Source organism: Dipodomys spectabilis, unplaced genomic scaffold (assembly GCF_019054845.1).
Source record: "Dipodomys spectabilis isolate Male_0828 unplaced genomic scaffold, ASM1905484v1 ptg000302l, whole genome shotgun sequence".
NCBI classification, from domain to species: domain Eukaryota; kingdom Metazoa; phylum Chordata; class Mammalia; order Rodentia; family Heteromyidae; genus Dipodomys; species Dipodomys spectabilis.
Genome location: NW_024870979.1, coordinates 1,980,619 through 2,124,797, shown reverse-complemented (window position 1 = coordinate 2,124,797; position 144,179 = coordinate 1,980,619). Strand labels below are relative to the sequence as shown.

At 38.9% G+C, this 144,179-nt stretch overlaps 1 non-coding gene across 1 annotated transcript; it reads right to left on the bottom strand.

Moving 5' to 3' along the window:
- Positions 1-63,758: 63,758 nt before the first annotated feature.
- Positions 63,759-63,865, bottom strand: LOC122127564. The gene has a single exon (XR_006151199.1). It is a non-coding gene; the product is annotated as a U6 spliceosomal RNA (small nuclear RNA).
- Positions 63,866-144,179: the final 80,314 nt, after the last annotated feature.

Here is a 144,179-nt window from a genome sequence, read left to right as displayed (position 1 = left end):
AAAAACTATCCCTAAACATCATAAGAAAGACAAAGCTCTCGATGTTTTACTGAATATGAAAAAAAGACAAACAAGGCATTAAGGGGAAGATGGGAAAGACTTTAGCATTTATAGTAATAAAAACAACACTAAAATTGCTTACTTTTATAGTAAAAACAAAACTATAATCAATTATTTTTATAGTAATAAAAACAATACCTACAACCACTCACTTGGGTACAAAGCAATTATTCTCCTAATATAACGCTCCCATCCCTTCCGGGGCCTGTTTCAGACCATGAGTCCCTTGCCTATGGCTTCCACAAACCAGGATCCCAGATACACACCACTGTGATTAGTCTATTGGTTAAGATGGAGGCCTGGGTAACTTTTTGCTGGGCTGGCCTCAAACTTTAATCCTCTTAATCTCTATCTAGAGGCGATTGCAGGTGTGAATCACTATGCCTAGACTCTTGCTTGCTCCTCATTGCACTGAAACTCACATTTAATGCTACAGAGCATACAACAACTATCATGGCTGAAATGTTTATGAGTTTAGTCACTCTGAGGATGAACTGTAGGCCGCGGAGATTTTTTTCCCCACTCTTATCAGCATTGGAATATATCTACATAAAACCCCAAATGATAAGACTTTTATAACAGAACCTATTCTTCCTACTGGGAGATAAAGTCAGAACATAGTCTTGGTGTAAGTCCCTGTAATGAACTAGTTTTAAGAGAGAATGACATCAGAGAATCTAAAGCAACTGATAGGAAATTTAGGGGGTTTTAGTGTTTATGAGACAAAAAAATTCTTGGCATATTAATTTTAAAAATATAAAACAGGCAAAAAAGCAAGAAGTATACAATTGATAACACAGTTATAATGCAAATAAGATGTAAATTTAAAGAGTCAGTAAGCACATAAATACGAATGTGCCAATTAAAATACAAAGATTGACAAACTAAACGTTAAGAATCTCAAGTGCAATCTGTTTACAAAAACACATAACTAATATATGAAGATATAAAAACACTGAAAATAGAACAGGAAAAAAAAGATACTTCATGAAAACACTCATCCAAATCAAGCTGGTTTTGCAATAATAATTTGGACAAGATAGTTCATAAGGAAATCAGAAGTAGACATAAAGAAAAAACATTTACAAAGTTTAATTCAGCAAGAAGATATGACCATGGTAGCTTCTAGGTGTGTACACAATGTATGTGTAGCAAATGTATTTAGCAAATATCTACAGCAAATATCTCTGAATATTTAAAGCAAAATGAATGGAACGAAGAAGAGACACAGGGTCATTCTGAGAGCACATCTCTTTCAGTACTTGATGGGAAAGAGCACCTAAAAAGTGTATACCTGACAACCATATTCTTTTCAAATGCCAGAGATAGAGGAGAACCCAACCCCAGTCACCGGGAGCCATGACGTATCAGGAACTCCGTATGCATTTACGTATTTTTGTTTCCTATTCTCTATCACTTGAATATCCTCGTCTTCCTCAGCTCATGAATTCTTCCTCATTTTCATCAAGATATGATTCAAAGGTAATTTCCCTTTCATTTCCTTCTATGTACTGACAGAACCTGGGTTTTACCTAGTTGCTGTGATGGTAGAGGTCACATCTCAGCAGAGCATTCACGCAGTTCTTGTACTGTGCACACATTTTTAAGGAAGGTACAGCGACGTACAGGTAGATGCATATATATAGATGGGTTTAGAAGCCATTATATGTATTGAACTAATGGAATCTGTATAATATGTTGGATTATTTGCCAGGTCACTAGCTTCATCCTTCCTCCCTCTTCACTTCTTTTTCTTGGGGTGGGGGACAAGGGTCGGGGGTGGTCATGGGGCTTGAACTCTGGCCCTGGATGCTATCCCTCAGCTCTTCAGCTCAAGGCAAGTGCTCTACAGCTTAAGCCACAGCGCCACTTCCAGTTTTCTGGTGGTTAATTGACAATAAGAGTCTCACCTACTTTTCTTGCCTGTGCTGGCTTTGAACCAAGATCCTCAGATCTCAGCCTCCTATGTAGCTAGGATGACAGGTGTGAGCCACCAGCACCTGGCTCACTTCTATTTTTAAAGAAAGTATCTTCCCTTGTAACTGGTCCATCTGTAGCCATGTTTAAAGTACTTGAAACCATTGAGTGTATATCAACAACTGAGCTTGCAGACCTTTAGGAATTATAAAATCATAGAGGCATTGAACGTGTTACAGTGAGTAGGAAATCCCTGGCTGCACCCTGCGTGTAATGGTTAATGCCTAAAAACCAAGAATACAGAATGTGTAAGACGAGAACTTAGAATATGGGTTTGCAGTTCCCATTACCAAGGCCTAATGCTTAGGGTACCTTTGGCACAAAACAGTTAGAACTACTTATGCCAGTTAACATATTTGTGAGGAGAGTCTGTAGGAATGGCATGAAATGTGTCATAATTTGTTAGCTACCCTGTATGGAACTTGTTTTTATAATGTTAGCCTACAAAGAAGAGATTATACCAATCCATTCCCCGCTCTTTCTAGCAGTACTGCAGGTTAGTACTGAACTAGGTAGTAAGTGGATTATTTTGATCTGAAAAAAATTATGATGGGCCCACTTTTTGGGGGGATATTTAAGAAAAACAATAGCTGGGCTGGTGGCTCATGCCTGTAATCTTAGCTACTCAGGAGGCTGAGATCTGAGGATCACAGTTCAAAGCCAACCCAGTCAGGAAAGTCCGTGAGATTCTTATCTCCAATAAACCATTCAGAAAACCAGCAGTGGCTCTGTGGCTTAAGTGCTAGAGCACTCTCCTTGAGCTGAAGAGCTGAAGGACAACACCCAGATCCAGAGTTCAAGCCCCATGACTGACCAAAAGAAAAGAAAAGAAAAGAAAAACAACAAAAGCACTTTATAAGATGGTAAGTGGATTTTTTGTAACTACTTCATCTGTAATTATAATTTTTTCAAAAATGTTCCTATTTATTGGATCTCTTTAATCTATTTAATAAACTTCCATTCATTCTGTTTTCAGATTCACGGTTTATGTGTAATACATGCTTGATTAAGTGGATGAATGAATAAATGAATGTCTCCCTGCTTGAAGCCTTTGTAAGTCTTGATTTTAAAAATTTAAAGAAAGACTTTCTAAATACCAACAACAGAAACCAAAAACAATATCAGTGTCATTATATGGGACATGAACTTTTGTTACCAATGCTGTTTTGGATAATTTTGTTTTCTGTAAGCCAGATCTTAAATATGAGTATCTTAAAAGCCAAGTCTTAATCACAGGACCTACCACCAATGTGGCTTTCTTTGTAACTTATCACAATTTTTTTTTTTTTGGTGGGTCATGGGGCCTGAACTCTGGGCCTGGGCATTGCCCCTCAGCTCTTCAGCTCAAGGCTAGTGCTCTACCAGTTGAGCCGCAGCATCAGTTTTGGCTTTTTCTGCTTATGTGGTGCTGAGGAATCGAACCCAGGGCCTCATGCATGCAAGGCAAGCACTGTACCACTGAGCCACCTTCCTAGCCGTTTTTTTTTTCTATCTTTCACAGTATCTCCTTTTCCTGATAGTCTTCTCCTCACAATAATTCTTCAGAAGCCTAACACTCCTATACTAATCTGGAAAGAAATGTATATTAAACTTTATTTTCTTTGTGAAGACCTTGTCTTTCTCTCATTATCTATCATTAAAGTTAAAATATCTAAAGAAAATTAGTTAACATTTTTTTAAGATTAAAAAGTCAAAAAACTTGGGAAAGGAGTTCAATGTGTTCATTTCCTTAAGATTTGTGTAATTCCATTCTACTTAAAAACATTAAGAGATTTTTTTCATACTGCTTCATATTGCCCAAACAGCGAGGTGTAACCTTTTAGTAAAACCAATAGAAAATTAATCCTCCTTATTGGTATGTAAACATTAGGCTACTTTTCCTTTTCTGCTACAGGAGATATTCAAGCTATTCGTCTTTCTAAGCTTTGCAAATGTAAAATATATTAATGTGGGTTACTTTATTCTATTACAAATTCACCTCATTGCCTATTAACATATCTCAACTCTAACTATATAGTACTTCAACCTGTATCATTCATTTTTAATTATCTTATAATATCCAGAGCTCATTGCTAAGACTATAAAAACACAACTGAGTTTGGAGAATACTTGAGCTGAAGAGACACAGTTGTAAAATTGGGGAGCTCAAGGTGTCTAGAAATAGCTGGGCAAGATACCAGAGAGAAAAGCATGGCAGAAACAAAAAGCCCTAAAGCCCTGGCAAAAGAGAACTCTGAAATCTTCAACACAGCAATAGTGAGCTCACACCAAGACAAAACTACTCAGAGCTAGGAAAAAGAAAAGGAGAAACAGAAGAGTAACGTCAAGATGCTGATTTCTCCACTGGAGCTGAGAAAGCTCATATTGCACAAGGGCTGGTGTTCCAAATCAGAAGGCGATTGTCTCGTCACTGGGTCTGTATTAACTCTACTTGAAAGGTTGCTCCCATTCTGCCTATCAAAGTTTTAAAACAAGCCTCAGAAGAATCAATCTGTTCCTACAAACCCAAAAATATTTAAAAGAATTCAGCATCCAACAGTGTCAATTCACAATGTCAGTCATCTATGCAGAAATTAAAAGGCATATAAGAAAACAGGAAAAAAAAGTTTTTAAGAGGGATAAAATTCAATCACTAGGAAAGACACAGAAATAGAAAATGTAAGAGGATTAGTAAGCCAAGACATTTTTAGAAATTGTAAATATATTGTTCAAGTGTATTAAGAAGCAATAATAGCAAAGGCAAGAAACTCAAATTAAATTCCAGAGTTAAAAAAATATCACATTGAGATTAGAAATACCCTGGATAGTCCTGACAAAGGTGATAAAGTTACAAATTAGAAACAGTTCATTCCAAAAATGGCATAAAAGAAGAAAAAGGGAATAAAGAATATATAGACTAAGGAGAAACTAATAGCAGGGTGGTAACTTAATATCCAGATAAATAAGCATTCATAATTGAAGTATAACATTGAATGCTTTCATTTTATAAATGAAGAAACAAAATCAACAGTTTTATATTCAGCATTAGGAAGTCACTTGATAAATAAATTATATCCTGAGAAAGCAGGAAGGAAATAATGGAAAAGGACAAACCAAAGAAATCATCATATAATCAGTAGAACAAAAGCAGAATTCATGAGAAATTCAATCAACTTGATACATTTAGATAGTATGAACTGAAAAAAGAAGAAAAAAAGAAAAGATAAACTATGAATATCAGAAGTATTACAGGGGACATCTCTACATCTCTTGCAGAAATCACATGGACAATACAAATTATTGTGAGTAACTTCTTCAAAAATTACAGTTTTCGGGGCTGGGAAGGTAGCTCAGTGGTAGAGCGCTTGCCTTGCATGCCTGAGGCCCTGGGTTCGATTCCTCAGCACCACATAAACAAAAAGAAAAAAGCCAGAGGTGGCGCTGTGGCTCAAGTGGTAGAGCGCTAGCCTTGAGCTGAAGAGCTGAGGGACAGCACCCAGGCCCAGAGTTCAGGCCCCACAACCGGACCCAAAAAAAAAAAAAAAAAATTACATTTTTCCTTTTAGTGATAAACATTCAAAGCTTATTCAGAAGAAGCAAAATTTACATTTTAAGAACTTTCAGGCAAACACAGTGATAGCTGCCCGGAACACGAGTTTCTTGGGAGGCTGACCAAAGGATTATGGTCCTACATTCACCCTGGCAAAGTCAACATAAGATTTAATCTCAAAAACACAAACAAGAAAAAGGGCCTAAGTTATGACTCCAGTGTTTGTGTGCTTTTCTAAAGCAAGCTCAGGACCATGCATATGAGCTAATACGTGTAAGTTGTTTGAAGTCATTAAGTCTGTGGAAATTTGTCACACTGCAATGGAAGTCTAAGAGAAGCTGACCATTACACAGATCTGCAGAGATCTGGAGCAACAGGAAATCTCAAACACCATTGACAGGGATGCAGAATGGCACTATAATTAAAAAAAATAACAGTTGGGTAATTCATGTCAAAATGACAACTACCACCTCCAGTTGGCCAAACGGCCAATTATTACAGGTAATTTACTCCTCCCCATTGACTCCAAACAAATGAAAAATGTCTCATGAACACTTGTACCTCATGTTTACAGCAAATTGATTTATAGCAGCCCTACACCATAAACAACTAGAATCTCTATCTACAAGCTAATTGATGAACAAATTGTGATCAGAATATAACTCAGCAATAAACTGGGATGAAGTATTGATAAATGAACTAATGGACAAGTCTCAACTAATTATGCCAAATAAAAGAAGGCAGTCCAATAAAAATACTATTTATAATGTATGCACATATACTATATGGTTGCATTTCTATAAAATTCCTAGACGCTGGTTTAAATTCAGTCTTACTAATAGAAGGTAGATCAGTTGTCCAGTGTCCTCTGAAGGGAGAGGTCAGTTATGTAGAAGGGAGGAGAAACATGTGAGTGAAGGATCTGTTCATTATCTTTTGAGTGAGGCTCTTGTTTCGTTGCCCACTTTACATAACTTTTGCTTATTCTATGATAATTATACTTCAGTGAAGCTATAACAAAAGACAAATATCTCTAAAAGAAAACACAAAGGGAGATAGAAAGTTCATGATTTCATGTTCTATTCCAATTAGCTCTGCTCCTGACTAATTGTACAAACTTATTCAAACAATATTACTTATCAAGTCGCAATGTAATTCTTTTATAGAAGATGTTGGCAGAATAAAATGATATTTTTAGCATCTCTCCTATGAATTAATAATGTCAGCTATTTTTTTGCCATTCCTGAGGCTTGAACTCTGAGCTAGGGCATTGTCCCTGAGACTCTTTGTGCTCAAGGCTGGTGCTCTACAACTTGAGCACTAGTGTCCCACAGGGACACTTCTGGCTTTGTCTGAGTAGTTTATTGGAGATAAGAGTCCCAGGGCCATTTTTGCCCAGGCTTGCTTGGAACCAAGTATGATCCTCAGATTTCAGCCTCCTGAGGATTACAGGTGTAGAACCAGCAGTACCCTGCTTCAGCTATGTTTTGTTGTATGTTTATAAAACATCAAACAGTGTCCTTACTTTATGTCATGGGATATGAGTTATAGAAATCAATGATTTTCCAAGACCACAAAATAAATAAGTGAGACATTTGGGATCAAACAGTCCACCTACCTGGACAGCCTTTGCTTTCTACTGAACATTATAGATACAATTATCTGATCAGTGTTCACTCCCTAGAAAGCTTCCTCCTAACTGAGCTTTGATGTGTTGTATTACCTGTCATTTGACCTATCCATTTTCCTCCCTTGTTTTTTCCCATGGTTCAACATCCAGTACAGACAGTTTTTGATGTGATTTGTGGAATTAAATGGCCTTTATTAATGTTAATGTGACCCTTGGAGCAGAACTGCATCCGTTATGTTAGGAATTTATACTAGATACAGTTGTATCACTGATGTAAATACAAGGATTTAATATAATTTGGAACCTTACTTTTTATTTTCTAGCATTGCTTTTTCATTCAAGAAGAAAAGTCAGGGTGAAAAAAAAATCTATTGTATATGGGATAGTGTGTAATTTTTTTCTCTTATAGAATTTAACTTCACTTAAAGGAATTTCACTTCACCTAAATCCCTAGAGACCTCTCATAGGTGAGACCAGTTACAAGCTTCTCTCTCTTTTGCTTGCATGTGTTTCTCATGAGAGAACACATAGTATTACATATAATAAAAATGAAAGACGATAGGCTAATTAATTAATTAAGCTTATGAAACAGGAAAATAGGCTCATCAGGAAAATCTTACCATCATAAATTAGCCCTGGACCCTTTTTCTGTCTTAAGTGAGCTATATTGCTGCATTTGCAATCTCCTGGAGGGTGAGCTGATTAACCATAATCTGTGCAGCTTTAGAGCAATTTATTCCCATCATGGCTTACACTTCTTGTGATGGGTCCAGAATACGGATTTCAGGAGGCATTTAGGATAAAATGACTGTCAAATGAACACAGAGAGAGCAGCACAGGATCCTGAGGTAGGCCCAAACCTGATTGTACTTCCTTTTGACTCTTGCCTTTCTACACTTCCCTGCCTACCCTTGTCTTTCTTCATCCATCCCAAATGATTCTATTTGTTCTTAAAGTATATAAACAGGAAACTAAAGAAACACAGAGACCGAAAGTCAGGCATCACATCTTTCCCTCCGTTTATTCTTTTTGTTCTGAGTCGTTCTCAGGAATCCCAAGAGTCTGGGGCAGAAGGCTTGGCCTGTGGGCTGGTGTTGATCCTGTCTTGAGCCACCTGAGCAAGGAACCGGATGTAAGTGAAGCTGGAGACTCTTTGCGAGTGGAAAATGTATCTGTTTGAACTTTGATACTTTTTATGTCTAAATAGAGTAGTTTTTGTTTTTTCTTTTGTTGGTGGCGGGGCTTGAACTTTGGGCCTGGGCACTGTCTCTCAGCTTTTCAGCTCAAGGCTCACTCTATCATTTGAGCCACAGCGCCACTTCCCATTTTCAGAGTGGTTTATTGAAGATAAGAGTTTCATATACTTTCCTGCTCAAGGTGGCTCTGAACCATGATCCTGATCCTCAGATTTCAGCCTTCTGAGTAGCTAGGATTATAGGCATGAGCCATCAGCACCCGGCCAGACTAATATTTTTTTTTGGTAAATTTTATTTTTTATGACCAGAAGCATAGAGGTATTGGGCCTTTGTGTTCTCCCTCAATGTATTATTTTTCACTTGTGACAATAACTTTTTATAAAGGTATAACTGATCAACAGTCAAACATACACGGTTGTAATGTAATTTTTGAAATATTTAGAAGAGGTGAACCCATCATCACCATTGAAATTATTAAATACCCTTATTACCAGCCACGAAGGCAAAGCGTGTTCATGATCTTGTCTCTTCCTCTAACAAACTGCTCACTTCCTCAGCCTGATCTCCTGCGTCATGGAATTCATACATGCACCTTCAGGTGAGACGTAATCCTCACACATTCTGTTTGATGGTTATACAGTATCACAATTTCTGAATAACTGAAAAGGAGACCATGGGTAGATTTCATACAGTCAACCTAGAATTTTTCTTCTTTGTTCTCTTTTTTCCCCCTCTCTCAATCCCGTTTCTGTGCTTCCAGCAGTTTGGCTGTGGCAACTACTCAGTCAGAGCTATCTGGTGGCTGGCCTTTCTACATCAGACCCTCAGCTTCTAATCTGCCTCAGATCCCCTAAGGTTTGCTTTATGGGATGATGTTGTTTGTTAGGCATTTGAATTTACCACATCTGTCACTCAATGGACCAGTCATCTCAACCCAAGGGCTTATAAATATCTCCAAACACCAAAAACGTTTCTTATTTTCTTATTGTTGCAAGTCATTCTTCTCTGAGTCGTCCCCACAGTTAGCTCTTTAGTAATGCATTTCCTTTTATAAAATCTCTTCAGGCGAAATACATTGCTTCTTGCTCTGTGTTTCCATAGCATTTTATTCTTACTGATACAATGAAACATGTCACACTGTTTCTTGTTTATACATCAGGCCCTTCCGCTAAATAGATGATGTCCTTCTCGAATTCAGCACAGACACGTTTTTGCCCTTGAGTCCACAGTACTTAACCTAATACCCTACACAAAGCAGAAACCTATGACAGATGCATAATTTAAGATGTCAAACGAAATGGATTCTTAACATCTTAAGGCTTTTATCCTATGTATTCTATTTCAAGAAGGAAACAATTCATAAATATAATGGTATGGTTTAGGTTTAAAATGTCCTCTTAAGAAGGTTGCCCTCCCATGGATTTTTGGACAGTAAGTGGATAATGAGAACTCGGATCTCATCAATGGATTAATCCATTCTGTGAGTTCATAACTGAACTCACTATTAGGATGTGATGGGCAATGTAGAAGGTGGGACCCAGTCAAAGGAAGGAAGTCACTGAGAGCAAGCCCTTGGTGACTGTATCTTTACCCTGGCCCCTCATCTCTTGCTTTGCTTGTGGCTACTATGAGGTGCGCAGCTTTGCTCCACCATGCCTTCCCTGCCATTATGCTCTGCCTTTCCCAACCCACAGCAAGGAGACTACAAAACCACGGATGAACCCTCGGAAACCATTGACAAAATACACTTCTTTTGAAGTGGTTTATCTGAAGCATTTTGTCACAGTACCACAAAGTTGGCTGGTGCATAGAACCCCATGGAAAGATGACAAAACATTCTAACTGCAATGCCAACTAAGAACTGATTCATGATTCATACATCCACTGGCTTAATGCTGCCTGTCACCTGATTTAGACCTAAGGAACTCAAGTAGCTTCAGCCCACACAGAGTTCATCCAGCTGCCGGGTGGGAAGCGTTCTCATCTCCTTTCCCCATCTTAGAAGGTGGATGTTCACCTGGTGGATTAATCCATTGCTAGCTAAGGTTATAAGGTACTTCTTTCTTAAAAGCCTCCTTTGCTAGGTTTCCTCTGAAGAGCATCCATCCGGTTACTGACCCCAACCCCCTCCAAATCTGTTGGGTTTACATTTAAAAAATATATATCTTGAAAAAGTTTCATGAGACATGTCTTTCCTTTAGGAGTTCAATGCCCTTTCTCAGTAGTAAGCACAGAAAAAAAAAAAGGTCAATTATTTTAGACTCCAATCCTATTTTTTTTCAAAAGCATTATGTGTCTACCATGTTCGAAAAGCTCTGCCTGTGGTGTGGAGAATAAAGTTTAACATTCCACTTCTTCTAGGAGCCACCAGACTGTGGACAACTGAAAAACACACGAGTATTTCAGGATATAGAAGCAACTCAGATGAGAACCCAGTGACCAGGATGTTCGCAGCGTGCTCAGAACAGGCAGACTGTCTGCTTGAGCATTGTAGGTTTCCATATGAGAGCTGAGGAATCTTGATTTGTACAGCATATAGCTTTTTATGTCATGTGAGTTATCAGAACCCATTAAACACTGTAGGGTTATGGTTTGGATTGGAGATGAATATTTGAATATCTTCTGTGTCAGCCTATTTCAACATTTATAAGGTTTTCAGACTAAGGTAAAAAAAATTAAGGTTATGTAAATTCGGTCTCTCTCCCTCCTCTACCTCTTCTTCCTCTTGCTCTCACCCCATCCATAAACAAAGTCTGTGTTTACTGGAGGCCTTAAGCACAGTTACAAATTACTAACAGAGTAGTGAGGACTCATGGAAAACAGCTATCTCCACAGCCCAGAAATGCCAGTCCCCCGGGATGATAATTTGTAGCATGCTTGGAATTTATATGGCCGTATAATGCCAAGTACGCTTTATGTAAGAAGAAAAATAATTTTGTTACGTTTGTGTTGATCTAGTATAAAAGTGACTCCCTTCTGGAGGTTCCAGACCACTGGAGCTACAGGTCATCATTGTGACTGTTCCCGTGCATAGGGCTGTATTTTTAAAACAGGCGTTTGAGACCCCAGTAGAGAGCCAGGGAAGGCCAGCTCCTACCCACAGGGTGACTGCATTAAGACGCTTTTCCTGTCTTCCTTGCCACTCTGATAGATGATAATAATTTTCTTTTTGCCTGCTGATAATAAATTTAGGCTTTCTTCCACCCAGTGCATGGATATTGCCAGAGTTTTTCTCGGCTTAGCCTTGACAAAATAATTCTTCAGAGGCAAGCGACGGAAGTCTCAGTCCTGGCCCCTTAGGGAGGGACCCCATGGGGGTCGGCTTCTGCCTGATCCCTGATCCGCTGTATGAGGCAACCTTGAGACTCTGTGACAGCTGAGCACTTCCTGCCGGCTATCCTGGACCACACAGGTAAATCAACCCACCTTGACCCTCCCCATCTGAGAAAGCTGGTGCCCCATGGGCTTGACACTCAGTGCCTGCCTGACATTGTTTCTGGAAGAGAATCAAGAGCTCTCTGAGGTACTTCCTGCAGGACAGGAAGTGGCTGAGATGCCCTTTGCATTCCCATTGCTCATATCTACGCCTATGGGCCTAAGCATGGGGCTGAAAATGTCACACTAAATCTCTCTGTGTTCTGCAAGGGGAGCTGGTACTGCCCAGGTATGGATGTCTTCTGGCTTGAGCCCATTGTACTCTGAGTCACAGGGTGTTTTTGTGACCTACATATTAAATATGGAGTCTGGGTGGTGTCAGTATGTGGCGCTGCAGTATTTGGGGATGGACGCAACTGTGAGAGAATAGGAGTCCAGACATTCAAAGATGGATTCAGCAGCTCTCCGCGGCCAGTTGTCCCTGTCTGGCTCCTGTCTGCCCCTCACAGCTAACAAATGCAACCACTGGTCTGACTGCACCATCTCACTCTGCAAGAAAGAACTTCTGAGCAAACACCGGCTTGTGAGAACTTCTAGTTGGGAAAGTTAAAGTATTTCATGAATATAATTTCATAACTGAAGGAGCCATGAGCTGAACCTGCTCACAATGATAATTTGGGGTTTAATTAATTAACGACTAAAGTACTTCGAAAACACAAAGGACTATATAAATGCTAAATATTATTAAATGTTAATAGCCATGTTCTCAAATAACACTGATATTAATTTAAATTCCTAAACCTTATTATCAGAATGAAATGCATGCTAATGAGGTTTTCCTAATAAATATTTTGTTTATGATGTATTTAGAGTGGTATTACTTATCTTGCTAGAGCAAGTATAAATTATAGCACTTGGCAAAAGGGCTGCCGCCTTTTCTTCGGGATAATTAAAATGGAAATGTAGAGAAATATAATGAATATATTAGGTAAAACTATTTGTGTCAGAGGTATTAAGGTACCCTCTATGCCAAGCCAGTATTTCTATTTCCTCTGTATTTAGTTCCAGCATTTTGTTGGTCCACATATTCTTTGTCTTGCTAGACTCCTTTAATTGTACTTAACGAAGCACGTTTTTGTTTTCAGACAAAAGTGGGCTAAAATTTAAAATTTCAAGAAATTTTCTGAAAATCTCATGCAGTGTGTGCAATATGTGGAGATATTCTAGGATGCTTTTGAGCAGGCTAGGGGACTCCTTTTTTATACTCATTCTTACCCGAGTCCACAGAAAAGAAAGGGGGTTGGCTGGCTTTCCATTTCAAGCACTGTCTGGGTGAGAGTCTCAGAGCATGCCTCTTGGATGTGGAATCATTTTTGCCTCAGTTTTACCAGAGTAAAACCCCTGTATTAGATCTAGTCACATATTGTTTCTTCATGGTTTTCTTCAAGCTGTGGTGGCTGTTTCTGTTCTCAACAGCAACAACTTAGTCTATATCCCCTTCGTGTTTAGAAGTTGAAGTTTATGCACATTTTAGAATCACAGGAAACAGACACTTTTAACCTTCTTAATGATGGGGAGATCACAACTCTTATTCATATGTGTAAAAATAATGCTTAATGCTGGAATTAAATTGCGTGCTAGCAGAGTGCTAAATATATTACAGGCATTATTAAATTGAATCCTATGAAAATTCCATGAAGTAGGTAATAATATCATCTCTAAAAGGGTTATAAGTACATACATCTATTTAAAATAATCCATCTATAATTTAGAATAATGGAATTTTATTACTGGATTATAGATATTTTATAAAGTAAGGATAATAAATTGCTATTTGGGAGCAAGTGCTTTTACAGAAGTAAAAGGTGAAAGATTTATATGGTCTAAGAAGAAACCAGAGTACTAGGCAAATACTTGCTAATTTTTTCTTCTCATTTCAAAAATGCCCAATGTGTTACTGGGCATGATGGTGCATGCTTGTAATTCCAGCTACTCAGGAGGTGAATGCAGGAGGGGTACTAGTTTCACTGCAGCCTGGAAAAAGTTACTAAATCTTGTATCAAAAGCAGACTTGAATTCTAATGACTGAGGATATAGCTCAGTATTAGTTAGAGTGATTGCCTAGCATGTACCAGGTCATGGGTTCGATATCCAGTACCTCCACCAAAATAAACAAAGAACAAAAGTACAAACATTCAAAGTATTAATACTTCAAAGAGCACATAACCTTCCATATCTGGACACAATTTCCTTTGGGATTTGTTGCACTGTGCCTGAATTTAGAAATTCTCCATTTAAAGATGAGGAAACCACATTTTCTTTCTAGCTCTCACACTACTTGGTAGGTTTACATATTTTCACTCTTTTCTATGTTTAATTCATTAATCTATCTGAAATTTATTATGCTATATATTCTAAACCTAAGCTCCAAATAGGTAATTTTACTTTGAAGGTTTAACCATTATTTCTAGAATTTTCTTGGAAAAGAATCCAGGCTTCTCTTTATGCAAATAATGTTGCAAAGCGTGTCTGGGTTCTATCTGACCAATGTGTTTCTTTTTGTACCACAGAAACAATACTGCTCTAAGTGTCTGCCCAGGCTCAGAATATTTTGGCTGAATCCCCAGGAGAGGCAGAAGTATGCTCTCAAACAATTAGTTGAGTGTTTGAATCCCTTGGGTGTGAATGACAGAAATAGCTGCCCTGAGAGACCCAGAATCTTTGGCTTTGTAGATTCTGCCACCATCCTGTTTCCAAGTCTGAGACTGAAAGTTGCATACTGATGTAGACAGCTGAAGGAAATCTCCAGACAATCTGCCAGAAAAGCATCCACCCAGGATGGAGCTGCAGGCTAGCACATCGATGTCAAAGGTCTCTTCAGGCAGCCACAGTATTGGCTACAATCCAGTCATATCAGAAATGGGCTCGTATTGCCTCATTGATTTCTTCCAAACAATGGCAATTTTGAGGCCTCTAGGTAATAGCTTTTCTATTGAACTTAAACAGAGAAAAAATTGCTGATTGCCGGAATTATTATTCAGAGAAGATGAGAAAGAAATTAATGTGCACACACCCAAGTGGCATCCAACAATATTGATAATGGCTAACATGGTCTGGGAGCTCACCAAGTGTGTGCACTGCACATTTTACATGAAATTTCCCACACAGCCTTCACAGCAACCCACGACTCTTATCACCTCAAGTAATTGATCCTTACATTACAGAAGCAGAGAATCAGGCCTTTGAGTTTGACTCCCGAACCTAGGCACTTAATTACTGCATTGCCTAGTTGAATCAAGTACAAGAACTAATAGGATTATTGAGTAGCTAATTATTAGAGAAGTATTCTGTATAAGATAATATAGCCTATAAACATTGAAAGGTAAGAAAATGATCCCAATGACTATATAAACATTTACTTATTTAACATAACCTTTAAGACCTAGTTTAACTCTTTTTTTTTTTTTTTGTCGGTCATAGGGCTTGAACTCTGGGCCTAGGCGCTGTCCTTGGCTCTTCAGCTCCAGGCAGCTCTCTACCACTTGAGTCACAGCGCCACTTTCAGCTTTCTGAGCAGTTTGTTGGAGACAAGACTCTCACAGACTTTTCCTGCCCGGGCTGGCTTTGAACCGCGATACTCAGATCTCAGCCTCCTGAATAGTTAGGATTACAGGTGTGAGACACCAGCACCCGGCCCTATTTCAACAATTTTGAAAAGTAAAAATACATCTCTACCTGTTAGAATGGTTGAATAAATCAAATAACAACTACAAGAACAAAATGATTAGCCAGGTGATGGCCAATGGCTATAATCTTAGCAACTTAGCGGGCAGAGACAGCGAAGACAGAAGCTTAAGACTAGCCCAGGAAAAAGTTTGCTAGATCCCTTTTCAATGAAAATCTGGGCATGATGGTATGTGCCTGCCATCCCTAGTATAGTGGGAAGTGTAAAATAGGAGGATTATAGTCCAGGTGCAAAAAGCAAGATCCTATCTTAAAACAACCAGTGCAAAAGAGAGCTGGAGGCATGACCTAGCAAGAATAAGGTCCTGAGCTCAAACTAGTAGCACCAAAGAAACACGCCAGAAACAGACCATTGCTATTCTCATGTGCCATCAATTATGAATAAAATGATTTAATCTTTCCATTGCCAAATTTAAAAATATATATTCACATTATCTTTAACAAAGAATCATTCAAGAAAAAGATATAAAATTAGAATATACAATAAAATCTCACTTTAGTCATCACTGCATAAATTTAAAAACTTAGAAAGCAAGATCAAATTCACATCGTAAAAATTATTTTAAAAACCCAAAAGAAGTAAATGGGCTTTTATTTCACTGTTTATCATTTGTCTCAGTGTATAAACATCAAGAATTATGGACCTCAGATAAGGAAATATAAAACATTAAACAAACCTCAGATAAGAAAATATGAAGGTGTCTAGCACTCTTGGTGACACTGGACACAGAGATTCAGATACAGGAAAATATTAAAGATGAAAAGCATCATGATAAAGACAAAACATATTCAAGCACAGAAAATGCCACATTAATACTTTTCTCAACATACAGACTATTATGGAAGCCAAAATAATTTCAAGATATTACATGGAAAAAAACTTGAATAATTTGTCTGAAGCAACTGTTACACTATTAAAATATTGGCCAGATTCTTCTTGTGTTTTCCACAGCTCATAAATTTATATAGTGAAAATGTATTTGTGGTAATTATTTATGATAATAAGTGTTCATATCCATATACACTGCCTTTCAGCTCTTGATTAATAAAATTGCACAACATAACTGAAACTTAAAAAATTTCCAACTCAATTGATTTCTAATCAATTAAAGTCAATCCTTCCTTCCTTCTTTCCTTCCTTCCTTCCTTCCTCCCTCCCTTCCTCCTTCCCTCCCTCCTTCCTTCCCTCTTTCCCTTCCTTCCTTCCTTCTCCATCATCCAAAATATTTCTATTAAGGATTCATACACTATTAATGACAAATATTTCTATCAAGGATTTACTTCTGTGATAGGAAGATTCAAAGGCTCAAAGTTCTAACCATGCAGGATTTCAAGATTTACTAGGGAGAACTGACTTGTAAAGACATCATAATAAGCTAAGTGTAACTGAAGATATCACAGTGTCAGAAAGGAGGGTTTATACATGGTACTGGGAAGCACCAGGGACAAATCCTCAGGGAAAGCCACTGAGATGGATGACAAGGATGGATGAAAGTCATCTGCCAGGTGGACATGGGGTAAGGGATTCTCAAGAGCTGGAGCATCAAATCCAACCGTTGTGTGTGAATGGAGAACTAGAAGGTTCATAATTCGAACAGAGGACACTATTAGAAGAGGGTTGAAAAATAATGCTGGAGAGATTTGCTTTTAGGGAGGGCTCATACTTCGCATGATCATCTCTCCTCATGACACTGTCAAAGAAAATGGACTGATAAAGTCTTATGGAAAACTGGGAAGATCTCAAGTCCTGAATGCTGATCATTCCTGTTCCAGTTCTTAGGGGCCAGATAAGACAAGAACTGTTAGGTGAAAAATCTCTCTGTCCATTACTTAGATCCCTCCACTCCTCTCTCTTCTACTGACATGTGACCCCTTACCTTTGGCATGGTGACTGGCTGCTTTGGTTCCTCTGGCTCTCTTCTCACAGGATTGGACATCTTGATAGATCCAGGGCTTTGTTTCCCTGACAACAACATATATCCATTCTTTGATGACCCCCTCAACCTTATCTAGGCTAGATGAATTATGGGAAGTGGTGAGGTGAGATACTGATCCAAGCAACAGACTGAATGAGAGATGGTATTGTAGCAAGGGAGACTGTGATAAAGAAGGATTTTCTTGGTGCTGATTGCAGCGGGCCACTTCTCCAAGATCTATAGGCCGAATCCTGCCTGCCATCTGTGTTGTTTTTAAGACAGTTCTACTGAAACATAGCCACATTCAACACATTCATTAATTACATATTGGAGACTATGAGACCACACTGCCTTAAGCTTTTACAGACATGTCAGGAAGCTTGCTGACTACGATGTTTGATCACAGAGGCATGGGATGGTCACTGTTATTCTTAAGTGTCAGCTATAGAAAGGGTGCCGTAGATACCTTGGATATCTCATCTGTTTTCATTGATCTCACCACTGCTGGGTGAAGAGAATTTCTGATAGGCTAGAAAACAAGCTCATCAGCTCCAGTGTTCAGTAGAACAATGAAATGAAAACATTGAGAGCACAATGTGCCCTCCTCCTTAGCCAATTCCCTACCACAAGGAGAATGAAGCAGAATATGACCTTCTGTTTGGAAGCATTCTCTCAGTCATGGCCAGTTGCACCGAGGAGGGCTGAAACATTGGTGGTGGGGGGTGGTGTTGGAAGACACGAGCTAGGGAAAGGTCAGAAGAAGAAACTAAACACTGAAATCATCTCTGCACATAGGACTGGAGAAAGCAGATGTATACAGAAAGGGATGGCTTCTCACACCAGTCCAGGCCAGAAATGAATGAGGAGATTGGCAAGTACAAAGGAGATCAGAACAGAAGATCAGGAAAGTAGAAGAACGTGCTGCAGGAATTTCCTCGTATCTGTCTTCTCTCCTTTGGCTCTGGGTTTCCCATTTTGACAATGGGGTACCAGTGAATGTGATGGGTGCCATTAGGAAATGCCATTGTATGTGTACACCATGGCTGTGACAGCCAACGTCTATTTAAAATATCAGTCTCTAAAAGCACTCAGCAATATGTGTGAGTTTAATAGAAATGAAATAATCTATCTTCTGGGAGAGGCTTGAGAAAATCAAATGGAACTCAGTGAGCTGGCCTTGAACTTGAGCCCCGTTTTCCACGTCGGCTCGGAGTGTCTGCTGTTAGGAATGGGTTGGGAAGAAAGCTAATGAATTTGCTCTGCTGTAAGCTTTTATATAAGCACATTGTTAATCAGACCATAGGGAGTAAGTGGATGGGCTCCTACTATCTTTCCCGGGCAAGGCTGACTACAGAATTTGCAAAGAGATGAAAATGAGGAGGGGGGCAGGGGGGAGTTGTGTTTCAAAGAGCAGGGGGGAAAAGTGCTGCTAAATGAACTAAAAATACATTTTTCTTCCTTCTATGTTATTTTCTCAACATCTCTTGGTGTTTCTTATTTGTTATTTAATGCTGCCCCGAGTAAAGAAAAAAATAGAAAATTCAAATAACTACCCTGCATCCTTTATATTGCACCTTGCCAGTTTTAAATGCAAATGCAAACATATTTAACTACCCAGCATCACTAAAATGAGAACAGTCAGGCATACTCCAACATGCATATGCATTTGGTTCTTTAGCAAAATAATAGAAATCCTGCGTGCGTGTGCACGTGCGCGCACACACACAATCAATTGTTTTTGTTTCACTTTTTTCCTAAGTACACGTTCTAGCAACAGACTCTCCTTTGGTTTACTGAACTCAGGACTGAGGGAAAAGGAGCTACAGGCCATCTTCTCTGCACTCTTTGTACGTGTCATCAGGATGACTGGAAGATTCAGGGACATAATCAATAGAAGGGTTTTGTGAAGAGTTTTTTGGTCATCTTGGAGGCCACCATGATCTTTCCATGTGGGAAGCTTAGTTCTGGTTTAAAGGTGGAAAGCCATCTCTCAGGGCTGGCAGCCCCCTACTGCCTTCCTCATGGATAAAACACGTTAACTCTGTGCTTACACAAAATGATCTGTGCTCTGGGGCATTGTCATTACCATCCATGAATGGGTAGTGAGGGCATGCAGACAGGCATGCAGCACAGGTACACTGTATGTCATCCCATAGGACTTCATTTACAAAGTTTAAACTCATTGGTAAAACTGTAAATTTTGAGAACCTGGACATCAGAGTATTAATACACTTGAGCAACTGGCATCATGTCTCATGATGCCAGCTGGGTATGCAGGTTCTAGAGAAAAACCTGCTCCTGCTGGAGCAGAGTTGATCCTGGGGTGAGGAGTGGAGGATGCAGGGAGCATGGACCAGTTCTGATGGCCACACTATTTCTCCTGCCTATCCTGCTGCTGTCCAGCTGGTATTTACGCTACCTGGAGCTCTGGGCTGGGTTCTTGCTGTTATGTCCAGGTCCCTTTACACAGATGGCCAGATAGGTCTTCATTTTGCTTCAGTGGCTTTGCCAAGGGTGAGGTGGCATGTGATAAACATCCAGTTGTCTATCAAAATCAAGTAAAGGGGCTACAGAAGTAGCCGTGCCCGTAATCCCAATTACTAGGGAGGTATAGGTAGGATCGCAGTTCTAGATTGGCCTGGAAAACATGTGAATCCTTAGTGGAAAAAAGAAAAAAGAATTGGGGATGTGATTTGAGTAGTAGAGAATGTGCCTTGCCAGGGTAAGGCCTTGAGTTCAAATCCCAGTACCAGAAATTAAAAGGAAAAAATCGCTAGGAATGTTTGCCTTTAGGAGTCTCAACAGGGAGGGTGCTCTGAGTGGAGGAAATGGGAGCCTCCTCAAACCACCCTGTTCTTTCTTCTTCCAGCCTATTGCAAATTAGAGAGAATGGGTGCTCCACCCCTGAGAGTCTGTGGAACAGCCAGACACTGTGTGTTAGGTGCATCCTGGTCCTCCATTCTCATTTGAACCTCCCGCATCAGAGTCTGCACTCCAGCGCTGCCTGAGTTATGAAATGCTTACAGATGAACATGAGTCTGTTCTCTTTGGGGCTCACCACTTGGGTCTTCTTTATCCGACGTTCATCCACGCAGAGTTATTTCCCTGAAGAGCTCTTCTGCTGGTGAGGAAGAGGTCTGAGGGCAACACCGGAGGCAGCCATTGGGTGAAACAGCTTTGAAGTTCCACATTTTAATTTCACAAATTGATGTAGATTTTGCATCCTATCCATAAATTACCCAAATTTGCTTTACTCTAGCTGTACTTTAATTAAGTTTGTTAAATCCCTTCACTTTCCTTTCAGCTTTGCAGGAGAGTTGACTCTTGTGGAAAATACTTAGCTGTGGCCTTACCCAAGATGCCCACCCAACTTGTGATGGACAGATGTATATTTCGCATTCAATGTTTTCTTTTTGTCAACATTATATTCACTGAGCACTCATGAAGGCAGTGTGGGTTCTCTGATTGGGTCGGTGAGTGTGTTAGCACTGGAACTATGTTGTCCAAATCTAAGCATTGACCAGAAACAAGGGACTGCTATTATTTGAGTCCATTGGAATCTGGAATCACATAATATGGAATTATTTTGTATTTTTGGCAACTGAAGGTCATAAAGTTTAAAACTAGGGCCCCAATCTTTAATAATCTTTTTTTTGGGGGGTGGGGGAAATCGATACTAAGGTAGAGCTCAGCCTGGGAGCTGTCCCTTAGCTTTATTTGCTTCAGGCTGACATTCTATCTTTTGACCCAAATGTCTACTTCCTCCAGCTTTTTAGGTAGTTAATTTGAGATTGGAGTCTCATAGACTTTCCTTTCCCAGGCTGGCTTCTACCCAGAATCCTCAGATCTCATCCTCCTGAGGAGCTAGGATTAGAGGTATGAGCTACAAGTGTTCAACTCCAATGTTTGATACTCTTTATCTTTTAATAGAACATGTTTACCTAGGAAAGGTTGTGAGTGGGGTGAAGTGTAGGGTGGAAAGAAAAATTTCAACCTATTTATTGTTCCAACTAGAATTTCAGTTGATTTTTTAGTGAAAATGAACCACACCGGCTAATTAATCATAAAATACCCAAGGCTGACTGACAGGATGTGTCCAATGACCTCGTTCCATGCACTCGGTTTCTGGGTGGGGTTTTATTGTGAGACTTTTCCACCTCACTGGGAAATTGTCTTAGTCAACCAATTTGTATATATTTGGTTTGTATCATTTTTCTGGGGTAGGTTAAGATCCAAGTGGGCTTTTTGTATTTTTAACTATATTAAGGGCTTGATCAACTCCTGTTTCAGAGCAGCTCAGGGGAATGTCCCATGCTGTGTCTCTGCTCCTCTCTGTATTCAGCTTCTCTATCTTTTCCTTCCTATTTATTAACCCTGCACTTGCCATGCAAATTAAGCAAATTTTGCACTTCTGGCACTAGTAAATTACATTTATATTTGAACTCCATTAGAAGCTTCCACACATGAGTGAGCTTGTTTATGTTTTTCCTGCCTAATCAAATGATGGATATCTAAAATCTGTCTCTGATACAATGATATGGCAAACAAGTTTCATCCTTAGAAAATTATTTCAATTCAATTCAAAAGGAAGAAGAAAAGTATCATTCAATATGGACCTTCTTTTCCATTAAGTTCAAATTCTTGGCACTGATAAAGGTTTCATTTAACATTTTGAAATAATCACCAATAACCCATTGGAAAAAAATCAACATAATCATTTGTGCATTTTCAATTTATACTGGGGATAATTATGCTAGTACTTTAAAAATCTATCATATTTAGAAGGGCAAACAACCAAATAGTTCCAAATGGATTTTCAAGAGACCCATGCTATTAATAGGTATTGACCTCAATCACACCATGAATAAAATATTGTTCCCTGGTGTTTATAAAGAAGGTTTGGGCCAGATAACAAAACATAGAATTAAGTACACACTAACTGATAAATTCTCTCCAGAGACTTATGAATAATGAATGCATGGATAAAAATCCATTGTTCATATTTGTAGATGTTAAATACATTTCTATTATTCTTAATAGCACATATTAAGGAATTAATTGATCTCCATTTGGTAACATTCATATTTTGGATATTTTTCTCTACAAAAAAATAAAAAATACTTTGGTGATACAATAAAGGTGTTCACTCGAGAAGAAGAGCAACAATAAATATGTAATTGACTTCAGATGGTGATTTGGAGTTTTCACTATTTACATAGGCCTAACTTTACTATTTGTCATGCTTTGCCTCTCAGATTTCTAATGCTGAACACACAGTATATATTTAAATAAACCTACCTACTGTCATTCCTTTTGTCTCATCGATCATTTCTAATCCCACTCATTAGACCAAACTGGGCTTTGATACTCAAATATAGCTACACAAATATCTCTATACCCCAGCCTCAAGTATTGCCTCAGACCCTTGTTTCTATTTGCCTAAAATAGAATCTCCAGTGTCTATACCCTATCAACATACGCTTAATTTTTCAAAACAGATTCCAACTTCTGGGTGAAGTTTGTCTCTATATGTGATCTGTCCAATCTTTGAAATTCTATGTTTAGGATATTCTGAAACGAAACATTAAACAAATAGCATAGAGCCATAGGCTTTTGAGACAAAATTGAAGCTGAGTACTAGCTAGCTATCTGTTCCTGGGCAAACTGAACTCTCAAACTGTATGCTTTTTTTCTTCCTTTTTTTTTACTGGTGAAATAGGTGAAGACTGAAATAATTTACATAAAAGTCTTGGTTCAGAGTCCACCTCTCTTACTGCGGGTACGTCATTGTGGCACATTGCCCATCCTTTGGAGAGAGGACGAGTCTATTTCCCTAACTAGATGATTATGGAAACTGTCTATGATTCTTGTTTGTATCCATCACAATGCCAGTGAGTACCTTGAATAGCAATTCATTAGAAAAAAATCTTTTCTGGCCCACCTTAAATGTGTGTGCATGTGCAAGGGGGAGGGAAATTGAGAGGGGGGGAGGGAGAGAGAGGGAGAGAGAAATGGACTTAGCCAGAAACTTCTGAAATGGGGGGTCATATCTAACTTTGTATTCTCATAGTAAGAAAAGGGAAGAAGTAAAGAAATAAAAAGGAAAGAGGAGAAAAAAGAACTTCTAGCAATTTCATCGATGCGTTTTCCAAGTACTGTCAACTAGGAGATAGTTCAAAACATTTTTCCTAATAATAAATTGCTACAATTAATCTAGCCAATGGTATTTAGTTCAGTATCAAGATTTTTAGTTTTTTCTTAACTTTAGAAAATTATAATCTCTCAGTAACTAAAACTTGAGAAATACAAGACATCTTGCTAGCATAATTTGCAAAGCATTCAGTGGTTAAAATAAGAAAAATTAGCCTTTGAGTGAAACTTAAAACACATTTGTCAAAAGCTAGCAGCCAAAACACAGGAAAGCAATTTATCCAAAATTAGATTGCTCTAAAATACTAAGGTTAATGGAATCAAGGAAGGAAAAAGGTGGTAAGATAATTTGGCATGGTTCAAACCTTCAACTTGGATGGGAGATAATCTAAGCTAATTCTGAACGTTAACTCGTGTCTGAGGAGATGCACCCAAATAACTGGAAGCTGTTAGGAAAAATGATCCCAGCCAGGGGAAGCACAGGATGACTTTTGTATCTGTCTTCAGAGATGCTTTCCTGGTAAGGCTACTTTTAACTTACGACTTCATCAAAATACAAAATAGGAGCCAACACTACTCTGTACAGTCTAAGTTGAGAATAACTTGAAAAAAAAAAAGAGATTTTTGTTGGGGGGGGAGGGTTACAAAGTATTTGTCTCTGGATTTGTGCAGGGAGAGAGTGGGGGACACTTTTGGAATCACAGATGGGTAGTTTTACACAAATAAAACTGTGAGGTTTAAGAAGAAGCTGTCTCACAGCTGTATCATTTACTTACATTATATTAATTCATTTTACTTATGTTCATTCATTCCTACCTATGCAAAAGTTTAAACGTGTTCTGACAAGTCTGACCACTGCCAAAACATCCACGACAACAACAGCAAAGGAAAAAAAATGGAACCATGAACTCTGCTTTCCCTTCATCAAAATGACTAGTGCTATATGTGTTTTAATAGATCCCTCTGGATCTATTAGAAATAGTATTTTATAAGTTTAAAGGAAAATGATTCTATTAGAGTAACTTTTTATTCTTTTGGGCCTCAAGAAATAAGAAAGGTATAAACCAGTATCCCAAGCTATAATATCTGTACTTTTTGAAAAGAGGAATACTATTTGTTAACAATCTTGTCCAGTCATTTACAGGCACCTTTGTAAAGCAAGAAAATAATCTTGTTTTTTTTTTTCTTATAAAAAAACCCTACTAACATTGTTGTTCTATTGTCACTTGCTGGTAATTGAAAATGTGTTTCTGTCAGTTCTCCCTAAGATGGAATGTAATTCCTTCTAAGATCTTGATCTTAAATTGGTAGCAGGAAGGCTAAGAAAGAAAAGCAAGAAGTCTTTACTCATTCTTTGCACAGTAATTTTGTACTGCCCTTTCTGATAATGTGAGTTATTATTCTTACTGACTCTTCCAAGGCAGAAATAAACCTCTGGTTTATTTATTTAGTTAGCTAGTTTTTACAGCTCAGTTTTGCTCAATTGTTATGCAAGTGAGTCTCTGTCTGGCTTTAGAACACATATTTGTAATGTTTATTTTAAAATAAAATCCAGATTGGTTTGTAAGGACAGAGTAACTAGCGATGTCTTTGCTGTGATCTCTTGTACTTTGTTTCTTCTGAGGGAACACAAACTTGTTCTCGATGGAGGGTAGACTCATACCTTCACGTATAGCAGTGGTTATAGGGAATTTGTCTTCGTTTCAGTATCACAGATCCGGAGTAACTCAGCCTGTCCCCAGCCAGGATTAGATAACTAGCCAGATCTGAGGGTTGGCAATAATCACACTCTGCAGTGCTTATCTGTGTAGCAAGGAACGCAAACAGAATTTTAATTACACTTGAAACACCGCCCGAGGTAATCATATCACAGAAAATACAGAAGAGCTCTTAGAACATTTATTTTTTTCCAATAGGAAAAAAATACAGAAGACAGCTGGAAATAAGAGTCCTTTCTCAACTATCCAAGAATTTGAAAAATAAAATAAACAAGCTTCTTTGGATGCCATTATATCTCCTCAACAACCAAGTTCACGAAGTAGCTTGACCTTGGACATGGAATGGATTTAGAGGTCCACAAGCAAATCTTTCCACTGGAACAACAGTTGTGCCCATGTTATTCCCAGTCACAATCGGCCTCTTCAAAGGCTTTGAAGACACTGGGAGTTTTCTTACTTAGCAGAGCAATACAGCACAAACCACTTACAAAGATCTCTAGGTGTTATATGGTCTCCCATACAGCAGCAAAAATTAGCTTCCTCTGGAACTTCTTTTTTATTGTTCTTTGCCTTGCCCTTCAGAGTTAACAGAGTAAATCTAATTAACTCCTGTTTCACATGACAGTCTTTCAAATATTTGACGACACCTACCATGACCAGCATTTGTAGGTTCTGTGGTTCAATGATGTTAATTTTATTTCTTTTGATTTCCGGCACACTGCAGGGATTCGGGAATGGAGTTAGCTTTTTCCTCCTCTTTCTGGTAAGGGACTCTTTTAAAAGAGGTCCTTCACTATTGCCTTTTTACAGGCCATTGCTAATTAAATACCATATCCACTTGAGCCATTCAGTACTATGGTATTGTGTGTCTGAGTACAGTTGCAAATATATTTAAAAATTTAAAGTTTCTGATCATTAGGTATATAAGCAGTTAGTCTGTGAAACACAAGACCATCTTGCTGATATTACATATGTATTAATAATGCAGATTATCCCATAGGTTAAAGGATAGAGTCTCTGTAGCTTGTTGACTTATTACAAATTGACTCTTACAGCATAAAGATGTCAGGAAGATAAATGTGAAGCTGGACCATCAAATATTCAAGCTCCCAGGTGTTATGATAAAGAAGAAGCAGTTGCTTATCTGCATATTCATTTATCTAGGCATTAGTAGAAAGGAGACAGGTACACCAGGGTGGAGGTGGAAATGACACCTGTAGTATGTTCTTTCTCAAATATGCAAATACATTTGTGGTGCGTACTTCATAAATTTTCTTGGTGAATTTATTTGCTGAGCTGTTCCGACATGCACATATTTCAGATGAACAAATCCTACTCTAACACCTAAAAACTCCTCTCAGGAACTTAGGGAGGGATAATGATGGGAACTGTCAAGGTCAAAACAAACTCCCCAAATCCTACATCTTCATGGAGGCTAGGGGTCCATTAGACTCACTGCCATGTGCATTTCACTGTATAGAAACCAGGCCTCAAATGAGCTTCTTCTCACTGAGGAACTAGAAAGACAAAAAAGAAAACAAATGACTTTTATATGAAATGTTCAGGGGCCATATTCAGGAATCAGACATGGCCTTGTCTCTTTGCGAGTAAGTTTCTACACCATGCTGTTCCAAATGTGAATGTGGGAAAAGACTACATTTCTCAGGTCTGTAGGAGCGGGGGAAGGAGGAAACTAATTTATGATGGACCTTCCACACACATTCAGAAGATAAAACTTGGTTTTGTGGCTGCAGTGGTGCATAAATCCCATAAACCTAGTCAGCCACTGGCTAATGGTCTAAAATCTCTAAAGCACCAGTTAGAGACAGAGAGAAGTCCCATTTAACTGGGCATCTAAGATGCTTTACTGATAAAGCAGGACCAACAGCTCTGTCTGAGGCATTGCCACACAGAATTCCCTCAAAATTAATGGCACCACTGTACTTTTATTAGCCTTTCTTACAAAGGATTCGTTTAATGAAGCTTTGGCTAGACATTAACATCCCCCACTTTGGTGCCCAAAGAACTTCTATGTAGTTAAGGTCACTCCACTTAAAAGCATTTTTCTCCCAGCATCTAAAATGCATCGACAAATAGAGGTCTCAGCTTCTCTCAGTAGAGTGCTCCAGTTTTCTACAAGACAGTATAATAAACAAAGACAAAATTGCTCAGAAAACCTGCAGGGCCTAGTGCTTCTTGTAGCAGCAGAAAAGGTAGTCTTATAAGGATGAACAGTTCTGGAAGATAGGCAGTCACATAAAGTAGGAAATTCAAAGATGACATTTCTCTTACACTGAAAAGTATTAAAAACAAAGTCCTGGTGGTGTGGACTATTTTTCTTAAGTGGAATCTAAAATATGGAATAGTTACAAGTATATATTCTTAAAGATGAGTGTTCTTTTTAGTGTTTATTTTTATTGTTATTATAAAGGTGATGTACAGAGGCCTTACAGTTACCTAACTCAGGTAAAGAGTACATTTCTTTTTGGACAATGTCACCCCTTCCCTCACTCCCAGTTTTTCCCTCCCATCTCCACCCATAAGCAGTTTAGCTCATTTTCAGCATAGTGTCTAGTGAGTACCACTGCTGCATGTATTCACCCTTAAAGCTAGAATTCTTGGAAATTACCTCAGAACTCAGGAGAGCATAATGGAGAACCAATACTAAACTGGAATAATGATAAAGATTTACAGTTAAATGTTTTACCCTTCTATGGTTTCTACCTGTATTTTGGAGCCAAAGAGAACCATCAATGATTAATCAAATACAGATCACTAAAGTTTACATGGAATGTACAGAATAGAAAAGAAATATATATTAAGTTACTTCAAAGATATTGTAATCTGACCAGGAGAAGAACAGCCAACCAGTAAAATAAAGAAGACAGGCCTAATGGTTAAAATTCTGACAATCATGTAGGTGCTAAGGTGTTGTCAATACTGAGGAAAGTGGAATCAGTGTACATGGTGTCATGAAGTACCAAGGCCGGAAACAGCATGGAAAGATGGAAGATTAGAATTGGAGAAGATAAGGAAAAGAACATTTTTTTCCCTACCTATGAAGGGCTAGGGATAACTGGCAGCGAAGAGCAATGGGAGACGCAGCTATTAGTGAGAAGAGGTATTATGCAGGTTTAAGAGCAAGGATCCAATTACACTGGAGAAAGGTAGAAATGGATGGAGGGGCAGAGGAGATGAAGTGGGACAAGTCTGGTCCCTTTCACATCTCCAGAGTCTGAGTCAAACCCCAGTTCTGCATCTCATGACCAGCGGTGTGAAGACAAGGCTGGAGTCCCCAGGTGAAGTATAAATCACGAGGCACATACAAGGCAGGGGTGCTTTAATATTACCCTGCCAGTAGCGTCGGTAGGAACAGAAGTTGGGAAGAGGTTGTTAAAAGCACTCAAGTGGAAAGGAATAAAGGCCTGGACTTACATATATTAATATCTTGAGATAAAACAGGATTGAAATAAAGGAATGAAAATTATTCAGTCCTGTTGTAGACCAACTTTTGATTTCCTCCTGATGAGGTACTTTCCTGCTTTATCAGCCTCAAAATATACATCAGGTCAAAAAACTCATGACTCCACATCAACTGGCATTTTATGGAAAAATACCAGTTACTATGATTTGCTCAATTATTGGCCAACAAAATATCACACAACTAACACTCAACAAGATGTTAATTGATGACAACTGCCATTATGTCTAACAACAAAAGTCAAACAGGCTTCTTACAGTTAAAAGGAACTAAAGCAGCTCTTTCATGATGAAGAAACAATGCACTGTTTTCTGGAGTACTTTTACTGAAAGGAAGAAACCACTATATTTAACCTTTTAAAAAAAAAGTGAAGATTTTATCCCTAAAAGAAAAATCAGCAAAGACTACTTTAAAAATTCCATTAGGAAAAAGAGATAAGCCAAAGTCTTGTTTCAAACCCATATAAACTACAGGCCGGCTGCTAGCCGTGAGTAGAATTTGCCTCTCTCTGTATATTTTGTACACACCCAGTGAGTGGAGGAGAAATCAGGTGGGTGTGTTTTCTCTTTATTTCAGAGAGCCCTAGGAATTTAAGGCTGCAAAAAGTCTATCACACAAGCTTGTGATCACAATAAGAGATAAGCATGCAAGGAAAGGGAGGCTTTAAAAAGTACCTTAGAAATTTCTCATCACACAAAACTGATAAAAAAAAAACAAAAAACAAAAAACAACCTAGCATGCAGAGCAGAGCTCACTAAGAATGCCAAGGGCTCAGATGAGATTGCTCCCCAGACAGAGTCGGCTAGGGACAAAGGATGAGCTGGGCAAGCAAGCAGAATAACCAGCCAAGACCTTCAGTGCAAATAAGATGCAAGAGTACAGGCCAGGAGGCCAGCTCCTGCCACAGTACAACCATGCGAAAGAGTTTCCATAAAGGTATAATGGATCAACAATCAATTATACTCATACACATCCATCATTCACACATTTGTAATTCTTTAAATATTTAGAAGAGATGACTCCATTGTCACCATTAAGATTATTAAACACCCTTATCATCACCCACAAAGGTAAAACGTGTGATCTCTCTTGCTCTAGTAATCCCTCCCTAGCTTACTGTCTCCACCTGATCACCTGTGTAATGGAATTCATACATTCATCCACAGGTTAGGATTATAAAAGCCTTTGTTATGTAAGGTCCAAGCTTGCTGGTGCCCTCTCCTCCCTCCCTCCCTGTCTGTCTCTTTTTCTCTCTCTCTCTCTGTCTCATACACACACACACACACACCTTAAGTAGTTGTACACAGAGGTTTCAATTCAACATTTCAATTTACGAGTACAATGTGTCTTGTCCAATGTCACCCCTTCCATCATTCTCCCCCATCTCTCTCATTCACAAATGTTCTCTTTAAGACCCTTTCCAATCATTCTGATCAAACCTTTCTGTGCTTAGACATATGACAGTCGTACGGATTTTGTGTGTGCCAGAAAGACTGGCTGAGGCTCTAACATCTGGTGCCTGGGAATGTGGCCTTATTTGGAATTAAAGTCTTTGCAGAAATAATTAGTATGTAAATTGAGGTGAGGTCATCCTGGGTCCTAATCCAGTGCACCTGGGGCTCTTGGAAGAAGAGAAGGGACACCGAGGCACATACAGAGAGGACAAAGGTTTGAGATGAGTCTATTACCCAAGAAACATCCGTGGTTGGAAGAAATACTGGAAGCTAAGAGAACATGGAACATAACCTTCCCTCAGGCTTTCAGAAAGGGACAGTCACAGAGAAAAGGAGAGAGAGAGAGACAGAGACACACGGAAAGAGACAGACATAGAGAGGAGATAGATAGATATAGGAAATAGAGACAGACAGACAGACAAAGAAGGACTTTGAGAGAGAGGACTATGTGAAGGCCTTGGTGTGGGGCTCCTGGCCCACAGAATGGATAGACAATACACTTCTCTTATTTTGAGTCACCTGGTTTATGGTACTTTATCACCATAGCCCTTAACTTATACGCCAACCACAATTCATTGTCAATGGTCTTGTGTGACAACTCTGCTCTTCCCCAACGAGCTGGCGCTGTCCGTGCAGCAGGGTCTGCATACTGTGCACTCCTACCCATCCCTGAGCCTCGCTCCCTACGACAACAACCACCAAGCTTTGCATTGCAACCACCAATACCATGTATTCTGGAGTACAAAGTTAACAGTACCAAACAGGTGGCAAATGGGTGCTAAAACCTGCTGGATGCTAATTGTCAAACAGATGAAGCCTCTGGAGAGTGTTTGTCCTAAAGCAAATTGCTGTATATTTTACTTGGTAATTGTTTTCTAATGATTTCTATGCTGCTTGCGTCTATAAAATATTTTACTGGAATGACATTACTAACAAGCAAACAGAACAACTAAAGCAACAGGACAAATGTAGGGGAGGGGATAAAGATGAAAAGAATCTAGTTCAGCAAGTTCATTATTAAAATTAGGGCTAAATACACCTTTGAGCTTATTGGCAGCCAAGGAAATATAGCTTTAATGGTCAATGTTGGCTTGAAGGGAAACTAAAAAGTATCTTGGAGAATTTGCAAAATGGTAGATTTAAGGGGGACCTCAAACAGTGTAATTCCTTAGAAAAGCAAAATCAAAGTTCAGCAAAATAAAACACCAGGAAGCGGGTACGCAGAAGGGGCTAGAGTGGGGTTAAGGTGGTAAGGAGTAGATGAATGAAGAGGGGTAAAAGCAGACAGGAATCCAATAGATAGCCTACAACACTAAAAAGGGGAAGGGAAGGTAGGGAGGGATGGGTGAAAATGTTGAAAGGGGTGACACTGACCAAGATATTGTCACAAGCTGCTTTGATAAAAGCCATCTCGTTTATACAACTTCTCATAGATAATTTTAAATAGCTGTACACCAGTGACTCATACCTGTGATCCTAGCTACTCAGGAGGCTGAGATCTAAGGATCATGGTTCAATATCAGCCTGGGAAGAAAAGTCCCTGTAAGACTCTTATCTCCAATTAACAACCAAAAGCCAGAAGTAGAGTTGTGGCTCAAGTGGTAGAGTGCTAGCTTTGAGCACTAAATCTCAAGGACAGAGCTCATTCCCAGACTTCAAGCCCCAGAACTGGCAAAATAAACAAGTAAAGTCAATTTTGAAAAAAGAAAAAAAGAAAGAAAAAAATTGAGAATTTTTATGTGAATTCTTCATGTGAATTTTTATGTAAATTCAACATACCGTCAACAAACTAAATTGTTGGTTTCTCTGACAATTATCTGGCAAAAAGAATTGATGTGCTTTGCAAGTGGATAATTTTAAGTAACTTCAGAAAGGATATATTTGGATTTAGTCATTTATTTATCTCACAGGAAGTTTTAAAGTACCCAAAATGTGCTGGGTCCACTAAAAGGTGCTAAGAGCTAAGGTGAGTCTTGCCCTTAAATGACTCTGAGTAGAAAGATGGCAAGTTATAGGCAGATATTAGAATAAGATAGGGAAGTGCAATACAAAACTAAATAAATAAACAGTGCCTATCTCAGGATACAGCATTAGGATAAGGTTCAGAGGTTGGTAGGTAGCTTGTGCCTATAATCCTAGCTACTCAGGAGATTTGAGGATTGTGGTTCAAAGCCAGCCTGGGCAGGAAAGTCTGTGAGACTCTTATTTCCAATTCACCACCACAAAACCTCAAGTGGCGCTGTGGCTCAAGTGGTAGTCAGCTCATAGTTTATGGAGAAGGTTTGCATGATGGATCAATGTTCTTGGAGCTCCAGGTATCAACATCTTGCTTTTCTTTTTTTTTTTATTGTGAAAATACTGTACAGAGGGGTTACAATTACATGGGCAAGATACTGAGTACATTTCTTATCAAGCATTGAAGCCTCCTCCTTTGTTTCCCATCCCTTCCCATCCAACACCTTGCTTTTCAAAGCAACTTAGGCTAAAAATTTGGAGAACAAATTATCCAGTTGTCATTCTGCTGTAAAAAGGAACAGTAGGCTTTCCCCCCTCTCTCTCTTCATTATCGTTTTACTCAAGGTTGGTGCTCTGCCATTTGAGTCATGGTTACTTCCTGCTTTTTGCTGGTTAATTGTAGATAAGTGTCTCATGGGTTTTTCTTCCAGTGCTAGCTTTGAACTGTGATCCTGAAATCTTAGCCTCCTAAGTAGGTAAGATTATAGGCAAGACTATGCCTTATTACTTGTTTGTAATGTCAAGGTACTTTCAACCAATGTGAGCTACAGGAAACTTTCAAACTATACATACATTATTCCTGAGAAGAACAGGTTCACTATCTTCCAACTACTGAGTGGATGCGTGCTCTGAACTCCAGAGTTATGCAGTACCAAACACAAGTCTCCCAGGGAACAGAAAGAAAACCAGCAGCCACTGAGAGTTTGTGTGGTTGGTGTTGTGTTTGCAGGTTTAACTGCATTTTCTCATTGAATCTCCACAACAATCCCATGTAGCCTAAATTATTATTTTTATTTTACCAACAAAGAACCCAAGGCCCAACCGGAAATTCAGCAATCTCCCCAAAGTAAAGTGGGCCAAACTGGAATTTAGCTCCTGGTCAGTCAGCAACCAAAACTTGAACTCTCCAATACTAGAACATTCCGTCCCCCAAATTAAAGGTCACCACAAATCTACAGTATAACAAGTTGCATGTGTGGGCATATTTGCAGACATGTTATTCACAGCATACACATACTGCAGGTCCAATAATTTACCAATTATGAAAGATATATCCTGTTTGAAATCATTTCAAGAATTCTGCATTTGATGATATATTGTGAAGCAAATAGTTTAGTGAATTCTAACTTTCCATAATTTCACAATCAATAAGACCAATAATCAAGATCAACTTATTTACAAAACAGTGCTGAGAGAATTGGTTCATTCTATTAGAATAATAATGTCATCCGTGATGATGCAGTGTAAAATAATGATACAACACTTAATACTGAAATAGCCAAAATTAGAGGCTGGAAAAGCATTGGTTAAAAAAAATAGGGAAATAACGACATACTTCCCAACCTTATTTGTATGTGGCAGTCTCTTGGGAAGAGGTAACTGCTGCTACTACTACTGCTTCAGCTCAACCCCCAGAAAGTATGGCTAGATATCTGGATTAAGGTCTCAGACTTTTAAAATCTCCCTGAGTCATTATAATATGTGGGAAGGCTCCAGAAACATTGGGATTGAAAGTCTAGTTCCATGACTAGTGGCCACTGAGCCATTCTGAAAAGCAATCCATCATCCTAGACAGTTACATGTCTAGACCACCTGCTTCAGCCATCCTGATTCTGAGGATGCATCCTCAATAAATTCTAAGAAGGTCCAGCAGATATATAATCATTCAGTGTCACATGTGTTAATAGAGTGCAGAAAAATATTTATGTCCATCATGAGTGTTGGGGTGAATATAATCTTGTAAATAATCTTTAAATGGGAAGTTGGACACAAGTAAAAAGCATATAAGGGGAGAAGAAAGATATAATCTAGAGTCTTCAACACACAGATGCCATTTAAATTCACAGGATTTAATGAAACAAAGCCAAAACACAGAGGAATATGGAAAAAAACAAATCGAGAATAATAAAACAGAGTGGCCAGTGAGAAGAAGGGAGATGATGGAATGGTCAGGGAAGAAGAGGGAGATGGAGACGGAGGCTGAGGGGTGAAATGAGGGGTGAGGAGCGGGGAGTGGCCAGCTACCCCACCTACGGTGGGAAGTCAAGCTGGCCATGACTCTGCTGAGAGAGCTTTGTGTGACCTATGAAAGGGCTGTTAGTTTGGCAATGGAGAAAATGAGAAGAAAATGGGAGCCAGGGAAGTGAGGGCGGTGAGCTTGGTTAATCCATGGGGAGAATTTGGATATAAGCATAAAAGGAAAATAGGTTGAACATATCATATCTAGAGAAAGACCTAAGGGCAAGGTGGATATTGTTTTCAAAGGTGATTAGTGATAGGGCATGAGTGATGGTCCTAGGAAAGGATCTAGAGAAGATGACTTGGCTGATGTTTCTGGAGAGAAAGGAAAGCAGGAGATGGACATCAGGAGGGGATTCCAGACACATCTTTAGATCCGGGTCTGTGGCTGCTGATGCAGCTCTACTAGTGGAATTGGGGATGCGTAATTATTTGTTTTTCTTTTCTTTGTAAACTACAGCTATCAACCCAGAAAGAGAGGCCAAGGGGATGTGGGAGATTTGCCAGGTGGGATGAAGTTGTTGCAAGGTAACCATTGTTGGCTCCATCCTGTCCCCACTGAGGTCACAGTCTACATGCTATGGTCATAAGCGTTACGGTCATGGTTCTCAACTTCCTGACAAACACATTCTAAGTTGCAAGTACTGTACCTTGAAAACGCATTCCAAGACCGACCCTACAGAGCTCAGTGGCTTAGCCTCAGAGCCAATGCTAGAGAGCAGAGTCTCGGGACTCTGCTTTTCCCACGGGAAAGGGGAGAGGACCCGTTGCCCACAGTCACAGGTGTGCTGCACAGTACACTGCTTGGATGGGAACAGCTATGCATTCAGAAGTTGCAGTGTGGTTTCAGCAGAGCAAGGCTGCTTCCTCACCACGGTGAAGTAAAAGTAAACCCAAGATGAACTAGGCAAGGAGCTCTCATTCCGCCCCCACCCCATGTGCTGCAGTCCCGGAGGAGTGCTACTGTGCTTCTTCCTGTGTCCCAAGGCAGAGCTTGAGTTAAGAGTCAGACCCTTAGACATAAGGTACTCCGCAGTATTTGCGGAATGGATTGGGGAGACATGGAAGGGCTCTGCCCCAACAGAGTTGACGCTTGCTTTAAGTAGACATCAAGGCATCTGCGATTATTTTCAACCAAGCCTGGAAGTGGTCTGGCAAGGATGGAAGTAAATTAAAACTAATTATTAACTAATCAATAGACAGCTATCACCTTGATTACAGCTTGAACACATCTCCTCCCAGAACAATCTTGTATGTGCTTTCTAAATAATTGTAGCAATAACTGCATATAGACAGAGACAAGACTTTAAAATCTCCAGAGCTGGTTTGGAGAAATGACTCCTGAGGATGCCACCTTCTCAAAACTGAGAAAGGCTAGGCAACACCAACGCATCTTTGCATCTAAGTCAATGAAATGAGATCATCTTTAGACTGGAGTGAGTGGGAAAGGGTAACCCCCATCTCCTACTTCCGTGGGCTCCCTGTGCTCCCGACAGACTGTGATTCTTTTTCTCCAAGAAGCTATAACGTGGGCCTCAAGAAGTCCGTTTTCATGATCTATACCAGCTAGTACATTAATAACCGATGCCAGTGTGGGTAGCCAATACTTCGATGTCCTTAACATTGCTTTACACAGATATGCGTGGAAAAGTGTAGGTTTTTTAAAAAGTTGCATCTATTACCGTATAAACATAATCTCTGTAGGCCCTACTCTTTCACATGAGATGAATACAATAAAAACACCCCAAATACATTTTTTTTAGTTTGGGAAGAAAAAAATCCATTTTGGGGAGCTTAGAATCATATGATTATACTTCAAAAGAGTTGACTTATTCGTTAAAATATAGCTTTGCTTTCTCTTCCTCCTGTTTTTTCCTTCACTCCCTTTTTTCCTTCCTTCTATACTCTCTCCTTCCCTCTCCTTTTCCTCTCTTCCTTCTTTTCTTCCTCATCTTTTAAATATTTATTTATGGTCTGCTCTGCCCTAGGAATTTGGAATATTAAACAAAAGACATGAAAGCCACCTTTTAGTGGGACAGAAGAAAATACATTATGAGCAAGACACAAAGTGATAGGATTCATAAAAGAGAAATAAAATTCTCTAACATGTGGAGAAAGTCACATTATAAAGATAAGAGCTAAGAACTAGGAAATGTCAGAAGTGGTTTTAGGTAGAGTGGCATTTGACTTCAACTAGTCTGCAAGGAAGATTAGAAGACTAGACTGAGGAAAAAGACTCTCAGAAATTGCTAATAGCATCCAACTATTTATTTCAAATTGTGTTGTCTAATTCCAAAACCTGTATGTGATATTTTTGAAGACATTTTATTACTCTTGTTTTCTAATATGATTTTATTATACTTGGAGATTTAAAAATGTATGAAAACTTGCTTAATGGACCAGCAGAGGGTCTTTTTTAAAAATAAGAGCACATTCATGGTTGTGAATTAAGTACAGCATGAAGTTGCTGGATGTATTTTAAAATAAAAGCCAATTAAGTTATTGTGGTTGATGATGGCCTTCAGAACAACTTTGATGTCATTTTTTGATTTTTTTCCCTCAGTGCCAATGCCTAGAGAGTTAGGGTTTAAAGCCTCCACTCAGGCTTGATGATGCTTCTGTTTCTGCCTTTAGCTATGCGATTAGACACATGGTTGTTTTATCTCAATGGATTTCACTTCATTTTGAGACCTCAGAAAGTCCACGTTATCTCACTTAAATATGTCCATGTTACACATATTTCTCAGACTTTGTTATCAGCCTAGTTGTGTCATTATGAAGGTGTTTGCTCTAGAATGACGTAGTTGGATATTTTTTTTCTATTCATTGATCTCGTCATTTACTGGAATCTTTAGTCAATTAAAATTCGGTATACTAGCTGGTATGTTCTAACTTATGTCTACATCTCACTAGTTCTTGGTTTCTTGTGAGATTTTTGTTCTTTTCCTTTCTTGATATCTTAGTATTTTTTTAAAAAATTGATTTATTTATTAGTATCTAATAGTAGTATCTAGTAGTGTTATTTATTAGATATGATATTGAAATATTTATCCAAAATTACAATGAGGGAGATAGACATTTTTCATTTCTTCCTTCCAGGGTTGGTGTAAAGATGTTTGAGGTGTTTGATCTGGATTACAGACACAATTATAGAAATTAAAAATTACACTTTCAACAATTGAAAATTAAAGAAATAAACAGATAAATAAGTACTAGATATATTTCTAAAGAAAAGCAATTGGTGACACAAAATTTGTATATGAAAGAATCCATGATGTGAAGGTTTATTTCTTCATTTTATCAAGCATAATCAGGGTTGTTTAGGAAGTTTTGGGTTTTTTTTAACTTTTAAATAAGATGTAAGGAAGAATTTTGAAGTGAAATGTCATGATTCAGGTAACTCACATTCAAGTGGCTTCAGGAACAGAGATTGGATATCTGTCTACATAAATTACACATGACAATATGTGAGCAATTGCTGAATCTAGATGGTAGGTATATGAGTGCTGGTGTCATTTTCTTTCAACTTTATAATTTGTTTGAGAAACTTAACACAAAGTAGTGCTAGTTTCAGCAATTCCCTACCCCTACCCCGTAGCTACCAGACTTATGAGAACAAATGAATCCTCACTCATTTCCTACCTGGGCTTTCTCACTTTCTTTTCCTTTGGAAAGAATACAAGACAATTTCCATATTAGAATCTGCCTGTATCTCTTATACCTGGGAAATAATTCTTCCTTCATCCAGACATGAAGTCAGACAGAGGGGAAAAACATTGAGATCAAGGCGGGGTGGGGTGGGGTGTTGGAGCTTCTACTGTTTCTAGAGCTCTCCATTGGGATGAATGCTGAAGAACTGAACTTATTTCACAGACCTGGATGTAAACATCCAGATGTCAGCCTGCGGATGTACAGCACACGCTTCCACTGACCCCTGAGTAGGGTGTGGACAGAATATTCCAACACAGCACTTTGAGAACAGCTCCCTTTGAAGATGGATCCATGATTCCATCTTTCCTCTGTGTGGGGGTGGGGGAAGGGAGGGAAACACTTCCCTATCCTCACCCCTTTCCCCCCCACCCCGAATCGTTCAATCAGCTTCATTAGGTGGCTAGTGTCAAGTGCTATTATAATCTCTGTCGTGATTTGATGATAGCCTACCACTTCCTTATTTTTCAGCTCCTAATTGCTCTCTATACTTTTGACATCTCTATCGGACTGATGTTAATGTCAAGTTGTCCTGATTCATGTGCTTCATTGAAACGTGGTGCTGAAGGAGCTGAAATAGGAATCGGTTGAGGACTGTTTGAAGTGTTTCTGCCTACAAGCCTTTCTTCTTCACTTCTGTAGCACCTAGAAGTAGTTTTATTTTTGAGCAAAGAATAAGGGCATATGAATTTGAAACTGTACATGATGTTCAAAAATGGTTCAAATTAGGGAGAGAAAGGTGTGAAAATTGTATAATACTATTTAATGCTATGTACGTTTGGGGAGAAATGAAAATGATGGAAAGAAATTGTGTGACAAAAGCATTACATACTCATGGTCAGAAAACGGCAACACAAAAAAATACAGAGGTACAAAGAAGAAAATAAAAATTGACCATAAACATTTACTTGTCTGTTATTTTTGTGATAGTTTACAGAATTTTTCTTTGTATATAGATATCTATTCTGGGTGTGTGTATACATGTGTGTGTGTGCGCTAGTACTGGGGCCTAAACTCAGGGCCTAAGTGATATCTCTTAGCTATTTTGCTCAATACTAGTGCTGTACCACTTGAATCATACCTCCAATTCTGGCTTTTTTGGTGATTAACTAGAGATAAGAGTCTCACTAACTTTCTTACCCCAGCTGGCTTTGAACCATCATCCTCAGATCTTAGCCTCCTGAGATGCTCACAATTTTTGTTTCTGTTGTAGGCAAATATTCAATAATTAATTTAAACATTTCCCTCTTAAGGACATTTGAATTGTTTGAAAAGTTGCCCTTGAAGACCTGCTGTTTGAGTAAACTTGCCCACCAAAGACACTGTTTCTAACAGTTATGTGTCTAGGTCTGCTGAGTAAAACACCATCCACTTCTTCTCTATGTAAGTTCCTTCACAAATCCTTTGATGTATAAATTTGGGAAACATTAACCAAGCAAAGCAATCATAATTAACCTTGAGGTTCTTGGAATTCTTGATTAAAATAGTAGTTCTTGTGCATCAACAAGGGCGGCTCTGTGCAAATCATCATTTCCCAAACTCATTTCCTCTTAGTACAAGTCAAGGACTTCATGTTCCATTAAAAACAAAAGAAAACAAAATTTTAGAAATCTTGTTCTGATGCCATGTAGCCCATCTCCTAAAATGCATTTCTCTTCGGGCAGCCTCCTGACACCTCAAGTTCAGATGTTTTTTTCTGAATAGATCTATCAGTTTTAATTAATGAAAAAAATTCTCCAGTTAAAGAGGATATTTGCTGGGAGCATTTTATGTGCCAGGTACTATGGAATATGGATAGAATAATCATAATCTTAAGAGCCAAAAATATATGATCAAGGAGTACATATTAGAATCTAGTAGTAATAATTTTAGTGAAACCCTACCAAGGCCAGTTGAATAAGCCAAACATCTGCGGACCACTCTTATAATCCTAGCTGTTTAGGAGACTTAGATCTAAGGATCACAGTTCAAAATCTACCTGAGCAAAAAATGTAAGACTAATCTCTTATGAACCATCAAAAAGCTTACTTGAGTAGAGCACTGGTTCAAGTTGTAGAATGTCAGACTTGAGTGAAAAAAGCTAGTAGACAGGACCTAGCCTCTGAGTTCAAGCCCTATCAGGAAGGAAAAACAAAGCCAACTGGCTATAACCAGTTGGTTACATGTATATGACAGAGGCTGGGACTGCAGCCAGCGATTTTTGCCATGTGACAAATTCTAGAGATTAAGCCAATTAGGGCTGAACCAAGAGATGGAAGGCAGGTTCCGTCAAGCTGAATTCAACTGTAGAAATCAGTTCAAGACAAGTTGGGTTGAGTTTTCCATTACTTGCATCCAATAGGGTTCTTACTAATAAAACACTGTTTCTTCCCATATTGAAAATCATTCAAAAGCTGTTAGGAAACTTTGTTGGCTGAAGATGAATGTAATTAGGCAGAAAACAAAGTCCTTTTTGATGATTTAGAAAACTGTAATAGAAATCCTAAAAATCTTTTTCAACTCAGCCTTTGATCTCAGCTTGTTTTCTTAGGATTGACCTATTTTTTCCCTAGAAATGGAAACAATGAATTGTCATTAAGTAAAGGTTTGATTTTAGTAGTTAGACGCCTTATACTACCTAATCGTCCCAGTAATGTCCAAATTGCCTAGATAAAGCTTAAGCAATGCTTGTTTCTCTTAAATGAAGGAAATATAATTAAGAGAGTTCACTGAAGCCTGAAGAATGGAGCCCATGGAGATACCAAAGCCTAAACACAACTCCAATGGAGTCCATTCCATGTTCTGTACCAAACATTGCCCTCCTTCCCTGAGACCTTCAGTCAACAGCATTTTTAATGTTGGTCTGATTTATCTTGTAGAGTTACGTGAGTGAATACTATATTCTTTCCCTGCTGAATCTGCCACATTTCCCTCTTAATACTTGATTTTTTAACATTTTATTTTCTTGTAAAGATGCTGTACAGAGAGGTTACAGTTACATCAGTAAGGTAATGAGTACACTTCTTGTAGGCCATTGTTACTCCCTCTTTTGTTTATGTCCCACTATCCCTTCCCTCCCTCTCCCACTCCCCTCCCCCCAAATTGTAAGGGTCATTTCCAACATAGTGTCTTGTGAGTCTCATTGTTGCAACGGGTCATCCTGTGTCCTTGTTTCAGCGTTTTGTTATTCCCCTTCCCCCTCCCCAAATTAGACAAATGTATACCCAAGATACCCAATGATACCACCGCATGAGCTAGGAAATGGAAAGACTTGATTGTATTTTTAAGTCTCATCTTCAGATGCAGGGTCCTCTCCAGAGTGGATTCTTAGATCTCTAGCACCAACATGTTTTCTCACTGAAGTGTGGACTTGTCTTTGTCAGGCAGATTGCTCTAGACATTTTACAGCAGCAACATTATAGTAATAAGCCAAGTTTTGGTATTTGTTGGCTCAGATGAAATAGATCTGCAACTTTTACTTATACAAATAGCAGTGATAAACTGTATAGATAGATTTAGGTATGTATCTAAGTATATATATATGGTAATATATACTGTAATATATATAATATATTACAAGTAATATATAGTATTATATACTATATATACATATATACTATATATATATTGGCCCTATCCTACTTATAATATATATATGTATATGTATATATATGTATATGTATATATAATATATGTATATATATATGTATATATAATATATATGTATATGTACATATACATATATATTATATATAATATGTATACATACATATACGTATATATATTACAAGTAGGATAGGGCCAATAGCAGCATCATTCCTCCAACATAGATGTGACAAAGGCTCCTCTCCTGGTCAAGATAAGCTTCTGAATACAAATGATCTTTTCTCTTAATTTCAGTTTAACTATAAGATTTGCCACCAGGATATATATTAAGTAATAATATCTTCTCACTCTATATCTTACTTTTTTTCTACTGATTCATGAGCAAAACGTAATGAATGTTAATGCAAAGTTAAACTATCTTTGACCCTTTACTTCATAGAACCTGCTGGGTCTGTTTTTACAGACTAGAATAACATGATGGCTTCATTCTTACAGACTAGAATAACTTGATGGCTTCATTTTTTTGTGCCCATCCATTAACTTGCAGAAAAATATTGTACTTTTCTGATCTAATTTCACTCATATATATATATATATATATGTCATATGTGAATATATGAAATATGTATATACATATACATATATGAATGTGCTCAATGACTTTGAGAGATCTTCACACCAAAGTCACAATGATGTGTCCATTGAGCTTTCTGGAGAAAAATGGATAGAAAAAATTAGTTTCTTGATAGACTATTCCTATAAGGCAGAAATTCCCATAAAAGTAGACTCTATAGAATGGTGTTAGCTCTTAATGTGATCAAGAATCAATTATAGGGGCTGGGAAGGTGGCTCAGTGGTAGAGCACTTGCCTTGCATGCATGAGGCCCTGGGTTCGATTCCCCAGCACCACATAAGCAAAAAGAAAAAAAGTCGGAAGTGGTGCTGTGGCTCAAGTGGTAGAGTGCTAGCCTTGAGCTGAAGAGCTGAAGGACAGCACCTAGGCCCAGAGTTCAGGCCCCACAACCGGACCAAAAAGAAAAAAAAGGATCAATTATATATTTGTAAGATAGAGGACAAGATGTGACTTGCAATAAAAGCAAGACAGTGTCCCAAATGGAATATAGAAACACCAAGGAGCTGGGTGCCAGTGGCTCACACCTGATCTGAGGATCACAGTTCAAAGCCAGTCTGAGCAGGAAAGTCTGTGAGATTCTTATCTTCAATAAACCACCAGAAAACTGGAAGTGGCGCTGTGGCTCAAGTGGTAGAGCGCTCGCCTTAAGCTGAAGAGCTGAGGGACAGCACCCAGACCTAAAGTTCAAGTTCCATGACTGATGAAAGAAAGAAAGAAAGAAAGAAAGAAAGAAAGAAAGAAAGAAAGAAAGAAAGAAAGAAAGAAAGAAAGAAAGAAAGAAAGAAAGAAAGAAAAGAAAGAAAGAAAGAAAGAAAGAAAGAAAGAAAGGAAGAAAGAAAGAAAGAAAGAAAGAAAGATGAAACACCAAGGAAAGTACTCAGCAGCAATTTAACAAATTTTATTTTTCTTCTTCCTCTAGAAATTTGACAACACATGAATTGGCTTTGTTGTTGTTAGAAAAAAAGTAATTGTTAATTTTGGTGATGCTAGGGTTTGAACTCAGACTTCATGCTTGCTAGGCAGACGCTCTACTATTGAGGCATACTTCTGGCCCTTTTTTCATGGGTGAGTTTTAATGTAAGGTCTTACTTCCTGCCTGCAGGAAGTGCCAGGAATGTGATCCCCCTAGTTGAGGAGACCATGATGGCTGGGATAGCAGGCACATCCCTGCTACCACACTCAGCTTCTTTTCATTGGCATGGCAGCTCATGAGCTTTCTGCCCAGGCTGGCCTGGAAACATGGTCCTCCCAATCTCAATTTCCTAAATCCATAGGATTACAGGTGATGAAAGTCATATTTGAGGAGAGAGTTAGACATAATAGGATTTGAAATCTAGAGATTGGAAAAACAAGATCCTAACTTTTCTAATATGTTTTGGCTGAAAGAATGTAGCATTGGTGGTCATGAAAACAGAGTAACAGGGAAGTTACTTAACTGAAGCTTTAGTGTTCTTGTGGTTATATTAGAGCTAATTGCAATAACCTTCTAGGTTTTATAAGGATTACGTGAAGCCCTGCCTATGTAACTTATTTGTAAACAAGAAAGTAAGTCCTATGTTTTTGTTAAAGCATCTTTTAAGTTGTTTATCACTCATGGGCATTTAGTGTGCATATCACAAGATAAAGTAAGTTGTTTCAAATCAACTAATATAGTACTAAAATTATATTTAAACAATCTTCAAACACATTCTTGAATTAAATGTTATAGAAGCAAAACAAAAATAGCATTATGGTGAAGTATAATATGGGGGACCATAATTCCTATGAAACCATCAATTTCTTCTTAATAATATGATAGTTGAAAAATCCAAGAAAACCAAATGAGGGTGCTTTAAAAAAAACAAACAAATAATGAGCACTCTTGTTTTTCTAATTAATAGGCAAAAGTACTTTGAATTTATATCGCTTCATGAAAGTATCAGTATGTACAACTGTCATAATTTACAAACTCCCATATTTATAGGCTACTCCTCTGGCATTGAACCTGGTTTCTCTTTTCCTCCCTCTACAAAAGAAGAATTTAGTGGTCTTTAAGAGGTTCCCCTAGTTGAAATCTTCTGTACAATACTTGCTTAATGAGCTGATTAACAACTGTTTCTGAGAATTAATGAATCAAATCACACTGGTAATCACCATATTGCAAATCACGGTGTTGCATTAGGTGGTGATGGAGCCATACATCTTACAGTGATGACTCTTTTGTATAATGACTCATGTTTTGTTTTTTTTTTTTTTTTTTTTTGGTCAGTCGTGGGGCTTGAACTCTGGGCCTGGGCGCTGTCCTTCAGCTCGAGGTGAGCGCTCTACCACTTGAGCTACAGCGCCACTTTCTCTTTTGTATAATGAAGGTATTTGAATGGATGGAATCCCAGGTCTCACTGAAGGGACCCAATAATGTTTAGGAAATAAGTAAACCTTTCAGAAATTCCTAAACAGTAAGCAACAAACGATCCTATTAGTAGAACATTGGTTCATTATGCACCTTGAATATTTTGATTTTAAATAATTGAGTGCTCATGAAGTCCATGTTAGTGTTATATGCTTATCATAATCCAAATACACAGAAAAGTTGCCATCTGATTAAGCGTGTACTTTAACATGACTTCAAGCTGAATAAGAAATAAAATGTAAATGGTTCTTGCAAGGGGATTTTAGTTTTGACAATTCATTGTCTTGCCACATAGCTTTTAGTTCAGAATATTTAATAAATCAATTTTTTACATGAAAGATATTTGTTAACATCTTACTCTTGAGTCCTGAATTCTGTTAGAGAATGCTGTAATAATGAGGTATGATCTCAATAAAGCTATTACCCAAATAATGAAAAGATGACTTATTCTGTAATATAGGCAACCAATAGTATGGTACCATACATTAATTTTAAAATTATAGGTATAACAAATTGGTCATGTGGTTTTTCTAAATATTTATTTGAAAATTCAGAATCATTTATTAGCCTTACATAAATTTTAATGTTCCCCTTTTGCAATACAGCTCTATGGTTTAAACATTTCAGAAAGTAATTCAAAATGGCTTATTGCTATCATATGGGGAAATTGCTGATTGAATTAAAATATTTCTTCTTAATTAATGTTCTGAAACAAGACAGGCAGAGTTATATATAGGAAGTTTACCAAACTCTGTCTACTTGAAACAAATTCAACATTTACAATTTATTTTAATAAACAAACAAAGTTGCATAGTACAAACTGCATAGAAGGTTGGGCTGGGTTATTTACTGAACTGACTGGGAGATATGCTAGTTGTATGCTAGGTATCATCCATTGAAGATCCACTCATTTATTTCAGCTGACCAAAAGTCTTACTGTTGCAGCTTTAACATTTCTATATTACTTCTGAGAATAACTCTATCCTTTATTATTCTAATCTAGTTTATTGTGAATATTTGCCAGGTTATCTCATTCCTGCCCCAAAATGTGCCCCTTTCAACCAAATTAACCTAGGAATCACCTAAATACACCATCAAAATCCCTTCTAGAGGGCTGGGAAGATGGCTCAGTGGTAGGGCGCTTGCCTTGCATGCGTGAGGCCCTGGGGTTGATTCCACAGCACCACATAAGCAAAAAGAAAAAAAGCCAGAAGTGGCGCTGTGGCTCAAGTGGTAGAGCACTAGCCTTGAGCTGAAGAGCTGAGGGACAGCACCCAGGCCCAGAGTTCAGGCCGCACGACCGGACCCCAAAAAAAAAAAATCCCTTCTAGAGAGTGGAGTATTACCTGGGTTCTAATGCCAGTTCCCTCCTTTATTAGCTGTGTGACTCAGGAGATGTTACCGGACTTCTCTATGCCCCATGTCTTTACAAAAGTTTCTGCACATCAAAGGACACAGCTAACACACAAAAAGACAGCCTATGGAATGGGAGAAGATTTTGACAGTTATACATCAGACAATGTTTTAATGACCAGAATATATAGAGAGCTTAAAAAACTAAACAACTCAATTAAAAATGGGGTAATGGGATAGGGACTTCTCAGAAAGAAGTAAAAATGGAAAACAGACACATGAAGAAATGCTCAACATCTCTGGCCATAAAGAAAATGCAAATCACATCATCACCAAGATGCCACCTCACCTCAGTTATAATGGCCAACATCAAGAAAACAAACAATAACATGATGGTAAAAGCATGTGGACATTGTTGGTGGGAATGTAAATTTGTTCAATCCCTCTGGAAAGGAATATAGGGGTTCCTCAAAAAACTAAACAGCAGGGCTGGGAAGGTGGCTCAGTAGTAGAGTGCTTGCCTTGCATGCATGAGGCCCTGGGTTCGATTTCTCAGCACCACATAAGAAAAAAGAAAAAAGCCAGAAGTGGCACTGTGGCTCAAGTGGTAGAGCGCTAGCCTTGGGCTGAAGAGCTGAGGGACAGCGCCCAGGCTCAGAGTTCAGGCCCCATGACCAGACCCCCCCCCCAAAAAAAAATTAAACAGCAATTCCATTCCTGAGCATGTATCCAAAAGATTACAAACTAAGATACAATAAAGCTACCAGCCCAACCATGTTCATTGCAGCACTATCTACCATAGCCAAGGTATAGAATCAGCCTAGATGCACCTCAGTAGACAAATGGACCAAGAAAAGATGGTATAGATACACAATGCAATTTTACTCATACATTAGTGAGAATACTGCATCATTTGCAAAGAAATGGAAGGAACTGGAAAAAAATTATGTTAATTAAATTAAGTTAGATCCAGAAAAGGTCACATGATTTCTAGCATATGTGGAAGTTAGAATTAGCTTATAAACATATAGGTAAATAATTTGGGTGGCATGGAAGCATATACAGATGTTAACTGAAATACAGTAGATTCAAGGGGGGAACTCAAACAGAGTAATTCCTTAGAAAGGCAAAGTCAAAGTTCAACAAAATAACACCAGAAAACAGATACTTGAAAGGGGTAGGATGAGTCTAGGGGAGAAGAGCAGAAAAATGAAGAGACAAGGAAAGAGAATGCAATCCAAAGTTCAATAAATGTCCTACAAACAAGAAAGGCGAGGAAGGGGTGGGTTGGGAGGGATGGGTGAGAAGGCAGAAAGGGTGACTACCAAGATGCATTGCATTCATAAATTGCTATGTTGAATGACAACTCCTTTGTACAACTATTTAAAGGTAATTTTAAAAAAGTAAACCGTCAACTGTATCTCAGTGGGTTTTCTGTAGATCAGACAAGCCAATATACATTTACTATTTGAATAGGCCTAAGATCCAATAAGTATTTAATGAAGGTTAGGTATGACAAAAGGAAAGAGAAGCTAGGTTATGCCAATAACATACTTACTGCTTTTCCTTTTTTTTCTGATTCTCCCAAGAACTGTGCAAAATAGGAAACTCCCTCCTTGTATACATAGAAGCTCAGTTTGAGAAAGAACACTAATTTGTTCAGAGTTGCTCTCTGTCGTGGGTGCTAAGTGGTGTGTGTGGGGGGTCAAACTCAGCTGGGTTCAGAGTTTCCTCTATCCACTGATGGTACATTACCACTACAGAGACTTCTTGTTTCAGCTCTAAGGAGTAAAGGGTCCCCACAATGCCACTCACATTCTTACAGAAAGAAAAGGCTGGACAAAATAAAAGTCAATGACTTTCTTGGGCACACCAGAGAATTGAGGTCACAGGGCAAACCCCTACCCTGTATACTAGAGAGATAGGTAAATCCAGTCAGTCATAGTTATGATCTGCTCATCTGGAACAGGAGCAGATGCAGCCTCATCTGGGAAGAAGGCTTAAATAGTGAGTGATCTGGATATGTTGAAGGAGGCTGGGTGTGTGGACTAGTGTGAGAGTGCCAAACTTCTGATACTGACATTTTACCTTTAGGAAGGTCTTCAGGCTCATGAGGTGAAGAGAAGAGACAGATTCCTTTCTAGTTCTGGCCATGGAAAGGGCAGAGTAATCGTGGAGAAATGTATCTGCACATTCCCCAGAACAAAGACCTTGGTGGGGTGGGAAGGGGAGGATTTTAATATGAGCTTTAGCCCACCCAGAGGAGGGATATTTCTTCTCTCCATCCCTCTCTAGGCTAGTCTTCTTGTCTTATATAAAGAGGGATCTTGGACAGGGGAGAAGAAAAACACTTGTGAAGATTACGGCCCAAGGAAATTAGCCTACAAAAAATATTGATACTTATTCAGAAAACTATCGTTGATCTCTGTTCCCCTTAAGCTCCATAGGATGCACTATAGTAAAAGTGGATTCCAGTGAAAGGAACTGCAAGATGAAGCCTCTCTTCTAGAACTTGAGCTAGTCCAAATCCAACAGGGAAGACAAAAATGGGAAGCATTGGCCCTTATAACTATAGCAAGTATTTAATACAGACCAACTCCTGCCCAGTTTACATGCAACCTCACATCTAAGACATAGTTAGCCTCAGTTCCTAGCACTCCATATATAATGTCTAGTTGGCAATAGAAATTACAAGGATGCTAAACCACAAGATAAAACACCATCTAAAGAGGCAAGAAAAACCACAAGCAAGCAGATATGCTACAGATGTTCACATGATCAGACATGAAATATAAAATAAGTGGTAGAGGATCAGTCATAAAATAAAACTAGTCAATGTGCTGAGGGCCCCCAAAGAAGAATATAGACTACCTGCAAAGAGAGGAGAGTGATACAGCAGAAAATTTTTTTAAAAATTCAAGAAAGAACCAAAATGCTTGAAATATAATAATGTCATAGAAGTGGAAAGCTCATATGAATAAATTCATGAAGCTTGATTAATATAAACTTCCAATAATAAAACTCAAAATATATCAAACAGTGAACAAATTCAAATAACCATCTAAAAACTGCAGACATATCAGATACATAAACAGAATATTAGGTGGAAAGAAAAAGATAGCAAAAAGATTTGAAGTGTTAATAGTCAAGGATTCTCTGCAAGACAGACATCAAAATACAGGTTTCAGAAGTTAAGAGAACATCATTCAAGATCAATGCCATCTCCTCTCCAAAATAACAAAACAAAAATAAAGAAAACCCTACCTCATATAAAATTTAATCTACACAGACAAAGAAAATCTTGGGAAAAAAATCAGAAGGAAAAATAACTTGTCTATAAAGGATCAAGGATAAATATTACTGCAGACTTCTAACTAGACACTATGCAAGAAAGAAGAAAGTGGACATATCCAATGTGGAAGGAAGCAAACCAGGATTTAGAATTCTGTATTCACTGAAAGTATCCTTCAAAAATAAAAGCGAAATAGACTTCCCTAACAAAAGCAGAGAATTCACTGCCAGCAGACCTAACACGAAATGTTAAAAGTTTCTCAAGGAAAGGAAAAATTATGTCAGAAATCAGAACTATAAAAAGAAGGAAGACATGAAGATGAAAAAAAAATCTTTCATTCTCTCTATTCTGACCATGCTTTTCATAGAATGTTTCTCATTTTGGATTTGTCTGCTTCTTTTTTTCTCATGATTACCCTGGGGTTTTAAGTTCAAAAGTCTAAAGTGTCATTACAGTATAGCAAATGTACTTGCTGTCAACATATCCCATCACTTTCGATGGCAAATCTGAATCTTCTGGTTGGTGGTGGTAACACCAATGCCCAGACAGGGTTGAGAACATCAGCCTACAGTGTGCTGACTTGTCTATTCTATTTCTCACGCCTTTTAACTCTGACTCTTTCGGTTGATCTAGTGCCTCTTCCATCCGAAGACAAGTTCAAAGTCTTTACGTCCTCAGATATTTTTGTCCCCTGCAGCCACAGCCAAATTCATAGGTGTAAGATCTTTGCAGTCACATACAGGTTTTGACTTAGAAATGGATGGATATGATCCTGTCATCTTCTTGAAATTCTTAATTTCTGAAAAGAGAGCCTGCAGATTATGTAGCTAGCTAGTCTTGACTTCCTGTAGCCTAGTGGCCTCTCCTATTTTTGACCAAACAGACCATTCGTTTTCCGCTTCACATGCTTCCTTTCATCTCTTCAATTTCTGAGGTCTACATTCTCCATTATAAACGCATTAAGAGATTCTGATATCTGCATTCTTATTCATTATTGTATGCCACAAAACATTCAGCCCAGAGCTTGAAGATAGTCAGTTCCCAGTAAATGTTTGTTGACTATTGTACAGCAATGCTGATATGTAACTCAATGAAAACATTTTCATTAAGTGATTCCGAATAAAAAGCACTGGAAACTACAGTGTAAAAATATAGACAGAGCATTAAAAAACCCCCTCTGATCTCTACATAGAAAGATGAACACAAGAAAGCTGATCACAAGAAAGCTGATCATTAGGAATCCATTCAAGGCCATAAAACCAATACCCCAACACTTATCAAAACATCCCACTGAAGATGTTGCATATAGGAATCTCTAATGCATTCATGAAACAAAGAATTGGGTAAATAATTCTTTCTCACTTTCCATTTGCCTCTGTTGGGGGAATCGAGGCCAGTTCTATCCGCTTTGTGTTCTACCCCTTTCCTTATTTGCCGGCAGTGCTATCCTCAAGGTAATGTGCAGATGACCGTACTTCCCATCTCTCTGTGATACTCTCTATATCACCATTCCTGCTGGTACCTGTTGGCTGGTCAGTTGTTCCCATGATTCTGAGTTCATGGTCCAGAAGGCCCCAGAGGAGGATCTGAAATCCACAACGCAACAAGAGTTTCAAATAACTTTAGTGATCAAGGAAGTTTGGGAAATACTTCACTGACGACCGACCCGCATCAGTAGGGGAATATTTTTGGCTAGACTGGAATATGCTTTCTTTCTGCCTAAGGGGTCATGAAATGGGAGTGGATTTCTCAGAAAACCCTTCTTTGCCTCTCTGTGTCTTTCCACCTGCCACAGTTCCAGATCCTGGCGTGGACATGGCGTGATGTCAAATCCTCGGCTGCAGTGGTCTCACCTTCATGCCATCCACCAGAAGCTACTGGACCTTACAGCCGCTCAGTGACCTCAGACACTCATAAGCTGCATTGTTTCAAAGTAACCAGACTTTTATCTAAAACTTCCATGGGTGTAAAGGCTAGTGGATTGAAGGATTAAGCTCTGGCACTGCTGCATTTCTCCCATCTGGTTATCATTAGTGGGCTTAATTTGGAGACCTAAGATTTATCACATGTATTATGAAATACATTTGTATCCATACAGTGCCTGATTCCATTATGCATCTATAATATTTCAGTCTTGCCTCCTGGTCTTTGGATAGGCTGACCAGAGGACTTAATCAACATTCCTTATTTTGTTTATAAAGAAAAAATTTCTCCATGTACCAACAGATTCCCCAACTGACCACGGGAACACAGCTCCATTGTGAACTAGTAACTGTGTGCCAAACGTTGTCAATGAGGAAGTATGAAAAATAAAATACAATTGGCAAGTCCGCCAGTCCACCCACATGAGCACCAGAAAGCAGCACAGGAAACAGAACTGTTCAAGGACACTTTGAAGCAGTCTGGGAAGTGTTGCATAGCTGTCATTAACGGGGAGGTGGCAAGGCTGACGGGGGTGCTAGTGCCCAGCAATCAGCCATAGGGTAGCTTGGTTCCCGCAAAAATATCATGCTGATCAGGCAGCAAGAAAGAAGAATCATGAGAGGCTGGGAGTGGCGATAGCGCTTAACCAAACAGCCAACAATAGCCAAATCAGCACAAGGGGCGCCAGGTCATGAGCAATCTTTCCAGAAACCTCTCCTTACAGAAGAATAAACAATATCAGCATCTCACTGGCTTCTCTATGAAAAGATGACTTACACACTGTTATTTCTTTTTTAAGAAAGGATAATTTAGGATCTACTGTCCCTTTTGTAGCTATGCAAGTTATAAATTATAGTGGTACAAAATGTAGCCATTTTAGTTCCCAGTGGGTCCTGTTCTTTGTGTGTATATTTATCCAATTGTCTGATTCACTTAAGTTTGTAACTACAGGGTCTTGCTCTGGGTTTTTGAAATGAATAGTTCTATAAAAGTCAAAGCAACAATCAATTCTTTAAAACCCAGATTCGTCCTGCTTGGAGTCATATAAGGATAGCTACATGATTATCCAAAACAGGACTGACCTAGAGACAAAAGATTCTGGCAATACACTACAGCAATGAGAATTGCTTGGTTTTTTTTCTTTGCTTTAAAAGATGTGCTGTCAGTCAGGAAGGGCCTGCTCCAGGTATATCGATCTCTTGGGCCTTGTTCAAAGCGAGGTGATGGGTCTATTCTGGATAATAAGTAGATAAGGATTAGGACTTCACCTTGAAAAGAAAATATTTTAAAATACTTCATTTGACCCTTTATTTCTCTCTTCCAAGAAGAGGAAGGGAGCCTACTTGTTATAAAACAATCTTCTTTCCTGCTCGGGTATTAGGTTAGTTTATAAACCTTCAACTCTGTTTTTCTTTTTATCAAGTATTAATAATTTTCAAGCCAGTAAAAGGATTACAGGTCTTTTCTTTTTCTTTTTCTTCCCTCCTAGCTTACTTCAATCTGTGCTGAAAACACTACTGAAAGCTTTCTGGAAGAAAAGGCCACCCAAGTGTTGTAACCTGATGTTTACAAGAGAGCTCACTGCAACCAAATTCAACAGCTGCCATGTCCTACCATTGTGAATTGAAAGCCACACGCACAAATTTAGCCTGACACATAAGGAATGCTCACAAATCTGCAGTGCAGTAAGATAGAAATGTTAAACAAGTGGCTCAGATCTGATCGTTCTTTTGGTCCTCAAAAGAGCCAGGGAGCAGGGTACTTGTTTCCTTCTATCTGCATACGTATTTTAAGCATTTCCTTGGTACTTGCTAGGGTCTCCTCCTCCTTACACAGGTAATCAGTGACCAGAGAGAAATAAGCAGGAACCTCGGTGCTTTTGACACAAGCCTAAATAAAGTAAAATCAGGACATTCTCAAAGCACAAAGAAGGCAGCACTCTGTATCAGACAAGGGACCCTCTGGTGCCTGATGTGCTGTGGAAACAGAATTCAGTTCACCAGGTGTCTGATGCCCTAGATTCAACACAAGAATAATTACCCCACTAGCTTGTGACTCTGAAAAAAAAATTAAATTCCGCTAGAAAACAAGTAGGGAGTGAAGGTGACGGGGAACTCCTTGTTTTACTTGGCAAGTCCTCATGAATTTGGAATTGTTTAAAATTTAAAGATGACACTGAAGGAAGCTTGCAACAGCCTGCCGTCCAGATCTGGTCTCTCATGTGCGTGGCACATGCACATACAGGGTCTTTGCTCAAGAGGGTCCAGCATTTGACTTGATGCTATTCTGTCACCATCTTGAAATACACCATACTTATAACAAGGATGTGCATTTTAATTTCAGGCTGAGCCTGACAAGTTGTTTAATTGATATCTATTATTTTCCATGCTTTCTCCCCATATCTCTGTCTCTTTCTCTTCTCTCTTTTGTTAGGGGGGGGATGGTTTGTAAAGGATTTGAACTTGGGGCTTTGTTATTACCAGGCTAACCTGCTCAGCTAGCACACTGCCATCTGAGCCACACTTTCACTTCCAGTTTCTGGTGGTTAATTAGAGATAGATAGTCTCATAGACATTTTCCTCCAGGCTGGCTTCAAATCACAGTCCTTCAGATCTCAGCTTCCTGAGTAGCTAAGATTACAAGCGGGAGCCACCAGCACCCAAGCAGAGTTCATTCTTTTTTAAGAAGGAGAGATTTGATTCGGTGGTTTCTGAACAGGAGCTTGAGGTACAGAGGAGGAAAAAAGAAAGTACCCAGAATAAGATGAAAGTAGGCGAGGAAAGCAAAATAGTTTAAGAGACCCGAAGCGGCTGCCCACATTCCTCATGATGATCATTCAGGGTTTGTTTGGTCAAGTCCAGCAAGCCTGACTGTGACCTTCAGAACCTTAGAATTGTAAGAAAAATAAATTTCTGTTGCTTCAAGTCCTCAAAATGCAGTGCTTTGTTTTAGCAGAAAACAAAACTTACATATGAACATGAGAACAATGATTAAGAATAGATAGTTGAAGGCTTTAACTCCTTTCTCTCTTTCTTTCTTTCTTTCTTTCTTTCTTTCTTTCTTTCTTTCTTTCTTTCTTTCTTTCTTTCTTTCTTTCTTTCTTTCTTTCTTTCTTTCTTTCTTTCTTTCTTTCTTTCTTTCGTCAGTCCTGGGGCTTGAACTTGGGGCCTAGGTGCTATCCCTGAGCTTCTTTTACTCAAGGCTAGCATTCTACCACTTGAGTCACAGCACCACTTCTGGCTTTTCTTGTGTATGTGGTGCTGAGGAATTGAATCCAGGGCTTTGTGCATTCTAGGCAAGCAGTTGACCACTGAGCCTCATTCTCAGCCCAACTCTCATTTTCTGTGTGGAGAGTAGGAGCCATTTCTCCTCTTTTCCATTTCTCCTTACGCCAACCTAGTTATCCTAAAATAAATCCTTGCTAAATCTTATAAAACAACAAACAAGCAAACAAACAAACAAAAACTACTAGGTAATATCATCAAGACAATGATTGTTGAATGATAATTGAGAGAAGGTGAAGAGGATAGACTTTGAGCTTGGGAGTGGGGGGTCTTTAGCATTTAGAAATTCTACAGAAGAATTGAGCTTAATCAATAAATTACTTCTGTTGTGTGACATCATAGGTATGGAATAGGAAAATAAACGAATAGAACTAATTTACAAAAACACCCACTAACTCTTTTTAATATAGAGACTAATTAAGAATTATGCCATATACTATTTAAACATTTAATATATAATGTATTTCCTAAAGGGCAGGCTAGTCTAGTTCACATATGAGTAGTGCATGTGTGATAATCATTTGGCATTGGTACAAAAGACGCTTATATCCAATTTGAGAAAAAACATAACTAAAATGACTCGCCACAACTATTTTTTTGCCAGACCTCAGGCTTGAACTCAGGACCTGAGTCCCTTTTACTCAAGGCTAGCACTCTATCACTTGAGCCACAGCACCACATCTGGCCCTTTCTGCTTATGTGGTGCTGAGGAATTGAACCCAGGGCCTCATGCATGCAAGGCAAGTACTCTACCACTGAGCCACCTTCCCAGTCCACCACAACTTGATTCTATAATATGTGTTATAGTGGGTTTAGGTTACAGATTAAAATGAGAATTAGCAAAAAGTCATAGATCTTATAGCTTTATACAAACCATAATCTGCTTTATGATTGGCAATATAGATAACTGATAAATTTTCTCTTTACCACAAAAATTGAGTCTTCTGATTGAATCAGCATATAAAACTGGATATGGAATCATCATTTTCATTACTTTGGATTAATATTTTCTTTATGGAAAACAAAATTAAATGATGAAATATGTAGTATTAAAATCAAAGAAAATATTCAGGAACAAAAATACCATTAAGACCTGACTGGTGGTATATGTCTGTTCCCAGATTGTGTGTTTGATGCCAGCCTGGCTACATATCAAACTCAAGGCTAACCTATAATATGCAGCAAGACCCTGTCTCAAAACAATGAAATGTAAATTCACAAAAACAAATGTAAAACCCCTTTACTCATTAATAAAAATCAAATGAGTAGAAAGCTCCTGTATAAACATCTGTTTACTTTACTGAGGCTGGAAATTGGCAAGGTTCATAGGAATAGCGGTGAATTTCTTCCAAAGGGTAACATGTGACTTCAGAAGCAGGGGTTCGCCCAAATTCACAGTCCCTAAAACATGTAATCCAAACAGAAAATGTGTAGACATGGCTTGCTGGGTCTATATAACATGTCAAACTCTTATTTTCACTTCTGATTCCTTTCCTCTATCTCTCTCCACTCCTACTTTTCCTTTCTCCAAAAAGATCCTGTTAGCGCAGACAAACAAGGGCCTGGGCAATGCCTAACCAGACAGACAGGTGCTACAGAGCCAATTCAAAGCTGGGTGAACAGCAGCCGAAATCTTGCCTGTGAAATCAGTGAAGCACTGTGACTTTTCGTTTCCACTGTCTGACAACAGAATGTAGACTTAGGTAAAAACCTATTTGCTTGGATTTCAACAACTAAGTCTGTGTGTCTGTGTCCAAAAGGTAAGCAAAGGAAGGAGAAGGGACACAAATGGTACTTTCAAGTCTCCTTTAAAGATTTCTAGAGCAGGAGCCATGACACAGATTGACCTTTTATTATTTATAAGTTGAGGATACTTTCTCTTAAAGCTCCAATTAAACGGCAGACTTGTTTTTTTAATGTTAGAAGATACTATGGTAGCTTAGGAATTAAACTCAAACCAGGCTGTCTGTTGTTAACCGTGCACCACAAACAGTGATAGAAGTTTTCATTTCATTTCGCAAATGCAGTTAGAGCACAAGGTTTAGAGGAAATATTCAACCCAAACAGAAGGAAAAAAGCAATCAGATGGGATTTATAAATTAATTCATTTACATTGTATCTTTTAAATTATGGAAACATTATTCAGGATAGTATGTGACATTAAGTCATTTATAATTCTGTGGGAAAGGTTCACATTTTAAGAAAAATTTAGTGGTCTAAAATTATATATTGTTTGGCTATAAAATTATTTTAGGACATGCAAAAATATGCATAATAAAGCTAGCCTATCCTACAAAATTAAGGCAAGTGAGGGCAGAGGTGGGTGTGGGTGGATGGGAGGCCCATGGGAGGAGAACCGCTGATCTAGCAGCACTGCGTTCACAAAACATTGTGTGGAATGGCAACTCTTGTGCCACTACTGGCTGAGAATAAAATTAAATTTGAAAAAAGAAAATAACTTCAAATTCTAGCTATTAAAACAAGAGGCATAAGACATCTACTGCTTAAAATTCCACAAGACTGGACAGTGTGGGTAACGTAACTTTTTTCAGGTCTTTCCGTCATTGTCTTTAGTTTTTCTTTCCCTAGAGATTGTTTACAAGCTCTGCACAGGGACTGAGCCCATTGCAGACAGTGACTTCTCTGAATAGAGCTAGAAAGTCAGAATGGAGGTAGAGCGGGTACGACTGCTGGAAGGAATTTCTCAGAGAGAGGGAAGCTGGGTAAAGAAAACATTACGGGGTGTCTTTGGCCAAACACTGACTTTTTTTTTACGTGTTACAGAAGAATGAAAAATCAACTAATTTAGTGCCATGAACAGAAAAATATAAATATACTTTACACGTTATATACATATTAAATAGAGCATACACTTATTTTATATAGACATGTTGCATAAATGGCTTCTCTGTATGCCAACAATGAGAAGAGCACAGCTGAAATCAGGAAAGCAACTCCTTTTGTAATAGCCCTACAAAAAATAAAATACCTAGAAGTTAACTTAATAAAAGAGGTGAAGGGGAAGTGGCGCTGTGGCTCAAGTGGTAGAGCGCTCGCCTTGAGCTGAAGAGCTGAGGGATAGCGCCCAGGCCCAGAGTTCAAGCCCCATGACCAACCAAAAAAAAAGAGGTGAAGGAACTCTATGATGGAAACTTTAAAAACCTGGAAAAGGAAATTAAAGCAGAACTAAGAAAGTGGAAAAACCTCCCACGTTCCTGGATTGGGAAGATTAACATTGTGAAAATGGCAATACTGCCAAAGGTTATCTACAAATTCAATGCAATACTTATCAATATCCTAACCTCATTCTTCAATGAAATAGAAGAAACAATCCAAAAATTCATATGGAAAAACAAAAGACCCTGAAGAGCAAAAACAATCCTTAGCAGAAAGAAGAGTGCTGGAGAAATATCAACACCAAACTTCAAACTCTATTATAAAGCCATAGTAATCAAAATGACTTGGTACTGGCATAAGAACAGATCTGAGGACCAATGGAATAGAACTGAAGACCCAGAAATGAACCCACAGACCTATAGCCACCTAATCTTCTATAAAGGAACCAAAAATATAGAATGGAAAAAATATAGCCTCTTCAGTAAATGATGCTGGCAAATTAAGTTAAACACCTGTAGAAAACTAAAGTCAAATCCTTATATATCACCCTGCAACAGAATCAACTCCAAATAGATCAAAGACCTTGAAGTAAAAGCAGATACCCTGAAAACATTTCAGGAAGAAATAGGAGAAACTCTAGGGCTCCTTGGCACAGGCCAAAGTTTTCTTAATAAAGACTCAGAAACACAACAAATCAAAGAAAGGTTGGACAAATGGGATTGCATGAAATTGCAGAGTTTCTTAATGGCAAAGGACATAGCTAGCAAGATCAACAGAAAACACATGAAATAGGAGAAGATCTTCACTAGCTATACAATGAACAAGGGTCTCATATCTAAAATAGATTTATAACTCAAAAAATTAAATCCTCCAAAAACAAATCCTCAAAGAAACAACCATCCCATTAATAAATAGGTTAAAGATTTAAAGAGAGACTTCTCTGAAGAGGAAAGAAGGATGGCCAATAGACACATGAAGGAATGCTCAACCTCTCTAGCCGTAAAAGAAATGTTAATAAAAACAACATTGAGATTCCACCTTACCCCAGTTAGAATTTCTATAATCAAGAAATCTAATAGCAGTGCTGGAGGGGATGTGGCCAGAAGGGAATCCTACTGCATTGTTGGTGGGAGTATAAACTTGTTCAACCACTTTGGAAAGTAGTATGGAGGTTCCTCAAAAGACTCCACATAGAATACCCCTATGACCCAGCAATCCCACTTTTGAGCATTTACCTGATCACAAACAAGACCATACTAAAGCTACTAGCACAACTATGTTTTTCACAGCATTATTTACCATAGTTAAGATGTGGAACCAACCTAGATGCCCTTCAGTAAATGAATGGATCAAAAAAAATGTGGTATTTATACACAATGGAATTCTATGCCTCCATCAGAAAGAATGACACTACCCCATGTTAGGAAATGAAAAGACTTGGAAAAAAATCATATTAAGTAAAGGAAGCCAGGTCCAAAAAATATAGTGCCCATGTTTTCCCTTATTTGCAGTAATTAGTATATGTCTAGGATAATCTTATCAGATGAGCAGAAAAGCTCAAAAGCTATGTACGTATGACCATATAAGATGATGCTAAGTGAAATAAACCCCAAGATAGGGACTCAAGAAAAAAAAGAATATAAAAAGTGGTAAAGGAAAATATTCAAGAACTTGTTTTCAACCCAAAGATAGACATGAAGTTCACAGAGAAAATGAAAGACACAGTAGACTCTAAAAGAGAGAATACCACCCCAAACAAAAGTTACACACAAGGTCCTTTGCATGCAATTCCATTTATATTAATAATAATTATTATATTAATTCAGATTATACAAACTAATGCTTGGTGTAACACTATCAAAAATGGATTTTTGGGGTGAGAAGGACTGAACAGGAAGGAGTAGAGTTTCATGTATGAGATGGGTATTTTCTATATTGTTTCCATAGACACATAATATAGGGAAATAAATTGAATCACACACCTCTGGTTTGTGTGCTTTTCCATATGTAAATATTATCTGGGAGACAGAACTATTAAAATAAAATCGGAACACTTCTTAGGAGATTTACTTTGTGAAGTATCATAGTTTAACAATTGAGAAAGTACTATTTGTATTTTCTAGACTTGAACAAATGAGTGAATATATTAAAAATAATGAGAGGCAGGATTTTTTTATAGGAGAGTTGTAAATAGGAAAACATAGAAAATATCCAAGGGTGTTGAAATAGAACTGGATGTATTCATGTGAACTCTTCGTTGCATAGATACGAATGTGTTTGTGTGTATGTATGTAGATGTGCATGTGTACATGTGCAGGTGTTTTTACATCCCAATTCTTGATAATAAAAGGATCTAGAAGTGGTCACTCATGATCATATCCACTGAAAACCTGGGATCCAAATATTCTCTTCTAAAAACAACCAGAGGTACTAGAATGAAGGGGTGACTCCCAGCAGGAGGCAGGGGGAGCACATCATATTTCTAGAACTTCTTTTGTGTCCAAAATTTAGGAAGGACTCAGAATGATGAAAAATATTAAAAGAACACAGGAACCAGCCCAAAGGAGCGCTCTCTCTCTCTCTCTCTCTCTCTCTCTCTCTCTCTCTCTCTCTCTCTCTCTCTGTCTCTCTCTCTCTCTCTCCCCCTCTCTCTCTCTGGCTAAATCTGGGGCAAATTAAAAACCTAAAAAAATAATGATAGAAATGGATTATAATCCATTGGCTAAATTCCTGAATCCACTCCAATGCACATAATAAGTAGACAAATAAGTGAGAAAACAAACAGGGTGAAAGGAAATCTCCTTAGAAGGCCACCTTACAAAAGCAAAAGGAATAGAGAAGAGTATTATCAATCAATGGTAAATAGATTAGGGAAAGAGGGTGAGTCCATGGTCTCAGGGCCTCTCCCCACAATTATTCATTACTTAACAGGGGGAAAGAATGCCTTATGGGGGAATCTTGTCAGTTACCACCTGGGCCAAGACATCACATGCCTCCCAATATTGCTCAATGAGAAGCACACACATTATAAGAAGGATAAAGTGAGGAATGGTGGTATTCCCCAAGAGAGTCAAGCGCAGCTGGAAGCCTGGCCTTTATCTAAATTTTTTTTTTTTTTTTTTACTAGATCTCATTTCAAATCTGATCTTGAATTACCTCTCATGTTTTTCACTTAGGAATCTGCTGCTTCTCTGGAAGTTTAAGAAAATTCTAACTGTTTGGATGGTGTTTTATACATAAAATGTTTATCAGTATTTTTATTTATTTATTTATTTTTGGGGTTGGTCATGGGGCTTGAACTCTGGGCCTGGACGCTGTCCCTGCGCTCTTCAGCCCAAGGCGAGTGCTCTACCGCTTGAGCCACAGCGCCACTTCCTTATCAGTATTTTTAAAGGAATACTAGTACAGCATAGGAGCACTTGATGAGGGTCTCTATAGTTTTGCTTGCCTAGCATCAAGCATCTTGGTGTGAACAGGCAACAATTGACTGTTGTCTGGTACCCAGGAACCTACCCGGGTCTGAAAGGTATAGGGAGAGGTTCTCTTGGGTGTCATTTCTGCAGTGGAACCAGAGCTCCCACTGTTTACGGTACCCATTCCACATCCTGGCAGCATTGGTGACTCATCTATAAACATTTGTCGACAGAGATCTGAATCATGACGCCAGGTCTGGGGAGTAAAAAAGGATTAAGTAGCAGAGCTGACTCATGGGAACAGACGTCTGTCCACCAATTTGTAAGAACAGAAGATGGAAAACAGTTCCTTTCAAATTGGATCCCTACAGTGGCTCTGTGTGTGTGTGTGTGTGTGTGTGTGTGTGTGTGTGTGTGTGTGTGTGTGTGTATTTAGTTTTCCTTCATGAATTATCTTTCTTATCTTTTGCTCTGCCCTCAAAAAATCTGCAACAAATTCAAATGAAGAAGCACATGCCCACAGGGAGGGGGTCTGTGGGGTGGAGGTCACAGGGATGTTAGAGGTTCCTCACTTAATGAATCCCATGTACAGTGTACAGTCTAGCTCTTTGTGAATATTGAAAAAATAAACGTTCCATGGATATAGCTGTTATTTCCTATGGTTTTTAGAATTCATCCTGATTCTGAGTTGGTGGTGGGAAGGACAGCAAGGAAGGTTTTAGGAAAGATGCTAAAGATATGTAAAAGGAATAACCTTGAGGATTGTTCAAGGTCAAAGGCCCTGAAGACAATGGGTGAGCAAGTTCCTGGAGACAGCCTTCAGGTGGCGCTATTATCCCTCAGAGCAAGTTTCTATGCAACTGGCGTTAGCTATGGTATAGCAGAGACCCTGAGAGAAAAAGGTTAAGGGAAAGGTAGGGGATATTCAACTGGTGGGGGTTGTTAATATACTGTACATTTGAAGTTGGGGGGTTTCTATAGACACGAAGAGGAAACACAAAGCATCCCAAGAGAGAAAAATATTCTACACACCATTTCTAAAATATCTATTTTTAACTAAAGCAAAATAGATTGAAATTTGGAAAGAACGTTGAGTGTTATTTTTATGATGTTTCTCCTCTTAGGTCCAGGATGTACAGCAAAGTAAAGTATGACTGAGTTTATATACTGACATATCTAGCACACCTTGGCTGGCCTTGTATTTGTAAGTCGGGGTTGCAAGCAAATTCATCTATAATTACAAAAAAACCAAAAGGCTCTTGTTTACTCATCCGGAGGGGAAGAACAGACCAGACATTTTCTAAACCCATTTCAAGAGTGATTGTTAACAATTGCCTATGCTGTCAGTCTATGTAATTAAGTACAAAGGAGGCTGTGATGAGAAAAGTCAAAGCTCTATTTTATTATTCTTAATTTTAGTTTTTATTTTTAGATAGGTAATTTGCCTCCACATCTGATACCTTAGACAAAGCACAGTCAAGGGCTGGAGCTTTGGTTTTTTTCCCTGCCGGGAGTGTAATTGGACACTCTCTCAGTGGAGGCCTGAGTGTTCCTGTAGAGGCCACAAAGCAATGAAGACTGCTAGATTAGAAAGAAATCTCTTAATATATTTGTGATTAACTGGCAACTATAATAAGGTGTCGCAGGGAAGCGGAAATAAACAGAAAAGGTTAACAAGGTAGGACACAGAGATGATTATTTGCACAAAACAAGAAAGGCAAACCAACACCCAAGCTTTTCCTCTGACAACCTGTTTGATAAATAAGTCATGGGGAAAGACTTTCAGTCCTCAGATTTGCACATTTTGTACTCTTGGAGCTGTGACCTTTGTACACGGCCACAAATCTGATGCTAAAGAGCAAGTCTATGAATTATGTAACACAACAGGCAGTTCAAAGGAATTGAACTGGAAGTAAGTAGCCTTCCTCTGCCCTCAGTGAGGAGGGAAGGTACTTTCAAGCATCTTTTCCCCAGAGTTTTGTGGGTTATTTTTTTCCATCTCCTTGACAACTTTGCTTATTCTCTTATCATCAAATATTGTCCCAAAGAGCATCATTTTGTCTAAAAAAATAGTAGAGCCAAATGTTGGAATCAGATATTGATTATAGATGATATCTACCATGGTTAATGATACCAGGTAAACTTTAGCACGGTCATATTGATGGGAATGCAGGAGACAGATGACAACAATATATGGACTCACTTTTAAAGATACTTGTCAGGAAGGTATTAAGCGGTACTAACAATCCCTGGCAGGTGCCATTCTTGATCAGGTATATAATATCAGAAAGTGGATACAGAGACGACAAGGAATGAACCACAAGTATGGAACTGGGGATGGGCATGCCATCATTTTTGGTAGCTGGTTTTGATTTTGCTCATAAAATAAAAGGGAAACTAAGACCCAACCCAATTTGCTACCAGAGAATAGGAAACACTGAGAAGAAGAAAAATGGTGACACCCGGTCTCCAAGGAAGTTTACCACCAACATAAAGGAAGTTTATATTCCTATCAGTTTTTCCACTTCTTTAAAAATTATTTTTATTATCTTTAAGAACTTGTACAAAGGAGTTGCAAAAATATGGGGCACTTTATGAATTTGTGTGTCATCCTTGCACAGGGCCATGTTACTCTTTTCTGTGTCATTCCAATTTTTAATACATATGGTGTCAAAGTGAGCATGGTATTCCTACATTTGACACAACTAGATTCACCAGGAAAGTGAAGCTTTTTACGCAGAGCCTTCTTTCGCCTTAATTATGAGTGCAACATTTAATTGACCAAATTAAGCTTGATACTTGACTTATTTAATATACATGTGATTTTAATTTTTTTTGAGACAGAGCCAACAGCTCTCAGCCACACACATTATTCTTGTGGTTGTGTAGTTTTGAGTTTCTCTGGACTCTCTGTGCTGGTTGTACCTTCTGACCTTAGCAGTTTTGTTTGCCTTTGTGTTTTGTATCTCAATGCCATATTTTCCTTAGTTCTTTGAGTGGCAAGGGATGGCCTCCTGTCTTCAAATTCCACCACGCCGCCTCCTCTACCTAGCTGACGGCCTTTGCTCTGGCCACATCTTCCCTCATGAGCTATACTAACCATTAAGATGTCAGACAAGTCCAACCAATGTCTGTGATTTTCCCTGCCAGAGAGGGCTGTTCAGTACTGTGTGAGATAGTGGAAGGTTGTTTAAAGGGTCTGAAATAAGGAGAATAAATTCTGTAACTATTCCCTGAAACACTATCCTCTGAGATTGAATAGACCATTTTTAATAATTTTCTTCGGATTGAAAATGTATAAAACTGTCCTCCTCCTAAGGAGAAAAAAAAAAAACATGCATGGTTGGATTTAAGAAAACAGAAACTGCCTCTTACATAAAACCACTGCCTTTCTGGGTAAAATATGCTTCTCAGAGCATTTACGCCATTTTGCCTCTTCCTGCCTGAATGCGCGTGAGCCACATTTGTGCCTGCTCTCACCTGTCCCTGCTTCTGTACTTATTTACCGCTCAAATGTCCTTTCTGTGAGTTCATTTCTGAAATCTCCCTTGTTGAGTGGCTGGAATGTCAGAGTTTGACTTGACTCATCCACAAGACTTGAGGAAAACATTCCAGGTAGTTAAGCATGTAATAAATTCCTCTCATGTTAGAAATACACTGAAATATTGATCAGTACCCAGCTTTTCATGGGTTCCAAAAGTTCTGAATGCACCACGAATAAAATAGAACTGATAATTAAGTCTAAATAAATGCTACCCTTTTATAAGACAGTGGCAAAAGGAACATACTCAAATGCCCCCCTTTCCAACCTGCATTTCCCTGGTAAACTCTGGTTCTTTGTTCCTTTGGCCACAAAATCCACGTTAACCACATGCCATTCCCCTGAGCTGAAGCCCTGGTGCTGCTTGTTTGTCACTGCTGGACCGTCCCACTGCAGACTCTAATGATCCAAAGCTGTGACCACCCAGTTACCTGCCTGTCCCTGGCAACCTGTGTGCTCTGGGTCCCTCCACGGAGGTGACATCTTCAGAGGTGAGAGGGCTGGGGGCGGAGAGGCTGCTGAGCTGCCATTCTCTGGGCCTGGCAATGGCAGATCACTGGGTGGGGAGGGCTGGTGGAGGGACGCACGCACGCACCCCTGGGAAGCAGTAGATGAGTCTAGGGTCTCTGCTGCCCACCCGTAGCCCATTGTCTGGAGGTATTCTTGTTAGCCTGTGTACATACACTTCTATGTCAACAAATTCTGGCAAAAGGATAAATTCTCAATAGGTTTTCTGAGGTGGTGAGGTTGTGTGCTCCAGTCTGGGTAGAGTAGGGGGTGAGGGAGAATAATGAGGGAAAGAGAGAGAGAAAGATGAAGAAAGGCAGGAAAGAAGGAATAAAAGAGGAAGGAAAGAAAGGAGAGTGGAAAGAAACGGATGGGAAGAAGGAAGGAAAGAAAGAAGAGGATGGGTGTGAGGGAAGACACAAAGACAGAAGGAAAGAAGAGACCCTTATCATGAAAATGAGTGGGATCCTAGAATACCAATTAATACTCAATCCTCTTCGTCTGAGATCCCGACTCATTTAAAAATGAAATGTCACATGCTGGTTCGTTGAATTGACTCTTGGCTTGGTTCTCAGGTCTCATTTCATTTGTACTTTAAGATCGCAGAGCATTTGAGGAGAATTTTGGTGAAGGTTCGGAGAGAAGGAGGTGCTGGCAGTGGAAGGGAGCTGGAGTGGAGGAGGAAGAGGAGGAATGGACAGGACAGACAGGAATGGACAGGCCCAGAGCCTGTGCTCAGCAGCAGCCACAGGGCTGCAGCGTGCCACACTGCCCACATCTCCCGCGCTGTTCTCCTCCACCAACAGGTGTTCGGACAGCTGAGAGCAGGCAGTGCAGACCTGTACCCACTAGCTTTGCTAATGACCAGTTGTGATGCCAGTGTTATTTTAGTTAATGTCTGCCAAGTGAATAGATCGTGAGGTCCTTCTCCATGGGAAGCCAAGGGAACTTGAACTGGGTTCACCACAATGCTTTAGTACGACACACACATATCCAACCAATGTGAGCTGCTTTTTGTAGAATGCAGGAGTAGAGATTGAAATAGGAGAAGACTGTCTTTTTTTTCTTTCAGTGATCAGACTAGATCTGGCCCTCAGGACTTGGATTCTAGATTCTTCTGTGTCACTACAGTTGTGAGTCTTTTCCTGTCTGGGTTTTGCCTCTTCTGGTTCCTAATGCATACAACGCAGGTTTTCTTTTTTTCGCCACATGGTCTCCCGGAACGCTCTGTCACACACTCAGACTCACACATCCATTTCCAAGTAGCAACTGGAAGATAAGAGAGTTTGCCCAATATAACACAGTAATGGTGCCACTACCCTGGCCATTGGAAATTGAGAAGACAGACATGAGCTGGAAACCAGGCTCCACCAAAGCAAGACCCCTGAGCTTCTGTTCATCGCTCACGTGACGTGCAGCATGAGGTAGCTGCATAGGATGCATTTGGTGAATAAAATACTACTAACCTATATACAATAGTCAGTTTGTCAAGAAGGAAATGACCATCACTTTCAAAGACCTTCACACCTAGTAACCAAAGAAACTAGCAATGACATATATAGGTTACCTGTTAAATGATCAGTCATAAAAAAAAACAATGCTCACATGGTTCCTAAGTGATTGATTATTGATCACTCTTCCCCAACTATAGGGCCTGCTTCCTGAAATTCGCTGGAGCAGAATTTATCAAAAATTATTTTAAAATGCTGACAAATCTGTACCTATTCTGATCTAGCAATTTTACACACACACACAAATAAACACACACACACACATACACATGTCCTGGGGCTTGAACTCAGGGCCTGAGGACTGTCCCTAAGCTTCTCTTTTGCTCAAGGCTAACACACTACCACTTGAGCCACAGGGCCATTTCTGGCTTTTTTTCTGTGTATGTGGTACTGAAAATTGCATACTAGGCAAGCACTCTACCACTGAGCCACCTTCCCAGCCCCAGAGAAATATATTTTAAGGGAAGAATTATGACTATGGTTTAGCTTCAAGAATATTGTTGATACTGGGGAGATTTTCAAACAAACAAAATGTTGAATTTCTAAGCAGTTGGATAAAAAAAAAGATGACATGATCTTTTCATGAAATCCTAGTTAATTATCAAACACACTGCACATGAATACTTGACGTTGAAAATACTCAGGATAGTGAAAAGGCAGTTCTGGTAAAGGACCAGAGTCATGCCACTACAAAAACCCATTGAGAGCTAGTTTCCCTGGCTCATAAACTATCAGAACAAGCGTGGTTCTCTCTGAATGGCTGAGTTATACATTTGTACACTCGTCTCAATTTTGTTCATTTTCCAATTTTTTCTACAATGAGCAAAAATTGCTTTAGTGATGAAATCATAAAGCATTTTAATTAAAATTTTACCTTTTAGACTTCTAATGTAGACTTGTAGGTAGTCATATTTTTTTCTAATACCTGAACTGTTTTCGTTGCTCACACAGGCATTTTTCTTGTCCGGTCATTAGCGTGATTAAATTAATAAGAATTTTAGCTCCTTAAGGGCAGGGTTTATATCCTTCCTTTATTCTTTAAAAGTATCTTGCACCCCTTCTGGCTCCTTGATAAAAATTCAACACTCTGGATTCAGTCAAGTGCCATTTCAATTTCTGCTCTTGTTAACTGTCCCCTATAAATCAATTTAAACTGTCCTAGTAATAACAGTAACCCTCAAGGTTTCTTCTTTCCCCTCTTTATTGTAAGTCAATTTCTCTTAATCCTTGACACTGGGACAGAAGTGTCTCCTGCAATAGAGCACATGTGTAGATGCAGGAAGACATTTACGTTTTGCTGCTCCAGGGTGGCTGAACTAAAGTAACAGAAAAGTGGATCCAGCTCATCTTAGAAGAACTTCTAATTATTAAAGACCAGCGTCTCTGGGGGATGGACAAGTGGTGGGCATGTCAGTCCCCATTACAGGAATGAGAAAGTAGTAACACATATGGTTCCAAGCTAGGCAGAGGTAAGGTTGGGTAAACTTTGACCACTATCCCTCAGTGATGTGTACCTTATTTCTTTCAGGTTTCATCTGCTGCTCAGAAGTCCAGGGCCTCAGAAAGAGAAAGGGACCAGATGAATGTGATATGATTCACTGCTCCATAGAGCCGGAGCAGTAAAACCTGGATTCCAGATTCAGGAGCCCCAAACTTCCCATGCACCATGCCAACTCTCACCCATTCATGTTCACATACCCTTGTCATAGTGCAACTTGTCTCTCTTCCTCTAGCATCATGATGCACAAAAACTGCTGTTTTATTGTTTTTTTTAATTACTCTTTTATGGTGAAGCATTCCAAAGAACATTGGATTGCAAAGACTTTGCCTCATACTCTTAGAACAACATATGATATAGGATTGTATAGGTGGAAAATTGGGGCCAATATGGTTTGATAATGTGCCATTGCCACACAAATAGTACAAGCAGAGGCAGGATTTAAACTCAGGTAGTATATTAATAATACAGCTCAGTGGCCAATAAAATAGTATCAGGATTTTAATAGAAAGCAAGCAGGACTTAGGGAGCTGCCCTACAGACCACATATGTCTATTTCTCTGCTCTCTCTGAGTCCCTTGTTGCTTTTCTCTCCCCTTCCTGCCACACTGATATCCTCCATGCTCTGTTCATTGCTGAAGTAAGCATCATAGTCTAACATGCTCCCTCTAGAGTCAAGATCCCAGAGCATCCATCACTATCCAAATCACAATATCTCTCTGAGAGGCCCCTGAAGCTCAGAATCACAGGGTATTCATAGTGTAATCCTTAATTATGTGTCGTCAACTTGATTGGGCTAAGGGATTCCCAGATAGTTGGGAAATAACATCATTAAAAAGTGTATATGCAAGGGTTTTTTTCTGAAAGAGATTACCATTACGGGTAAGGCAAATCATTCTCTTGTGTTAGGGTTTCTGTTATAACAAATTACCGGAAGAAACCACCTTAAAATATTTACAGATCTTTTTTGTTGTTGCTGTTGTTCACAATTCCAGAAGATTCTGTCTGTGGTCACTTGACACCATTGTTTCTGGGCCTTTGTCAGGCAGAACATGATGGTGGAGAGCCTGAGGTGAAAACAAGCTGCGTGTGGGAAGAACCACAGACAGTATGCGTCTTTCAAGGTCATGCCTCCAATGATATAATTCCTCCAAATGGATCTTCTCTCCTAAACTTTCTACCATCTCTACTAGTGAAGACTATAAATCTGTCATTGGATTAAACCATGGCTGTGGACAAAGCCTTCCTGATTCAAGTTCCCAAAGGCTCCACCTTTAAATTCGGCTTAATGGAGGACTGACTATGTCTTGAGCATAGGAGCGTCTGAGAGACATTTACAATCCAAGCCATAACACTGAGCTAGAACATCCATCTCTTCTGCCCTGGCCTATTAGAACTTCTCTGGTTCTCAGACTTGACCAGCGGTTACAGCCTCGGCCACTCTGATTCTCAGGGCTTTGGACTTCGTCTGATTCACATCACTTTCCTAGTTCTCTGGTTTGCAGACAGCATATTGAGGGACCTGCTGTCTGATATAACCACAGGAGACAATTGCATCATGAATCTCCTCTCCTAATCTCTATACTTGGCATCTGTTTCCTCTCTCTGGAGAGCATTGCTAATCAACTGAGATTATAAATACGTGTCTTACACAGGTATCTGAATATGACATCATGCAAAAAACTCATTGCATCTGATATGGTGGTCTCAGAGGCCAACAGGAAGTTCTACTTTTGTCCCTTCTCCCAGAGCTTCCTCTCCATTTGAGAACTTTCTATGAAACTCCAATAAAACTGACCTTCCCCTGCACATCCTTCCACAGACTGATCACCTCTCTAGGACTTTGGAGCCATTTCAGTGCTCCTGAAGATGGGGATCTTTCTTAAAATGAACACTTTCCCTTTGTTTACATGTGAATGGAATTCATTCACATGGTTGGCCCACCTTGTTTTCGTGGTTATTTTGCACTGAACATATTGTGTCCATTTCTCACATTCATAAGTGTATATTCCATGACTGGTTTGAAATATCCTAAGATTTCTAGTATAATTGTGCTATGTATTCACCTGATCATATGAGCTTCTGTGGGACTCGTGGTCTTCATTTTGCTGTGAACCTGGGCCCTTTCTTTTCCTCTATATGCAGTTCTCAAATCCTGGGCTGCGGAGTAAGAAAACATACTTGGTTTATCTATACCAGCCAGAGGAGCCTGAGGGGCACATTTCATAGCTAATGTGGGGAGGATAAACTTGTTTATAAATATTGATGGATAGTGGTGTCCTGTTGCTGAGTACTTAAAAAAAGTCTGCATAACTACCCTCTAGGTTTTTTAGTTTATAGTGATTTCATGAAATTAATGCAACAAATTCCTTTTAGTACTGCTTATACTTCTACTGTAAACTATAAAGAAAAATGTGTCCAAAGAAGGCCTTTAGGCATGGAGCTAGAAAAGTAACTTACGGAATTCTAATCCATTTTGGTTGCCATCTTCTGGTATAAAAATTGTGAGTCTTCCCCCTGTTGTTTCTTTAAACAATGTTTGGTTGCAGTGTTGTTTCTCCATACCCTTTAAACTTGTCTAACTCCTACTGTCCCCTGGGATCAGCCATGTTACATTCAGATACATGTGCAAATTATGTTTGTCTGTAATCTCAGTGGGTTAGTAGGTTTCTTTTTGATTTTGTGACAAGGGGTGTAGTTAGTATGTAAATCTTGTCTTGAATCTTAGTATATAAGGTTTCAACATGTCTCTAGGTCTTTAACTGTTTAACACTTTTCTTTCCCTTAATTTACACTGGACTACAACGTCAAGATTATAAGAAGGATGAGTATTTGATTCCATGTTATGAAGTTATTGCCCAGGAAAAGCAGACTATCAAGACCCAAAGTCAGGCTTGCAATAAAACAGCAATAGTTGTTTCACAACAGAAAATAATTATGTTACCCACCATATCAATAAATGGAGGGATATCCCATCTAATTATCATAGCAGATGCAGAAAAAAATTGGCAAAAGCTAACTAATACCTACTCATGATAGATGACTTCTAGAAAATGACAGGAGAAATCAACCTTTCTAACTGAATACAGGCAATCTGTAAGAAAAATAATACTTAGCAAGTGCTATAAAACTTAACCTACATAAAGGTGATTGATACAGCATAAATGAACATGAAGATGATTTTTGTTCATAGAGGGCCTTGGGTGGTTAATATGCTAACTGCCCTCAACTGATATCTAGATTCAATATAACTGCTGTTAAAAATTCCAGAAAATATTTCATGATTCAAAATCATACTCTCAAGTTTACAGGGTAGAGCAAAAGAAATAACAATAGTGAAAAACCTTCTTTTAAGATGAAAACAGTAAGGAACTTGGGCTTAACAGATACTATAATTATGAGGTTGCGATGTATTTGTGCAGGGAAAACAGAACTGTGTATATCAGGAAACCACATAGTGAAGATATGGCATTGCAGAGAGTGGGGAAAGATAGGTCATCCCATCAATGTTATAGAAAGATTATTTATAAGGAAATAAAATCAGATCTTTAAGTCTGAGACTGGTGGCACACACTTGTTCTAGCTACTCAGGAGGCTGAGATTTAGAGATCATGTTTACAAGCCAGCCAGGGCAGAAAACTCCAACAAACAACCAGGAACTCTAAAACAATCATCATCCCTGGACCAAACCTAGAGGTGAGATAAACAGGCTCTTAATGTGTTCAACTGAACCATCTTACAAGACTCAGCCCATGTATGGGTCAGGTTGGAGGGGTCAGATTCTAATGTCTCCCAGAGTTACCCTAAGCATTGAGAGGTGGGAAGCAGTAGCTTTCTTGCTTGCTGAAGGAATTATTCTGACAAAGGTAAAAGGTTCTCGGCGGAATTGTTTCCATCTGCTCAAAGCAGTAACTCTTCCTTGATCCACTGGCATGCTTTCTTTCCCTGTCTCATTCCCCCCAATTCTTTCACTGAACTCCTGTAATGCCTCTTAAATAAATTCATGAACCCACATTTTTGTCTTAAGACATTGGTTTTGCAGAATCAAAAGTACAATATTCTATAACCTAACAGATAGACTCCTAGTCAAATACCCTTGAGAAATTCTTGCAGGTCTTCATCAGAAGGGATATGACCTTGTCATAAGGAAAAATATAATATATTGGCAACCAAATATGAATGGAAGAATAGATCACAATATAGTTATTTAGTGAAATATTTACATTTCATTTAATGATATTTTGACAGGAGTAAGTATAATGAACTACAGACATATCAACTGACCTCACAGCTGAGAAACATGTTGAGTGGAAAAGAGGCTAAGAGTACATACAGTATTTTTATTAAAAGAAAAAAAAGAAACCAGATACTAGCAAGGATGTATTTGTGCATGGAGAGAAGAAGGAGGAAGAAGGAGGAGGAGGAGGAGGAGGAGGAGGAGGAGGAAAGAGGAGGAGGAGGAGGAAGAAGAAGGAGAAGAAGGGGAAGAAGGAGAAGGAGGTAGAAGAGGAAGAAGAAGGAGGGAGAGGAAGAGGAAGAAGAAGGAAAAGGAGGAGGAGGAGGAAGGAGGAGGAGAATGAAGAGGAAGAAGAAGGAGAAGAAGGGGAAGAAGGAAAAGGAGGAGGAGGAAGAGGAGGAGGAGGAGGAGGAGGAGGTAGAAGAGGAAGAAGAAGGAGGGGGAGGAAAAGGAGGAGGAGGAAGAGGAGGAGGAGGAGAAGGAGGTAGAAGAGGAAGAAGAAGGAGGGGGAGGAAGAAGAAGAAGAAGGAGAAGGAGGAGGAATAGGAAGAAGGAGGAGGATGAAGAGGAAGAAGAAGAAGAAGGGGAAGAAGGAGGAGGAGGAAAAGGAGGAGGAGGAGAAGGAGAAGGAGAAGGAGAAGAAGAAGAAGGAGGAGGAGGAGGAGGAGGAGGAGGAGGAGGAGGAGGAGGAGGAGAAAGAAGAAGAAGAAGAAGAAGAAGAAGAAGAAGAAGAAGAAGAAGAAGAAGAAGAAGAAGAAGAAGAAGAAGAAGAAGAAGAAGAAGAAGAAGAAGAAGAAGAAAGAAGAAGAAGAAGAGAAGAAGAAGAAGAAGAAAGAAGAAGAAGGAAGAAGAAAGAAGCAGCAGCAATAACAACAACCACAACCAACATTCAGGCCAGCAATCTTTCCTCAGAAGGAAGCAGGGGTGGCCTGGAGAAGATGCTCCTGAAATAAACAAGCCATTGATGAAGTTGGATTTCTTAGATTAAGTAGGAGGTTCGGGGGTGTCAATCTTAATATCATGTCTCATTGTTCATATTAGTAAAAATCTGAGATAAAAGCATTTATCAACTTTTATTGTTTATTTTGTGAAAAGATGATGGCACCACATAGTAAAATCTATTATTTAGTTGAGTGATATGAATATTATACCCCAAGGCTTCGTGTATTTTCATAGGTTTTCCAGCTTATGTTTCACATAGGATACACTGCAAGACTTTTGAAGAGTGTCATGGGAAAACCCTAAATATTTCCACTGTTTTGCCATGCTTCTTTTAGTATGACAAGTTAGTCTCCAGATCACTAGCAGATGCAGCTCTTAGATGCGATAATACTTCCAAACAAGTGAAAATCCTATTTCACTCTTGCAAGGTGTAGTCATATGATCCTAATTTACCTTTGTCATGTCTACATTTCATGGAAATTTCCCAGTGAAAGAGACGAGGCACCAGGTACAAGGAGTATAGAGCAAAGCAACATATACATGCGAGGAACACCTTGGTGTTGAATTTTGTTTTGTTTCTACTTAAAGGAGATGGTGTGAGAACAAAACAAGCAAACAGTCACACACATATACACACATATGCTTCTTTTACAATAATTTTAAATTAAATCATATTTCATGAAAAGATCAGTCTAAGTATACACCAATTTTTAAAAGCTACAATTCTATTCCTAAAAAGAAAATAAAATCTATCAAGTATCCAAAAACATGTGGTTTAAGTTACAAGGGAATTCAAGGGAAAGGGTAGGTATGACACAAAGGAAAGATTGTGGTTGTTATCTCCTGCCAAAATACTATCACCAGCTATAAAACACCACAGAATAAACCAATGGAATAAGTAAAAATATCTGATATAATTAAAGATTTTCTTTAAAGTACATAAAAGAAAACAAAAAGATACAGACTTAACCATCTACCCACATATTCTTACACAAATACATTGAAAATGGTTCACCCTAAAGTTAATATGGCTTATGAATTCTAGCTCTATGAGTTTAAGAATAATAATAGCACCAAGGAGGTTGCTGGAAAGAAGAAATGCCCTTCATTGACCTTGTGTGGGGCAGTCAGTATGGACTTTGTCTGGTCCAATCCCTGCAAGTGTGAAGAGAGGAGACTGGACCAGTGGTTACAAGCAGTGGCTTCTTCATTCTGGAAATTGCACACACAGAGTTAAAGACTGGGGGGGGGGGGGGGTGGAGTAGGATAGCTTTTCCATTATTTCCTTTGAATTCCAAATGTATATTATTTTCATTTGTGTTCAAGGAAGAAAGGAGATTGGGATCTGCCTTTTTTTTTTTCTACTGCGTTTATGAACGTTCACAAGGATACGTTGCATGTCAGGAAAGAAAGTCAAAGCAAAGAGAGAAAATTACTTTGAGGTAGAAAGATCCTTGCTTGAAGTATCATGCCTGTGCCAGTAAGTGGGAAAAAGTTGGGAACGTGCAGAGAACGATGACTTTGATGGTGGATATAGTAAGGCAATGACTAAATGTCTTTGCATTTTCCAGAATTCCTTTGTGAAAATGTAAATCCTTGATAACGTACTATTAATAAAAACTCTTGTGTTCACATAGCAGGGATGGGGAATGTCTAGCCTGCATGCCTGGCACATGATGAGAGAGATGTGTTTCTCCTATGTTCGTGGGCTTCCCGCAGCTGTCTGCTAGTGTCATAATTTGGTATGGGCCAGGCTCAGGGTCATAAATATCTACATGGCCCTTGGGGCATAAAAACATTCCCCACTCCTGAAACCTGGCCACCTTTAGAATTTATGCATCAGACCTTCTTACTTAGGGAGAAAAAAACTAACGTTTATTGTCTGTGCTGCCAAGGACATAAAAGCTTTATTCAAGATGCACGGATGACATATTTAAGAGAGGGATGTGACTTTGTCCCCTTTCAGATAAGAAAACAGAAGTTTTAGAAAATGGAAGCCCCAATGAGGAAAGGCAGAAGCTCAGTCTCAAGTTCTGAACTGCACACTCCGGTAGAGACTCGTTTCTGTGTGGGCCGTTGCAGTGCCAGGATATAGATAGTAAGATAGCTGACATCTGCCACTCAGAACAAGGCAAGACTTCAAGGGTCATATTGTCCATATCTCTGTGTTTGGAGCCAAAAAGACTCAGAGCCTTGATTTGCTCTGCGCTATGCATGACTACAATGAAAATGGGCATGAAACTTGCACTTGTGATTGTGTGTGTGTGTGTGTGTGTGTGTGTGTGTGTGTGTGTGTGTGTGTGTGTGGTACTGAAGATTGAACTCATGCTAGGCAAGTGCCCTGTCATTTGGGCGATGACTCTAGTCCTTTTCATTTTGTGATTAATGCTTCAATGGGAGTTTATGCTTTTGCTTGGTTGGCCTCAGACTGAGATCCTCCTATATCTGTCTCCCATGAAGCATGTGCCACCACACCCTCTTCTTCCTGAGACACTAGTTACACTAACTTTTCACCCAGGCTATCCTCAAACCATGACTTTCTCAATTTCTGTGACTTTTAAAAAGAAAAGGTGTATTGTTTTCTTTTCTTTTTTTTTTCCAGATGAAATTCCAGTCTTCTCTGTTCTAACACTGACCCATGATCAACTTGTTCCAACCAGTTGAGAGCCCACAGCATTCCTGGGAAGAAAAGTCCATAGTAGGAGAAATAAATAAGCGGAGCCCATCTAACAAGAATAAATAGAGAAAAAAGGAATTCAGAATTCTGGTTTTAAGCACCCAAAGACTTAATCTCAACAAATAAAGGACCAAGTTTTGGCATCTTGGGAACTGGCCTTCCTATGTAGGGACGAGTTCACTTACATCCCAAAGTGCTTATTCCCAATACTCCAAAGTGCTTACCCACCACCCTGAGCTTGCCCAATCACCACCCACAGAGTACTTCATTTAGTATCATTCAGAGAGCATTTCCTGTAAGAGAATGGGAAACATTTAAAATGAAAAGTTTCCACTTTCAAAGGATGATGGCACTAATATAGGACATTTTAGAGAAATCCTTAACTTCCTCAGTTCATTATTGTTTCCATTACATTAGGAATGCAAAGACTCTAGGAAGCAACTTAGGATGCTGACGATATCCCTTGTGAAGTGTGCATGAATTTCACATCAGTATATACAGGTCGGCAGTATAAATTTCGGGTTTACATGTGTACTTGAATGTCTTTGCCAAGTATTCACATGGTAAAAGACCCCCAGTCCCCGCTGCCCCCCGTAGGTTGCTTTGCTTGTGCATTTGATGGACCATGCTCTCTCTGAGGAAGATGGACTGGGGTATAATGATGAAAGACAGCAACCAGGGAGGCTGAAAAGTGACCTAGAAATCTTAATTTTAGCAATCATAGCTGTGGCTGAATTCAAGTTTACAGCAGCAGGGGTGAAATGATAGTACAAATTACCACGCTAGGCCCAGGAAATTATTCTCTGCTGCACGGTTATTAACTGATAGATAAATAAATAACACTCTAGGACTGATTGACAAAATATGAGTGACCTAAGAGCTAAAAGGGGCACCATGCAAATAGTACTGTGTAATCACTTGGCATTTTCAAACCGAAATGAGATTTGTCACAGCAGAGAAATCTTAAAATGGTATCTGCTAGCGCCATCGCTAAAGGAATTCACAGGGAGTTCTGAATCTCATCGCACTTGCAACCAAATGGCCAGCTATTGATGACCAGTGATTGATGTTTGTTTGTAGTTCTTTGAAAAAAATAAAAGACCACTAATGACATCTCTGAGTAGAGCATGTGCCAGAGTTGATTTCAAATATCATATTTCAGTAATTGGAAAAGGTTTGTCTTTTTCTTCACAATTTACCATTTCTGGTGTGCAGTGGTTTCTTAGATTTGATTTAAAAATATGGATCTATAGTGACAGATGGATGTGGAAGTTATCTTCCATAACTTTTAATCTGCTCATTAAAAGTATGTACAAACTAGTTAGCATTGAAGGTAAGACGTACAACATGGAAGATAGTCTGTCCACATGTTTTTCTTGATGTTAACCTCTATGGACTTTACTAGGTGACAGAATTCCCTGGTCTCAGACAAGCTTGGAGTTCAATTACATAACCAACTAAGGCAAAAACCCAAGCCCATGTCAACTTTTCAATGCCACACCACTAAGCAGTGAGCTTCACTCCTTGTAAAAGCTTCTTGTTGGTGTCTTTTATGTTAGAATATCTATGCTTCCTTTTAAGATTTGATGGGTCTCAGTACAATGCACAGATGTTGTCTTTTTTACATAGACAATTGGGCTTCTGAATTTCACCAGTGCATCTTTGCTTGAGTTCATCAATGAACAAGTATTGGATACTTAGATGATAGAACTGTTCTTTCTGCCTCCAAAAGCTCAGGTCAGACAAAGACACAGGGCAGAAAGACATAAGACCCTTGGCCTAGGGAAAGGGGGCCTTCAGCTATCGGCCTGTGCAGCTTTCTCCGAGAGCTAACACTTATTCCTTCTCATACAAGCGCTGAGGCTCAGCGGTGAGAGCTTTGCTATTGCAGAATCAGGAGATACAAGAAGGAAGAGATTCATTAATTTGTCAAAATGGGAGAGTTTTAAATGTTCAAAATGGCTAGTTGTAATGATTATAAAATATTAATCTTGGATTTAAAAAAGATATCTGCAGGTCTGAGTATGACATAAAATCATAATTTCAGAGTCTTTTTAATAACCACAGACCATAGATTATCTTCCATAATTTTGTCTAGATTTCCTTCTCTGAGCTCCAAGAAAAGCACAGTTGGCACATGAGATGTTTCTTGACTAAATCAATTTGCCATAGTCAAGTGGAGGTATCTGAGGAGCTGGGTGAAGCGGAAGGCTGGAATTCCAAGCTCAAGCCCAAAACATTTTGCATTTGGGAGTCTGTAAATGCTTCTCTGTTTTTGTCTACATGCAAAAAAAATGGAGGCAATATGAACAACTTTTGTATTTGTTTCTTGGATAATAAAAAATAGATGTTAATAATTTATCACTTTGGGCTTCACTTCATATCCTTTCTATTATTTTTTGTATTATTTATCAAGCAATTGTCTCCTCAACAAAATGCTTAAATGCATTTTCTTGGAGCATCAGAACTCATTATTAGTGTCAACTTTCCCCTCTCTCCTGGAAAAGGCTCCATTTGCTACTGGGAAGGCCACAATTTACTGCAAGTTTGGAAAACCCATAATGATGGATACTGTTTCAGAGGGCAGCACTGAGCCGTTCACCCCTCAGGGATCATGGATCTCATTTGTGACATACAGGCTGGACTGCATATATCTGACTTAAGATACTTAAAGTGCTTGCTCAGTGCTAAAATTTGTTTTAAGTTACACTTTGAGAGGAATGTTCCATAAAAATTGTGAACTAGTTTAAGATTACCTTGAGCTCCACTTGTTTCTACTTTATCTTAGTTTTTATGCCAGTACTAGAGCCTGGAATCAGGATCTGGGAGGTGTCCCTGAATTAATTAATTAATTAATTATTGCTCAAAGCCAGCACTCTATCAGTTGAGCCACAGTTCTACTTCTAGCTTTCTAGTGGAGAATTTGAGATAAGAGTCTCATGGACTTTCCTGTCTAGGCTGGCTCTGAGTCATGATCCTCAGATCTCAGCCTCCTGAGAAGTCAGGATTACAGGCCTGGACCACCAGCACCTAGCTACTTCGTGTTTCTACCCCCTTTTTGTGTGCTGTGTATCAATCCCTTTCCCTATCCAATCCTCAATGTTTGCCCTTCTGTGATACGCCCAGTTTCCTACTGTATTAAACAAGATCTTCTTCCATATCAGTGTTTATAAATCCTTTGTCCCCTTCCCCCAAACCCCAGTTTTCCTACTAGCTAACGGGATGAAGTCATACGGGAGTAACATCACATCTATGAAGACAATTGACCTTCTACATGATAGTTGCCATTAAAGAAGAGTCCACCTGTCACACTTTAGATTTGAGTCGAAAGGGGAATGCTAATCATTGTTGAGGGCAAATGGCTTCCCTACAGATTCCCAGGCCAGGATGGCAGCATTTGTCTTAAGAAATACTTAGAGATGTGGAGTCTTTATGGTAGGCTGTGAGTCCCAAAGCACAGGGACAACACATCAGGAGCCTGCTGGAATCCATCAAACTACCATGGGAGAGATGGAATCTACACAACACTGGCAAATAAGATAAACGAAGGACTACATCAGAACCACCATGATTCAAATTGTGCCAAACGAGCGAAGGCCGTGCGTTTCAATAGCTCTGTTTTCTATACATCCCAAACATTTCCAAATGTTTTGCTTTCACAATCTCTATAAACTACCCAGATGTCCCAGAAAAAGAATCTTCTTGGCAGCTCTTACATCTGGAAGTTTGCTTATTCATTTGTTTATGTGGATATCAAAGTAACATGTGTACATAATTTTAAAAGACAGAAAGAAAACAAATAGTATTAAAATCTAGAGTAGAGAGCACAGTTCAGTGTGGAGTATTCCCTGCCTTATTCGTTCCCAACCTCACTCCCTACATCTGTGTTTCTAAAATAGTATGTTAGTTCATAATCTTTTCAGTTTAGACATCAATTACTGACTTCCTATTTTAAGAGAAAAGGGGGAAAATCCTGTCTTCATCTACTTATCATCTTCTTCTAATAAACTGAATTCTCATTTTTGGTTGAAGCACTGTTAAATGATTTAGTTTATTTTTACCCTAAAATACTGTTTACTGTAGAGTCACAATATAATACTTCCCCTTCTGGTATAACCATGCTCTTCATCATTTTCCCCTATGGGCCTCTGTCTTTTTAGCATCCTTTTCCTCTTCCTCTGACTTCTTACACTGTAGTGAAGAATAGCTTTAGCTTTGAGCAGCTTCGTTTTCTCTATACCTATTGGAACCTTTTCCCAATATGTCTGATAAATGATTGTTAATAATTTGTCCTCTGAATATTCCTTTTAACAACCTTGTTTTCTCATAAAATGAGCTGAATTATTTTCTTTCTTTTTATCCCAATATTAGCATTTTGTTTGAAGTTTTCTTCCGCTCCTTGGATTGTGTCTGTTCTTCAGTCTTTGTAATATTTGTTTATTATGTTCTTTTCTTCCAGGCTGGAGCCTTGCCCATCATCTCTGATGATCTTGCTTAGATCTTGGTTTCCATTCTGATTAAAAAACAAAACACTAAGGAGATAACTGGATGGAAATTATCATCCACAAGCTAGAATGATAAACAGCCTGCTTTTTCAAATGGGAATGAAAATGTCAGTTTCTATGGGTCTATTCTAGGGCAATGTAGTTTCACAGCGAAGGATTCTTGCTACCTCGTTTCACCCCTTCCCCTCACAGGACTGGTAGTTCCCAAATCTAGGCCCCCCCATGAGGCCCATTTTTCCATAGCATACACTTAGGTCTACGCGTAACATTTAGGTCTTTGGGAACATTTGTCCCTGGCTGTGTGGTGGACAGAGCAGAGAGTGACTGGAATCTGACTGCTCCTCTGTGTTCCTCCCTGAGCTCAGCTCACTTGCCTTTTGGGGCTCTGTGTGGGGAGACTGGCCTTTGCTTTTTTTTTTTCCTGCAGCAATATAGGGTGTGTTTATTTCTCTTACGTTTGTTTCTGCTCTTTAGATTCCTAATTTTTAACCTGTGTTCTGTTTTCTCAGAATTTGGAGAGATTCCTCCTTCCTCACTGATTTTCTTTGTCCTTGTGATTTTATTCTTTAAAAAGAAAGAATTGTTGGCTCCCATGTGCCATTCCAGCTGCTCAGGAATGAGACTGAGAAGACAGAGTTCCAAGTCAGCCCAGCACAAAAGTTTCCAGGACCCCCATGCCAACAGAAAAGGCTGGGCATGGTGGAGGTGCCTGTCATCCCAGCCATGGTGGGAAGGGAAACTAGGTAACCTTCAGAATGGCCCAGGCACAAAGTGAGGCTATCTCAAAAAGAACCAGGGCAAAACATGGCTGGAGGCATGATTCAAAGGTAGCAAATATAAGGTTCAGAGTTCAAATCCCAACAAAAGTGAAGAAGAAAGATTTTCTTATTTGCTCTAGTAATGTCCATGGAGGCATAAATGGAGATAAGTTAAATTGAAAAATCAGTGGTTGGTCCTGGCATGGACATCCAGTTGCCAAGAGAGATGAGAGTCATAATTACTTTATAATCTTATAACAATGTCATGTGGCTCATGTGATCACATTGGGTAACTTTCTGTGGTATAATTATACCAAGGTATATAAGGTTATCAAATTGCATGGTAAATATATTTCCTATCAGATTTTTATATTTATAAGAAAGTCTAAAGTAAGGTTGGTGATCTTTAATGATTCAACCTTGCTTATTTTGAATTAGAGGGTTTCTTTAATTTAAAGATACACTGAAATAAAAGGATAGTCTATTTAAAGAAAAAAAAGTAGGCTACCATATACACATTTTAATTAATGTAAATGACAATGATCTCTTGTGCTTCACAAATAAACAAGAAATGAGAAATGCATGCAACTTATTTACAAGTAAAGGAGGCTTTGGAGGGGTGGGGGAAACAGTCTATACCTACTCTATGCCCACTGGCTATATTCATAGCCAATTCCAAATTTTACATCTGCCAAAGGATTCTTGTTCTTACACTGTTTTTTTATAAATAGAAAATATGAATTTTGAATTTAAATAGCATTTCAATTTGTCCTACAAATTTCTACCTGAACGTTATAGCAAGAAAAATATTCCTGGCCAAGAAAAAAAGAAGAAAATAAAATCTTTCCTAAGCTAAGTAATAATTTTAAGTACCTTTCCAGCTCTAAAATATTATCACTGTAAGTATCTAAAATTACTCTGTTTCACCTCAGCTGTAAAAATTGCATTGATAATACCTGCTCTCATGGAATTATGAGTGTCAAATTAGGTGCTGTGTGAAGAACTATAAATTCTTTTAGATATGTAATTTATTATTATTAATCAAATCTGTGGAATAAAAAAGCAAAAAGAACCTGTGAAAATCATCATACAATTTGCAATTTTCTCTTCCTATCACTAACATTTATATAGAGTTGTCACTTATGTCTTCCTATATATTTTAAGCCTAACCTAAATAGTAGCGCGAGTCACGTGATCAAATCACATTTGCTGTCAAACCCTGCCTCTTCCTGAAGAAGCTCATGAGATGTAATTATGCAGCTGTTAGGTTTCTCACAGTAATGCCATCCCGTCACCAGAGAAAACCGAACCCAGAGGCTGGAAACCTTCCGTTGTCACACAGAGTTCCTTCATGCCGCCTAACAGTGGTACTATGAATAGTCACAAGCCTCTGCTGTTTATGGACCGCGGCGCCCAGTGTCATTCCAATCAAGGCGCTTTCTGTTTGGGGGGTTGGATTTTTTGTTTGTTTTTTAAATCTGTACCTTCAAAAAGCCTCTGTCCGGCATATGGAGACCAAGCTACAAATTTAGGGAGTTTTTATGGCTGTTAATGAAGCTGTTAGGTATTCTGAGCTTTTATTCAACCACTTCTTGTTTCCCTTGTGGTTTCTTATGCAAAAGAAAAGTGGTACAGGAGTTCCTTCTGTTTATCCACCCAAGTCCAGAGGTAATTTGCTAGAGGAAAAATACCCTGTACAGGAAAATCTCACTCTTGAAGTCTACTGAAAATAACTCTGTGGGAATTACAGACTTCCCAGGAGCAATGCACCCCCATATAACAGCCGTCAAAGTGAACGGTCCAAAGCTGCCGGCCGGTGGGAAGACGCATCCTGCATGATGTAATACCATTGCATGGATAAAGGCATGGCTCCACCATGGGGACATTGCCTCTGAATCTGTTTCAATCCTGATGTGAGTTTGCTTTTCTATCAGGCTGAAGTATGTTTTCCCTGTAATACCCAGTGACAGGCGGACCGGATCTGCCTTTTCTTGCTGGTGACATGCCACACAGGAGTAAGCAGTGTTCCATGAACTGAAACCTTAGGAGCTACATAGACAGAGAGATAGAGAAATAGACACATACACATTTAATATATGTAGATATATATACAGTATATGGACAAATATATCTACATCTGTATCTATATATACATGTAGGTGTACATAAATATCTATAAATATATATCTATAAACACATACATGTATATGCAGGACAAATTCTGCTATATACACAAATGTCACAGATTACAATCAGTCTCATTTCTTAATGTCTGTTCTCTCTCTCTCTCTCTCTCTCTCTCTCTCTCTCTTCTCTCTCTCTCTCTCTCTCTCTCCCCCTTTGTGTGTGTGTGTGTGTGTGTGTGTGTGTGTGTGTGAACTCAGGGTCTGGGTGCTGTCCCTGATGCTCAAGTTTAATGCTCTACCACTTGAGCCATAGCTTTACTTCCAGATTTTTTGGTAAGTAGTTGGTGATAAGAATCTCACAGATTTTCCTACCTAGGCTGGTTCAGTTTTCATATCTCAGCCTTGTGAGTAGCTAGGAGGCATGAGTCACCAGTGCCGGCTTTAATGTCTGTTTCAGAGGAGATGTGTACATTGGCTTCAGGAGTCCAGTTATTTCATTTTGAAGATAGTCCTAAGGTCCTATTCATTACTGATCCCAGAAAAAGAATCTGACCCAACAACCACTCTGATAAGCAATTTGATCCATAGAAAACAAACCTGCCTTTCATACATGAAACCAAATGGCTAGAGGATCTCCTAACCATGATTTGGAATTCTGGAAGTCCTATTTTATCTACCACAATATTTGGAAGAAAGGCACTTAGGTTAATAACAGTTTATTATGCCACCAATTCTTAAATAAATGAATTCATAAAAGATAGTCAAACCAAGGACTGGGAAGGTGGCTTAGTGGTAGAGTGTTTGCCTAGCATGCATGAAGCCCTGGGTTCGATTCCTCAGAACCACATACACAGAAAAAGCCAGAAGTGGTGCTGTGGTTCAAGCATTAGAGTGCTAAACCTTGAGCAAAAGCAGCTCAGGGACAGTGTCCAGGCTCCGAATTCAAGCCCAAGATCTGGCAATAAAATAAACAAATAAAATAAAATGGAAAAGCAACATGGAGTTGGAGATAGTCAAACCAGGTGCTGGTGGCTTACATCTGTAATCCTACCTGTTCTAGAGGCTGCTAGCTGATGATATCAAAGCCATCCTGGGCATAAAAGCCTGTGAAACCCTTCTTTCAATTAACCTCAAAACACACAAAGTAGGGGTGTGGCTCAGCTGATAGAGTGAAAGTCTTGAGTGTAAAAGTCGTGAACACTCAAGATCTTGAGTTCAAGCCCATTACTGGCACACACACAGAGAAAGAGACAGAGACAGACAGATAGACAGACAGACAGACACACACACACACACACACACACACACACACACACACACACACAGAGTTAAACCTGAATAAAAGCTGTTTAATTTGTTGTTTTTTTTTTTAAAGGAATGCTATTTAAAAGGTCAACTAGATTCTTCTAGAACTTTCTATCGGTGAAATTTGGAGAAGTACATGAAGATAAAAATTCTTGGATCAGATGAACACATTTCCACAGGAAATTGTTAGAATGAGAAGTGGAGTCTGTTAAATAATGGTTTAAGTAAGCACTCTGGAAGTGAGTCCTTGCTTTAAGCAATAGACAATACAGTTTTGAACCTTGTTAAAAACCCAGCTGGCATCAGCCACATGGCATTGGGTTCAGAGACCGATGCCCTGATACAATGACGTAAGGTTCCCCAGCTTAGAAGCTCTGGCAGTTCGATATACGTTCTTTGCTGGATGCCAGTGGCTACACCTGTAATCTTAGCTACTCAGGAGGCTGAGATCTGAAGATCACAGTTTAAAGACAGCTCAGGCAGAAAAGTCTATGAGACTCTTATCTCCAGTTAATCACCAAAATGCCCGCAGTAGAGCTGTGGCTCAAATGGTAGAGCATCAACCTTGAGTAAAAAAGCTCAAGGACAGCACCCAGGCCCTGAGTTCAAGCCCCAGTACTGAAAAAAATCAATAAACCAAAAGAAAAACATACTTTTATGAGGCTTTCTTGAAATACTTCCTAGTCTATTCCCTTCATTTCATCTCCCTTTCCTTCTACTCAAATCTGTCTTGCACAAGTAGTTAAAAATACCAAACTAGAGGCTGAGAAAGTGGCTCAGTGAGGCTCTCAGTTCAATTCCTCAGTACCACATAAGCAGAAAAAGCTGGAAGTGGCGTGGTGGCTCAAGTGGTAGAGCACTAGCCTTGAGCTGAAGAGCTGAGGGACAGCGCCAGGCCCAGAGTCCAGACCCATGACCAAAAAAATGAAAGAAAAATACCAGACTCCTGGCAACTAAGTGACTAAGGAAAAGAAGACACGAGGCGGGAAATTAAATGCCTTTTAACACTAACTCCCTGGAGACTGTACCGGCCCTCACCTTCTGTAATTCCAAAAGTAATGGTAAAGTATGACAAAATACTTGATTTACAGAGTACATTGCAGACATAAGCCAGTTTCTGGGAAAAAAGGTAAGTATTAAAATACAGAGACCTTAGAAATCTTATATACAAACATTCCCCTAGAGAAGCTAACACAGCCTCAACGTATGAGTGTTAACGCAACAGCAGCCTAGTCTCTTCTGCTCCATCTGCAGAATGAGTCAAACCGAGGAAGGGCCACTGGGCCACTGATGAGTGCACACTTAGCTCCAATTCAAATGTAACTAGTTGATCAAGAGACAGGCAAGCACACATGGTTTCTGTGCTTTCTAGAAGAGTTGTGTTGCTCAGCAGCTCACTCCCAGATCCCCAGATTTTATCAGAACACCAAAGCATGAACTATTGGTACTTCCAGACTTCATAAAGCATTACTGTTAAGTTTTGAAAGATGAAGCAGCATCCCAGCCATTTCCTATAGACAAGGACAGTTAGCTGTCCTGACTTTCATATTCATGGAAAGGTTCACTTTCATAATATTTAGGATATCTCCAAAGAAGATTATAAATGTCATCATTAAGTTTGTGAATATTTGTGAGAGATATTCACAATATAACATTAATTAAATACTGACAACTTGAAATACACCACACTGTGGCACTCTCTTGGGTACTTTATGCTTTTAACTATCTGGTAATCCTCAAGGAAGTTTTCTCAACCCTTGAGAAGGTTCAGAAGAACATAAAGACTCGCAGCTACATGCTTCCTCCCAACAGCACTGGATATGCTACTTGTAGGCACAAGTTATGAGCTAGTCATACACATGCAGACTTTTTTCTCAAATAAGAATGTTCAAATAAGTCTAGAGAATATCGTACAATAGACCTTGGATTAATGGAAAGCCACAAGGAGTCCTGGAAAGCCCCTTGGGCCTTACGTGTGTGTGTGTGTGTGTGTGTGTGTGTGTGTGTGTGTGTGTGTGTGTGTGTGTGTGTGTGTGTGTGTGTGTGTGTGTATTGTTAATATTGCAAACATTTTTACTACAGTTAAGATTATTTGGAGTAATGAAGATGAAGGTTAGAGATAGAGAAAAGAAGCATTTAGGTATTTTCTTCTTGACAATGATGTTGAAGTTGTAATTTTAGGTACTAGAGATAATATTTAGTGAAGATTTTTTTTAATCCATTAAAGCCCAAGAAAGCTAGTTAACTGACACAATGGAAAGAAGTGGGTTATGATGTAGCCATCATAGTTGGAAAGAATCTAAGTAGATTTGAGGATTTAACTATGTAGGAACCTATGGATTGTTAGTTGGTAAATTAGGTTCTGTGGCTAAGGCAAAGCCTGCATTAGTTTATGGCAAGTGCTATTCATTTCAGATAAAAGTGTATAATGTGTTGAGGAATATTTATAGAAGTAATATTTTTAGAGATTATGCAGCAAATATGCTGTGTAATGTCAGATATCTGACTAAATTAACAGGGGACTATTTTCATTAACTTGGTTAGCTTAGGAACTGGTGTTGTTAGACTAATACAAAAATAATTCTTGTGCTGTGCATAGCGGGAGAAGTGGCAATGAAAAGGTGAATGAATGAGACTCAGGTGTTAGTATATAGCATGTGTGTGGACTCAATGGCAAGATCTTTTGTTTTGTTTTGTTTTTTGTCGGTCGTGGGGCTTGAACTCTGGGCCTGGACGTTGTCCCTCAGCTCTTCAACTCAAGGCAAGCGCTCTACCACTTGAGCTACAGCGCCACTTCCTCAATGGCAAGATCTTTACAGTACATTCTAACTTGGCTGGGGACATGGCTCAAGTGTCTATTCCTGGCAAGCATTAAGTCTGGTTCTCAAACGCCAGTACCACAAAAAAAAATAGAAAAAGTTTTAAGGAATGGTATATCAATAAATGCTAGCCTTCCACCAGGGAGAGATGTAGTGGTAAAATTATAGTATGACTAAACTTTCAATTTTAATGCATTATTTATCATTAAGTCTATAGATAGAGGATCCCAGGAATATTAATAATATAGCTTTAAACAATAAATATGTACAAATATTTTCAAAAGAACATGATGATATCTAAAGTTTCTGTTGTAAATACTAGGTTGGCTCGAAGCACAGAAGTCAATGATTGTTTTAAATATCATCTTTTGTTAGGACACAGATAATTTTTTAATTTAAATTTTATCATGAAGGTGATGTACAGAGGGGTTACAGTTATATGAATCAGGCAATGAGTACATTTCTTTTTGAATGGTGTTACCCCCTTCCCTCATTTTCTCCCGCTTTTTCTCCTCCTGACCCTTTTATCCCCAAGTTGTAAAGTTCATTTCCAACCTAGTGTCTAGTGAGTATCACCCTTTGTCTGTGATGTCTGATGAAACATAAAACTCCATTGTGTGGATATATACCCCATTTTCTCAATCCATTCATCCACTGAGCAGCATCTGAGTTGATTCCATATTCTAGCTATGGTAAATAATGCTGCAATGAACAATGTGCTGGTAGCTTTAGTGTGGGCTGGTTTGTGGTCATTTGGGAAAATTCCCAGAAGTGGGATTGCTGAGTCATAGGGAAGCTCTATGTTTAGTCTTTTGAGGAGCCCCCAGACTGCTTTCCAGAGTGGTTGAACAAGTTTACATTCCCAGCAACAGTGTAGTAGTATTCCCTTTTGGCTACATCCCCGCCAGCATCTGTTATTATTAGTTTTCTTGGTAATGGCCATTCTGACTGGGGTGAGGTAGAATCTGAGTGTTGTTTTCATTTGCATTTCTTTTATGGTCAAAGATGTTGAACATTTTTTCATGTGTCTACTGACCATTCTTATTTCTTCTTTAGAGATGTCTCTCTTTAAGTCTTTAGCCCACTTATTAATGGGATTGTTGTTTCTTTGAAGATTTGTTTGGAAAGGGCTAATTTTTTAGGTCTAAGTATATTTCAGATATGAGGCCCTTGTCTGATACGTAACTAGTAAAGATCTCCCATTCTGTGGGCTTTCTATTTATCTTGCTAGCTATGTCCTTTGCCATGCAGAAACTCTTCAGTTTGATGCAACCTCATTTATCCGGCCTTTCTTTGATTTGTGTTTCTGGATCTTTACTTAGGAAGTTTCAACCAGTGACAAGGCACCCTAATGCTTCCCCTCTCTCTTCCTGTAATATTTTCAGGTATCTGGTCTTACATTGAGGTCTTTGATCCATTTGGAATTGATTCTGGTGCAGGGTGATATATAGGGACCTAACTTCAGTTTTCTTCATGGGACACAGATAATTGTAAATACTGTTAGTACTATGTATTTGTGTGTGGGGGGGGGTGTGGGTGGGAAGGGGTGTAAGTATGTGTGTGTGTGTATGACACTTCCTAGAGTTGAATCAAGCTAACATTTTTGTAAAGTCTTCTATATAACCTAAGATGAAGAAAACCTGAGGCTCTGTCAGTAACACCCTGAAATAAACTGAGCTTCATCACAATCACAGACATAGTTTGGGAACAGACCTTTTGTTGACTTTACATGAGTCAGGATATGCTGTAGTCTCATGAAAAAATCCGGATTCAAATTTGATTGTTAGCAGACTGTGTAAACCTGAGTATGTACACTATGCAAAAATAAATGGTAAAAAGCAATATAAATTAATGTTATTCACTAAAAACTATTCAAATTACATAGAAAGAAGGCAGGAAAGAAGAGGCTGAAAATATAAAGAATAAAAAAATAATGTCATAATTAATTACAAACATAAATATTTATGTTAATTGGATATATGTAGAACAGTTACAAAACTCATATGAATAAAATGGATAGAAATAATGAACCAATTGCATGTTGCTTACAACAAATTGATCTAAAATATAAGGACATGAGGTTATAAAAAGTAAGATAATATAAAAAGATACAACGTGTAGTAAACTCTTACCAATAACAGTTAGGGTGGCATTAATACCAAACATCAATTATAGAAGAGATAGAGTGGATCATTACATATGATGAATGTATTAATAGGACAACACAACACTCCTCCATGTGTATACAACAAACACCAGAACATATAAAGCAAAAACAGGCAGAATGAAAAGAATAAATAGATAAATATACAATTTTAGTTAGTGAGTTCAGCACTATTCTGACAGTAAACTATAGAAGCAGAAGAGAGGGCTGGGAAGATGGCTCAGTGGTAGAGTACTTGCTTTGTATGCATGAGGCCCTGGGTTCGATTCCCTAGCACCACATAAGCAGAAAAAGCTGGAAGTGGCACTGTGGCTCGAGTGGTAGAGTGCTAGCCTTAAGCTGAAGAGTGGAGAGATAGTTCCCATGCCCAGAGTTTAGGCCCCATGACCAGAAAAAAAAAAAAGCAGAAGAGAGAAACTCAGAAAGCATATAGACTAAATTAACATTATTCATTAACCAATGGTCTCTGAACATTATGCCACTCAATACAGTCATGAAAGTAGATTATAGAGAGAGTAAGTTGTGGTGACATTTTAACACATGAGATATTTAATCATAAAGGTAGGGTATCTGACTAAATGGAAATAAACCAGAATCAATAGTAGAAATCTAAAAGAAAAAAGTATGTCAGTAATAGCAAATTAAGAATTTGCATAAGTTATTACTTGCGAAAAGGAAATAACAAGATTTAGCAGAAATTAGAAAAAGTTTTAGATGGAAAGAAATAAAAATTAATTTTGCTGAAGTTTCTATGGTGAGGGTAAAGCAGTGCTTAGAGGAAAGTTCATAGCATTAAACACTCATATTAGAAAAAATGATAATGACAAAAATAATAAACAATCTAAATTCCTATCTTAAGAGAGAAGAAAGGTAAGAGTAAACAAATTTTTATAGCTCAGAGGACTGAAACAATATATTAATAAACAAATTAATGAAATGGAAACACACAACCGCAGGAAAGGAGATTAAAAAACAAACATTGATTCTGTATGAAGACAAATAGGCAAATCCTTAATGTTGACAAATAATCATAGAAGATACAAATCACAAAGATCAGTAAAAATGGAAGTACTATATTTGCACGCTGAACTGATTAAAAATAAAAGAAGAAATAAATCTATGCACACAAACTCACACACAAACTTGGGTGAAATCAAATTCTCTCAAAAAGATTGTTTACTAAAACTAACCTAACGTGAAAGAAACATCCTAATAAACTTATGATTATTAAATGTGCCTTAAAAGAAACCTCCAAACAGAAATCAGAGTCACATGGTTTTATTGATTTACTTTATCAAACATATAACTAATAAAATGAACTCTTTTCTACTTTCAAGAAAATAGGAGGGAATATTTAATAATTCATGGTAAGAAAACAGGCTGAAGTGGTGGCTCAGATGATAGAGCTCCAGCCATGAGCACCAGCCCTGGCATCAGAACAACTATAAAAAAGGAAGACCAGGCAGTAGGGTTATTCAGTTCAATAGTAAATTAAGCAAAGACACTAAAATTATAAACTACTGTCATTCATGAACTCAGATGCAAACTTTTAGCAAACAATATGGCAACATACAAATTATACATTATAACTAATCAGTATTCATTAGAGCAATGCAAGAATGGTTTTATATTTGTGAACTTATCAAGGTGTTCCCCCAGATTAGCAGCTGGAGGAAGTGAAATATCATGATTCATGAGCATACCAATTGATGTGGAGAAATCTTTTGACAAAAATTGACATTAACTCATGATCAAAAACAAAGCCCCACTCAGAAAAACAGGAATAGAAGTTAATTTCTTCTACTTGATCATGAATATTTACTAAAAGCCACAGCAAAAATTACTGATGAAAGAATATTTTTTCCTGAAATCAGGAATAAGGAAATGAAATACATACCACTACTGGTCAGCATTGTATTTCATGACCTAACATGTAATAAGGTAAGAATAAGAAAGAAAAGGCAATCAGATTGAAGAGTGATAAATAAAATTCCCTATTCCCAGGCAACATGATTGTCTTCATAGAATAGACACTAAGTAAATTTGGAAAGGACACAGGCTACAAAATCAACTGAGAAAAATCAATAGAACTTTCTATACAGAAAACTATTCAATGCTAGCAGTAAACAATTTCAAACTAAATTCTTAAGTGCATTGTCCTTAGCTCCAAAACAAATACAATACTTGCATGCATGTAGCTAATAATGCTGAAAATACAGTGTGGATGCAAGCATGCAAGGAAAGAGCTAAATAAATGAAGATGTACACTGGAAGGCAACAAACTGAAGATTTCATTCTTCCCAAACTGACCCATAGACCTGATGCAAAATATGCTTACTAGACATAGACATAGTGTACAAAGAGGATTGTAAAATGTGTATGTGAAGGGAAGGAACCACAATAGCCAAGTTATTTTGACAAAGAATGATAAAGTTAATGAAATCAAAAAGCCAGGGGTATTATTGGCAAATGGATAGACACAGATCGATGGAACAGAATAGGTAGTCTAAATATAAACCCAACATGTCCAACTGATGGTGGCTTATATCTGTAATTCTAGCTATTCAGCACACCGGGATCTGGAGGATCTCAATTCAAAGCCAAGAAAGTCTGCAAGACTGCATCTCCACAATTAATCAGCAAACATCTAGGCTGAAGTGGTGGCTCAGATGGTAGAGCACCGTAAGTAAGAGAGCTCAGCCAGAAAGTAAGGTCCTGAGTACCAGCCCTGGCATCAGAACAACAGTAAAAAAGGAATAATAGGCAGTAGGGTTATTCAGTGTAGATAGATACACGTTTCCAGAAATTAAGTTGAAAAATTTGACATCAAAAATTGGTATATAGTTGATTAAAAAAAACAACAGACCTCTATGTATATCCACATCTCATATAAAAATTAGCATATACTACGTCATAAATTTACCAACACTATGTAGAAGAAAGTAGTAGGAAATTTGGGGGACCTGGAATTAGGCAGAGTTCTTAGACATGAAACAAAAATCATAATATAATTAATATAGTAGGCTCCATCCAATCAAATACTGTCACCGTGTCAAAGGAATAATTGAGAAAACTAACAATGCTCTACCAACTGGAAGAAGATATTTGAAAATCATACAGCTAACAAAAGCCTTATATCCAAAACACAAAGGACATTACAAATTTAATGGGAAGCAAACAATCCAGCCACAAAAGACTTAAATACATTAGGCCAAAGAGAATCTAAGGAAGGCAAGCAAACTGTGAAAAAAGATGGACAAATAATTAACTACTGGAGAAATGCAAAGTCAGCACACATAATAAAATCAACTAAACACCTAGCAGAATGACTAGGCTGAAAAAATAAGATACTAGCTAGTGCTGACAGTAAAGCAGAGGAAGCAGAACTCACACAGGTAGCTGCTGGAATAAGAAACCATGATAACTTCCAATACAACCAAAACTTCGGTCATCTTTCGTAAGGTTAAACACACCTTCACCACTGTGCTGGGAAATTCCATTCCCGAGCATCTATTCCCAAAGAAATTCAAATAATGTTGACAACAACATCTGCTCACACATGTTGATAGCAGCTCTATTCATAAATGCCCCAGTCTGAAACGATAAATCGTTCAATGGAGGAAGAGATAAGATATGGCACATATCACAATGAAAGCAATTGGAGGGAATATTGATGTAAGAAACATTCTGAATTCATCTCAAAGGCATTTGCTGAGTAGCAAAAGAAACCAGATTCAAAACATCGCCTGCTGAATAATCCCATTGCATGACATTGCATGAAAAGACAAAATTCTGGAGAACGAGAAGACATCATTACTTGCCCTGTCTGGGGACTGGCCAGGGATGTGGAGACAGAAGACAGGCAGAGAACACGGCAGAGGCAGGGAACCGGCTCTCGGTTCTGATTGTGGTGATGATCTGAATCTATACCTGTGTTAAAAACACGCACGCACACTTAATTTTTTTTTTTTTACTATCACCAAACTTAATTTTTTCAAATACAATTAGAATATAGCAAAGAGCTACACGGTAAATATATCTACCTTAAAAACAAGTTACTGATTTAAAAAACAAATGAGAGGTATAATGGGCTTGTGAGGATTGAAAAGAAATCATTGTTGAAAATTGGGAGACACACAAGATTCTTTGGTGAGCCAACGTGGAAGAATCTCCACCCTTACTTCCGCCACTTAACGAAACATCTCCAAGTGTCTGACAGGCAAGCGCCACATCTTACAGAACGGGTATCAAGTCTGAAGCTATATAAAGTCTGAAGCTAAGTGGGGTGTGCCTCTGACCAGGCAGCTGATGAGAAGCCAGGCTGCCCACCCAGGTCCCCACAGACCACTGTGGAAGCAGGATCTTCTCAACTGTATAGAGGCAGAGGTGAGTTGAGAAGAAAATCAGCAGGCTCCCATGCCTGTGCACATAACCATTATAAACACCTGTGCACAAGGCCGACGTTGACAGAGCCCTCTGCGGGCGCGAAGCGGGCGAGAAGGGACATCAGAACAGACTAAAGCTTTCCTGTGGGCTTTGTGGGCTTTTTAAACAGCTCACGTGTTGAGAGAAAGTCTAGAAGCAAACAAGACTCCACACACACAGATAGCATGACTATCCAAACCCAGAAGGGTAGCGTGGTAAAAAACAAACAAACAAACAAACAAAAGACATGTACTTTTATGTAAACTATATAACTTGGAGGCGCACCTTTTGTGTATGAAATATCAGCTAAACATCCATTAAAACAAGTGAAATAGCTCTTTGTATACTGGCATGATTTTGCCTGAGGGCTTTATGCTGCCGGGAGAATATGTTCTAAAGAAATCAGTTCTGTTTAAAGAAAATGCTGTGTGAATTTACACAGAATATATCGTCATGTCCATAGATGATATAGAGATGTGTATGTGTGTGTGTGTGTGTGATTGCAAGCAGAGGACAGGAAATGTCAGTGGGATTATGTCCTAGGTGGGCTTGCTTGTGAGAGAAAAATAAATGATAAAAGGAAGCCTTCTGTGCTTTATGATTTCAGAAAACTGCTTTCCATCTTGAATGTAAGCATGTACACTCAGAGTTTCCTTTGAGTGAAAAGACAGAAGGATGTAGCTCAAAGGATAACGTTCATTCTCTCGGTCTGATAAAATGAGATGTCAACTTTACTATCTGTGTTTATTCTTCTGTGTTATTCTGCATTTCCAAAATTTTTATGGTCAGTAATTATACCTTTTGAGAACAGTAAAATATTGTTGAAATTACTATAGAACAAAAAAAACATACAATACTCTCACACACACAACAACGCTGTCATTGAGATTCAAATGTTTTCCCAGTTCCAAATATTCTCATCCCAAACATTTGTGTGTGTGTTTGTGTGTGTGTGCACTTTTAATTAGGCAGACTTAATCTCTTAAACTACCACAAGAATTTACAGAAATGTTAGAGATTCATTCCAAACTCATGAATCAAGTAGCACACCTTTCCAAAACTATCATTTGTATCATCCACACCACCTCTGAAACCTGCAAGACCCTCTCCCATGGTCCAGGCTTTGCAGCTCATACCATCTCACTGGGCATGGCCAACCTCAGTTTGGTACCTTCGGAGAGCTCCTGTCTTTTTCCTGCTCATGCTGCGCGTCTGTCAGTGCTTTACTGAGACTGTGGCTGCCTTTCCCCCTCAGAAACCCATTCGGAAAGCTCTTCCTCTCCCTGTCTCCTTCTGTGCTTAGAAAGGGTAAAGGAAAGGGGACAAGCCACATTACTATGCTTATAAAACTAGTCTCAGGCGTGACAGGAGTCACTCCCTCTCCCATTGCACAAAGCAAAAGAAGTAGTGTCCGCATCTGACCACCTAAAAGTGGAAGAAACGATACCCAAACCCCTTTGGGAACAGAGTTAATGGAAACCTTAGAATCATACAACAGACAACAAGTGACATCAGCAATCACCCGATAAATTTAGCTCATTAGATCTGGTTGTCACATAACAGATTTGTTTGTTTCAAGTTGCATGATAAAAGAAATCTTACACTTTTTTATTGCCCCAAAGTTGTTGGTCTAAAAATGGAATTTGACAGACATTGTTTTATATTTCTCTAAAGCAAAAAAAAAAAAAAAAAAAAGAAATAAACCCTTAAGCCAACTGGCCATTTTCAGATAACAACAGTACCAAATAAATCTTAAAACATCTTAGCAGAGCCAGACACAGGGGCACACACCTGCCATCCCAGCTCTGGAGGAAACGCCTGCAACCTGCCTTGTCCAAAACATGCAAAAAGACGCTAGAGGGTGTGGATCAAGATGGAGAGACTAGCATGAAGCTCAGAGTTCAAACCCCAGTACCAACAAAATTAAAAAAATAAAGGTTCCCCAGGCTAATCAACAGTACTTGTAAGATACATGGAGCAGTTTTTACTTTTTTGGCTTATCTACCCAAGCCCTTTTCATTTTCTGAAGCATTTTTTGAATGCATACTATAGCTGCATTGGGGCATAGAACATTCACCACCAAACTTTTGGCTATTTTTCATAAAAGGCCATTTAAACATCATAAATATATAAGGCATAATCGTAAGCTGCCTGCAGGTGTGCATAAACTAATCTCTGGATTCCTTTAGCACAGAGTCCATGAGTGGGAAATGGGGTTTTTGGCTTGAGTAGCGATCCTGAAGGTACCATGAGCACTGACTCTCAAAATTCTGAACAAATATTTATGAAAATGTACGTACTCCCAGAAGTTAAGAAACGGCGGCTTTGACCTTGAGAGTTGTGCGAGCTACTTGTCAAACAATGATAAAGCGCTGTGCATTTCTTTCCTTCCTGTCCACTCCAGAGCTCATGGCCGATTTAGAATCCCCATTTCCATGCACTGTTCCTCACAGTCAGCCTGACTTCCCTCTGGAGGGAAGAGCTCTGGTTTCAGATGCGAGGACACTGTGTTTTGCAATCCCCAGGGACTCATCACAGGTCAGAGCTTCTCAGTTACATCTCAGAAAGGGGCCATCTGCATACACACAGGCATCAGAGCCACCCTGCGCCCAGGAGGTTTAAGGTCTCGGTAGCTCACTCTTTGCCATTTGCAGCTGTGTGTTTTAAGTTTAACCAGAGCATCTCTAAAAATGTTCCATGGTCCAGCTCCAAAATCAATCATCAACACAATAGCAAGATCCTGGCATTTGGGAATAATTTTTTTCTTTTAAAAAAGATCACCCATTGAAGTATAAAAAGATATAATGGAAAATAACGTGTATCTAATTATTAATGTACTATAGAAATTAGCTTTTATATTGCAATTTATATTGCAATTACCTTCTTTTTGTTATAAAGCAGAACAATACAGAAGAAGTACTTCTTTATTAATGCCTAATAGCATGGCAATTTAAAATATTCAAGTTTCTTTAATAAGGTAGTGTATGAAATGTTACTTAATTTGACAAGATTAATTATACAATTAATTTAAGACTGCTCTCAATTAAATTAATAAAAATTCTTAAGCTTGCTGCTTTTGAATAGAGTGCTGGAATCTGGCATGAAGTGAGATACTTATTAAACACGATATTAATTAGACTGCGATGGAATAATGCATGTGTTGTTAGTATAAAGGGCATTGTCAGGGAGTTGGTATAGAACATTCTTTCATTATTTTAATAATAATAACACCCTAACCCTCTAAACAATACAGACATTTCTACAACCATACTGGAAACTACAGTGGCCTGAGCCACACAGCTCAGAAGTTCTGCAGGCAATGATGACAGAGTCCTTCCCTGGCAGACATGACTCTCTGTTGGGGATTTTCTTCAGATAGAGATATTTCCCTGGGGTGCTACCTGGCCACCAGGTGTACTAGCGCGGTGAATTTATCATGTTTGAGGTCTGCGCCTCAGAATTTTCAGAACCAAAGGCTCATCGGATTCCAGGGTTACTTAGACCCAAGTCAACAGCTGAGAGAGAACAATTCAAGTCTATTCTCTGAAGTATAATCAACCAAATCCTCATTTCCCTATCAACAACAAAGGAATTTCTTCTACTGAAGCCTAATTCCTAGATATCCAGCGATCCTTTTCATGCTATCAGTTTCTCTGTATAATCGGTCCACTGATGTAAAATTTCTCTGACGTACAAAAATATGTTGGTTATAAATGATCCGAGCTTAGATATTCGATCCCACCGCATACTAAGATCTCTCTAGTGACTGGAAGGTTCTTGTTGCTCAGCTTTTAACATATATATTCTTTTTAAACAATATTTTATTGTAAGGATACTGTACAGAGGGGTGACAGTTACATGAGTAAGGTCATGAGTCCATTTCCTATCGAGCATTGTTACCCCCTTCTTTGTGTTTCCCCTACTACCACTTCTGGCTCTGTAGCCCATACCCTCCCTTCTTTCCCGTCCTTGGGGAACTCTGCTAATCCTATGGCCGAAGGGCCAGAAGAGGAGCTGAGGAGGAGAGTATAGTGTTTGGTTGTCTACACTGTGTAAACCCAGTAAGAATAAAGGGACTAAGAAAGTGGAAGAAAAGCCCCACATTTGGATACAATAACAACTTATTCTGAGCTGGAACTCACTGGAAAAGCTTCCATGTAACTTTGCTCCTTTTCGCAGTCCATCCCTGCTGAGTTTTACTTTCTTTTCTTAGTTCAAGCCTTATATTCCTAGGGGAACAAGAGGCCGATAACTACCATCCAATGCCATGGCTCTCTCGAGTTTCACTGGGATTGGATTAGGAGAAGGCCGGTAACTGCTGGCTATGTGAAGGAGGCCCTTCACTGGGGTTAACACAGGGCCGCATCTGGAACCGTGGTACAAGGTATCGCCTCATTTCCCTTGAATTTCTCCACTCCCTTGACTAATGTAGGACACCACAGGACAGTGCAAACATCCAGCACAAAGCAGGGACGCTCACTGGAAACGGCTGCAGAGGAAGTGGGCAGACAGCCCCCTGAAAGTACTGTGAAGGATTTTTCTGAAGACTTCTTATAAGAACAAGGGAAATGTCTGTGGGTAAAATCTAAGAGGAAGACCGCTCCCCTTCCACCCCATTTCTCACTAGAGTTTCAAGGAATAACGTCAGAGTCCTACTTTCCAAATGCAGAGTTTCCATTTATAAATTATAATCAGGATTTCAAAGGAAAACAGATATTTTTTTCTAAACTAATTTTAAGGAAAGAAAAGTGCCATGTAATTCAAGGGCAGGTGTCCTGACAATCAATGCTTTCCAGTGTACATTGTCATTAGGTTAGTATTATTAAGTTGTACACAATGTAAATAAGTATAAGTAGACAAAACACAAAAAACCCAACTCACTGAAAACTACACTTTCAATTCATATTATCCATATTTAATAGGTAGTTGTCACAGAATGATGGTTATTTATGGGAAAATGCTCCATTTATTAAGTGCTACCACATGCCTGATATCTTTGTGGGTCATTTTTCTGTCGACTTCCACTAAAAACTGAGGACCAGGTTTTCTCTGACACAAGTAATGGATCTAAGACACTTTAAGAAAAGAGAAGTTTCCAAACATATATTAGAAAGAGCATTGTGTTGGTATTTGCAGTCTACATGCATTTGAGTCTTCCACCCAGCCACTTTGGAGGTATCTAAAAGTGAACTTGTTGGAATGCACCACATGTACATTAAAATTTCCATCTTACAAGGAGTTCTTCCCTGCCTCCACCTGAGTAGAATGCTTAAGTAAGAACAATATCATCTCCCTCCGTACCAATTTAATAGGAAATAAAAATAGTTCCTTTTGTAGAGTTCTCTGCTCTGTTATCTATCTATCATCTATCTATCTTCTCTAACGTCTGTAGATCTGTTGATCCTATTAGTGTTTTACACACACACACACACACACACTCACACACACACATACACTTTCAGTCCTGATCAAACCAGTCATGATCTTCTCAAGTCTCCACAGTGCAGTCTTCTATGAGAATAATGGGCTACCCATGGGGACATTAAGTATTTACAAGCAGCCTGCCAAGCTATGGCTACCTAGGGATGGTTAATGGGGTTAAACAGGAAATGTCATGGTGTTACACAAGTGCAGGATCTGTTTTTTGAATGCTCCAAGCAGGAAGTTTCTGTTTTTACCACAAGCCATGCAAAGGGTCTTCACGGTGTCATCAGGCTGAGAGGGTTGCTATGCACCTAAGACTATGTGACTGTAAACACAAGGCACATGGAGACAGAGACAGAGATAGACTCTTTGCTGCAAATAACACAATGTTTTCACACTGGCATAGAAGGGAGGCAATTTCCTCGAGAAAATCACTAACAAAGACTAAATACTTAAACACTGAGGCCAAAAATGTAAGAACCGAGAGAGCTCGGTGCCAGTCAGGAAGGGCCCCAAAGTGACTTCAACGTCGGAAGGTCCTAGAAGAGGATTCACTCGGAGTGAAAAGTAAGCGTTCCTTAGCCCTGGTTTCTGTGGAAAAAGAATCAAATGTCTAATCTCAGGCCGGTGGTACAGCCTTCATAAATTAACGTACGCAGTAGACCCTGCCATCGGTGCATATCTGGTTCCATGGAGACAGCCATTGAAGAGGGCTCACAAGCGCTCAGGATGCAGGAACTCAGCCCCGTTGTGGATGCCTGAGTCAGTTCTCGCTCACCACCAGCCGCCTTCCACTGCAGGTGTGTCGCCTTTCAACAGATCCCTTTCAACGCTCCCCTTTACCACTTCACTCACACACATTATGCCCCATTTTTAAGCATACACATTACCCTAACTTCTGCCTTACTTTGCGGGTACCATTTGCTTTGGAGAGGAGATATTTTCACAATATGAAGGCTAGATCACACAACCATTTAGTACCAGGGACAGCAATAACCTGGGACTGATGGACAGAGTCTCCATAGCTACCAAGCCAGGTCATGTGTACTCAGGAATTAAACATTTTTGATTCTGAAATTTCTTTTATAGTTCTATTTATTTTTTTAACCATTCTTGGTTAAATCCATGCATAGAGTGGGCCTACCGTACACTTACTGTCTATGTTATAGGACTCTCTTTCTTTCTTTCTCTTTTTTTGCCGGTCCTGGAGCTTGAACTCAGGGCCTGCGCTCTGTCCCTGAGCCTCTCTGTGGTCAAGGCTAGCACTCTACCACTTGAGCCACAGTGCCACTTCCGGCTTTTTATGTGCATGTAGTACTGAGGAATCAAACCTAGGGCTTCATGCATGCTAGGCAAGCACTCTACCACCAAGCCACCTTCCCAGCCCAGGACTCTCACTTTTAAAAGATGTTTTTATTGCAAGCTTAGAAAAATTCCTAAATCTCACATATCACTGGAAAATGTTCTTTTTACATCAAGTTGGCTGATGTCCCAAGGAGAGGGTCATGACAGGAATTCCAGCTTGCACTCCGTGAGGCCATACTGTGTGCTGGCATTGCTTCAACTACTGTACGTGTTGCCACAACAATGCAGAGTGGTAGGTGCTCCGATTGCAAACCTTTTATAAAAGAAGGAACTGAAGAGCAGAAGTGAGGTAAGTCATCAAAGAGAGACAACGAGACAGTGGCAGAGCCAGTTTTGGACCCACATCTGCTAGCTCAAATCCTCTATGCCTGAGCTCAGAGCCAGGCTCAGTAGGGAGGCATCTATATGACTTCCTCAAAGACCTACATCCAAGAATCCATTTGGGCACACATAGCTCCAGGAAGCAGGCAGCAGAGGCAACACAGCCAAATCAGAGGCAAGCTCCTCACACTTTCAAGGTTCTTACTCTCTTACTCTCTCTACCAGCCCCTAGGATCTTAATCCTCTTGGTAACTAAAGAGTGTTTTGGAGACTGCCTGACTGTTTACCTGTTTGCTAGGAACAACTAACTGGCGACAGTTCCAAAATACTCCTGAGATTAATCAAAGCTTGATTTCATGGTGAAGTATATCCTAGAGGCCTCAGGATTCAGGACCCTGGAGGGTTATTCTTGGAGCCTATGACAAATAACGAACTGTGAAACTGGGTTGGTTGGTGCCTGCAGGGCAGTAGCTAGACTCATTTAACAGCCAGGGGATTGGGTTTCTGCACAGAAACCTAAATGTTGGCATGGTTGAAGATGGGCCCTCATCAAAAGAACAGAATGCTCTCATCTCATCCTTTGAAGAGGCTCCATCGCAGTTAAAATCAAGAAGATTAATATTGGGAATAGCAGTATTTAGGAAATTTACCTGTGCCTTTACCTCTCGACTTGCTAATTCTACTCAGAATCGCTTTCAGAGATACACTGCTAAATGTATAAAATGTTTGTGGAGGAAGTTATTCATCTGGTATGATTTTTAATAGGAAAAGAAAGAAAATAACTCCAGTGTTCCTCCAACACAGGGGACTGGCCCATAAGCCTTGGTAGGGGCATGAAAAGGGATCTGAATGCAGATGCAAAGATGGCGGATGAAAAGGAAGCGGTGAGGGGGGGAGGGGGGGCAACTATCTCCAAAGCTGGCAGAATTCCCAGGGGTCTATTGTTACACACAGAAATGTACATCCACATCCACAGAGGGGTATCCAGAAGTTAGGAAAGTGGAAACCTACACACACACACACACACTTGCTCAAGTTTGTGAAAAGCAGCATTGAAAAGCGCTCCCAAGGGAGCATAAAAGACTTCTGTAGGAAGTTTTAAGGGACAGACTTGTGGGGTGGGGGGGAGGAGGGGAGGACTGAAATGCAAGGGAGTCCTCTGAAAATAACATCATAATTCTTTGAGGCTTAAAATCACTTTGTTGAAGTATAACTAACATAGAATAAACAGCACATATTTAAAACCGCGATGAGACAAGTTTCGACTGAGGAATGTCCATAGGCAACCAATATATAATCAAGATAATAACCTACCATCAACACCAAGCTTTCTCTCATCCCTCGGTAATGTCTCCCTTCAGCTCCTCCCGCTGCCCTTGGCCTTTCCCCCTTATCTACTCCTCACACGCTGCAAACAGCTATTCGTTTGCTTTTCTGTCACTGGAGATGAGTTTGCATGGTCTAGAATCCCGTATGAATGGACTGCCCTCCTCTATCATCTTCATTAGGCTATATTTACTCAGCAGAATTCTTTTCAAAATTCTTCCAGGTTGTTTTATGAATTCACTGTTCACTTACTTTTGCTGCAGAGTAGCATTCCAATGGATAGACACACCACAATGCATTTGTCTACCTGCTGGTAAATAGATTATCCATGATGTGAATCTATTTACTTTCTCCTCCTTCTCCCAGGTATTGGTGGTTGCAAACTAAGCTATAAGACAACACACACACACACACACACACACACACACACACACACACACACACACCACATATGAAATATCATTTCTCTTGAGTAAATTCCAAGGAGTGGAGTCACTGTATATTGAACTTTTTAAGGAGTCAGGAAATATTTTTGCAAAGTTGTTGTATTGCTTGACATACGGACCAACTGCATGTAGTCCATTTCCTTTCCAGCATGCTGACACATGGAAGGCCAGTCATCCTAATTTTATTACTAATATTAGGTAGATGTGATCTCTTTGAAACTCTAGTTTACAGTTCTCAAATAACTAATAGTGTTCATATGCTTATTGGTAGATAGTTCTTTGGTGAAATGTATGTTTCAAACCATTGTTCATTTTTTAAGTGGGTTGTTGGGTTTGTAAATATTAAGTTTTAAGAGCTCTTTTTTATTTTTATTTTTATTTATTTATTTTTTTGGGTCCGGTCGTGGGGCCTGAACTCTGGGCCTGGGAGCTGTCCCTCAGCTCTTGAGCTCAAGGCTAGCGCTCTACCACTTGAGCCACAGCGCCACTTCCGGTTTTTTTCTTTTTGCTTATGTGGTGCTGAAGAGTCGAACCCAGGGCCTCATGCATTCAAGGCAAGCGCTCTACCACTGAGCCACCTTCCCAGCCCCATCTTTTGATGCAACTCTTACAAGATACACCACATGCTTGTATTTTCTTCCAGTCTTTATACTATGTTGCCATACATTTTCGTTTATTGACATGTATACATATCTTTATACACAGATATGTATATATGCGTGTGTGTATACATATTCCTATATTACATTGTCATTTTTGTTTAAACAGGTGTTATCTTTTAGTGAGTCATTATATAACTATATAATAAATATAAAACGTAAGTAGATATGGTTACTATAGCTACCATCTCCAGTATTTCTTCTTTAAGGTAGATCCATATTTCTATCAAGAATTTCCTTCTGCCTGAAAAATGTCTTTGAATATACCTTGTAGTATATTTGGTTAGAGATCATTCATATTCATTTACTGCGAAGTCTAACTTCTCTTGGGTTTCTGAAGAGCATTTCAGCTGAATGTAAAATTCTGGGTTCACAGTCTTACCTCTGACACAGTATGTAAGCCAACGTTTGATTATCTTTTTATTTCTAAATTTTTGCTTGTGTTATTTTGGATGAGAAATAGTTTGTACCCTTCTTTCTGGTTCATGGCTTTTTAAGATACTTCCTTTATCATTGGTTTGGTACAGTTTGATTATAAGGTTCCTTGGTGGAGTTTTGTGCGATTATTGTGATTGGGGTATTCTATGCTTCCAGAAAACCTCAGGGTTAAAACTTTTACCATATTTTAAAAATATTTGTCTACTGTGTTTTTTCCAACTATTGTTTTTGAATTTCCCTCATCTTTCTTTCAGGCCTTCAATTACATGTATGTATATTAGTCTGCTTCAACTGTTCTACAATTTGTGGATGCCCTTCATATTTATTTAAAATCTTTTTCTCTGTGTGTTTCATTTTTATAGTTTCTACTCTTACATCTTCACGATCACTAATCTTCTCTTCTGCAAATTCTAATTTAGCATTAATCCCACCTGGTTATCTAGTGCATTTTAAATATCAAATTTTGCCATTATTATCTCCACAAGCTCAGTATAGATCTTTTTTAGATCTTTTCTATCTTCCATTAACTTTTTAAACTTATGGTAGAACATAATTAAAATATCTTCTTAAAAAGTCCTGGGCTGCTCATTTTAACAACCCTGTCATTTCTGAATCCACTTTAATTACATTTTTTTTTCCTGACAGATTTTACTTTGCTGCTTTATTGTGAGGATGGTAACTTTTTATTAGATGCCAAAGATTGTGACTTTTACCATATGGGGTACTTGATATCTTTGCATTCCTACCAATATTCTTGAGGGTTGTATTTTTTTTTATTATGGAATGTAGTTAAGCTACTCTAGGGTCTTGCTTTTAAGTTTATTAGGTAGGTCATCCATGTTCAGTGTGTGGATCTAATTATTCTCACCTAAACACTGAGACTATCCTCTTGTAGGCAGTCTTAAGGCTATGTTAAGTGTGCAGTTACACACAGGCTGCCCCAGGGAGAAGTGCTGTGTGCATTGGGTAATGTCCCCTCCATGCCTCTAGGAAGTGCTTTCCCAGATCTTGCAGAGTATTATGGAGGATTCTTGCACTGATCTGTTGGTTCTCTCTTAAATACCTGGAGGAGGATGCGTTCTCTGGGTTCAGCTTTCTCCTTGCATCCACTGCAGTCTGACGCTAGCTCCAGGCATTGGTCACACACTGCCAGTGTCTCCCGTTCTTCAAACAGCAACTTGGTCAGTCCTAAGCTCCATTTCCTTTGTCTTCCATCTCTAGGGGATCAACCTGATATCCAGTGCCTTCAAAATCCTTGCTTTATCTATTCTATACAATTCCTTGTTTTGAGTATAGGGTAAATCTATTCTGGTTCTCTTATATGGACTGAAATAGCCCTAATATATAATTTAGTTAATTAAAAAATTAAATCCAAAAGAAAAAAAGCAGTCTCTGAAAGTTGATAAAAGACTGAAATAAATTAGCATAATTTTACATCAAGTTAAAGTCATGACAACAAGACAATAATTATTCCAAGTCACATAGAGCATGATTTTTTTCTTAATCGTCTTAGTATATATTTTAACGCCATATGTAGATGGATGAAAATCCTAAATTTTATTTAAAAGTATAATTCTTAATGATAACTGTGGCAAGGTCATTTTAATCTAATTATTTATTCAACATAATATAAATTAAAATTATGTTAATGTGATTAGGAATCAAACTTTTCAGCCTAAGCTAAAAGGATGTAATAACAAAAGAAGAAAAGTTTTGTACTATTTACTTAAAAATTGAAATATTAAAATTATCTCAAATTAGATTTCATACAAAAAATACCTATTACTTATTTCCTAGCTTTATGCATTGAAGAGGCTGAGAAGAAATGACAACCCAATAGTAATTAATGTTCCCAGGGATCAGGGTTTGGGTGCCAAATTCTGTTTCCTAACAAAAGAATAAGGACTTTCAGAGGAAGAATTTAGGAATCCACCAGGTTTAATCAGGTACATATAAGACAAGCTTGGTGTCTCTTATTGTCCCTTAAAGCAGAAAATCTTCACTAGTAATTGGCCTTGTGACAACACAATTGGGGGCCTCCCATTGGCCATAGACAAGACTAGTTTGAATATGAAAAAAGAGGATGAACATAGTTGAGATACAATAATTACCCATAAATGTATCCATTTATAATGAAGGTGAGAGAAAGCAAAATAAATTAAAATCATAGTGACCAGTTAATTACTTATACTAGATATGGTGGTACATGTCTATAATCCCAACTCCATGCAAGGCATAGGTAGTCTTGTGGTCTCTGGTCATTTGGAGAAAAAAAAAAAAAGTAAGATGTCATCTAAAATCTCACCTAAAGCAAAAATATTGGAGACATGGGTCAAGTGGTAGAGTGCTTGATTAGCAAGCACAAAATCCTCAAGTCAGCTCTCAGTACCTCAAAAAAAAAAGGGGGGGGAGGAAAGAAGGAAGGAAGGAAGGCAGGCAGGCATGCAAAAGGAAAAGAAAACCAACAAATTATGTTCTTGTTAATTATACAACTATGAGACTTAAATGCAGCTCTAATTCTTGTCTCTATAGTACATACATGGAAAAAATTAAGTATTTATTGCACTGTTCTACACAAACTGTATTCCAAATAGCTACCAGACGGCAAATCTTTCTGCAAAGAAATCGTCCAGGTAACTCTTAAACCTGTATCTGCTGAAACCAGAAAGTATTTATGCAAATTAGGATTGTGCTGCCGTTCACCAAAGTCCCAAAAGTGAATGTGGACAGGATAAAACTGGGTGGAAATTTCACACAGATATTCTTATGGAAATGACACAAAAAGCCCACTTCAGAAGAGGAAAAATGCATCTGTGAAAGGCAGGCCAGGGAACTCTGAACCTTGAATCTGCTTTCTCTTTCTGCTACCTCATCCACTTCTGGGTGCTTGCACTAGCTCTCTGTTTCATCTGCACATCAGTGACAAAGGAAGATGATGATGTACTTCATCACATCAAAACCCAAATTTATTTGGAGGTCCTGAGAAAAATGTGTATTTTCCTCCACATCGTAGGCTTTGAAGCCCCACCAGGGGGCAGTAACCAAAGAGGAGGCACCTGTGCTTGAAGCACAAGGAAGATAAAAGGAGAAAGAGTAGAAATATTCTTTGAACATAGCTCAATCATATTTTGAGAAATTCCAGTAGCAAAGTTGCCTATGAAATAAAAGGCATGGGAAAAATTAATAAGGTGAAATTCTTAAAAGACTAGAAGGAACAAAACATCAAACAAAACTTTTTTTTTTTCCTAGAAACTGAGATTTAAAAAAAGGGTATTGTATTAGAAATACCAGTATAAGGGAAATTTAAGAGGCCAGTTGAGGGCTGGCTATCTAGTCTGGACAAAGTACTTAGATTTTTCTGGGCATCTGTTTCCTTATCTCTAATACAGAGCTAAGAAACAACCTGGGATTATTCAGACAATTAAATGAGTCAATTCATACAAAGGATCAAAAGACAGACCATTACATGATGAATGCTTAAATATGGTTTTTGATGTTAAGTTTCTTCATAAATAAATTGCAGATGTATCTGGCAGAAGTAATAAGTTACCCACTCACATCTTAAGAGCTAGAGTATTAAATAAAAGAATTGACCTTTATGGGTAAGAAGTCACTTGAGAAACAAAAAGTATGGGAGAAAGGAGAGATGGGGTATTCAGGAGAAAGTATAAACTTGGGGTACTACCAAGTGAAGTGGTATTCTAATGTTAAGGACAAATATGGTCTCTCAGGCAATTTGCTGATAGCCTGTTTTTCAGCTTTCCAAGACACTATTCAATAGAGACATTAATGCTGGCCAGGAGAAACTTGCTTGTTCCAGTCAGATGACTGCCCCAATAATTGGAATACAGAAGACCTCTTTCTGTGTTACTCATCAGTGGCTCTCACAGTGTGTTCTAAAATTACTCTTGTGCATGGCTCTCATTTCTGGAGAAAGAGATCAAATCATCTTTAATGCTCCATTTCCTATTTCATTCACTGGTTGTTTGCCTCCCCTCTATTTGATCTTCAGAATATCATCTATGGGATGCAGAATTTCCTTGGGTATTTTCACACTGGACAACTGAAGTCATGGGATTGTCTCAAGAAGGAGCTGCTGATACACAGTTGGTATCATTGGTGTTAGTGATTTTATATATAGATATAGTTAGCCTGCCCTCAACATATATACATACATACATATATACATACATACATACATACATACACACATATATTCTACACAGTTTGTGAGCACAATGCACCTTGATCAATGACACCCCTCTCAATCATGTTCTCCCATCTCTCCCAACCCCACCCATCTCCTCAATTTTCCTAACTCCATTTTCACATATGTACATGGAATATGTCTGGGTCTCAATACTTAAATCCTTCATAATTGATTGATCTGGATAAAATGCTATTAGAACCAATTCTTAATAAGAACAAGATTATAGATGCCTAGAGCAGGGACAGATTCCAGACATTCTCCCAAAGAAAACCTTTCACCTGTGAAGTGTGAAAGACATTTCAGACATTCTTTCCGAATGGCCTGTGAGTTTACATGAAGTAGATGGACCTGCCTATGAGTGCAGGAGGAAATGACATAGGAATAGCTTTACAAACGTTGTAATAACCTTAAAGCAATCATCTCAAGTGAAGTACATAAGGTAAAGATGCCACCACTTACTAGGGATATGGCCTTAAATGCCCTGAAAGTACAACGGAGGTAAAGACAGAGTCTCCCACCAAGAGATGTCGAGAACACAGGTTGGGTCAAATGGGAAAAGCTTCTGGGAACTAAGAATGGTCTCTGCCACTAGCAAGAGTCAAGCACTACTGGAGGACTGAGAATGTTAAACCATATACTTTATATATACGTATATTTTATAGTTTTATATTTTATTTTTACATGCTTATAAGTGTATATATTAAATTATACTATATATACTTATAAAACAGACATATATTAGATATTCCTTGAGTATATAAATCAGCTTTTAATTATATAATATTTATGATACATATACAGTTTGGATATTCCTTAACTATACATAATTATAATATATATTCAACCTGTATATGTATTATAATGCTTGGCATTATGTCTTGGGTTCCAACTTTTTCATTCTTGGGATATCTTTGGGATGGAACCTGAGTTTAAACCGGATGTTCATTTATGTTTAAAATATTTACACTTTAAAAACTTGAAAATAAAGGTGATTTTCTACAATAATCTTAGTGCAGTTCTGTTATGATTACAATCCTTACACACTAGGTGTAGTTTTCTACTCGTATCATGTCAGCATTCAAAATCCTTCAGCTTTTGGAGTATTTCAAACTTTAGATTTTTGGTTAGGAGATGCTCAATCTATATAGGTGGTGTTGAACACTTCTGATTATTTTACGAACATAAATGTAAAACAGTTTTCTAACAGGCTAAGATATACAATAGTGGAACAGACAAAGAAAGAAATAAAAATTTCTCACAAGAACTTCTAATTTCTATGCCTTCTGAAAAAGAGAGAGAGAGAGAGAGAGAGAGAGAGAGAGAGAGAGAGTGTGTGTGTGTGTGTGAGAGAGAGAGAGAGAGAGAGAGAGAGAGAGAGAAGAGAGAGAGAGAGAGAGAGCTGAGAACTACAACCTTTGGTTCTTGCAGTTTTTGAAAGTCCTAAGGTCTTAATGTCCAAGGGATTTTTGTGAGACAAGCTGAAGTGAAAAGAAAAGCAAAAGCTTTCTCTAAGTTGGCTAAAGGAACCCCTCATTACATTTTTTAAATTCTGAATAAGAGAAAATGATACATCATTAAAATTTTCCATCTCGAGCAAGGGTTATTTTTTTCAAAACAGTAAAAAATGAATGACTGGGCCAACAAGTTTCACATCAGTAGCTGGATTTGTTTTCAGTATTACAGTTGATTGAAAATGGAGGAAACAGCTGAGCCATCCTGCCTGCTGTGCAAAGTACTTTGTTTTTCCAGTGTAGATTTGCTGTGAAGATGCCTTTCTTCTGCCTGTTTGGGAAGGGTTCATGGTGCAAGGTCATTGCAAACTGGTTTGCCTCTTTGAAGGCACCTCTTTTTTTTCCCTACTAATGTTCCCAGGAGTTTGCATGTGCTCATGGATGAGAACAGATGTAGAGGAATGGGAGACATTGGATGTGTGCATGTTTGGAAAGAATTTAATAATTTTTTATTTAGAAAGAACTCTAAATTCACACCAGGGATTGTGTCAATGACTAACTTGTATGATAGAACATTTTACTTTCTTTGTAAAAATGTCTTAGGAGAAACTCAGAACCTCCCTTACCTCACACAGGCATGCACACACATGAATTTGCAAGTGCTCATACACAAACACATACATACACATACATACAACACACATACATAACAACTATGTCGTCTAAGAGCCTCAACCTGAAGGTACCTTCAGACACTGAGATTACCCATAGAAAAGGGGCTGGAACACCTTTAATTATTACAAGCCTTGCTCCTAGAACCAGCACAAGCCCAGCAGGCTGGAGACAGTGAAGAATGATACGTGGTCAACGGCAAAGACCCATGTATCAAAATGTTCACTACCAAGGACAAAACAAAACGATCTGACTGATTGGAACATTGGTATGATGCATAGGTTTCTAGCCACTTCCCTTTTGCATCCTCACAGACAGAAAAGCATGGTAGAAAGCACAAAAGCTCTTGGAGTTTGGGATTCTTAAATTCCATCGAGAAATAAAGTGCAAACTGGGTATTTCCAGTTTGCTGGAACTGTGACTTACCTTAATTCAGGGACTCTGTGGATAGGAGGCATTTTAGGTTGTGCTGTTAAGATCTTTTAATTTATTTTATTTTTTTATTGTGAAAATACTGTACAGAGAAGTTACAATTACATGGGCAAGATAATGAGTACATTTCTTATCAAGCATTGTAGCCTCCTCCTTTGTTCCCTTCCCATCCCTTCCCATCCTCCCCCCTACCCCCCCCCCCCCCAGCCCTGCACCAAATTTCAAACTCTACTATAAAGCCATACTAATCAAAACAGCTTGGTACTGGCACAAGAACAGATCTCAGGACCAATGGAATAGAATTAAAAACCCAGAAATGAACCTACAGACCTATAGCCATCTAATCTTCGATAAGGGAGCTAAAAACTAGAATGGAAGAAATTTTCTTAATAGAGACCCAGAAACTCAACAGGACCCATTGCAACAATGAGATGTACAAGTCGTTATGTCGAGCATGTAGATCTTTAACAAGTACTTTACTACTCCTTGGTGATAAGTCCTTACGCAGTCAAGGGAAGCAGTAGAATACTTGTTTTGTTAAGCTATCAATATGTTATAGTCTTATTTGTTCTAAGATGGCTTCCTCCTGGGTTACCAGTAAAATATGAAATGTATGTAATTATATCATTAGAGCTAAAAATTCTTTACCTTTAAAAATATGAGCCCTACCTTGAGGAAAGCTTCTATTTTCAAAGAGGAATGTTTTCTGAATATTTTTGAAACTCCAGTTATTCTCAAAGGCCCCAGAGAAAGCAAACAGCTGTTGAATCCTACCTAGAACTAAGGATTCAAAATTCAGCACTAAGACTTTCCATTTTAGCCCAGCAGGGCCACCCAAGTGACATTTCTGGGGAATAGAATCAACTTCCAGTAAATTAGCAAACATGCACCACAAATGGAAATATTCAATTGAATATTTATAAGAAATAAAAAATTGAAGGTATATTGAAAAGAGAATGGCTTTTTATTGTCTAAATGCCTAATGTTTCAAGCTAATCATTTAAACTGAAAATCAGGATGTTGTTGGGAGAGTAATTAACATTTTATGAGTAACTGTGAAATGATGTTTGTTATTACTAAAGGAAAAAAATAGGAAATATGTTCCAAGTGTACTTTGTTTATTTCAAGTTCCAGAGACAGGCATTTAAGGCTGTTTGGTGGTGTGTAGTGGAAAAAAGACTTGGAATCCAGAAAGCTGTGTGTGGCTAATTCATCTCTTGGCCTTGTTTTCCTTCTCTATAGAATGAGGAAGAGGCTAGGATAAAGGTTTCTCATCACATGTCAAACATCTTCCTCAAAGATTCTCACTCAGTGGTTCTTGGAGATACACTTAAGAGAGGGAGAGTTTCTGGAAATCTTTCAGAGATAATAAGAAGGACAATTGAGCCCATCTAAAACACAGGCAAAGCCATAGTAACCCCTACTTTGAAAAGTTCTAGTATGATTCAGAGATATATACGAAAAAGTATCTAGAAGGCCTAGCAGGGCTCTGCCTTCCCATTCCACACAGGACATTTCTACCTCATCAGAGTTAAATGACACCAGCAGGGGCTAAGACATATTGGAATTCTATATTCTAACACCATCCTAGAAACTGATGCATGTATCGGCTTATGTACAAATCTTTCTATGAACCTATCTATCTATCTACCAGCCAACTTTATGTCACTGCAATCATTCTGTCTGAGGCATCCAACTCTGTATAGAGAAGTGGTTTATTTAGCTCACAGACTGAAAGTCTCCCTGGCATAGCTGAGGCTCTGCAGCAATCCCTTGGCTGGGTATCTTGTCATTTCATGGTGTAGGTGGCAACGGGGGGAGGGAGTAAGGATTGCATGTAGGCCAGGAGCAAAGACAGAAAGTGCCGACTCCATCTTTGAAAGCAAGGAGTCCCACAGACAACTCCCACGAAAATCACACCCCTGTGACACAAGGAGCCCCCACTAGGTCTACGGCTTTCAGGATTCACCACTTCCCCCAAGTGTCAACCAATCCATTATAATGGGCCCTTGGGGAGCACTAACCATGTGTAAACCTCAGCACTGTATTTGGTCTAATGTCTGCGCTTGCTAGTGCCACTACCACTTTCCCAACACCTCCTTGTAGCAGCTCAGGGTGGATCAGGTCCTAGCTTGTCACAGCATGTCCTCATGGCCAGCTTAGAAACTTCCTGCTGCACTTTGTGCTGTCTCCCAGCTGTCAGTTTACTTTTGCAGCTCATCCTTCAGTGCAGTTCAGACTCACCTTCCCGACTGACAATTCTCATCCTGATGATTCCCTTTTATTAAATCATGCTTCCCATTAATTGCCTCTATAAGGTTGCTGAAACTCCCTCTCAGTGTTACAAGGCTTTGGACAATTCAAGCTCATTTAGCATTGTAAACCTTTTGTTCTGTTCCACCCCCCCCACCCCCCCCTACCCCCCCCCACCCCCTGCCCGCTCTGGTCATATCCTATGATTGAGCCAAACTAGAATCGTCCCTTCATGATATAATGAAGCACAGCCTTCCACTACCAGATTTATGCTGCTCTTGACTGTGCTGGGGTGTCCCTCTCCATTTTCATTGATTGAAAAACAAATAGAAGAGACCAAACCACAGAACCCCATTTGCCTAACATGGCCATTTTAACTTTTATAGACTCCATTCGCTTTTCCTTTGATATGTGCATGTATATTTTCATAATGGAGTCAATGTTATTTGTCTTTGTATTCTCATTATAAGCCCATTTCACTTGGCTGTATAAACTTCATCATTTTCATTTTTTAAATAGATAAATAATTTTCCATTCAACATATGTGCTGCTGTAATTTAATTAAATAATTTTCTATTGATGACCATTCTGGTTGTTTCTAGTTTTAATGATTGTAAACAGCACTGCAATTAATAGTTCCACATATAGCATTCTCTTTTGTCTTTATTACCTTTGGATAATTTCCTGAGACTGAAATAACTGGACTAAAGATATAAAATTTTTATGATTTTCTGGAGTATATTAACTGATCTTTTTCTAAGTCAGTTATGATAACTTGCATTGACAGTAAGAATGTTTACAAGTATCTCATTCTTACCACAGATTTCCTGGCTCAAACCAAAGTGGTATCTCACTAATATATTAATTTTCATATTTTAGTAATATTATCAGAAATAAGCATTTTGTTTATTACACTTTTATGTAGATTCCCTGCTTACACTATTAACTGGCTAAATTTATAAATTTCAAAAAAGTCTGGGGCCATTTCAGCTCTGTTTACTACTCCGCAGCTGATTTTGCACTGTTTTGGGGTCCATAAATAGTATTCAACATGCATTTGTTTGTTGTAAGCTCTTATTTATCATTGAGAGTTTTAACACTTTTTATTAAATATTTTAATATTTAATGAGTTCCTTCTAAACTCTGGTTATTAACTTCTTGTTATCACCAAAGTAAACATTTTCCTTTTATTTTAGTTTAATATTACTTGAGAAGACAAGAAGTACTATAGCACAAACTGATGTGTGTTCTTAGTGCTTTCTTTTAAGCTGCTTTGAAACCTGAAAGTTATGCTTATAGACACACTAATAAATAAATTCAATAATTCAATTTTTTTGTTGTTGTTGCAGTTGAAGATTTCATTTAGGAATAAACCCTAACTCTGTTCACTCCTGACCTAGCCTGTGTTTCTTTTCCATGTTCTACCTAAGGGTGGGGCTGTTCACCTGTAGTCCTAGCTAATGAGGGCTCACTATAACTGAGTTTGTGTCTCACCTGGAGTTGTAGCTTTCCTTCCAGAGCAGGCCTATATATATATTTTTACCTAGGCAGGAGGGATTTAAATTAATATAGCTAACACTTTGAGATTCAGGATTAAGTCAGCATTGCTGCTATTTTAGCTATAAACCTTTATGTCAGCTATAATAACAGAGCTGCTGTGGTGGTCTCATGCTGGGCCCTTGATACTTGAATATAATTATTTGAATAGAAGGACATTTTGATACAGATATTTTTATATGCCCTAGAAAAACAAATCATTAAATTTTAGATATATTTCAATTACCAAGAAAGAGTGCCCAGCAGATACTTTCAATCCATCCTGAAGCCTCACTCCACCTCTGTCACCCCCCTGATCTCTGGCTTTCCAGGGTATTGCAAGAAACTCAAAGCTTGGCTTTTTTTTTTTTTTTTTTTTTAAACTATGTTTTACAATGTCTGTCATAGACTTAGTAATTGAATTTATGTGTTAGCTTTGAAATAATGTATCATAACCCACCTGTATTAATTAGGCTCCCCAGAGAAATCAAACCAGTGGGATAGATAGAGAGATGCATAAGGAGAAATGCATATGGATATTGGCTCATGCAATTATAAAGTGAAGAAGTTCCAGAAGGTTCTGCTTGTAAGCTGAAGAGCCTCGGGGTATGTTTTCATCAAGTTCAAAGGCTTGTGAATCAGGGGAGCCAATGCTGTAACCCCTAGTCCAAGGAGGAAGGCCTGAGGACTGAAGGGAGGGGGAGGGGAGCGGGGGGAGGGGGGAGGGGAAGGGAGTGCGGGGGGGGGGGGGGGTGGGGGGGGGGGAGTATTGTTAGCCAAAGGCCCCAAGAAGGCAGAGGAAGATGGATGTCCCAGCTAAAGAAAAGAAAAATGAATTACTCTTCCAATGCCTTTTTGTGGTAGACAGGCCCAGGTTGTTGAGGGGGATATGATATATTTAGCCTTCTGATTCACATCTGAATCTCTTCAGAGACCCCCTTTGCCCATCCTTTCCCCACGAACCTAGAATAATATTTTATCAGCAATGCTGGCATCCTTTAGTTCAGTCAAGTTAACAAATAAGATGAACCATTCACCATGGGTCAATGTCCCTGCCTACCAAGTCTTGGCCGGAGCTCACTGCCTGTCTACAGCTGTGGAGGGAGGCCCCTCCCAGCCCTCTCTGTCTGACAGCTAGGGCCTCTGTGAGCACATTGTGAATGTTTTTCAGTCTTTCATTTTCTGCCTTTCTGTGTAAACCCTCCCCGATACTTATTCCATCAAAAGTCTGTTGTTGTACCTCATTTTCCCTGACCTACCTGAATCATTATGGATTTTTTTCTCTCTCTCTTTTTCTCTATTGGTCATGGGGCTTGAACTCTGGGCCTAGGCGCTGTCCCTCAGCTCTTCAGCTCAAGGTGAGCGCTCTACCACTTGAGCCCCAGCGCTACTTCTGGTTTTCTGGTGGTTCACTAGAGATAAGATTCTCACGGACTTTCCTGTCTGGGCTGGCTTTGAACCACTATCCTCAGATCTCAGCCTCCTGAGTAGCTAGGATTTTAGGCTTGAGCCACAGGCATCCAGCTCGCTATCCATTAGGTTTTAACCATCCCTGGACTATACCTAGCTGCCAGCACTTCCTGCCACTACTCCATTGTGTGATTCCACCCCTGTCCGGCTCTTCGGGAATTCGCACAGCCTCAGCTCATCAACATTCTCCTCCACCTCCATGGCACTCACTCAACGTAGTTTGTATGAGGTTTAGCTCATCTCCAATACCCTGCAAACTCCTGGAAGGCAAGGACCACACCGTTCTACATCCGTATCATCCAAAGCCACATTGATGCAGATTTGTTGTATAGAGAAAAAGAAGACTTCTGAAATTACATGAGTTCTGCCCCACCTTCCTTCCAGGCTCTTTCTTCCCATTCCTCAATATTTTGCTGCCTCAGTCAAATGCTTACATCCTTTTGCTTCTTAGTTTATATTGGTGTCCAACAGAGAAAATCCTCGCCCAAATGGGGATTTCCATCTCTTATCTCTTTCTGTAAGTCACAGGCCTCTTCCAGACAGCCTATAGCTTCCTTCTCCTCCAAGCACATTTCTCTGTCTAACCTGACATACCCAGCTGTCTCTTTGTCTGATTTTTTTCTCTCTTATTCACATTTAGACTCTGTGCATCAAGCAGTCTTCCTTTTATCCCTTCACCCTCTGAAAAGAGTTTGTATAGGTAAATGCAGGGGAGGAAGAGGAGGGCAGGTGGAGAAATCAGATTCATCCACTCAATACCTTGTGTTTCCAAATTCTTTTAAGGTTGTCACTTACTACAGTCCATTATATATTTGTTCAGTTGTTCAAAGCTGATTATAAAGACCTCAAAAAGTATGTTTTTAAAAATCTCATGTTACTTATTAAATACACTGTAAAATAAGCTAGCTGAATTTTCAGCCTTATTTGGAAAGATAATGAAGTTCAAATACGAACATTGGAATAATAAAAAAACAGAAGGAAAGAACACAGAAATTGGTAGAGCTGGAATGCAGATCCTCATTTCTTTCAGGTTCTACTACACTGTTTCCCCCTCCCCCCCCCAACCCCCCCCAACCTAGGTAAATGCTTAAACAGTTTGATCCAGTCTGCCATAAAAAAAACTAAACTCATCACAAAGATTTTGACATATTCTTCTTCTTAGAGCATTGGTGTCTTCTTTGCTGAATGGATTTCTTGAGGAATTAACATTTCTATCCTCCTCAGAAGACACTCCAGGGTGCGTGTTACAGACAAGCAATGATATGCCTTGGCAGTTAATGGCACTCAGTCAAAACTACCAGGGCATGTCATTATTAGGTCATAATACCCACCCTGGAGTGTCTTACAGCTTAATTGTTCCCTCTTCCATTCCAGAAACCAGCCAAAGACATATTTTACTAATGTTTCTGCTTTGTTAATGAGTTCAAAATGGATGAACACATGTGTTCTGTCTCTTCTGCCTATCAAACATGTATTCAGAAATAAAATGCAGGTTGCATACTCCCTGATTCCAGTATGCATATTTTACTACAATAAGTTTGGCATGACTTGGATACATTGGAAAATGAAGATTTAGTCTGCAGCACTGCTCTAAGTGTTCAGAAGCTTCACACTCCCCGGGCCGCCACTTCTACCAGGAAAGATTCATATTTTAATCTGAACTAGAATCCACAACAGACTATCACTAACCTTTTGTATAAAGAGCTAATTTGGGCTTTAATAAATATCCCAAAGACTGAGAAGCTATGAGAAAGGAGGAGGAAATGCAGATGCATGTGTTTGCCTAGACAAGAAAATATTTGCCATTCAAACAAACATGAAACTGAACTCAAGATCCACAACACTGCCCTCTGTGGCCCTGGCCAGTGGCCGTGAAGACGTGTGTGGTGGAGATAACGTCATTTCAGATGGGGCTGTTCAGTCTTGTCCTTACCTCCAGAATAACTGACACCATATAACACGATTGGCTTGTCGTTTTCAAACTGCCTACAAAGCCCAGTTTCTGGATTTCACTGGGGAATCCCACCAAGTTTTTAAAGACAAATTAAGACCAGTCCTTTATAAACTCTCCCAAATCACAGGAAGAGTACAAGCACTTTTTAACTGATCAGTATGAGTCTTATATGACTCCCAGCACCAAAACCAGGCAAAGCGAAGAATCGTCAGAAATGTGTTCAGCCTAACCAAGGTTCTCTGCACATATCCCAGAGCTGATACTTTTAATGATGAAAGACCAGCTCATTTTCTCATAAGATCAGGAACAAAGTAAAAACATTTTTCTCACCATTTTTATCTAATATTGTACTAGAGATAACTAGAAACTCAAAGTCTTAGCAATGATAACAAATTGAGTCTTCTAAACATAAGACAATCAGAAATCATTTTAAAACAAAAGTGAAAAACTAAAAGAGAGAAAGAAAAGGAAGAGAGAAAAAAGGAAGGAAGGGGAAGGAAGGAGGGAAGGAAGGAAGGAAGGGAGAAAGGAAAGAAGGAAGGGAGGGAGGGAGGGAGGGAGAGAGGGAGGGAAGGATGGAGGAAAGGAGGGAGGGAGGGAGGAAGGAAAGAGGAGGAAGAAGGAAGGAAGGAAGGAAGGAAGGAAGGAAGGAAGGAAGGAAGGAAGGAAGGAAGGAAGGAAGGAAGGAAGGACGGGAGGAAGGGAGGGAGGAAGGGAGGGAGGAAGGGAGGGAGGAAGGGAGAGAGGGAAGAAGGAAGGAAGGGAAGAAGGAAGGAAAGGAGGGAGGGAGGGAGGAAGGGAGAAAGGGAGGGAGGGAGGAAGGAAGGGAGCAAGGAAGGGAGGGAGGAAAGAAGAAGGGAACAGAAGACCTTATTAGATAACTGTCCTGTGATTTCCAATTGGCCTGCCAGCTTTGCAGCTTCATTCTAAAGTTCTCATCACTCTGAAGGAGAGCAAGAAGAAAGCTCCACCCTCTGTGTTAGCCTACAGCATTTGCTCAGGACACAGCTAAGCTGCCCTGAGGTTCCCTCAGGCTGCCCTGAGCTGAGCTGAGCTGAGCTGAGCAGAGGTCTGGGGAGTTCCGCAGCATCCATAGAAAGAAGCAACAGAAGTTTGGCTCTTCATCCTTCACTCACGCTGTATTCAGTCCACAGAGAATTCTCTTTCCATTGAGATTGAGATTCTGTCCTCATCAAGGTTACCAGTCCAGCAGTCCATAGCAGCACTGAACCCTTTTATCAGCCCTACTTGGTAATTATACAATATTTGCAATTATACAATATGCTAATTCTTAGACATCTACAAACAGTTTAATCAATTGAGTGCATTTTATTATTTCTAGTCTAAACATTATGGACTCACACGAAGTCTCAGAGATCAGTAAATTATTCTCGATTGTTAAACTGCTGCCAAACCAATCAGAAGTTTTATTTGAATTTATTAGGCTCGCTACATTATTTAGCCAGCAAGATTGAGAAAAGCAAGAGGAACAAAGAGACAAGCTGGAGTCATACTGGGAAGCATGATCAGTTCTCATGAATCATGAGGGGAAAAGCCAGCTAAGTGCAGGAAGAACAGGATTCACCTAAAACCTTTGCTGTCTGGTTGAAATTAACGCCATTAGACCCTTGAAGCATCTAGACTTTATATTATTTCCCATATGTGTACGTGTGTATGTGTGCATGCACAAGATGGATGTGCAATTAGTGGTTAGACATCCATTTTATATAGGTGTGTGTAACCCTGTTGGTGCATGTGTCCACAGCTGTGAAAATGAAAACCTGAGCAAGAGATAAAGTGTCCTGCCAGTGTTTATGTCTATACACTCAACAAGAATCATCTACTCTAAAATATAAGGCAAAGTTTTATTCACCCCAAGATTAATTGCTTTCAAATTTTTACAATTTTTTTAATATGGAGTGTCCTGAAAATGACCTGATTTAAAAAAAACTAGGTATTTTTTTGAGAAAACCAATTATCATAAAACTTGCACAAATAATCTGAGATTTGGGTGCTCACCTGCTGATACAGGTTTAAGAAAAAACAGAAGGCAAATTTAATGATGGTTTAGATATTTTTCTAGAAGGCTAGCTCTTGTTGTAAGGCAAGATATTGTTTTAATAAACCAAGTAAATTCATTTGAAGAAGTAGTTGTGGTTACGTTATGTGGAGCATGGAAATGAGCTGTTCTAGCACAAGAGGAAAGAGTTTTCTAGAGTTCAACGGAAAGTATGTGTAACCCGAGATAAGACTTAAAATGCTAGCATCGTATTGAATTAAGAGAAGGCTCCGTTAAAAAAATTCTACTTAAGAACCAAGAGGATGCGCCCCACAGCAAGGCTGCTCCAGCTTGTGTGCATACTGATCCTCTGGGGATCTTATTAAAAATGGAGATTCTGATCCAGGGCCCGGGATTTAGCTCAGCTTTGCTTTGCTGCTTTCATACAAAGTGGAAATGGAAGACGGCTCTGTGTGTGTGTGTGTGTGTGTGTGTGTGTGTGTGTGTGTGCGCGCGCACGCATGCACACACGTGCGTGCATGTACACTCACACACAGCCTGATGTGACACTTTCCAATGTGCCAATGTGATTAACTAGATAAATGAACAAGTGAAGAAGACATTTAACTATTCTGTTCACATTTCTAAGTGTTTATATGTAATTAAGTTGTCTGAAAATATTTTGTTGTGGGATACAGGCAGGCTGCTTTCTACTCACAATCATATGTATGGCATTTCTCCTAAAAATTTCTTGCTCTGTTTAGCAGATCTGAGGGACAAAGCCAAATTAGAATATGTGGAGGATCAGTAACTTGAATTGGAATAAAATGGGAATGAGTAGATATTTCTTTGGGTCAATGGTTAGATAGGCCAGTGCCTTGAATGGGCTCATCTCTCCTACATAATGGATAAGACAGTGTAAGTACTTGGGTAACGTTTGAGTAGGACCATTTTAAAACAATTCTACATAGAAGGAGGAGGAAGAGATGAAACAACTCATATGCTAAGCTGTAAAACCTTAGAGCAAGACGTAGAAGATGGGTCTTGGCTCTGAAGGGAAGGCCATGATAAGCAACGTGATTTTAAGGAAGGCTAATAAGTGTGAGAATAACAGATCAGTTAAAGTTAAATAGAAATAAGGGCTCATAGACATATTTTGAGTAAAAATTTCTTTTAGAAAAACAATCTCAACTCTATACTTTCACAACTATAGACATAAAACTAGGCTGTTAGAAATTTCCTTCACTTTGCCTCCCTCCCCATTTTGTTGGAGGAAGGTGTTTTCAAAAGCAAATTCTTGCCTGTTTTGCATGTTGAAGACTACTCATAAATATAATAGTATTAGGGGCGGAGCCTTTGAGAAGTCAGGTCTTGAAAGCACAGCTCTCCTGAATGGGGTTGGAATATCATAAAGACCCAAGACCATTCCCCGACCCCTCTGCCTTCTGAAGCAGATCCACATCCCAGACACCAAATCTACTGGTTTCTTGATCTTAGACTCTTCATCCTCTTGGACAAAAAGGAATACATTTCTGGTGTTTGTAATCCATCTAATTATATTATACTGTTATAGCAACCTGAATGGATGAAGACATTAAATAATCTGTAAAATTGAAATTTGACTATTTTATATTGATTATACTTCTAAATAGTCTTGATGACATAAGAGTGACAAAAGGAAAATATATTTATAAGTTAAATATTTTAACATATAAATATTATTCATATTATATATGCATATCTAAGTAATATATGTAAGTTTAACAGTCTATAAATATGTAATGTATATGATATACAATTAATACATAATATATAATGTAATGTATAAATTTAATAAACCTATATAATGTCATATACAATGTAAAATATTTTTGTAAAAATATATTGATAGTTAAACATTGCATTTATAAATATATAGGCACTCATAAATATATAGCATATAAACGTGTATATATATATATATATGGGCTAGGTAGACACATATCATTTTTTTCTATTTCATTTCATTCTATTTTGTAATTTTTCAGTTCCCTCTCCCTACCCTTACTTTAGAAATATTGTTCTTTTAAAGTCACAAGAAAACCCAACAATAAGATTTATTTTAAGCACAGGCTATACCATTGATAACTTTCACAGAAAGTAATGGAGTTAAGATACACCCGTGACAGGACTGATCCAAAGTTATACTAGCTTAGACATGTCATACTGTAAAGTAGTGCATCGATAGTTTCAATTGTAAGGCTTTTATAGCAACTTTCAGAGCCTGCTTCAAAATTCCCTTTGGCTACTCAACAGCAGACAGGAAATTTATGGATGAAGCATTGATATTATTTCATCAATATTGTCAAAAATCCTTGGCCAATCACAGAAGGGTGCTATATGAAAAATCTCGGTTCGTATAGTTCTTATGTTTTCTGCGCTCTAATTTCACAGAACTTTTGGAAGGCTGCCGACAAGTCATTACCTTCAGGTCTGGCCTTCAAACAATCCCGCTGCTGAGAAGAGACCCTGGAGGAACATTCTAGTCATGTAGGCACCGTAACTTAAAACCACTTTTAAGGACTTGGCTTCAAATCTCACTTGTTGGTTTGACTTATAAGAAGACATTTGCAGTACAATGCCATTGCTACCAAGAAAGATGGCCAGAGAACTATTAATGACACTAATTAAGATATGTGAATATCATTTAGATACTCCTCCTTGTTGCTTTCCAAGTACAAGCTATGTTACCTAACACATTAATTGGTAATGATACAAGTGCATATCTTTCAACTACAAGGTCAGTTTTTAAAGCAGAGCTTTTTATTATTAATGTGCTTTAAGTTCCTACACAGCTTGCATACAAATTCCATTAACAAACCTTACCCATGCTCCTCTTTAACCCCATTACAGCCCTATCTACCTCCATGCATTTCTGAACACTGCGATATTTTGGGTTAGAGTCTTGCAAACCTTTATCTACCTCAAATATAAATGCTAAAAGTATTGCAGATACACACATGGGGTGCATTTGCTTAATTAGTTTTTACCTTTTGCATTGTTAAAGCTGCCCATTTCCTGGTCCTTTTGACCAGTTACGCAGAATTCAAATGCTACTTATTTGGAATCTTCTATTCATCTCCCCAGTATATCTGCCTAAAGCACATTTTGTGTCTCTAAAGTAAAAAAAAATGAGTACAGAAGGGTTTAAAAACATCAAAGTATTAATATGATGGTTGGTGCATAGAGCTTTGGAATTCTTACTGGTAGAATAGTGAAGCCAGAACATTTGAGCCCTGAATAACTTGTCTTACAGAAGGGGAGCAGAAAGTCTAGATCTCTTAACCGAGGGCTAGCTGCAGAAGACAAATCCTTGTGTACCACGAGAGGGGCCTCTGCCTGTCACAAGGCATCCCTCTTTGCAGGGATTAAGATCAGCCCCTGCGTACCAGATCAGTCAGGAGGCCTGCTTCCTCTTCAGTCTTAGTTAGCATCTACAACTATCACTCCACGAACAGCACCCACCCAACGCGGAACTTGGCAGCCAGCAAGCGTTTTCTCATTCATGACCTGCCATAAGCCTCAAAATGATGGTGTGAAATGTGTATTATTTTGCCTACTCTATAAAGGCATATCCATGGAGATTCTTTGGTTATGGTCACACATGAAATGCTTCTCACTTTTGGCATAAAAATCTTCAATATGTTTTCTCTGCTTGTAAATCTTTATAGCAAAAATTCTCATTGTTCTGTAGTAAGGAACTGTGACTTTCTTTAGAAGTAATCCTTGATTTTCTTCCTTGGAGATACTTTTTAGGATATTTTTGTCTTCAAATTTAAATTCTGCTTGCTGAGGTCTTTATGGAAGTCTAGACTTGTTCATTCCATTCTTGAAGCTGAAGGCAAGTCTCAATCCAAGAAAGGTATTGTGGCTTAAATTACATGGTTGCTTTGGTTAAGTTTTATATCATCTCTTCTCTGATCACTGTCAACTGTCAGCTATTTTCCCCCTAAATTCTCATCTATCATCTTTTTATTATGTTTTTCCTTTTATTCTGCATTGTGGGAAAGCTCAAAAATCATGGTCCATATTAATGGTTCAATTTTCCAGAACATCGGTTCTGTTCTTTACTGTTCCTGCGTTAATGATGGATAAGCCACTCAAATTCATTCAGCTCCTTTTCCTGTCAATTCTATCTCTTCTGTTCCTACAGTGTGTGACTCATGGACCTTCAATATCTTTCATCATATTGAAGATTCACATAAATTGACACTTTTCATATTCTTGTAAAGTCACATTCTTTTTCAGAATGATGTACCAATCATTCTTTACCTTTCCATTTTCTAAAATGTGGGGATATTGCTATAGTTCACATCTGACAATGAACAGAGCATCTAGCCTATTCTGTTCCTCCATTTCATTGCCCAATTGAAGAATAGAATCCTCCATGTCTCAGACTTAAACCTAAAGTGCATATTGATAAGGTAGGTGCTAATTAAATTTCAGTGTCTGACTCTAGACTTCATATTTGCAAGGGTTGGAATTAAGTATATGTGTACATAAATAAATACATGCATACATTTGTTATGTATGGATATATACATAAACACGTATGTACAATTCATAGATTGTATATATACATGTATGCACAAGCATATATGTACACATGTGCATATGCATGCACATATACATATATATATATTGCTTGGGAGGGGGTGTTTTACTTGAAATTCATATTTCATCTGATTATAAATTATGCAAAGTTGGGCAAAATTGTATTTAGGTGGAGATATTCAGAAATTGATACGGGTGGTAGGACTTAGAGCAGGTCAGAAAACATTGAAATGACACTGTTCTGTGAAGAACATAGAAGAATTCAAATGGCTTGTAAGGAAGTATCTTTTCATTCATTCTGCTTTATCCAGTCGAACCAAGATTCTAGATAGTACAGACCTACTCTCCAGGCTTTCCCATTTTCCCCCTGAAGTCGAAGGACTAGCTAAGAAGTGAATTGCCAATGGAGACTGTTATTTAGGTCACCTTGAAATTGCTGCCCGTGCAGCTCACAGGGAGAGCAAACTCTTAGTGGATACTGCTGCAGATTCAGAACACGCGTCCAAGAGCTGGACAGGGAGGAAGACACGATGCTCCTGCCAGGCACCAGTTTGCTCCTCCAAGCAGCAAGACCCGGAAGCATCTGAATTGATTGCCCTTTTCCTCTCCATATGCTTTGCATGTGGTAGAATTTTCTCCAAAACTCTGGCAGTTGTTTATGTGACATCACTATGGGTTTTCCATTTCCTTGGGGAATTCTCCTTTCTGTACCTTCACGACTGTTTTGGAAGGAGGGACAGGAAGCCGCACCGCGGGAGGAGCTGTGAGGCCCAGGCCCGGTTGTCTCAAATTGTATTCCCGAGTCACTCAATTCACTTGCACAGATAAAGGAATTGTGGCAAACTATTGACATGAACCAGGCTGAGAACGAGCCTCCTCTATCTCTACCTTACTCTAGAATCAAATCTGCCTAAGGATGAGTTGTTTCCCACTGAACAACTCCCAACAGTATGTCCCACATAGCAACTCATCAATAACGTGCCACGGACATGAATCTACCACTAACTTTGAATCAGGCAATAAGTACAAATTAGAGAAACTTGAAGCATCATGGCAAAAACAAGGGGGATTTTCTTCTTCTAAATGGAAATTCCATGAAGAGCCTGATCCAGGCTCTGCCGCTGGCAGCCTGGCTCACTTGCTAGGAAACCTGTTCCCATCATTTTTGTAGGCCTGGGCCTCTCCCCACCCCATGTCTACATTTCAAACCCTCTTGTATTAGAATGTATTTTTTCATGCAAATGAAGTATGAAACACAATCAAAAACTACACTGGTGAAAAGTGGGTGTTCCAAGACTTGCACAAAGCATGGGACCATGTTGGCTCCTGTCATTGGAAAGGCAGGTAGGGCCAGGACAGACAGGGACAGGAATTCATGCCTGGTCTCTTAAAGCAACTGAGCATCCGACCTCGTTGAGGGGTGCCATGGTATCAGGAGAACCCCTGGAAGACAGCAGAGATTTCCCAAATTGAAGCATAATATATCCTTGGGAGAAAGAGGAGACAAATTGAGCGACAGGGTCCCAATTTTTGCAGATGACATCTAAACAGAGAAGTTTAAGTGGCATAAGCAGGGTGTGCAATGTGGTCACGTGACGTCACCATTAAGGGGTTGCTGTCTTACTGCATGCGGATACTGAGAGGTAATGTCAGCACACAGAGGAGGCCTCGTATCTGAGCAGGAACCCCGGCTTCACCTTGTATGCTGTTCAGATGACCTTTGGTGAGGGGTTAGAATGCAACAAGTAAAGGTCATCAGAGCCTGGAAATTGGCAGTGGGTGAAGAGGTGAAAATCCATCATATATGGACAGCCATTTACCCAGAATGTTCCTAGCAGAGACCCGGGCTTCATAGACCTGAACTAAATCCCTTGTAGGGTGTCTTTAAACTCTAAAATTACAAGACTTTAGGATTACTGTATGGATTCAATAGCTTTCCTTCACTAGCTTTCTACCAAATAGATACATAGCAGCAGAGATGTCTAAATAGTATTTTTGCAAAATATAGTAATTCCCTCAAAGTTGTCAAACTAGAGAGTAAAACACAACAAGCATTCTGGCATTTTCTGGTTAGAAAATTGCTAACTATGGAAGGCTGTGTTTGTTTTGTTTTCTAGAAAGAAAACTTTTATGTTTTCAGGGCACTCCATCAGCACAAAGAATAATGTGACATGCAACTTCTTTCCCCCTTTCTTGTATCATAACAATAAAAACCAACTCAAATCTACAAGTATTTTGTGGATGAGGCACATTTTCAACATCCCACAACCCAAAGAAATGTTGGCATCAACATTTTAAGTGCAGAAAAAGCTGAGAACTACCAAAACACAACACAAAGCAAAAGCATTGATCCTTGGTATTCTCAACTTGGAAGACAGTTTGTATATCTAAGGATTGTTTCTGATCATATGCCCTTCTGCTTGTGTTGTATGATTTTTCCCACAGAGGGAAAAAATAACCATACCTTTATCCTTAATCTTAACACATCTCAGACCAAGGAGAAGTTCCTGTTGTTACAGATTTCCACAGGTTCTCCACCAAACTCAAATGTTGAGAAAACCTAATAATAAATAGTCAAATCATCTATGCTTCCATTTAAACTAATTCTCTCTGTTTATGTTCTCATTGAAGAATGATGAAGGACCAATGAATAACGTTCTGATCTGTATACTCTAAAAAAAGAGGGATGTAGGGATCAGAAATAGGCTCTAGTATATATACATATACACATATAGTATCTATGTGTGTATGTATATAACGGGATTTTATTCATCCATCAGGAAAAATAGTATGTATTTTTCAGGAAAATGAATGGATTTGGAGAAGATTATGTTGACTCTGACAGAGTGCATGTTTTCTCCCCTATGTGGAAATTAGATCTAAAACATGAAACACATAAAAGGCCCTATGCATATATGTATCTATGCATATATATGTGTGTGTGTGTGTGTGTATATATATATATATATATATATACCATCAAACTGAATAAATATGGTATATGGTATTGGCAGGGATATTGTAAAACCCTTGGAACAATTAACGGACAGTTTAACAAGATCAATATCAGGAATCTGAAACGTGTCTAGTGTAGAGGACTAGGATTTAAATGGATAGTGGCAGACAAATGGAGAGAGAAAGGGTGGCAAATGTAGTCATGATATTCATGTACACATAGGAAAGCAGAGTCAGGAAAGAGAGAATAATCTTAAAATGATTTATATAAAATAAAAAGCAGCAGGCTCTCTCTTGCAGGCCCTTGGTTCTGACGCTCTCTTTAAGGTTATTTAAAGCAAGCTCACTTCATGTGTGGGGTAAGCAGACTAATATTCTAAAGGGGCCTGCTTCCTGGGCTCCCAACCAAACATCCTCACAAGAGGGGAGAACTTTGTATACTTGACTAGGGGCATGTGAGAGGGAATAATCAGCCTAACCAATCCAGACAGGCCTGACCTGATCAAACCTGTCTGAAAAAAAATAAGTGACTTATCCTGGTTGTGATCAGAAAAAGAGGAGCAAGCATAAACACAAAGATAGAGCCGTGCTGCTGCGCTGGATTTGAAGATGGAAGGAACAATAAGACAAGGGTGATGAGTGACCTCTATAGGATGGAAAGGTCTGGAAGGAATTTACCACTGACAACTCCTTTGCAGTGTGGTAAGACCCATGTCAGACTTCTGTTCTTTACAATTTATGAAGTTAACATTATTTTAACTACACTGGCAATTTCTTATAGCAGTAACAGTATTCAGTTTTAGTAGAAGCCCTTAAAATGGGAATTCTGTGAATTGTCCCAAGGTTCTCAATCTGGAGCTTAAACCCCGATGATCTCTCTCTTTCTACTTATACATTCCATTTAGTGATGGTTTGTTGTCTGCCTGCCTGCTCTCCTTCCTTCCTTCCTTCCTTCCTTCCTTCCTTCCTTCCTTCCTTCCTTTTCTTCTTTCCTTCCTTCCTTCCTTCCTTCCATTTTGTTCCTCCTCCTCCTCCCTGTTTCTCTCTTTTCTTTCTTTCTTCCTTCCTTCCTTCCTTCCTTCCTTCCTTCCTTTTCTTCTTTCCTTCCTTCCTTCCTTCCTTCCATTTTGTTCCTCCTCCTCCTCCCTGTTTCTCTCTTTTCTTTCTTTCTTCCTTCCTTCCTTCCTTTCTTTCTTTTTTCTTTCTTTCCTTCTTTCTTTCTTTCCTTCTTCCTTCCTTCCTTCCTTTCTTTTTTCTTTCTCCTTTCTTCCTTTCCTTCCTTCCTTCCCTTCTTCCCTTCCTTCCTTCCTTCCCTCCCTCTCTCCTTCCTTCCTTCCTTCCTTTCTTTCTTTCTTTCTTTCTTTCTCCTTCCTTCCTTCATCCTTCCTCTCTTTCTTTTTCTTTTTTGTCCTAGGAGAAGAGAGTAATCATCCTTTATTTCAGGTATAATTTTATATCCCATTCCCATCTAATAAACTCATGGTTTGCAAAATAAAGTATTATCTTGAAGTTAGCCATTCATTTCTTCACTCTGAAAAGAATCAAAAGTTGGTGACACTTTTCACAGTACCTAGGATATGCTTTTCTCCTTAATACTTTCTTTAACCTAGTCTTTTTCAACTACTTATTTTAAACCTGTTATCTCTATTTGACATTAATTCTTTCAGGAGAAGCCTCTATATTGATAGATCTGTGTGTATCCAAGTTCCAGAACAATTTCTGACACACAGAACTACTACATAAACATTAAATAATCAAATACTCCATTTGCTTGCTCTTCCCCATATGGTGGGCATACAGAATATAAAAATATTTTTAATACTCATTATTCTTCCAGAGCCCATAGTGTAGTGGATATGAGACAAATAATCAAAATGCAAAGCAAATAAGCTGTCATGGAGAGTAGAAAATAACCCTGAAACTCATAGGGAAATACATATTCTATTTAGAAATTAGGAGTGTCTTTATAAGTAGGGCTAACCTTGGAATGCTCAACTAACTTTTAAATGCGATTCTACCAGACCTTCCCAAGGATTTTTTGTTTTTAAAATCATTGATTGCTGTTAGTTTAGTCAATGGAAGCCTTATTGATCATCAGTACCATTAATCATAGAAAACTTCCAGTAGAGGATTCAATGGCTAAGGATGAGAACCAGCAGTGGGCCCACAGAAACCAGCTTGGCCATGTTGGAAAGCTCCGGGAAGTTACCACAGACAGAAGGGCAAACCTGTATCTTGTATATACATTTGTCTAATTTGGGGAGGGGAAGGGGAATGACAAAACGCTGAAACAAGGACACCGGATGACCCGTTGCAACAATGATACCCACAAGACAGTATATTGGAAATGAACTTTACAACTTCAGGGGGGAAGGGGGAAGGAGGGAGGCGGGAGGGAGGTTGGGGATGGAAGACATAGTGCCAGAACAACAAGGGAAGGGGTAACAATGCTCAACAAGAAATGGACTCCTTGCCTTACTCATGTTAACAATGCTCAACAAGAAATGGACTCATTGCCTTACTCATGTAACTGTCACCCCTCTGTCCAGCAGCTTTATAAAATGATAATTTTTTTAAAAAAAAAAGAAGGGCAAACCTGCTTTTTTTTTTTTTTGCAAATTAGGGGTTTACCTTTGCTTCTCCTTTCTGTCCTCCAGTACAGGACTTAACTTCACAGCCCCATCTCAAAATGAGGGGGCTGGCAGCAGGAGTTAGAGAGAAAAGATCTGACCCCATTGGACACCGCACAGGGTCTGAAGACACAAGTCCTGGACAGTGCTATGTTCCTCTAGTGGCCAGACTCCAGCAATGTCACTAAATACCCCAAGAATTACAAGGACAAAGAATTATCCCTACAATGCCAGCAGGGCAGACACTAAGAAAACATTTCCTAAGTTTTATACCCTCCTATGGAAACAAAATAATATAAGCATACATGTTACAAAGCGTGCATATTTAATAGTTATTTATGAGACTAACACTGTAACTGAAGAGAAATGAACTTTTTATTTAACGTATGGATTTTTTCAACACGACACCAATGTACTAGAATGGCAGGTATTGTGCGTTAGTCAATGGTACCTCTATGGCGACAGCCTTCAGGAACTGAAGGCCGAGTTCCTCATTACACTCAAGTCAGTGTTACCACCTACCTCTTTCCTTGCATTCTATGAGAGAACTGAGGCAAGACCTGGAACATGAAGGTGCCAGTACGTTTATTAGGACTGGAATCCACTTTCAATAGGCAGAGAGCTGGACATCCAAGAGTGAGACCTGAAACATCGGGGCTGCGGTCACTGTGACTCAGAACATTTTAGGAAAAGCACAGGGCTGTCTCTCAGGGACCTGCGTTCTCCTCCTGTGGAGAGCTCGTCTTATATCTCTCCATCTAAAATGTTTTCCAGTTTAGGATTTCGTCACATATTTCCATGGCTTATGGCTTTCCTTATCATTCAGGATAATTTAGTAAACATGCTCTGCAGAGTGGTTCTAGATGTCACTCAGGTGAAGGGTGAATTAACTTTAAGCCTTAACTTCCCTTCCTTACCTCTAGCTAGTGACATTTGTGGTATTCAACTTTTGGGAAAAAAAATATTCAAAGTAAAATCAGAAGTCTTAGCTCTGAATTAAGCCCTGCGTAAATGAGAAGGGAGGCAGGCAAGGTATTAATAGTCTCTCTCTCTCTCATATATATATATACATATACATATATATACCATTAGTGGCACACTCAGGCATAAGTGAGTCCCATTCTAGAATAAAATGTCAAGCCTAAAGTGATAGACTATCTTTAATAAACGAGGTTCTTCATGATTATTACGTCGCACATTTTCCCAGGTAATGAAGTCTTTGTGTTTCACATTGCTTTATTCTTTCAGGCAGAGGAGAAGAGAGGGGGAGTTGTTGTATTTTGTGCTTTGCTGCTGCTTCTTTTTTTTTTCTTTGATGAGTTTCTTTCCATTCTTCTTGTGCCAATTGTAATGTTTTATGATTATTCATTACTGAGAAAATGGCGCTTTAGGCAGTCAATAGCAATTATGCTTGTTGAGAAGAACATATAATTCAAATTAGACCAATATAGATTTTCCCCCTTTACTTGAATGTTTAGTTACCTAGTTAAATTTAAGCTGAGTACATAACATTCACTAAATCACTTGTGCTAAAAAATCCTGACATTTAAAAGTAGTAAGGGTTATTTTTGTTATTGTTAATATAGAAGAATGCAAAATATTAATTCACGTAAAAGTATACAATATTGATTAAAATCAAATACTTTCATTTCAAACATTCAGTTTGTGTCTGTGCTCAGGAAAGTGGTAACTTAGCACATCAGCCAGCTAGTATGCAAAACTCAGCAAACTGTAAGCACCTGAGTGATTCATTTAATGAATAATAAATTCATGCATGGTTTAGGTTTGTAGCTCTTACATTTAGCAAAAGTACAGAACAAAATTTTGAATACACATTATCTACTATTCTGAAATGAACAACAGAAGTAAGTAACAGCATACTATAGAGTTGTTGACTGAATTCTGTCCTGCACCTGCCTTATACATGTGTGTGCATGTATACCTTAAACCCCAAAGTGATCCTTTGGAGATGAGAGCTTTAAGGAAGTACTAGTTAAATGGGGTGATGAAAGTTAGGTCCGAGCCAAGATACCATAAAGACACTTGCACATCCGTGTTCATTGCTGCACTATTCACAATAGCCAAGCTATGGAAACAGCCCAGATGCCCCACAATAGAGTGGATCCCCAAAACGTGGTATCTATGCACAATGGAATTTTACACAGCTATTGGAAAGACTGATACTATGTCATGTTCAGGGAAATGGATGGACATAGAACAAAACATGTTAGGTGAAGTAGGCCAAGCTCAGAGAGACAAATGGTGTGTTTCTCTCACACGCAGAAGCCTGATCTAAAATACACTGGGACATAATAAATTATATAGGACTCTAAGCATTCACACATAGTGAGACCAAAGGAAGAGAGTCTTAGGAGAAGAAGACAAAGGCACAGTGTCTATGTGCATCTCATCATACAAAGTAATATTTATCAAAACGACCTCCAGGAAATGGAAACAAGAGGTTTTTCCTTTGTTGCTGTCTTTGTTGCTGTTTCAGTTTTCTTTGTCTTTGAGGGCATAAGGGAGACAGCACAATGGAGGGACAAAAGCAGAGACTCACTAGACACTATGCTGAAAATGAACTCTACAACTTGTGGGTGGGGACAAGAGGACAAAACTGGGAGAGAGTGAGGGAAGAAGTGAAATTTGTTCAAAAAGAAATGCGCTCATTACCTGACATGTCACTGTTACCCCTCTGTACAGCACCTTTATGCTACCAAAAATAAAAACGTTGGGCCCTAGGCAAAGAGCACTGGTGGCCCCTGTGGATAGGGAAGAGACTCCCTAGAGCTCTCCTCAGGTAGCCAGAGGAAAGGACATGTAAGGACAGAGCAGGAAGCAGCCATCCACAGGCTGGAGAAAGCCTGGTCAGAAACAGTCTCCCTTGATTTTGGATTTCTAGCTACTAGCTTCGTAAGAAAATGGATTTCTGTTGTTTAGACCCCGCTGTGTGTGGTGTTCTGATAAAGCAGACGGCGCCGACCAGTTCAGCACGGCTTTGAAATACCTGTTACCAGCAAGCTATCGCCAAGGATCTATACAAGTTTATAGAGAGAGACTTTATAGAGTGGGAAAAACTGGCTAACTACTCAGAGGCTGGAAGGAAAGGGAAAAGATTAAGGTGGCTACAGATTTCTATGAGAGAATCTTAAAGATGAAATGTCCTTAAAAGTTCTGATCTTTTCTCACTCATATGGGGTAACTTAAATGCAAGATTTTTTTTGTGACACCTATGTGTCTAATGAACTAAAAAAAATTGTAACATGAAAATGGACTTATCAGCATGTGTGCTTTTCAATGGTACTTATTTATACAGTAAATGTGATCAATTTGATACCCGTATCCCCCGTGTAATGATCAAACCAGGGTAATGAGCCCTTTCTCCTTAGACATACCTTTTTGTTTTTAGCCTGGTCAAACTACATGACTTCTTAAATTCCTTCATTCACAGTATATTGCCAATTATCTCAGAGGGATATGGAAAGAATTAAATGTCTCAATTCTATAAGCTCATTGGATATTATGAATGCATTCTTATCTACTAAATGACAATAATTCCACTAAATTATCTGACCTACTTAGAGACTGAGACCGCAGGGACCTGTAGAAGAACCCGAAGAGTTCTAGGGGTAGGCAATGAAGTAGGGATGAAGAGAGCTAAGCTGAGCGGAACAGGGGGTTCTTGCACAGCCTCTCCTAATCTGCCATTGAATGTCACATCACCACGTGGGATACTGAGGAAGGAGAAGAAATTCCCCAAAATGTTCTGATATTTTCTTTCTCACTTGGGGCAACATTAGGGCAGCTGAAGGAAATTAAAGCATGAGAGTTTTCTTAGTTCAACAAAAGGCATTTCCTTACAAGGCTTCTTGCGGGCTGGGAAGGTGGCTCAGTGGTAGAGTGCTCGCCTTGCATGCATGAGGCCCTGGGTTCGATTCCTCAGCACCACGTAAGCAGAAAAAGCCGGAACTGGTGCTGTGGCTCAAGTGGTAGAGCGGTAGCCTTAAGCTGAAGAGCTGAGGGACAGCACCCAGGCCCAGAGTTCAGGCCTCACAACAGACAAAAAAAAAAAAAAGGCTACTTGCTTGGTTCCTAGTCCTGGATGGCATCTCTGTTTCTCATCTGTCAAGAGAGCTTGGCTGTGAGAGCAATTACTGATAAGTCAATCAGCAGTTTATGGAGAAAAATAATCAACACTTGCAGCTTGGAGTTTTACACATGCACAGAGTAATGCATAGGGAACAAAATGGAGTCATTAGGAATGCAATACCACATTGTAATGTAAAGGTAAGAAACAGAAAGCTTGAAGAAATAATAAAATTACTAGACTTATATAGCTCACGCAATGAAAGATGACTGGGTTCATCTTTATCTGCTCCCTTTCCCTATGACCTCTGAGGGGTTAGAAAATTCTTTCCATTCTAATTTATAGTACCTCTTATGTCTACCAAAAATTACGATATCCTCTTGTGAGCCAGGACTCTCTAGAGAAATACAACAAACAAATGGGCTACATACCCACCTATCTACATAGATCTACTCTGATTTATATATTTGTCTCTATATTTATATCTATAAAGAGAAATCTATTAAGAAAAGGAATCATACAATTATGTGACCCAATCCCAAACAACAAGTTGGAAGCACAAGCAAGATTTCAATGTTGGAGTCTTGAGGAAGAAAATCATTTCTCCACTTAATCTTAGTGTTTGGTCCTAAGGCTTTTTCTTCTCTTTTAGAAGAGATCTGCTCACATCCTTTAGTCATCTAATGGTAAATATTAACCAAATACATAAAAACACTTCATAGCAACGCCTCAATTAGTGCTTGATTATATAATGGCTACCATAGCTTATCAAATTTAACCCATCACATCTCTACTACTAACAATTCAGATATTTCCATTCATTCTAAAACTAACTCCAATAGTTATGACCTGCATTCAAGGTCTTTTGCAACCTACCTATGTTCTCCCTAGTTTCATATTGCTTGGCACTCTCATCATACCAGATTCGTCACCATTTTTTCCTGCCTTTGGGAGGTATTTCCACAGCTCACGCTTGCATTCACATGAAAGGATACATTCCCTGAAAGTTGGTAGGCCTGAGATGGGAAATACTGCAGGCTTATAATCAGCTGGATTCTCTCTACCTTACTCATTTCTGGACATTCCATTTACCACAACCTGGCTAATAAGAGATTAGAAAGATGTAAGATTTTATGGTTCCTGATTTTGCCCCTGCCCTTTGCCAAATGTCAGGAAGCCAATGGAAGATCAATGCTCAGAACTACAACAAAGCAAAAATAAACTAAAAAGGGACATGTACTATGGTAATCTGTAATAGAAACTAGAGGTAATAGAACAAAATAAGAAAGAATTAAACCGATTCATTTATGTCTAATAATAGGTAATAAATATGTTCAATATGAACAATTACCTAACTTTTATAAGGTGAAATAAGGTAATATTTGTTACTTCAGAACAAATAGTGGTGGCTGACTAATATAAGCAGGCACTCATGAGCAAGATGAATGAAAACAAGAGTCCCTAGTGTAATAGTCTGCAGTGAAGGCTCTCTCTACTAGACAGAAAGCAGACTAGCGAGTTGCTTGAGGCTTAAGTGCAAGTGAAGAGTAACTAAACACATTTGAGAGATTTTGGGGGGACAGAAGGAATTTTATCAAATTGGAAAACAGTGATGGTACACTGAAAATATACTAGAATTATTGAATTTTAGTATACATATTATAATATGTAGCTTACATACCACTATATTGTAACATATATGTATTGCATTTATAGATCCTGTATTGTAACACATATCATTATTATAACACATATCATAAACATGTAAATACCATGACATTTAAGTTACAAAACAATAAATCTCTAGTCTGGAAAAATAGACTCTCTAGATCATCATAGGTGATGTAAATGTGAACTATTTTATATACATATAAATATACTGATAAGCAATAATCACACACTTTTTCAAATACCATCTGAGCAGAGCTTCCTTATTTTGAATACAAATATGATAAGTGCAAAGTATTTGTACTCAGTTCAAATTATATAACCAAATGTCTCCTTTTATCTACTGTGTGGCTAATAAAGCTAATTTTTTTCTCAATCTTTTCCTACAAACGGTTTGCTAAGTCAAGCTGAGTTGTGATTTAAAACAATGAGGAAGTTTATTGTTCTGCCTTGCGGAATCGTGGATGGATGCATCCAGCATCTATCTTTATGGAAGGTAAAACAAGTTGAGCATTTCATACCCACGCCTAACCCTCCATCCCTCAATTTAGACCGAGGACTGCGCCACATAAAACGCCCATACAGAGAGAACCCCGGTGACTTTTCCGTGGTGGGCTGCCTTCTTCAGTGCAGGTTGTAAAATCTCATGTCCAGAAAATGCTTTGTGCTTCCCTGGTGGACATTTCACTTGCATGTCCAGTGACACTTTTCAAATACCTTGCATAGCACTGGACTAAAAAAATCATATCTATATCTTTAGTCTGAGCCAGCAGGAATTATTATGAGACTCATGGGCAAACATTTAGTTTAGCATTCCTAAGGTGATAGTCTTTACATATTTTCCCAACAAGTCTTTAGAAGCAAGGCTGAGAGTTATATAGAAAAAATTTTTTAAAAGTATAAAGAACTTACCATTATTTTAACTTGGATTTCAGGTCAGATTTATAAGCTTTACTTAGTGTTCTCTCTCTCTCTAATATATATATATAATATCACATCAAATATATATGATATCATGTGTACATATGTTCTCTCTCATATGTAGTTGTATAGTTATAATGTACACACATATATATACATATATACTTTAAAAGTCTTTACAACTAATCTAACAGTCCTTTCTTTCTTGACTTTGTAGTTAAATTATTGGCACACAGCATACCATTGGAGAAGCAGCATTCAACCAACAATGGCTCCACAGTACTTCTCTGACAACTGCTTACTCTTGGGATTTAAGCTACATAAGTTTTCCGACCTTGTTACATCTCCAGGGCTCCCTGTCAGCTATCTTGTGGATCTGGCCTTACCTCAGCTCTACTTATATATTAGACTTGACTTTCCAGACAAACAAAAGTCCATGGGAATCAAGTCTAACGAGAAAAAAAAGGTAACAAGTAATATAATATTAGTCAGTTGTCAAATGCCAACAAATTCTGCCTGAAGCATGTATTTTCATCACTGCTGAGTAACAAAACTGCTTAAAAAACTAAAAGGAAGAGAAAGAAAACTGAAGGCCTTGGAAGGAAAGTCAGTTTTGCAGCGATTACTCTTATTTGGGCAGTAATGTCGTACTTTCCTGTCAATGTGTTTTGTATTATTGTTCCATCTCTCCATAATGCTGTTCCAAGTCCTCCAACAGGCAGCCTCCATAGGGGACACTATTCATGCAGAAACCAGGTACGTATCTCGCAACTTAAGGCCACAAAACAATTACACTATTAGTCTGACGGTCACATTCTGATGATTTTCTTTGTACAGAAGTATGGCGGCCAGGGGTTGATACTTATCCACTTGTGACACAGCTCAAAAGGGTTGTACTTTCTCCCATCGTTCTATTCAAGCCATGCATGCAGGGTTTCCTGTTTAATGATAGGTACTAGCAGACGTCACCATGATCCAGAAATGATATTCACTTCCCTGCTGTCGCATCTGCTCCATGCAGTTCCACATTGACCTAAACAAATTCTGTGGATCAACTTGACTGCCTCTAGTCTCTGAAAAGCTGACCCACTTATTTCTGTACATGTGGAAGTCTCAAACCTGACAACAGAGGCCAGGCTGCTAAGCAGAGGGAACTTAGAATAATGGGTGTATTTGCAGACTGGTAAGTATATTTGAAGTCTTTTCCTTTCACTTAACATTTCAGGTTGAAACTCTTGAGTTTTGTGCATTGTCATTGGATCAGTTTCTGTCAGCTGTCTACCTAAACTAAACTAGGTGGAAAAGCAGTATTAAGGATACAGGACTGAGTGATTAAGGTAAATGTGTGTGTGTGTGTGTGTCTGTATGTATGCGCGTCTGTGTGTATGCGCGTGTGTGTGTATGCGTGTGTGTGTGTCTGTGTGTGTGTGTGTGTGTGTGTGTGTGTGTGTGTGTGACAGTGACAGTACTAGGGCTTGAAATTATGGCCCCATTCTCTTGCTGTGCTTTCTAGCTGGCTCTCTACCACTTCAACCACACTATCACTTCCGGCTTTTTGCTGGTTAATTAAAGATAAGTGTCTCAGGGACTTTCTGCCTGGGCTGGCTTTTAACCTAGATCCTAAGACTGAGGAGATTGGGGACAATTACAAGTGTGAACCACCAGCACCCTGCTTACTGGGGCTATTTTATCTACTTCTCTTGATTATTTTAGAAGAGAGTGGGAAGAACTAAAAATTTGGAAAAGAACTTGCATTTATAAATACACTTTGGGCGTAGCATGTCCATTTATTTGAAAATGATCTCTTTACTCCTTAATATCATGTTCCTGATTCTCTTTACCAAGAAGAAAAAGACGATAAAGGCTGATTCAACATGCAACATTCAATCTGTGTGTTCATCAAAACTTCAACAGATACAGTTTTATGATAAAGTTCCCATTAGTATCCATATAAATTTGGAGAAGTCATTTTTAAAGAAAACACATCATGCATTAAATGAAACTCTACTAATCCATATATTTAGGGGAAAAGAGCAATTAATGAATGAAGAAGGAACTCAGTGCCAAAATTACAAGAGCAAGACCCTCAAACACTTCAGCAAACACATCTGTTCATATAGTTCTCAACTTATAAAACTCTGCACTTTTTAAGCAATATGATGGGTGAGCGGCAGGAAGTATACATTAGGATTCCCAGGTCTTTTAAACATGCAATTTAAGGCATTTCTTTCGAGCAATCATTTTCTTTAATTGCCTGCTGAGCGATCTGGGGTAAGCCTCCCTTTGCTTAGATTCTGGTTTTATGTCTTTAGATAACAAAGACTTCTTTTCTCAGCACATTTTAGAACACCCTAAATAGACTTGCAGAATTCTAAGTACTTCTTATTATCCAACCCAAAGATAGTGACTGAATGCTGATATTTGGAAAAATAAATGTCTTCTGAAAAGAAAAAGAGAAACATCTGTAGCACTGACAAATAAGATAGGGAGATTAGAGAATTCAGGTGAGCCGAAAATCCCTCCCATTAGTTGGTGTTTGTAGAAACTAATCAACAGAATTCCTTTAAACACTGAATATCCATTCAGTACTCTTCATAGCTAATGGCCCATTACCAACCCCTAAAATAACGAAAGTGAAATAAAGTTCACCAAAACCAAAATAGAACTCTTCTTTCTCCTCCCTTCTTCTCACCCCCTCTTCTCCCACCCCCCTCCCTCTCTGTGTCTCTCACACAGACAGAACACGCTAGATTTAATTTTTAAGAAATTCCACAAATAAAACTCAATTTGAAAAAGCCGTTAGTAAAATACATCACTTCTCACTAAGTAGTGCTTTTGCTTTCTATATGTTGGGAAACTTTTTATCATGTAGTAAATGTCAAAACGAAAAAACAAAAATAAGTCTCACACAAAATGTTTCACGCACATTGACAAAACTCAATTAGTCCAACAAATAGCAATAAAAAGAATGAAAAAATATTCCAGAAAATAAAAACTACAAATAGCCAATTAGCATATAAATTCACTAAGCCTCACTGGTAATCAAAATCAAATAAACAACTTTTTTTCATGACTGACAAAAAATAAATTTCACACAATAATATGTTATTATGCATGTGGGAAAATACAAGTCTGCATCTAGTACTAGAGAAATAGAAACCTTAATATTTTTTTCTAAGGGAATTTGTATGATAATTATTGAACAGATTTATGTTAATTTTTTCTGCCCCAGCAGAATGGCTAAGTGTGTTCATCATACAACTTGAGATAAACTTCAGCACAATATCCTGTAATAAGTTATAGTAGGTAATGATGCCAATGTTTATTTACTAATGTGGAGAACTATTCATGATACATAAATAAACAAAACACCAGGTAATTGCACTGTGTTGGATTATCAGTTCTAGGAATAATGATATTGTGTTATAAAATGTTTCTCATCCCCTGATGTATTTTGTAGTAATGAGAATCCTTGGTACCAACTTCCTACTGGGCAGGAGAGTGAATAAAAATTGTACTACTTGTTCTCTGAGTTTAGAACATACTTTTTTTTGGGGGGGAGGGGGTCCCGGTTGTGGGGCTTGAACACTGGGTCTGGGCGCTGTTCCTCACCTCTTCAGCTCAAGGCTGGCACCCTACCACTCGAGCCACAGCACCACTTCTGGCTTATTTTTGCTTATGTGGTGCTGAGGAATCAAACCCAGGGCCTCATGCATGCAAGGCAAACGCTCTACCACTGAGCCACCTTCCCAGCCCAGAACATCCATGTTTTTAACTTCCCTTTTTATTCCCTGAGTGGGTCTCGTGGCTTTCTGTATTCCATATACACAGAGGTTCCCTTCCTAGCTGTGATGAGATGTGAGGATGCCTTGGATTAAGAGGCTATATTGGACATTCCATGTAATTTGTTGATAGGAATAAACAAAGATCATTGTACCCTTCATTTGTATTTACTCAACTAAATGGCACAAACTCATAGACAGGAATTCTCACAGGTTTTTCTTCTCATTCCAACACTGAAGACCTAACCCCAGTGTAATGTTATTTGGGGATGGGGACTTGGACAAACACTTATGGAGACATGAAAGTGGGATCCTAGTCTTGAGGGAATCAGTGTCCTTGTAAGAAGTGACACCACAGATCAGAAAGAAGAGGTCATCAGAGCACACAGCAAGATGGTGGCCACTTGGAAGCCAAGAAAACAGGTGTGCTTTGTGGACATGTACTTGGTTTCTCAGCCTTCAAATTTCTGCTGTTTAAGCTATGAAGTCTATGGGATTATGTGATAGCAGCCTCAGCTGATAAATGCAGAAGTCCACACATCTTTTGATGATAGGACTCATCTTTTAGGGAGAGACAAATAGAGACTCTAAGAACCAGAACAGTGAGAGGGAGTGACCAAGGAGAATGCCCCCAACTTTGATGTCACCTCCTGACATAACTGTACATGATGCAGTTCATCTACAGACCTGAAGCTCCAAAAGGAAAATCTGTTTACTGTTTTGTTTCTATTTTATAGACCCGATCCAAGTTTGAGTTCTTAGTTTCAGAAGAGTCGTGGCTGATTGGCAAAACTATTGATCAAAGCAAGATATTAGGCCAATGTATTTTAGCCTTAGAACAGACTTGACCAGGCACTCTGATAATGTTGAATGGTGTCGTCAGATATAGGAGATCAAAGATATTTGACTTGTTGCCAAAATAGATTCAACAAGGTTCTTATAGTCTGTAAATGAAAAGACCAACTGACAAGGCAATTCGGCTAAAGGCTAATGGTACATGCACGGTTTTGCTTACCGCTCTAGACAGTTCACACTGGAGAAGTGTGTCTCTTAGATCATGACTTTGAAAGGAAAGCACAAAGACTGTCCACATCCAGAGAGGGACTCCAAAGAGGAGTCCAATGGAGTACTCATGGAGGGCTGTTTTGGCAGTAAACAGCTCCTCCCGTGTTTCCTCCCCTGGGCTTTGTGCTGGTTGTTTGATGGCTTGTTCATACAACATCCAGCTCCAGTTCTTTTCATTAGCTGAGTGGACATCCGGGGTATTGCAGCAAGAAGCGTTTGAGCGGGAACTCATAGCATTATGGGAAGAGGCAGCATTGGAGCAGGAGTCCGGGGCCCTGCGGGAACAAGAAGCCCCACAGCGGGCCATGGGCCTTCTGCCGCCCGTTATGTCCACCACTTTTTATCCCTATCGACCTAACAGTCCTCCTGTCTTTCCCTCATTTCCCTCTCTGAGGTAGAAACCCTCCCTGCCCTTGGCAGCAGGGACCATGGCTGCTTCAGTCTACTTCCCCAAGAGAGGGCAGGGTGGGGTGTGGCAGTCTCTCAGAGCAGTGTGACTTCTATTCCTGAGACTTGTTTGGCTTTGCTTCCTGACATTTCTCTAGTATCTCATGACTAGTCAGTTCATCCTTCTGTCTTCCTGTACAATCCAGTACAATCCTAAAGGGGTGAGGCTGTGCCTGGCAAAGCCACATGGTGAGCCAGGCTGGAGTGTTAAGAGAGCCAGTTCACGTGCTTGTGTCTGCAGCACGGCTACTAGAGAATTCTACCAATGGGTTTCTCTCTTCTTGAGACTCTATCTAAGAGGCTTTGGTCCTGTGTCTTGCCATGTCCTTCCTTGTTTCCTGTCCCAAACTATGGTGGGGTGCCTAACTTCTCTGCCACCAGCTACTGCACATGTTGATCCAATTTTCAGTAGAAGGGCACCAATTTGCTTCTCCTGGGCCCATGCACTGGTTCTGGCTTTGCTTATAATATGATTACATCCTGCCATTCTTAGAGGGGATTGAAAGCCCAGAATGCTTGGTGCCATTGTAGTTACTGGAAATGTAAAGAGTTTGAAGCTAATTAGGGATTAAGTGATTTAGGAACTGATTTTGAACTGTCAAAATGATCAAGATGATATGTAACATTAGTGAAATAACATTTCACAAATGGGCTATTAGGTTATCTTCTAACAAGTCAAGGATTTCAACTCGTGTATGGTTGTCTACTTAACATGGGTATATTCTATTTTCTCCAACATTTTCAAAACAGAGATTATTCTATGTATTTCCCACAAGGTTCTCGCTCAGTTACATACAGAAATGCATCTGGTGTAGAGATGCTCAAAACATTCAGAACTGTGCATCTGCACTCCTTCTCTTCTATATTTTTGCATCTTTCCTCCAAAGCAGTACTGATATGATAACCTTTTGCAATTTTAGCCACGTTTGTATTCTAGCTTACAAAAGTGAAAAATACATACTTGTGATAATGATAAAATACCTAGGAAGTAAATTCTTACTTTCTTCTCTATGATAATGAGAGTTTTTGTGAAGTTCCAATTGAAATTCTTTCCTTTGCCCAAATTTTCTATTCAGTCTCTTTATCCTTGATCTGCTTTATGATCAGATGCAGTTGTAGCCATGAGCTTTGTCTTCAGGAGCTTTGTTCTGGGTCCCAGGAAAACCACTATGCTCAGTGAGATGCACAAACCCACCTGAGACTTGAAAGTGAGCCACATTGGGTGGGCTTAGCCGAATTACCCACTGCAGAAAACCATGTGTAACTTCTCCAATTTGGAAATGCCTCAAATGACCCATGGAGAGGTAGGTGGGGATGCGGGAAGTTTTCTCAAAAGGAATTAGGGCATAAACAATGTAATGATAATGATGAGTTTCCCTGCCGTTTTGCACAAATTACTCTAAAGGGAGAAATGTAGAAGTAGACACAAAGGCGTGGGGCTTTAAAGCCAAATGTCCAGCATCTACATCTGGATTGAATCATAACCAGGAGGTTTTTCTATAGTAACTGGGTTAATTTAAAGGCTTTCAGTTCTCTTTTTTTGTTTCCAGGGCTGAGGACCAAACCCAGGACCTTGCGCCCGGTGGGCGCCCTTCCGCTGGGCTAAACCCCCAGCCCCTCAGTTCTCATTTTTAAGTAAGCCATTCATGCTAAAGGTTTAAAGGTTTAGAAAAATACATATAGGTGTGTGTATATACACACACACACTTGCACACATAAACACACATGTACAAACAGATATAGACAGACAGACAGACAGACAAGCAGATAGATAAATAGATAGATTTTTGTGCCAGTCATGGGACTTGAATTCAGGGCCTGGGTGATGTCCCTGAGCTCTTTTTACTCAAAGCTAATACTCTACCACTTTGAGCTGCA